This window comes from Jaculus jaculus, chromosome 3, assembly GCF_020740685.1.
Source record: "Jaculus jaculus isolate mJacJac1 chromosome 3, mJacJac1.mat.Y.cur, whole genome shotgun sequence".
Classification (NCBI taxonomy): Eukaryota; Metazoa; Chordata; class Mammalia; order Rodentia; family Dipodidae; genus Jaculus; species Jaculus jaculus.
The window spans coordinates 142,739,868-142,884,046 of record NC_059104.1 but is presented as its reverse complement, the minus strand read 5'-3'; the positions used below and the strand labels follow the sequence as shown (position 1 = coordinate 142,884,046).

General features: G+C 44.7%; 1 protein-coding gene, 1 long non-coding RNA gene and 1 other non-coding gene across 5 annotated transcripts; 2 read left to right on the top strand and 1 right to left on the bottom strand.

Annotated features, from left to right (window-relative positions):
• Positions 1-38,842: 38,842 nt before the first annotated feature.
• Positions 38,843-47,687, bottom strand: LOC123459324. The gene is made up of 3 exons (XR_006636213.1): positions 46,163-47,687; positions 45,448-45,620; positions 38,843-40,934 (listed from the first exon to the last, which is right to left on the bottom strand). It is a non-coding gene; the product is annotated as an uncharacterized LOC123459324 (long non-coding RNA).
• Positions 46,610-121,492, top strand: St8sia2 (ST8 alpha-N-acetyl-neuraminide alpha-2,8-sialyltransferase 2). 3 transcript variants are annotated; one of them, XM_045145287.1, is made up of 6 exons: positions 46,610-46,775; positions 84,230-84,292; positions 87,881-88,009; positions 92,211-92,468; positions 97,732-98,025; positions 117,136-121,492. In XM_045145287.1, the coding sequence occupies exons 1-6, from the start codon at positions 46,753-46,755 to the stop codon at positions 117,419-117,421; spliced, it is 1,053 nt and encodes a 350-aa protein (XP_045001222.1). In that variant the 5' UTR covers positions 46,610-46,752; the 3' UTR covers positions 117,422-121,492. The 3 variants fall into 3 exon arrangements, with proteins under 3 accessions (XP_045001222.1, XP_004658222.2, XP_045001221.1); XM_004658165.2 differs by lacking the exon at positions 46,610-46,775 and adding an exon at positions 48,018-48,146; XM_045145286.1 differs by lacking the exons at positions 46,610-46,775; positions 84,230-84,292 and adding an exon at positions 48,018-48,146.
• On the top strand, positions 73,697-73,836 carry LOC123459999. The gene has a single exon (XR_006636721.1). It is a non-coding gene; the product is annotated as a small nucleolar RNA U109 (small nucleolar RNA).
• Positions 121,493-144,179: the final 22,687 nt, after the last annotated feature.

Sequence of the window (144,179 nt, the reverse complement as noted above, 5' to 3'; positions counted from 1 at the left end):
CCACTTGTGAATCTGGATTTGCCTGGGTACTGAAGAATTGAACCTGAAGGGTTTGACATTATAGAAACCACCTTAACCACTGACCCATCTCTTTTCTAAAGTTTATTAACTTTTTGTTTTCTTTTAGATTTTTTGTTTGGTTATTTTTATTTATTTGAGAGTGACAGAGAGAAGCAGGAAGAGAGAGAGAGAGAATGGGCATGCCAGGGCTTCCAGCCACTGCAAATGAACTCCAGATGCGTGTGCCCACTTGTGCATCTGGCTAACGTGGGTCCTTGGGATTCAAGCCTTGAACCAGGGCCCTTAGGCTTCACAGGCAAGGGCTTAACCGCTAAGCCATCTCTCCAGCCCTAATTTTTTGTTTTTTTGTTTTTCAAGGTATAGTCTCACTCTGGCTCAGGCTGATCTGGAATTAACTATGTAGTCTCAGGGTGGCCTCAAACTCATGGTGATCCTCCTACCTCTGCCTCCCAAGTGCTGGGATTAAAGGCATGCGCCACCACGCCAGGCTACTTTTTTTAATTTTTTAACCAATGAACAAAGTGCCTCATAAGGAAAAGAAATTGACACACCTAGAATGGACACTGGGCTTTTTGTCTTTTATAATTTTGTTGGGTTTTGTACCAGAGGAACAGTATACACTAAGAGAGAAAGAACAAGAGCCCTAGAGTCTGGCTCATCTTGATTCAAAGCCTAGATTCTCAATAGCTAGAGAAACTTTGGCAAGTTAACCCCATGGGTCTCCATTTCTTCACCAGTAAATACAGATAATGGTATCAACTTAGTGTATTACTGTGACAAAATAAATAAGTAAGTTAGTATATGCAAAATGTCTGGTTGTACACAGATGTTATTTTTATTCTCCTTCTAGACTTTTACTCTTTCTGCCATACTTAATTTCAGTTTCAGAGATTCATCATTTCAGGGGACTGGGATGTGAAGAGGGAGACTGCTTCTAGAGCTCTGATCTATGGGCATAGCAGAGGGGACTGGGGGCCCAGGTGACTGGATGATCCTTTTACATGTAAGACAGTTCCCTAGGTGCAGTATTTTTTAATGCAGTTATAAAGCATCAGTACATTTAATTAATCAATTCTTTAGGAGCTTGTGGTGCCAGTATGAAATCATGTCAGATATTTTTCACAGCATTTTCATGAAACTTGCATAAGGAATGTTGTACTGGTAACAGTGGTACAGAGCCAGCCCAGGTTCCGAAGGAGAAGCCAAGCCCCTATTCTCACACACTGCATCGATTCCTCTGCACTTGGCCTTCATTAGGCTACTCCCTTTGGAAACATCCCTCTCCCATAAGAACAACAACAAAAACTTTCATCTCGCCTCTCAGAAATCCCAGATCTCCTTTTCTCAAACTAACGTAAAATAGTAGCCATCCATAATTGGGCTTTCTAAGCAACAATGTTCTGGTGAATGTATAATTGTGAGACCTCTTGAAAAAAGAAATGTCCTGATTGTATCCTTTGCCAATTTCATGGTGTGAACACCTCTACCATAGATGATTTCAAATGCTCATGAAGACATTAACATGAAGTTAGGAAAATTACTTCTTATGAGCTGGTAAGACTTGATAATGTCAGGCTGTCTGTTAAATTTACTTACATTATCTCACTAATCACATCAAAAGTTTTAAGAGTTAGACATGATCTACGGTTTGTTAGAGAGGAGATTGAGTTAAGGAAAGTAGCCTGAGCAGATTGCGGCGCTTTTAAGTGGACTGGAAGTGAAACTTAGATCTGTTTAACCTAAATGACATCACTGTTGAGTACTACTCTAGAGAATTCAGTCTCCTTGGGAGGGTTTTTGTCATTGATGCCACTGTTGTTTGTAGTACTAGAGATCAAACTCTGGCCATATACACCCAGTTTCTTTATCTCTACCACCCCATCCCCTTCCTTACTTGGTGTCAAACCAGAAAGGATTCTATATATGAATGACATTTTTCTGTTGTCTTACCATTCTGTTTTCTTCCTCCACAGTTTTTCCCAACTCAACACACTAAAGGCTTAACCTATGCCCCTTCCTCGGAATTTCACACAAATGTTTTGAGTTTCTAAGTTGTAGTGCATCATTCTGACATTGAGGTACAGTGCTTGTGGGGTCTCAGAATCCATTCATCCTACCAGGCCACACTACACAACCACAGGCACTATGCTTTGTGCTAAGACAATCTGAGATCAATTTTTTTTTTTAATTGAATGAGGATTTAAAGACAGTCTGGCCATCTCAGTCACTGAAGGCCAGAATGTTCGGTAGTACATGAATGAGTAAGATGCTTGCTTTCTTCATTTCTCTCCCTAAGCCCTCAATAGGATTAGCTCATTCCTAACTGGTATTCCTGTCTCAGGCTTGGCACCACCGTGTCTGTGCTTGAATCCATTGCCTATGCTGACTTAGATGCCTTCATGAGCACAGACCTGACCTGGCCATGGTAGAGCTCCCTTCTCAGAACTGTCTACCAGCATCTGTCTATGAAAGGGCTCCTCTGCATGGAAACAGGGATAAATACATTGAGGAAAGACTACAACCCAATCCCCTTGTCTCAGTTTATGTAAGCTTGTTACTGGGAACACATAGACCTGCTTTCCTCTACCTTTTCAGCTTCTTCAATGAATGAGCTCTGGAAACATGCTTCCTTTGGTCTCTGAAATGTCTGCTGAAATCTAAAGACTTTATGTTGAAGAACAAACTTAGGGCAAGTTACTTTCTAAATCTTTCAAACCCTTCCAAGGCCTTGACCTAACATTCCTCTCCAACAGTGATTAAGAGATAAGACTCAGTGCTGGAGGGATAGCCCAGCAGTTAAGGTGCCTGCTTACAAAATCAAACAACCAGGGGTCAATTCCCCAGTGCTCACATATAGCCATATACACAAAGTGGTGCAAGCATCTGGAATTCATTTGCAGTGACTAGAGGCCCTGGTATGCCCATTCAGTCTCTCCTCTCTCCCTCACTCTCTTTGTTGAGAGAAAGAGATAAGACTCAAGATCCAGGTTCAAGTTACAGCATTTGAGTGTAGGAGCATGTAATCTTTTCCTAGTCACTGTCCTTTTCTGTGCCACAGGCTCCATAATTGAGACTGGCAATAACTACACCGACTTGAGTGGTTATTGTTAAAGGATTACTGTAGAGAATCTAGCCTATAGAAAAGGACTCAATTACTCCTGTTATTATGATTATCAAATCTACTAAAACTCACTAGAACCAATCTGATTGTCTTTTCACACATACATCCCTGTGAGTCCAAATATCCAGTCATTTGCCACCTGACCTGCCCTGCCATCCTTATTTATCTCCCTGCACCCAAACTCCTTATTCATCAAAGCTCAAGCGAAGGGCAGCCACCATATTCAACTTCTCTAAGCCCTCTACACTTCCTTCCCTCATATCAAAACCAATACCTACCCTTTTCATTCCTTTCATACAACTTGTGCCTGTGCCTCCTGGGGAACTCAATCCCCCTCACAGTGTGGCTCTTACATTCAGGCATGTGTCCCTGCTGATTAGGCTTAAGGAAGATTCTTGATGTCCTGCAATGAGCTCAAGCTTGGCAGCCAAACAAGTTTCAACATCTCCCCAGAAGGCTAGCTCTGTGACATTGGATAAGTGTCTGCCTTTCATCGACACATAGGAATAAAGACTCTGGTAGAAGGACTGTGAAAATTTATGTTGCTAGCCTGAGAGCAGACTCTGTTTCCCTTCCTGAGTATCCATTTACTGCTGCCACCCAGCTATGCGCATAAGCCAGCGCAGACAGAGGTAGAGGAATATCAAACTGGTGACACAGGTTTGATGAATTGACCATGCCTTTTAAATGGAAATTGATGAGTATGTCTATTTACAAGCGATCCAATTTACCACGCCTTGGTCCAAAAATGAGGCAACTTATGAGCACAAAAAACCTGCTTTCCATGGAAACTTCAGCAGTGACAGAATCAAAGTCATGATCATGGCAAAAGCAGCAAGACAACTCACCAAGGATGCTGAAGAGATTTGAAGGCTTCTACCAGTGTTCAGCACTGAGACATGACTCAGGTGTAAGACATGACTTGCTATAAATCTCACTGATGATGAACGCTGGAAGAAAGAAGGTCTATGTCTTCTGGTTCTAGTTCTGTAAATACCTTGTGGCAGAACCCTGTGTAAGAGTCTTGTCCTCCCAGACTCGGTTTTCCCTTTAGCAAGTGAGAGCAGTGGATAAGCAGAGAGCTAAGCTCCCTTGCAACTCTGTATCCATGGCAAAGTGTGTGCCCTCTCTATTGCCTTAAGTCTCAGACATGTGTTAATTAGCTCCCATTTTGGTATTGGCATGTCACACTAAGAGCATGCAGCCAGCCGTGTCGCTTTCCATCAGGGAAGGGCCACGCTGGGCCATCTGCTTAGCCCAGAGCTGTCCATGTGACTTGGATCCACAACGGTGGGAAAACTTCTCGAACAGAAGGGTCAGTCAAGATAAAGGGCTAAAAGAGAAGTCATTTTCTTTCTTCTGACTTGCGACATTTGGTTTTACCTCTGATTTACATAGTCAGTAAATTAATCCCCTATGGCGGCAGTAATAATTACAAATTTGATTTTATAGTCTAACTGTTACAGTTTGGATCTTAAATGTCCCCTAAAGGTTCCTGTGCTGAAGGCTTGTTTCTCTGCATGGCACTGTTTGGAGAGGTGGAGGGGTAAGGACTGGTGGGAAGTCTTTGCATCAGAGAGGGTTATGCCCTTGAAGGACTCCTTCTTTTCTTTTACCTCCTGGCTACAAGGTAAATGGTTTCCTCCACCTCATTCTCTTGCCATGATATATCTCTCGCCTGAGCCAAACAACAGGACCAACTGACCATGGTCTGTAGTTCTTGAATCTATGAGCCAAAAATGACCCTTTTATTCCTTAAGTTTATTACCGCAGATACTTTGGATAGTAATGAAAAGCTGACTAACCCAGCCATCTATAATCTCTCAAAGGATGAAAGAGGTCTGGTCTCCACTAAGTGAAAAAATGGTAGATTACCTGGTATTTCAGTTTTTCTTGTTTGTTGGTCTATTTTGTGCTAGAGTTAATTAAAAACTTCATGCCCAGAAGGGAGAAGATTAAATTTGAACTAGTGGATTTTATGTTTCCATCTACATTTGCTTTCATGCTGAAGCTGTAGAACTGAAGCTAAAACCCTATATTACTGTCTGTCTTTAACTGAAAAAGCTCTTAAGTTCTTATGTAGGCACATGGAATGTTTTCCTGCCATTTGAGGGCATTAATAGATGATAATATTTCTTAGTTTAGCTCTAGTCTGATTAGTTAAGATGAATAAACACATGTAAATAGAATATCCTTCAAATTTCCAGACAACAAAAACATTGAATCCATGATACTTTAAAAGATTAGGAAAAAAAAGTTTTCTTGTTAAAACTGTTAATTCAAAATATTTTAAGAATCCAAGTTCATACAACTTAAGTAAAATGTGGCCAGTCACACTAGTGTAAGCTACATTTTTTAATTTATGAATGTTAAGTATGACATAATGATACATATTACTTTACTTGGATTTATTTTCTCAGAAACATAACCAACAAATATATGTAGGCTTACTAGCTAAGTAAGCTACCATTACTCCTAACTTATGTTTAACATTATAAGATTTATAAATTTGTATTCAGCCAGTTGAGCCATTAGCCTAACAAACATTTCCTATCAGCAGTAATTATGTTCACATTGAACAAAGACACAATTTCCAACATCTGTAGGTGAATGAAAACCTTCAAAAAATATTACACTGAGTTAATGTATGTTAGCTACCTAGATAGTTACTAAGTAAGCTAAAATAATGAAACAGTAGTTACCAAACATAATATAAAGTTTATATAATTCTGCATCTTGTTCTTGTATGCATTACAGTTATATGTTGGATCATATTAATGAAATATGATTTTTGAGGTATAAAAGTGATTTATTTGACTGAAAAAATTGTATATTATATGCACCATAAGCTTTGTTAACCTTCTAAAATGCTTGTATATGGCATCCAGTTCTCAGTTATATATACCCAGTTTCCTCTCTGAATCGGAAGTAAGTGACTTTGAGGAAGTCATAATTAATATGGGCTGTTGAGAACATACTAGAATTCTCAGGAAACTCACAAAACCCTCTGTGCTTTCATTGTCTCAAGCTCATCTGTTTTAGAAGCAGAAGGAAAGTATCTGAGTAACAAAATACTGGGAGTGAATTTTATTTTCCTTGGTTTATAATACCTGAATCTGAAAAAGCATGAAATGTGTTCACATTTTGGCAAAAACTCTTTCTATCTTAAAGTATGTCTTGGTATGCTGTCCAATGTCTTCATGTACAATATGAGAGAGAATTCTTTAACCTCTGTTAACCTTCCCAGGCAGCAAAGATTCTGTGGCTCAATAGAATTATTTTCTGTGTTTTATTCTGATCTTAATATGTCCTTGACTATTTTGAAGCAAAATCAAAGAAGTAAAATTCATTTCAAGTCTATATATTTTTAAATGTTTTATAGTCATTTCAATAAGTAGGTAGACAACTATTATTTTTCAGACACCTGTGATCTCATCTTGATCAAGTGTCCAAATATCTCTGACAAGTCTTAAGAGTTTGCCTTCCCTTGACTGGATTCCAACTGAGAAAAAATAGGTATATAAAACGATTGCTTTCTATACCCTTCTTCAAAATGTTCATTGAAAAAGACCATTAATTTTTTTCTTTACTTAAAAAGAGAGGTGCTGGGGCTGGTGGAGAGATGGCTCAGTCAGTGCTTGCCACACAAACATGAGAACCTGAGGGCGTATCCCAGACCCCATGTAAAAGTCAGAAGCTGTGGCAGGCTTTGGACTTTCAACACACCTACGACAAGAAGGGAGGGAGGAGAATCTGTCAGTTCTCCAGCCAGTTAACCTGGTGAACAGAGTGGTGAATAAGAGACCCTGTTTCAAAACACCTTGGAATGTGAGGACCAACACCCAAAAGTTGTCCTTGAAATCCACATGTGCACCATTTCATGTGTGCATCTTCACTGAAACCCAAACATACATGCACATACACATACACATGTGACAGACACAATGGCAGGCACTTGTAATACCAGTGCTACAGAGGCAGAAACCAGAGGATCCTTGGGGCCACTTAGTCTAGATAGGTGAGCTCTAGGTTTACTCGAAGATCAAATCTTGAAAACTTAAGTGGAGTACAATTGAAAAAGACACTTGGTATTGACCTCTGACATTCATATACATGTGTACTCACATACACATACACACACCAAAGGGGATGCTATAAACAACTAGGCTTCTTTGAGGTAATTCATGTTCGATTATATTCACTACTCTAAGACCTGCACTGGATCCCAAAGACTGCTTAGCCTCCCCTGACTGTGACAATATCCTGTCCCTGATACAAAGGGATCCCCAGCATGGTTCTATCCCCACAGGTTGGGAAATGATAAAAATGGCTTGGTTTCCCTCTTTATTTTCTCTTGGAGTTCCATGAGATGAGAGTACTTAGGAGCCCAAAGGTTTAAGGAAACAGTTCAGTAATTGATGGGAGCAAATTTCTCTTGAATTCTTTTTTGTCTCTTCATGCTCACAGTCCAACACCCTTCCAAAGGTTGCCTTTTCATGTAACCAGAGGGGTCTTACTAAACCACAAAGTGAGGAGACAGGTGGATAGATTAGATTAGAGTAGATGGATGATAGGTAGATAAGATAGGATAAGATAAGATAAGATAAGATAAGATAAGATAAGATAAGATAAGATAGATAGGCAGGCAGGTAGGACCAGTACAGAGATTTGACCTTATACAGCTGCAAGCAATCCTTTTAAAACTGTTGTCTTTCCAGATCCATCTCTTTTTCCGCAAAGTTCATAACTTCATTTTTCTTTACCGCTGAGTAGAACTCCATTGTATAAGTGACTAAGTGAGGTAACCCAGGCCCAGAAAGCCAAGTGCCACATGTTCTCCCTCATATGTGGATCCTAGCTACAGATGATTGGGCTTCTGCGTGAGAAGGAAAATACCTACTAGCAGAGGCCAATAAGTTAAAAAGGAGATATAAAGGGAAGAGAAAGGAAGAGAGGAGGGTACTTAATAGGTTGGTATTGTATATATGTAAGTACAATGATTGAGATGGGGAGGTAATATGATAGAGAATGGAATTTCAAAGGGAAAAGTGTGGGGGTGGAGGAAGGGTATTACCATGGGATTTTTTTTATAATCATGGAAAATGTTAATAAAAATTTTTTAAAAAACTGTTGTCTTCATACCTGGTATAGGACTTAAAGTCATCAGAGGTGGTGATCAGGAAAGGACAATGAAGGAAATAGGAAGGAGAATAAGGACAAGCTAAGGGGCAAGAAATGCTTAGCATTAATATTCTGAGATGGGGAAAACATTTCAATAATTGACATACCCCTTTGTAGTGAAGAAACAAACCACTTCCCTGGCATCACTGTCACATACACTGTGCTCTGGTAAGCTGAGACATTGTCTCTGACTTTGAAAGTGGCACTCTGCCACGGCTCTGGATGAGGAATCTGCCATAGACCCTGCTACATGTCCCAGAACGGAAGGCCCTGACTGCTAACTGTACCTGTGGCCTTCTAAGCAGCTTCTCTTTCCCCAAAGAGCACCCTGTCTTCGTCTTCCTATAAAAGTGATCACTACTTGCTCAGTTCTTTTTTCCTGGGAAACAACCCACTGCTACTGCAGATCCATTTGGTCAACCTGTATCACTTCCCCTCTCTTCAGTGAGACTGTGCATCATGGAGAGAAAACAGGAAGCTCAAATTATAGTTGTTTTTTTTTCTCTCTCAGTTGTGAAGTTCACTATGTCTGACTTGAGTGTGGGAGTAGGAGACAAACTCAAACAATTGTACCAAATAGAATGAAAACTCAAGTCTCTGACAATTCTTTTCAATGACCAGTGGCATCTCAATGCCTTCTCTAAAAATGTATATGAATCACATTAGCCACCTCCACCATGTTTCTTAGTCATGTGTGACCTCCTCTAAGACCCTGCTATGTAACATAAAGCAGAGGCTGATGATGCCCTTCAGTAGAGTAGAATACCTGCCTATCAAGCAAGAGACTCTGAGTCCAATGCCCTCTGCAAGAATAAAAACAAAATTAAAACAAATAGATGAAGAAGAGGAGATTCAAAACACCAAAGCAGCGTAGAAATTCCCTGGCTAGCTTGGCAGGTACGCACATGTGGCATCTGACAAGCACCAGAGCTAGGAGCTCAGTAGGCTTTCCTACCGTAAGTGCTTAGCAGATCTGAGCTGAGTTCCTATTTTGGGGAAGACAACATCCACCAATCCAATCCAGCTTCTCAGCGCACTGCTAGAGCATGCTTGCCATTCCCAGATTCTATACCGCCTTGCAGACAAGTTTTCAAACCTAATTAAGCTTAACATTATCATTGTTTTATCACACCAAGTTCCCACTTGGCCCTCAGCCGCAGAGACCACAAAGTCAGCAATGCATCTTGAAACGGAAACAACAGATTTTGGTTCAATTAAAAATTCATTAAAATGCAAATTAGTTTGTAAACTTTTCCCCTCTTTCTGATCATTTCTCAACATGGCTTTTCCATCTTAGCTGGCTCTAAAGAAACTGTGAGCCCATGGATAGAAAGGAACAGCCAGGAAGAGCCAGGGCCTTGAGGCCCTCCACCCCCTTTCCAGGTGTGCAGGATGCGCCATGCTAGGAGGCTTAACTCTTCTCTGCCACGTGATAGCTCCATTTCCCGCTCAGAGTGGACCACTTTCATAGCCTTCTTCCAAGGTGCTTGACTGGTAAGCTCAATCGCTTTTCTCATCTCAGGGTCACTGTTCAGTGTGATCTTAAGAGAAACACCACCGGGGTGGGGGGGAAGAATAATTAATTTTATCCATCCACATGCCCTGGCAATCCTTTAACATTCTGATAATGCTTTCATTGACAGCTTTCCACTACAACTGCAGTGAATTTGGGATGGGCGGGGGGAGGGCTTCTAAACAATGCCTTCAAATGACAACTGACCCCCTTCAGGAGCTTAGCTAGGCAATCTCTGTTACTTCACCCATTGCTCATTGACCAAATACCTGACGAGAAGCAACTTCAGGAAGGGAGGGTTTATTTGGGCATGGCAGCAGAAGCAGGAGGCCAACTCCTCACAGTGTATTGGGATTCAGTCAGGAAGTGGAGAATGACCAGGAAGTGGGGCTGGGCTCTAAAAGGATCTGGCTCCTAAATATTCCATAACCTTCTGAAAGAGCATCACCAGCTGGAGAACAATTGTTCAAACACAAGAACCTACGGGGGACTTTTCATGGTCAAACCACAACAACCTCTTTGCCAAATCCGTCCAAATGTCAGAAGCCACACAGAAACATCTAAAGATGAGCAATTTCTACTGATAGGTAGAAGTCTTGACCAACTCGAAGAACCCAATCAGACCAGATCAACAAAGCTATCTCAGGTTCATTGCCACAGCTCTGGGCGAGTTTCAAAGGTCTGGAGAGGCGAGGCCAGGGAAGTTGCACCCAGGACCTAAGATGGAGGCCTTTTGAAGAGCCTGGGAGGGAGATGACGTGTTAGCTGGGAGCAGTTCTGTTTCCCTATACAGCCATAACTAGCGAGGGAGCAAGCTGAGGAAAAGTAACTGTTTTAAGGAAGGCAGGGCGCAGAGGCAGGAGTCTCAAGACCATTGGCCCAGACATGCTCGGGAATGTGGGGAGTTGGGCTGTCGGAGGGCGCCGGGCTGTGGCATTGGGCACCCGGCCTCACAAGAAGCACCAGAGAGCTTCGGTTTCCATCCTCTGGACAACATACAAGTGACCTTAACGAGTTCTGCATAGTTGTGTCTAGCATAGAAATGCAGTAACTGAGAGTTGAGGATTTGAGATAATTACTTGCCATGGTTTGAATGTGTCTCCCTTATTTTACATGCTGAAAACTTAATCCCCAAATTCCCATGTTGATGGGATTTAGAGGTGGGAACTCTGGGCGGTTGGATCCATCCATCTGGAGACTAACAGGTGAACTGTTGTGTTTCCCCCAGAGTGGCTTTGTTGTCTTTGGTCGCTTGCTCCATCTTGCCATGTGACGACCTCTCCCAGGTCAGGACGCAGCTAGAAGGGCCTCAGCAGCTGCAGCTGTCACTCTCGGGACTCCCGGCCTAGGACTGGTTCATACATGCACGTCCATCTTCTTTGCTGCTGTTTTGATTTTTTTTTGTTTTTTTTTTTTTTTTTTTTTGAGATAGGGTCTCACTCTAGCGCAGGCTGACCTGGAATTCACTATGTAGTCTCAGGGTGAGCTCAAACTCACAGCAGTCCTCCTACCTCTGCCTCCCAAGTGGTGGGATTAGAGGTGTGCTACCATGCCTGGCTTGTTTTGAATTTTTATTTGTTTTTTTAAGGAACTATGAACACAATTTTGTTTGTTATGTACATGTACTTGCATGTGTATGTAGGGGTGTGTGTGTGTGGTGTGTGCACATATTTTTCAGGTATGTGTACATTTGTGCATCTGTGCTTGTGGAGTCAGAGAACAGCCTTAGATGTCATTCTTCAGAAATTCCATCCACCATTTTTCTTAAGACAGACAGGGTCTCTTATTGACTTGGAGCTTGCCAACTAGGCTAGACCAGCTGGCCATTGGGTTTTAGAGATCCACCTATCTTTAATTCACCCGGATGACAAAAACACTCCACTCCACTTGTTATTTTTATGGGGCTCTTGGGGATGAAACTCAGGTGTTCATGCTTGTAAGCCAAACATTTTATTGACTGAGCTATCTCCCCAATCTCATGAAGAAAATTTCCAAAGTACACTGTCTGTTTGGTGTTTTGGTACATGTAATTTTATTTTTAAGTGAATTTCACTATGATGTTTTCATGCATATGTATCATTGTACCTTACATTTATCCCCTATTACCATCCCCAACTCCTCCCCTCCCATTGATCCTCCTACTTCCCACAAATAGTGCTCCCCTGTTTTCATACCAGATAAGTATACATGTGTCTATGTTTAAATTTAATATTTTTTTCTTTTTTTATTATTTATTTATTTATTTGAGAGCGACAGACACAGAGAGAAAGACAGATAGAGGGAGAGGGAGAGAATGGGTGTGCCAGGGCTTCCAGCCTCTGCAAACGAACTCCAGACGCGTGCGCCCCCTTGTGCATCTGGCTAACGTGGGACCTGGGGAACCGAGCCTCGAACCGGGGTCCTTAGGATTCACAGGCAAGCGCTTAACCGCTAAGCCATCTCTCCAGCCCTATGTTTAAATTTAAATTCTATGTTAAGAGAAACATGCAAAATTTGACTCCTAAGTCTAGATTATTTCATATAACATCATGAGTTCCAGTTTCCTCTAACTTTATGTTGTTCTCCTTGATAGCTAAATAAAACCTTACTGTGTACACATACCACATTTTGTTATCCATTTATCTATTGATGGGTACATTTTCTGGTTCCATCTCTTATCTAATGAAAACATGGATGTAGAAGTATCACTGTGGCATGCCAACTTGACATCCTTCAGGGAGGCACATAGATAGATGATATGATAGTTTTACCTTTAGGTTTTTTTGGAGTGTGTGTGTGTGTGTGATATGACATGTACGTGCAGATCAGAGGACAACTTTCAAGCCAGTCCTGCCTCATTTGAGGCAGGTTCTTTCATTGTTCCCTGCTTGGTTCATGAGCGTCTAGGGAAATCTCCTTTCTCTGTCTCCCGTCTTACCACAAAAGCAGTGGGATTATAGAAGCCCACCAGAGCTTTTAGCTTCTACCTTGAGTCAGGAGATCTGAATTTGGGTACTCAAAGTTGTTTAGCAAGTGCTTTATCCACTGAGCCATCTCCCCAGCTGATTTTTAGGTTTCATTGAGAAACTTCAGAGGTGGTTACACCAGCTTACATTCCCACAAGCAGTTCATAAGGATTTCTTTTCCCAGCACAGCCTCATCAACCTTTATTGTCATTTGTTTTCCATGCTGAAGGGGTGGGGATGGAATGCTAGTGCAATGTTGATTTCTGCTTCTCTAATGGCTAAAGATCCTAGTCTTTATAAGTTATACAATCTCAAGAATTTATTTGTAGCAACAGGACGTGAACTAAGCTGAGCACATAACTGGAAAGCAGTAGGTAGGACTTGAACCAACATCTGATGGATTCCAAGAAGAAGCTCTTGGCATTGCACTAATTCATGGCTCTTTGGGTCCATGTCACGTAACTAACTCAGCTAACTGCTTCACTGAACTTGGTCAGCTGTTGTATTTGGCCAGGCCTGAGTCAGGTTGGATTTATACCTATGTTGGCTTTCAAGAAAGCAATTCTGCGCTGCTTCAGGCTCAAGAAGAGATGTCATCTTCCCGCTTAGTGTGGGAAGCCAAGCAGTTGCTCCAAGTTCATTAGATGTCCCTAATTGCTGAGAACACATTCAGGAAGTACGGTAAATGCAACTTAATTGAGAACTAATTAACTTGTTATAGTTATCTCATTATATGCCAATTAAATGTCAAAATATTCCTTTCTTCTTGGTTAAAGGAATGGAGGGAAGGAAGTCAGTGATGAAACTGATTCTCCAAATGAAAGAAGTCCTGGAGCAGGCCCTGGGTAGACATCAACCCTGCAGGCACAGCAATGAGGCCTCGCCATCCTGAAGTAGGCAAGCTCATTAACATCTCTTTAAAGTAAGATGTTCAAAGGCAGTGGACAGATTGGTGACTTTGAGAATTCTCCATTAAATCTGGTGTGAAATGGGATTTGGCCCGAAGGACCCAAGAGACAGGACCTGGCAAAAATTGTCCCTATCACCCAGCTCCTCAAGCTATTTGAGGTTTGGGGTTTTTTTTATCCTCTTGTTTGTTTTTAATCTGCCATTTTCTGAGGAAATCCAAGGAGACCTTGCACGTAACTGCTTGCTGTTATCAGCAGCATGTTGCCAGGGCTGGGCTCAGTGTCAGCTCAGCTCCCAACTAATCATTCCCTTTGAATCTGCTTTCAATGCCAATGTCATTAACCCTCTCCTCTGCCGAGTTTCCAAACACTTTCTTCCAAGGGGAATTGCCAGTGATAGAGCTGCTAAGAGACATCTCCCTAATGGGCCAGGAAAGAATGAGGAAGGAGAGAGGACTAAGTTTGTTCATGGGAGTTTCCTTGAAGCTCTGACGGCCCTTTCTAAAGCAGGTCATTTTAAATCATGGAGAAAAGCAAAGTCTGCTTATTCCCATCAGAAACTCAAATCAGCATCCGGTCCAGACAGATGAAGAACTTCAGGTCCTATTCTTAGCGATGGGCTGCCACTGGAACTGATGGGCCAGTGAGCTTGAGCTGTCTTGATGAGATCAGTTGACACTGCTTGAAGGAAGAATGGAGCAAGGTTTTCATCTTAATGAAAAGCAGGCATGGCTGCTTTGAAATGCTCCACTTGGTTTCGCCCCCCCAACCTTTCCAGTTTGACAGCTAGTGCTCTTTCCAGATCTTTCTGGCTCTTGTCTCATTAAAGGATATCCCAGGTCTTGCACAAGACCTGCACAATATTGGTCCCATCAGCATTCCATCATGAGGCCCCCATCCCTCCCTGAAGAGTTATTGACACTTAAAGGTTGCTAAGGGAGGGAAAGACATCTCCTTCAGTGATATAGTCACTGGGAAATTGCCCCATCTACCCATACTCATGTAGGCAACCCTAATTAAGCTCCGTGGGACACACACATACACTGGACATCAAAGTAGAGATGGTCCAGTAAAGAAGAAGGCAAGGTTTGGTGGGAGGGGAGGGAAAGGAAACAAATGAGAGTAATGAAAGGTATTTGTGATCAAAAGATACTATATTTGTGTATAAAAATTATCAATAAATAACATAAATAAAAATCAAACATAGAATCCTAGCCACATGGCTCCAAGGGGTTTCTGTCTCTCAGATTTCACAGTGTGTCTTTTCTGTGTTAAGACCTGATGATGTTAACATAGGTTATAGCACCCTTGATGGGAATCTAAACGTTCAGGTACCATCCCCTAGAAAGAGCTACTTACCTGCCCTGCCACCAAGCTGGACACCAACCGCTTAGCCTGTGTGGGTCTCTATAAAAGAACTGATAGGATTCCTGAACTTTGGGCTCCATGGCATCAACAAAGGAATTTAGTGTACATGATGAGGCCACCTTCTGCAATGAACATGACAAAGTATTTATTATCAGTCAGTTTAAGCCACAGCCATACATCAAACTACAAATAACATACAGTGATTGCATTGTGAATTTCCAGTTCCTTCTCACTCAAAAACAACTGTTACTCCTCCTCAGTTGCTTCCACTAGAGGTTCATCTAACATCTCAATCAGTTGGAATTTGGGAAATGTGTGTTACTGCCCAGATTCTGCTCCATGACTTCCATGGAGTCTCCAACTCTGTTTTTGTTCCACACCAGTCTATGTGGGGATACGACTTCTTTGTATCAAGTCCTTAACTTGCTTCTATTTACAGAAAGCACTCGATCTCTGCTTATGCATTTGTTCAAAGTTCACTTTAAGTACAGAGTATTTATCAACTGTATTGCTCTGCAAAGCGCCTGCCGCTGGTTACTCATTATAGCGAATGGCTTTCCTTCCCCGCTTTGCATGGCCCCACAGCTCTCTGTCTGTGCCTCTCTCGTGTGAACGCTCTGTTTTCTTTGGCCAGCTGCCTCTGCTCTCAGCCTGCATCCTGATGAATGGTGCCATATTTCAAACTCTACTCCTGGAGGGTGGAGAAGTAACTACTGGTTTGGGACTGACATTAAAAGAGCTCTTCTAGTGCATGGGAATGTGCACATGTGTGCATGTGTGCACATGCATGAAGAGGCCAAAGGACAACTTCAGGTGTCACTATCAGGAATTCCATCCACCTCTTTTTGAGTCATGGCTCTCATCGGTCTGATGCTCACCAATTAGTCTAATCTGGCTGACCAGCAAATCCCAAGGATTCTTTTATTTCTGACCCCCCAGGGCTGGAATCATAAGCACATGCCACCACACCCAGCACTGTACATGGCTGTGAGAATCAAGTTCAGATCCCCTAATATGTACAAGGCAATCGCTTTCCCCACTAAGCTATCTCTCCAGCCTGGCACACTCAGTCTTAAAGGCCCGATGTGTCTGCAGCCCCATTGGTTAACTTGACTTAATTCCCAGAGTAGGATGCATGGGGGAATAGCTCCTGTCTGAAGCTATTGCTCATCCTTCTGTTACAGTAGCTACAACTTGATCCACTTCATGCCAGTGCCACACAGGTCATAATGACAGATATAATGGCATAAAACCATAGCATATGAGAGCCGGAAGAAAGGTTTCACCCAAATGCCTGCATTACATAAAAATGAGATCAGGACAAGATTCCTCTAGATTCCTCCTCCCCAGACATTCATTTCAAAGATTAAAAAGCTCAAGTTCATAAAGACAAGCATAAGTGCTTTAAAATTTTAGTAAGATATATATATAAGCATCATTAGCTCTCTTTATGTCAGATGATGGAATATGTAACATAATTCCTAAATTGACCTTTCTCAGGCATTTTTTAAATTATCTACTTACTCACTCACTTATTTGTTTATTTATCTCTTTTTTTATTTATTTATTTACAACAGAAGAAAGAGAGAAAATGAGTGCACCAGGGTCTTCTGCTGCTGCAAACAAACTTCAGATGTACGCACTGCTTTGTGCATCTGGCTTTGAGTATGTACTTAGTCAAATTCCAATCATCAATCAAACCTAGGCTATGAAGCTTTGCAAGCAAGTACCTTTAACTGCTGAGTAATCTTCCCATCCTTTGCCTTTCTCTGAATCTTGTAGATTCTTGTGAGCTGCCTGAGAGGGGGCATATGAAAATTCAGCTTCCTTTAGCCCACTCCAAAAAATCTGATTGAGTAGGTCTGGAATGGGACCCAAGAATCTATATTGTTGCCAAGTGAGATTACCCACTCAAAGATTCCGATAGGGATTTTAGATCCAGGTTTTAAGAAATGACTGTTCAAACAGTGTGCCAAAAAGATTAGCAATTATTGACACCAGACTAGCAATTGCCACCCTGGTTATCCATTAGAATCATCTGGAAAGTATTTTCAAGGACTCTTCTAGAGAGAAATTTCAAGGTATGGTGACACATGCATATAATCCTAACACTCAGGATGTTGGGGCAGGAGAATCTCAAATTTGAGGTTAGCCTGAGCTACATAGCAAGGTCAAGAAAAGGCTGAACTATATAATAAGTAAGCTCTTGTCTAAGAAATAAAGAGAAGGGGAAGAAGGAGAGTAAAGGAAAGGAAAAAGAAGTGGGAGAAAAAATAAATAAATACTGAAGCCCACATGTCTAAGGATATTTGGGTAGCTGTAACAAAATATTATAGACTTATTAGCTTATAAGCAACAGGAAGTTATTTCTTGTAGTGGTGGAGTGTGGGAATTCCAAGATTAAGATTCTAGGAGACTTGGTGTCTGATGAGAGCCCATTTCCTGGTTCACAGAAGACATCATCTCATAGGGTAAAAGGAAAAGAGCAGATCACTGAGGTCCCTGCTTTAATATTGATCACATTTATGAGGACGCTACCAGCATGACCCAATCACTTCCTAGTGGCTCCACCTCCTAATGCCACCATACATTGGGGTTTGGGTTTCAACACGTGGATTTGGAAGAGACGGAAACACAACATTCAGACCATGGCCCTGGGCACCAACTAAAACCAAATGAAGTTCTTAGGACTATACTAAGTAGATAATTGCTATAACATTGCTGCATAACAAACATCTCAAAACTCACTACTTCTTTCTTGTTCACAGCTGTGCTAGTGGCCAAAGGTTGGGACGGCTCAGTGGGATGCTAAGTGTAGGCTGTAGATTAGATACAAACCTGCTCATGTGTTTCATTTTGCTTGGATTGATGGTAACTTGGAGCATGATCTTCTGTGAATCACTGGCATGCAAGAGACAAGACACATAAAGCAGAGCCAGCATTTCTGCTCATATCATGCTTGGTTATGTCCTGCTGGTCAAAAGCAAGTCGCGAGGCTGAGCCCAACATCAACAACTCTGGGAAAAATCACTCTGCTGAATGCTCCAAGCTGATAGACTGCACCCCAGACCAATTCAGTCAATATCTTTGGAGTAGGCGATGAACATGCACAGCTAAGGTTGGGTCTTGTCCTTGTAACAAATGACTGAGGGCCCAGACCAGAAAAATGCAGTTCACTCTGTGGGAAGGTGGCGTGGTTCCATGTGTTTGAAATAAAACATGAGGAAGAAGCCCTGTAGCCAAAGTCTGAATAATTAAGTGGCAGAAAAAAATCATAAAGATCAAGCAAGATACATCATTTGTACTTGCCAGTGTTTCTTATATTTGGACACAGAATCACATATTGACTCTAACTGTTTCCCTGAACTTTACACTGTTGGATCCTCTAATCCTTGTCTACAAGGTACACTTTGAATCTCCTCACCCTCTGGTCTCACTCATCCTAATGAACTCAGAACATTTTCATATGCATCCTTTAGATCTGAAGTCCTGTAGAATGTCCCCCAGTGCTCACCATGGGCTTGACTTAAGAGAAATTAAATCATACAGCCTCTCTTCTTGTCCTTGGGACCAAATTCATATTCATGAAGCCCAAGTAAAGTCTCGAGGGTGGAGGCACACCTGCCTATGAAGGTCAGATTCAACCACTCTGGCCCCAGGTCAAGAACAATTTCAACCAATTACACTTCCTTCCAGATATACACTCAGCTTTGCCTGACTCCCTGATTCCTTTGTGATTTTTGTCCTCTTTTTGTCCTGGTTTCTTCATCTGGAAAAAAGAGGTACAATAGAGTTAACCCCAGACCTCCTGTTCTAACACTGGTGAATAAAGGCTCATGCAGGTGTGAGAGCAGCTCGAAGAAGCACCATCTTAGGTCAGTTCTCAACAGTGTGCTCATAAATTCCTGGGGTGAGAGCCCATGCAACTCCCAGAAAATCAACTGCTTTGTTGTTCCTAATAGAACAATTCACTGACAGTGTTCTCCCAGATATAGGAGCAGGTAAGGAAAACCATTAACACAGTCAGGGGCTGCGGAGACGATTCAGGAAGTAAAGTGCTTGCCACACAAGCGTGAGGATGAAGCATGAGGACCTGAATTCACATCCTTAGCCCCACACAAAAGCCTGGCCAGCACTTGCCTATTATCCCAGCCCTGGGGAGGCAGGAGCCAGGGATTGTTGGGGCTTACTGGCTACCTAGTGCAACCAAATGTGTGACCTTCCAGTTCAAAGAAATAAGATGAGGAGAGACTGAAGATGCTACCAGGAATCAACCTTTGGCTTTCACACACACACGTATGAACATGCATCCACATGCCAGCATGTCACACACATGTATAAAGCAAAAGAGAAATTTAAACCGCAGTCAGACTCTGGGAGTATCTAGGATGCATTGTCCTACCTGTCGCTGCATCAGGAGAATTAGAACTCGCAGGTCCTAGTCTCTGGCAATAGATACTCCTGTTACAAGTTGCCTCTCTTCATTCTCTGTCTTCTTCAGCTCCCTGCTCCTGAGTACTTGGGAGTGGCAGATCATCTGACCTTGTCCCACCTATGAGCTCCAGTGTGTCCTGGCTCCAACTCCTCTCTCCGCACTGGACTAGACACATCACGGTGGCCTCATGGGCAGGTGCAAAACACAGAACTACCTTTCTTCTTCCCTGTCTGTGTGCTTCTGCCTCCTGGGAGCCCTCTACTGAATGAATGATTCAGTCTGGAGTAAAATGGGAGGATCAGCTGCCCTACACTGCTGTGACTGGTCCTTGTCTTTCCTTCAGACTACACCATGAAGCCTCTTAGAGAGGCCCATCTATGACCACCTTTATAAAATACCCTAATTTCTTTCCAATTCTCATCACTAACTCAATGCTGAACTTGTGTGAAATACATTTGATGTCTTCTTTTTATGTCTGTATCAAGAGCCAGAACCTAGTCTTTGTTCCCATTTAGGGGAAAGCTTGCTCCCTCAGAGGGCATTCTATACTCTCTGCTGGGTTGGTTTTAGGCAAGTTGAACTGCCATGCTTTGTACCCTGGTCACAGATTACAGTCCAGAGGCATTGCCAGCAACATCATGCTCTCCTGGGGCATGTTAGAAGGCCAATTGGTCCTTGAATCCTAAGAGTTTACACCTTTGCTCTCCTGATTACCTGTTTAACAGCTGTCCAGAGATATGGTGGCCAAAGCAACAAGCAGAATTCTATTAGCTCTTGAAGCCTACAACAAAATGTCATGGAGAAAGACAGGGCCTGCCAAATAGAAATCTAAAGTAGTTTTCCCAAGAACTAGAAAATAGCTCTATGTCACACCTCCACTCTTTAATCATACCGAACGTGGCAGCCAGGAGGAGGGTGCCAATTTAAATTTTCACTTAATTCTCGCCATATCAGTAAGAGGTAAATGATATTATTTCACCTGATAAATGAGGAAACTGAGGCAAAAAGAGAAAACAAATCATATAAAGTGTTAAATCTGATTCCAAGCCTTTAGTCTTCCTTGAGGGAAAATTTCCTCATTTGGCTGGCGGTGTAGTACTTGAGAAATACAGTATGGTATTTCCATAATAGCCAGTTTCATGCCAATGTTTCATAAAAATTAGAACATTGATGTGTTCTTTACACATGAAAAGACATGTATGCATACTGTATTCATACTTACACCGTTTTTAAAGCAATAATTTAAACCGGAACAATAGCATGATTGCAATAAATGACAAGTTTTTAAGTGACATAAAAATATTTTACAGGGTTGGAAAGATGGCTTAGTGGTAAAAGCACTTACCCGCAAAGCCAATGGACCCAGGTTCAATTCTCCAGGACCCAGATAAGCCAGAAGCACAAGATGGTGCATGTGTCTGGAGTTTACTTGCAGGGGCTAGAGGCCCTGGCACATCCATTTTCCCTCTCTGTCTTTCTCCCTCTCTCTCCCTCTTCCTCTCTAAAATAAATAAATAATATTTTTTAATTAATAAAAAATACTTTATAGAAATTTGACAATATGGGGCAATATGGAATCGAGGGGAACAAAGGAAATTGACAGGAGGGGACTATGATCAGGGTGCATTGTGTATATGTATGGAGGTTGTTAATAAAAAAAGTTAAAGATTACAAGATTCCTGGACACATGGAAAAATATCTTACAAAACAATTTCCAAATATATGGTACTCTTATACTTTGAAATAATCAATAAGTTTGCTTACAGGGAAAGTTACTAATCTCTGTTTGGGCCTCAGAAGAAAACCTCTTGCAATCTCATATCTTTAACCTCGTCTAGCTTCTCCATGGATGGAGGACGCCAGTGGAGGCAGAGAACAGAATTGGCCTTTCTAACTTGAATTTGAAGACCAGCAAGGTGGAGTGGATTGGACAGTGTAGTGGCTGGCATCAAAACTAAGATGGGGTTTCAATTTCAAGAGCCAAAGCCCCCTGTGATTAGACTACCCTGAGTTATCCCTCAAGGATAGGACCACTGGCATTCAAGGGTCTCCAACCAAAATCATCGCATGAATGAAGTCAGAGAAGGAATTTGGTGCTCAATCCCCTTTCACTTCCATGGGAGGAAGTCAAGACCCATTCTCTTTTCATGGGTGTACTAGAGCTGATGTGCTCCCAAGAAGTGCTCAGTATGGCATTATCCTTCAGATGTTTTGACAACTGTCTGATCAACTCAGAAGAAGCCTTCTGTGTACTCTTGGCCAGGTCTGTTTATTAAAGGCAAAATCTGGTGACAAGTAGAACAGTTTTTCTACACAATGACATTCCCACCATGGAAGACTTTTAAATTACTTCCAGAACTGAAAGTTTCATAGAACTCAGGACCCTGATGTGTTCGTGATTTCTGGAGATGATGGGTTCACTGAGTATGAACTCTGGTCTTTCAAAAAAGGGAAACGTATACCCTGAATATTCCCCCAAAGTGTTGCAGATTTCTTGGGGAAATTTGTATGGGTTTCATTGTGAGCTGCTTGACCTTTATTGTTATGATATGGCACAATGGCATGGTGGAGCCGTAGATGATCCTGGAAAATGTCATGGCACACTGGACTGAACAGGGCTGCATTCTGATAGACATGAGTTCAAATCCAGTGTCCAGTGTCTTTGGGCTGCCATACACTGCTGTGTGGTATTCATAGGCTGAGTGGGTTTAAAAAGAGGAGTTTTCTCATGGCTCTGGAGGCTGAAAGTCAGATATTATGGTGCCAGCATAGTTGGGTTCTGGTAGGAAGGAATGGTCCTGCTGGTTTGCATCCTGCCAACTTCTCAATGTGTCCTCACCTGGTGGAAAGAGAACAAGCAAGCTCTCTTGTATCTCTGATTACAAAGACTGGGGTGGGGAGATGGCTCAGTCAGGAAACTGTTTGCCATGCAAGCAAGAGGACCTGAGTTCAAATCCCCAGTACCCAAGTAACTACCAAGCATGGTGGTAGATGTCTATAATCCCAGCACAGAGGAAGCAAATATGGCAGTATGGTCAGGACAAGGTGGTCCACTAGACTGTCAAATCCATGAGTTCCGAGTTCAGAGGGAGACCATAAATAAGGTGGAGAGCAATCGCGGAAGGCACCTGACTGAGCCTCTGGTCTCCACATGCACATACACACAAGTGTATATGCACTAGCACACATGCACAAGTACTCATACACACACACACACACACACGCACAAAATAAATAAATAAATAAATAAATAAATAAATAAATAAATAAATAAATAAATAAAGCAAGCAATAGGCACTAAGCCCATCCTAAAGACTCCATTCTTCCCAAGGTTCTGTCAAAGTTAAGTGAGCTACAGCCTATAAACACTCCAACATGGAATGCCATCGCCAACCTGCTTTCGGCAGAGAAGGCTTTTCTTAATAGACAGAAGCACGATATAAGCAAGTAAGATAAGGGAAGAATGACACTGTTAAGGTAGCCTTTCCTTGGAATCTCACATTAGGCTGGAACCACACACTTGGAGCCAAGACTGCACAGAGACCTATCTAAACACCACAGCATCTGCTGGGTGGTATCCCCATCTTTCCTTTCCAAGAACCCAAAGCATAAAACACACAACCAGTTAGCTCTGAAGAGAAAGTGTCCCCCTCAAAGGCTATGTGATGACTTCATCCCCAGTTCATAGTGCTGCTACTGAAAGGTGGCTGGTTCATAAGGGTGCTAACTTTATCAACGAGCTAATCCATTATTGTGTTCATAGCTCAATGGGCTTATAGGAGTTTGCCTGCAGAAAATGGACCACTGAGGGGCACGCCTTTGAAGGGCATATCTTATTTTCTGACCCTTCATCTTTGTCCCTCTGCTTCCTGGCCACGAGTTCAGCAGTTTTCTCCACCCCATGATGCCATGATTCTGTCTCTCCACAGGTCTAAACAATGGAAGCAGCTTCCCTGAAATGGAAACCATGAGCCAAAATAAACTTTTCTTCCCTTAAGTTGTTTTTCTCAGAAATTTTGTCACAGCATCAGAAAACTGGCTATGACACATGAAGGTACAGATTCCTCAGACCACAAGTGCATCATCAGACTAATTCTTTTTGCATTGTCATCAGCCTTTTATCCCTGTGTCTTGTTGCTTCTCTCTAATATCAGTACTGGACCTACCTCCACAACTATGGGTTTAAAGGGATTCCCAAGTCCCCTGTCAACAGAACCTGTGTAATATTGCCCACTCAAAAATCCAAAAGATTTATTTCTTTCATGGTTGAGGCTTAAAAAAATTGGAAGACTTTAAGAGCTAGAGAGGTAGCTCAGTGGTTAAGGTACTTGCTTTCAAAGCCTAATGACACAGGTTCAATTCCTCAGTACCCACATAAAGCCAGATGCACAGTAGCACACGAATCTGGAGTTTATTTGTAGCAGCTGGAGGCACTAGTGTACCTATTCTCTCTGTCTCTCCCTGCTTAAAAATATATAAATAAAAATATTTTTAAAAAGAAGGAATACTACTAAGACATAGGCATGCATGCATGCACCATGGATCTCAGTTTAGACAAATTCATGAGATTTAGGAGTCTTATTTTCTCTTGAGGAGTTGTACAGTAAGTTGAAAAGCACACGATTCCTGAATTTCACATTCATTAGTATCAGCCTGTGCTACTCAATGCATGATTGTGATGCACAGCTCCCACTGAACCTATAAGCACAAGGATTTATTTTATCATTTTGTTTCTATTCATTGCTTTTGCTTCACTTTCAGTGTTTCTGCAGGACCATGGCACAGGTAGAATTTCACTCATGATTAGATATGGGATTACAGTGGTGGGAACTGGGAATCTGAGTATGAGTCTCCAGCTGGATGGTCCTACCACTGGGTGGGATGGGGGTTTCTGCAGAGTGGCGGCACTACGTGGCTTGCTGCTAGGGGAGACGAAGGAAGGCCTACTGACCAGAGCATCCTTCCTCTGGTGCCAGGGTCTTAACTCTCATTCCAGGGTATTAGGACCTCCTCCTCAATGTTTGTATTTTTGCTCAGAAAGCTCAGGCAAAAGGACAAAATGTATTTCTCCTTTACTTCAACCATTCTGAAATTTGTAAGAATCTCCATCACAAGCAGGCAATTCTCAGAAACATTGCAGAAAAAGATGCTCACTCTCATAACTCATGAAATATTTTGCATGTAAAACATCAAAATCCCATTTTTTTCTACCTAGTAGATGGAAAAGAGGAAGAGGTTTGAAATCATGCTGTATTAGTGAGCATGGACAGATACGGTGAGGGAAGAAGACATTGACATCACTGTGTGGCCATCCACTGCTGGGGCTTCTTCCCAGAGCTGCAGTGGTCACGTGCACATTGCTGGAGAAGAGGGTCCATGTGCATAGGCTAGACCCGCTTTAAGTTGTAACCTCAGGCTACGGAAGTATGAGGAACAGCGTTTGGGTCTCCAGAGCCTATGAGAAGCCAGATGAAGAAGCATGGAGCCTCACAGGCCAGCGATCCAGGCTTATACAAGTAATCATGTCTCAAACCAGCCAGGTGGAGAGTAAACCAATCCCTCTGGTTGTCCACTGACATCCACATGCACACTGTAGCATGTGCACACTCGCATTCACACACAGAAACACACACACACACACTCACACACACAGCATTGTCTAAACACACACCACAAAATCAAAAACTTAAATAAGGGAATAACTTGAGATGTTAAATCTCAAATTGTCACCTGGCCCTGCTGAGCAATTCTCTCACTCATCCCTGATCAAATGGCCTTCATCTTGTACATGACTATCATGCCAGCCCTTCATTTACTAAGTTTCTCAGCTGGAGACTACTCTGCAGGGTTCATTGAGAAAAAGATGCATATACAAACACATTTTACCCATTAAAACATTGTGGAGGATCTGCCAGGAGAGACAGAACAGTGACAGTAAGCCTCAGGGGTAAATGGGTTATAATGACATCTGTAAGTGTGGGACCTCAGTCAGGTTTTATAACGGCCTGAAATTTGGATTCTTTGTTTAAATAAGCAAGATTATCACCATGAAATAAAGAAAAGAAGCAAGAAAGATTCCTATGGGTTTTTTTAATTAATTTATTTATTTGTTTATTTGACAGAGAAAGAGGGAGAGAGAGAGAGAATGGGCGTGCCAGGACCTCCAACCACTGAAAACGAATTCCAGACGCATGCACCCCATTGTGCATCTGGCTAATGTGGGTTCTGGGAATTGAGCCTGGGTCATTTGGATTTGCAGGCAAATGTCTTAACTGCTAAACCATCCCTCCAGCCCATTCCTAAGGCTTTTGTCCCTAAGAAACTGCCTGGATGGAAGTACCATTAACTGAGATGGCAAAGACTTGGTTCCAAAGTATGGTCCCTAGGCCAATGCCATAACCACCACCAGCCCCACCTCAGAGGTACTGACTCAGACACACTGAGGCTGACCCAACAAGCTTCCCATTTTCTTCCATTTCTTATGCATGGTAACATTTGAGCACCATGAAGAAGAGAACAGGTCAGTATACATATTTCAGGCTTGAAAATATTTAAGGTAGTAGGTGCTTATAAAGCCCTTGGAAGAGGAAAGAAATGCAGGTCATGGAATAGCACCTCTGCCAGCTTGTTCCCTTCCTTGCAAAGACGATCAGGAGATCACTTGAGATATTTCAACTCCACAGGTAGACGGGTCACTGAAGCACTACAGACCACTGCAAAATGTCTCTTTTTCGTAAAGTACAGGAATGTCAATTATTTGGTCTCTGATTCCCTCCAAATCTCATACAATTTCATCTTACTGTGGGACTTAAATTGCATACCCATAGGCAAGAGCTCTGGGAAATATAACTGGCAGGTTTCAGTCCCTGTGAGAAGAGTGGCATTGACTTTCCAACAGCCCATCTAGCACCGTCAACAAAATGGGTAGTTATGCTTGAGGTGTTAGATGACCCATCTGAGCAGAGATGTAAGCTAGGCATTGAATACCTGAGGCTGAAATCCAGGGGCAAGGTCAGGCTGGGGATCAAAATGCGAAAGTTTTCAGCATCCATAGATGACAGGGAAGGAGTGGATGTCCAGAATGAAGGGGCTGGCCGGAAGATGGGAGTGCTTAGAGAGGCAGGAGGAGCTAACCCCAGCGATATCTGTGGGGCTGCTGGGCGACCTGCTGAGGAAAGAGATGAATGTTTGTCTGGCCAGTGTCAAGGTCAAGAGAAGTTCTTCAGAGGAATGATGGGATATAGGACTGTTCAGAATTTGTTGGGGAATGAATGAGCATAAAACAAGAAACAGAAGAGACAGCCAATTTGAGGACATTTGTAATGAGAGGGGACAGAGAAATGAATGGTGATATTGGTCCTTTATTAGAAGAAACTGACTGTCAGAGAGTTTATATAATGATATAGTAGGAGGTATTTCAACTCATTTATGACTGACTGTGGTATCTTCCCTCTTGCAGACAGTCTCTCCAAATTTTCAAGTTGTTCTTTTGTCTGGATTTGTTTTCTCATAGTTATTAGAAAAAAGCTAAATTCCCTAGTTACTTCTCAAAGCTTTTTGTCAAAAGGAGACTTTTCCTAGTGGAAAATAGGTGCTATGGGACAGAAGCAGGGATAAGTGCCCAGTTTGATCTTTAGATCTTCAAAAACAAAAACCTTCACCAATTCCCTCCCATGAGCACTTTCACAAAAGGACAACTTTCAATGACACGAGAGAAGAAAGATGGATACCTTTTGCTTTCCCTCTGTTGTTTCAAGTTAATAAACCAGCACTTGTGTAGGTGACCCACTTCAATGGCAGTACAGATCTGAATGATCCACAAAAGAGAACCCCCAACGTGAGCACAACATGGGCCAGTCAACACCACACTCACCACCACTGTCCTCACTAGCGACATACGGTAGCATTACCTGCAGGAGTGAAACATTACCTCCTTTCTAACCAGACGTTTGTAATCCTGAGCCCACACTCCACCATACACACTAGAGATTAGAACAAAATCGGCTCTCTCATGAAGCAAATAAACTAAGGAAGAGGGTATGGTTTGAACTTCACTCTGAAGTAAAAATATAAAGATTGTTATACTCATTTATATAGAAAAACAATATATGAACATCAAAGAAAAATGTGATCTCCCTTAGTCAATTTACCTTAGTCTATTTTCTGGTGCTATCACAAAATAGCCAACATGCTGGGTAATTTAAAAAGAAGTTAGTTTAGCCCATCGTCTGTATATGTGGTCAGCTTCTGCTGAGGACTCCATGGAGAAAACAATGGAGACAAGTCTGCATGTTTAAATCCTATGGTAAGAAAGGAAGCAAGAGCACCAAGAAAGCTGAACTCACTTGAATGCTGTGTCACAGTCTACCCTGTGTTGCTACCTCAGGCCTTGAGAGTGAGCAGTGAACTCTTACTGAATCAGGCTCCTGATCTCTTCACCTCTTAAAGGCACCACTACCTCCCAATATTGAGCATCAAATTTGGGTCATCTATTCCCTATAGCTCTCCTGGTGTTGGGGCCAGCCAGTGTTTAATCAAGGCTTTACCCATACTTTGTACCTTCCTTTGCCTAATCTTTTGGCTCATTCCTCTCACTAATCTATATGTCTCCTTCTGGAAAATGTCACATAAATTAATTCTATTGCAAAGAGTCATAGAAAGAGGCAACGGATGGAGTTTTGGAGCAAGTTCACTGGCTATCAGCTGTCTACCACTCCATCCCTAGTGGCAGGGGCCTAAGGAGCCTTCAGCACTAGGTGGGAGTCTGGTTATTAATTGTCTCACCCTGATGAGTTGAAATGGCATGCTGGTGGAAGGGAATGCATAAGTTGGTACAATTTCTCAGAAATATGGGGATGGGGAGTTTGGAACTCCAATGATAACAAATTGGATGGCTAATTTTTTAAACACTGAACCATCTTCCCAAGCCTAGATGGCTATTGTTAAACACTGATTATACTTAGGGGAAAAAAAAAAACTCAACAGAAACTGGAAAATGGAAAGGCAAGTGTGAAAGCAAGTGGCCTTCCTGGTATCTAATAGAGAGACTTTCACTACCTGCAATGGGAGGACAAAATAAGCACACCTGGGCTCAGGATTTCATGCTGAGAGCAGACAAGCCCCAGAGCCCAACCTCCAACCAAGACAGATCTGCTGTGCCATGCTCAAGGAAATAGTAGGGACAAGCAGAGTCAAAGCTTTTATGTTGAATATATTTAGGCAGATGCCTATAAAATGTTGAATCCCCCGATTCTTCAAAATGCCTTCAGCCTACAGGAGAGTCCTAAATCTCCCTATTAGGGTCTGGGGCTCAGTGAAGAAGCTACTTCCCCACAGAAGAGCATATCCTTCTTTTGCACTTGTCTCCCCATCTTCTCCTTATCTTTACGTTTGTTACCGGGGTTAAGTTAAAAGATAACCCCACTGTGGACCAACTGGACCTGATGAAAGGGAAAGGAAAGGCTGTACACCTTAACCTGGGCTGGCAGGAGCTCGGAAATATTCTGATCAAGGGGACCAGAACATAAGACTGGACCAAGCTGATCTTAATGATTTGGAGTCTGTCTCCCAAGATACTGTCTGTCAAGGAATCCAAGAAATGGTTCACTAGACTAATAGAATGATACCCAGCAGCCTAGGACACACGATGGTGATGGCTGAGTAGAGCTGAGGTCCTAACATATGCCAAAGAAAGGAACTACAAGGCTCTGGGGAAAGCCAATAGATACAATAGATGATTCCGGTGGCATGCCATTTCCTACAGCCAGGGAGGAGCACAGAGCCACCTAGCCCCAGGTCACTCCCTTTCAGAGAGCTGCCAATAACCACTTAGCTGACCAAGGCAGGACTGCACAGGCCTGGCCACCTAAGACCCTGAGTAGAGGAGGCTGTGCCAGGCCTGTCCTGCAGCTCGACTTCCCTTGCTCCATTCTACTTCATCCCTTTCTCTTTTCCAGGCGACCATGCCAAGTAAACGTCTTATGATCCAAACTCCATCTCAAAGTCTGCTCCCAGAGATCCCAACTTGTAATAAAGAGAAAGGGGAGAGGAGTGAATTAAAGTCATCTCAAATTATAATATCCCCCACGCCATAAATATAGAATATGTCTTGAAACAAGATAGCTCTGTCATATGTATATGAAATCAGCCAAATAAATTGAAAACTGTTAAGTCACCCTTCTGTTTATTCAATGACAGTGTCAAAAAAATCTCGATTTTTTCCATCAGAATAAATATAAAAGTCTGCCAATAGTGCATAAGCAATGTGAAGTCCCCAAATATTTTAACGAATGCTACATTTATGCCACCCAGACAAAATGACATCCAATACTTCATAGTTTATACCTCAAAATCATGACTTAGGATGTTACAAAGTCAGCAGCTTAAAAGAAACTGTTGATTATCTTGCAGTTCCTTGGGTCAGAAATGTATGCACATCAAGGTTGAAGTCTCTTTAGGAGGGCCTCTTATAGGCATGCAAGCAAGGAGCTGGCTAGAATTGGGTTCTCTGAATGTACAACTTGGGAAGGATCCACCTCAAAAATCACATGGTAGTTTTAGGCAGAATTTAGTTCCCTAAAGGCTATTGGACAGAACGTCTCAATTTCCCTGTGACTGCTGGCTGGAGACCACCATCAGCTCCTTGGCTCACGGACCTTTCCAAATTTGGAAGCAGGCTTCATTAGAGAAAGTAACCAAGAAGGCAATGGAGATGTGCTGCTGGTGGCGTAGGGAAACTTCACTGGCCACATAGCTAGATTTAGAGTCTCCCAGTAGACACATCACTGGGTAGTTTTGAAGGCATTTCCCAAGATAATTAAGGAAAGAGGGAAAACCCATCTTGAATATGAGTGGCCCCATCCCATGACTAGGAGCCCAGACTGAATAAAAGGGCCAACAGAAGAAAAGCAGGTGGGCACAGGCATTACCTTCTCTCTGCTTCCTGGCCTGCCTACATGTGAGTAAGCAGCCCACACTTTGCCACCACCACCACGGAGAACAACTTCTCCTCCCACGCCTGCCCCACCGTGACAGATGACACCCTCCGACCATGAGCCCAGAGAACTTTCTGCTCCCCTAAGTGACTTCTGTCAGGACTTTGTTAGAGTGACAAGCAAAGTACTGAATGCAGACAGCAAGGAAGAGCCACGGAAGAGGGAGTTCACATTGCCATGTTGCCATATACAAGGACAAGGATCACAGAGGCGAGGAATACAGCAGGCAGAAGTCATTGGGTGCCATCTTAGAGGCTCCCCACCACACCAAATAGGCACATGTTTATGCCTGCAAAATTTTGATCACGCTGCCCTATAATCTTTTTCATCTTAACTAAAGTGCAAATAGACTCCTTTATAAAATTTTATTTATTTGAGAGAGAGAGAGATAATCAGAGAAAAAGGGAGGATAGGGGCACACCAGGACCTCTTTCTGCTGCTAACCAACTTCAGACATATGTGGCGTTTGGAGTGTCTAGCTTCACATGGGTACAGGGAATTGAACCTGGGCCCTCAGGCTTTGCAAGCAAGCGCCTTTAATTGCTGAGTCATCTCGCCAGCCTGCAAATAGACTTCAGTATCCAAAGAAAATCATCATATTTCATTCTTAATGGTTACACAAGATCCCAATGAATAGGTGTCCTATTGCTGATCATTATTTTTCTTCTTTCTTCTTTTCTTTATTTGTTTCCTTCATTCCTTGTTTTGAATTGCTGGGGATTGAATCTAGGGCCTTGCCCATGACAGGCTAGCACTCTACCACTGAAGTATATCCCCAGTACCCTGGACATTACTTTTAAATATTTATTTTTAAAAATTATACTGTTATGAAAAGCCATATATCTAAACATTTCCATGCCCATTTACATATCTCCTTAGGAAACTGTTCCTAGAGATGAGTGGAATTGTTGGGTTGAGGGAATACTATTATTGATATATTAAGGCTTTTGTTGTTTTACGGCTTCTGTTGCTGTGTAAAATGTTTTTGATTGATCTCTATTACAGACTAGATTGATAATAGTCCCCACTTCTCTTGGTGGTAAAGCTCAGTGTTGCTCTGGGTACAGTTGGGAGTGACAGGAGACCCAGGCCTCCTTCCTGAGAGTCTATGTGCTTCTGTTCTCACCAACTACCAATTACATAACAGGTCCCTCATATAATAAGGCCTCCTTCATATTGAAAAAATGCTCTCCAACGAATCAATCCAATTTGCCTTTATGTGATCAGTGTATGGATTTATCCCCATTTATTTTAGCTCTGTTGTAGACAAGATTGTCCATCCTCAATGGAGACAGATGTTTGGGCCTCACGATAATACATGTATCAGATGTCACAGGAGCCAGGGAGAAATCAGTAGTATATGAGTCAGGCTGAATGAAAACTTCAAGGAGGGTTGGACCCTGTTGAGAACAGGAGTGTCCATGACCCTCCAAAGGTCTTCAGATTCCAAAACATTTTTAAACACTTTGACTCATGACCAAACTTGGGCTATAAGTTTGTGATCCATGATTAGCCTGGACAGATGGCTGATAAAAACAAAGAGTTACTGGCTTTTCTTTTTATTTATTTATCTATTTATTTATTTATGTTTTGAGACAGACTCAGTTTCCTCATGCCTGCGTCTCCCATATGCTGGGACTGCAGGCCTGCACCACCATATGTGGCATGAGTTACTTACTTTGAACACAGAGAAAAGCTCTCTCAGCAAAGCCAGCTCACATCATCATAGGTAACCTGTAAGCAATCAGCCTTCTCTACCAGAAGACAAGTGGTACTGTGAAGGTCAGCAGGAACAGCAAGATGGACAAAGGACATCCAGAAAATCAACCCTTACCTCTTGGGGAGTGAACATAAGTGGCATAACAAGCAGAGAACAAATAAAGGACAGCAAGCACCTCAGTACAGTGCTGTTTCTCCTCCCATGTTTCTGAGCAGAGCTCTCTGGCTTTCAGAACCAAGGAGTGAATAGGAGGCACATTTATAAATATACCTACACTTACCATGAGGTGAATGAGGGATTGGGTGCAACAACCTCTGTAGAACATGTGACAAATGCACCCCATAATTAAGGAGTTTTGTGCAAAAGCCTGAGAGCTATGGCTTCTGTTTCTTTTTATGATATTGTTTATTTATTTGCAAGCAGAGAGGAAGGGGGAGAAAGAGGGACAGAGAGAGAGAGAATGGGTGGACCAGGGCCTTTAGCCACTGCAAACGAACTCCATATGCATGTGCCACTCTGCGCATCTGGCTTTATATGGGTGCTGGGGAATCAAACACAGGCTGTTAGGCTTTGAAAGCATGTACCTTAACCATGAAGGCATCTCTCCATCCCTGGCTTCTATTTCTTAACCTGATCACTGAGTTCAGCCCAGGGCAGCTAGGGGAAAGTACTTCATAATTACCCAGTAGTTGGTGTGTGAACTAGGAGAATATAAATGACATTTTAAAGTCTTCCTGACTCTTGTATTTTAGAGAAATGGATTTGATGTTTCCTATTGTTACATTTGGGAGCGGGAGGGGCATTTAGGAAAAGATTCTTGGTCTAATTCCATATAAGATAACTGCACAAAGTGGAGACCATTAAATGCTTTAACTTTTAAATTGAACCAGGTAGAAGTATGCACTTACTGTAGTTGTGACCAGACCAAGTACAGTGCACAGTGCCAAACGGATATTGATTTCATTATTGATTATTTAAAGAACTGTCCACATTCAATTTCTTCATTTGGGCTAGATGGTGTGTTAATGAAAGGGTGTCTCTGAAGAGATTGCTGTGATTTTCCAACCAATTTCTGGTAACCCATGTGCATCTCCCCTTGATTCGTTTGCCTTCAGTAGTGATTTCCACAAACCACTCACCCACTTTTCATCTGTGGTCCAGCAATGTGGCTTCACTACATTTCCCCCAGATCAGTCCATAAACAAAATCCAAAGTTGCTGTCCTCCAGACAGTCATACCCTATTCCATTCACCATTCTCAGGCCCACTTTCTCCCCTGATTTTTCTTGGCCTAAAATTCCCTTTACCCCAGCTAATTCCAGTCAATCCCACTTCACTCCAGGGCCCTTTCACTGGCACATCGCCACCTGGTGGTTCTTCTCATCTATTGCAGCAAGACAATAAAAGCAAAGTGGTGATGGGAGAGTTTACAGGACCAAATCAGCCAAATTTAACCCTTTCAAAGAAATCAGATGAGAGAAAGAAAATAATAATTCTTCCTTCTATGGAGCTTCCTGTAAATCTATAAGTTGCATGCAAACAGAGACACAGAATCAGAATTGATTTTGCATAGACCACTTACAAAGACTGAAACTACATTTTGGTCCACATCTCCCAATGTACCTATTACATTTTTATCAGAGGACATAGATATTTTGAGTTAACCATTCCCTATGGAGGCCCTTTCTTTCCTGGATTCTTAAAGCAGAACTGTAAAATGGTTTTCGATTAACCACACATCATGATGAATATCAATACTATTGATACTTAGGAGTTTATCCTTCCAAGTTACTGCAGAGACCCTGGAAGCACAATTCTTATTTCACTCAAAGCATCACACCTCACAAAGGCCAGCTGTGTGCTGTAATCCTGTGTCCTGCCTCATACTTTGCCATGCAAAGCAAAAAAGAGAAACAAAGTGGTCATTATCTTTTATTTTGCCTCTAGGCTTTGTAAATGACAAAAAAAAAAAAAAGGTTATTGAATGTGATTTTTAAAAATCTCTTTATTTTTTCAAATGGGTGCTGCTTGGTGATTTCCACTCTATCATTATTTGTGGTCCATTCATTCTACAAACAGAAGAAAAAGAAGTTCTTTTCCTGCCAGCTTCTTTTTTTTTTTTTTTTTTTCCATTGATTTCCTCACCCAACACATGCCCCTAATGGTGCTTGAAATGACTGCAGCTTGGCTTTTGTTTTCTTCCTTTGTTGGCACACCTCTGCCAGAGGCCAGCTGTGGTGGGAGCCCAGAGGCTCTCAGATGGCAGGCAGGGCTCTGTACCTCCCACCGCCTGGGAAGCAGAAGGTAAAGACGTGGAGTGAAGACACACTCCCTTCTGCAAGAGTTGGAAGTACTAGCAGGTATTTCCCTTCAAAAGGAGCCACATGTAAGAAAATACAGGCTCTCCAAGATCCAGGAGCACTGGAAAGTTGTTAATCCAGAGCAAAGTGCCAGAAACATGGGTGGTTCTTATAAAATGCTCAATGGAGGGCTTATGCCCCCAAACTTACAAAATAAATGCACTTGCCCCTTGGTATCCTAGGCTCCAAGGCCCCAGAGATACTACAATCTATGTACATTTAAGCCCCTCATAGAAAACAGTATAGTATTTGCATAGCACAAATGTACAGCATTCCTGTACACTTTCAATAATCTCTAGACAATTAATACTTTCTGCAATATAAATGATATGCAAATAGCTGTTGTGTTGTGTTGTATTGTTTAGGGGATAACAACAAGGAAATAAAAATCTGTGCATCTTCAATGCTGATGCTAGTTTGTTGGTTTTTTTCCTTGAAATCCCACAGCCCAGCTGAGTGATTTGTCCTAAAAAGTCTGAACAGGAGTTATTCACATAGAGACAAAGGGAGAGGAAAAGATCTCCAGTAAGAAGGTCTTCCAAATTCTCCAGCTATCACCTTCTCCATTCCTTCTGACATTTCTTCACACAATCAAGACCCTCCATCCACACCAAAGGCCAGATCAGTAGACTTGAGCAAATGGATTCTTCTGGGAAAAAAAAAAATTACAGAGTTTGGCCAAATATCTTGTGGAAATTTAGGATCGTATAACAGCCCACTATGATGCCTTTCTACATATGAAAACCCCCAAACTTCTTTCTCCAGAAGAAAACAAAAGACTCAAACTGCCTGTATTAATCAGTTTGTTTTACTATGACAAAATACATGAGGCAATTAATTTACAATGTGAAAAGGTAATTTTGCTCACAGTTTTGGAGGTTTCAGATAGCAGGAATGGGAAGCAAGTATCAGAGTAAAGTCATATCACAAGTCAGGAACCTGAAAAGGAAAGAGGACCAGGTTTCCAAAATACCTTTCAAGGCCACACCCCCAATAACCTAAGAACCTCCCACAAGACCTCACCTCTTAAAAGTTCAGAGCATTTTCCTATAACACCACCCTAGGACTGACATTACTTAGGGACATTTATCCCATCTCTCTCAGCCCCATGCTCTGCTGCCTTGGGAAAAATCTCATGGATTTTACTGACTCAGGAGCCCTTATGAGTATCTAAGAAGACTGCAAAACATATTACACCTTCTCCATTGTATTGAGACTTTAACTTGAAACTCTGTTACTGACCAATGGCTTGGAAGTGAATAAATCATAGCTATTACCAGTAACATGTTGACATAAACACAGATACACAGACACAAATCTCTATAATCATTCAGAATTGCCAAATTTATCTCCTTGTTAGTCAACATTTACTCTAAGCTTTGGTTACACATGGGATTCCAATGTCCCCTAAAGAATATTTGTAACACAAGAACCATGCAATATAGCAGGCCATAAAGATAGTATTTCTAAACATGTTAATCAAATATTAAGTAGTCATATGTTGTAGTCAGCTTGACACTGCTGGGATGAACCTCCAAACCAGACACAGTTTATGGGAGGTACAGATGTTGCAGTAAAACACCTGACCAAGAGCAGCTTGTGGGAGGAAGGGAATTATTTTGGCTTACAGACTCGAGGGGAAGCTCCATGATGGCAGGGAAAAACACTGGACAACAGCAATAGGAGAGTGTGCCAAACACTGGCAAGAGGAAGCTGACTATAACACCCATGGGCCTGCCCTCAACAATACACTGCCTCCAGGGGGTTCCAATTCCCAAATGGCCACCAGCTATAGACCTACCACTGAGAACACATAAGTTTGCTGGGAAACACCTGAATCAAACCACTACATTCCACCATGACCCCATAAACTGATAATTATACATGATGTAAAACGCAATGTGTTCAGTTCAACTTTAAAAGCATCCATAGTTTTTAATTAATCCCAGTGCTGTTCAAACATCCTCATAGTCTAAGATCTTTTAACTGAACCAAATACCTAATAATAATAATAATAATAATAATAATAATAGCACAAAATAAACATTCACACTGCAGAAGATTACACTGGGCATAGAAAAATAAAAGATTTAAAACAAACATGACAAACATCATTCTGTAGTTCCAAGTCTGATTAACTCTAAACAGTGACAAGTCTCCAAGCCAAATAATTCTAACAAATGATGAGCCTCTGGAGTTCCAATTCCTCCCCTTTAGCTAGGCTATTCACAGTGCTAGAAAACTTCATCCAGTGCCAGTGGCTTTCCTTGTCAGTCACTTCATAGTCCTGACATCTTCACTGGGTCTCTACTGTAACCCATGGTTCATCTACATGTCTCCATTGGGTCTCCATGCAGGTAACCCAACAAACCTGCTTCACACTGCACATGGCTGTTTCCAAAAAAAAAAAAAAAAAAAAAAAAAAAAAAAAAAAAAAAATTATGTTGCAAACTCAGTTACTGTCTCTTTTCTGCATTTGTTATACTCCATAGTACCAGGTAGGCTAAAAACTTGTAATCCAAGGAGGAAATAAAACAGACTTTGAAGAACAGGACACTCCTTTAGCTTTCAGCCCCTTCAGAAAATTCTGCATTCTTTCTGTTGTCCCAATGCAGATCAGCTGGCCCAATCTCAATGGTTATAATCTCTCAAACAATTGCAGCTGAATGGGCAGCAGTTTTGGCTCACCAGTCCATTTCTATGCAATGCAACTTTGCACAAGTTCCCAGGACACAGGCAGGAAGAAGCCAGTGAGCCTCTCACACAAACTGCCTTTAACCCAGCCTGGACAAAGCTCTTTCTTCTCCTCATAAGCCAAACCTCACAGTTCATAGTGTTACTGCATTCAGGTCTTTCAACTCTGTCCAGAATAGTCCATCAAGCCGTACCTATAGCACTGTAACTCTTAGGCCAAGGTTTCAAATCCTTCCACATTCCTCCCACAAATCAGTCCCAAAAGGCAAGAAGCCACACAGTCAGGTTTCTAGCAATGGCAACCTTACTTCTCAGTGCCAATTTCCTGTTGCAGTCAGCTTCATGTTGAGAACAGAAATACAAAACCAAGAGCAGCTTGTTGGAGGAAAGGGTTTATTTTGGCTTATAGACTTGAGGGGAAGCTCCAGGACGGCAGGGGAAAACAATGCACACGCAGAGGGTGAACATCACCTCATGACCAACAACAGGTGGACAATAGCAGCAAAACAGTGTGCCAAACACTGGCAAGGGGAAACTGGCTATAACACCTGTAAGCCCATCCCCAACAATACACTGCTTCCAGGAGGATCCAATATCCCACCATCTGTGGACCTAGTATTCAGAATATATAAATTTATGGGGGACACCTGAATCAAACCACAGTGGGATATGCTTGAAGCTTACAGATCCAGGGGTAGTTCCTTAATGGTGAAAGAAGCTGGTCCCCTATATCAAATCCATGCAGAGAGAAAAGCAACCACCACCCAAAAGCAAGAACAGTCAGGGGACCTTAGGCAGAGCTCAAACACTCTGCATACCTTGGGCAAACACACCTTAGGACTGGGCCCTAGGATCTGCCCTCAGGGACACCTCCTCCCACCAAGTTACAAGCTTGACCAAAACCCCTGAATCTCTTGGGAGAGCATCTTGAAGCATTTCCAGGGCTTACAACTTGAGTAGGGAAAGTTCTGTCAACCGTTTTCCTCCACTGGAAAATACAGTATGAAGATGACGTAAGTGCTTACAAAACATCAAAGAAAGGTTAGAAATTGTTTGTAAAGCTAATTTATTAAATCTGTGTATTTACATTGAGAAAAAGCATTAAACTCTGCCAAAAATTCAGTGCATAGAAATACACATAACAACTTTTAATGTCTTTTCCTGATTACAGACTAATTTATGAATGCTGGAAAAAATTAAGACTGAAGATCTTATGAAGAACATAATCCAGATCAAATGCAGATTTCATTACCTTTCTATTTTTTTCTTTATTCTAAACAATAAATATAGGTCTGTACAGGATACTTAGCTTATTGCTAGCATTCTAAGCACTTTAGTTCTTTCTTACTAAAAATCTGTGAATTGGGCTGGAGAGATGGCTTAGCGGTTAAGCACTTGCCTGTGAAGCCTCAGGACCCCTGTTCGAGGCTCGGTTCCCCAGGTCCCACGTTAGCCAGATGCACAAGGGGGCGCACGCGTCTGGAGTTCGTTTGCAGAGGCTGGAAGCCCTGGCGCACCCATTCTCTCTCTCTCCCTCTATCTGTCTTTCTCTCTGTGTCTGTCGCTCTCAAATAAATAAATAAAAAATGAACAAAAAAAATTAAAAAAAAAATCTGTGAATTAAGTATTATTATCATCTCCACTTGACATTCAGAGACTGAAACTTATAATATTCAAGAACAAACATCAAGAGGTTAAAACCAAGTTTAAGTGCTTTCTAGTGCACAATAGTTAAATCAAGTCTAAAGCCAGACAATGGTCTGTGGCCCAGCACCTGTCTGTGAGCCATATCTTACCCATCTGTGGTGAGATAAGGAAATTGAGGACAATATCTGGAAGAACCTGTCACAGTTTCATAAAACTGTTCCCATGATCAATGACTACTGCTGGTGAAGAGGATTTGGGGGTGTCCAATTGCCACAGTGAGTGGCATATGGGTGAACAGGACACCAGTCATGTAGTAGGAGATGTACAGGTCAGCAAATAATTGCAAGTTTAAGAACAAAGAAGAGCTTGAGAAGCATTGCTTTACACCACTATAGGGTATTGCCTCCCCAGGGTGAACATAATAAAGTAAGGATGCCAAGGAACAGGAAAACGCAATGGGAAGCTCAGCCCCACAAACAGCCTGTGGTCACACACTAGGATATGTATGGCTGGTGAGTGTTGGCCCACCCAATCACAAGGCCAGGTTAATGAGGATGTACTGAATAGAGCTGGTCTTTTCCACCCAATCACAAGGCAGGGTTAATGAGGATTTACTGAGTAGAGCTGGTCTTTCCACTCCCCTTGTGGCTAACCTCACTAGCTGCCCCCACCTGTTCATTCCTTCTTCTATAACAGAATCTCAGCTGAAGGTATAGAAGCCCAGAATTAAGGTGTGTTTCTTGCTTTCCTTGCAGCTGTGTATGTAACTTGACACCATTCTGGACAAAAAGAAACTTTCTTTATTCATTATCTATTCCTCCAGTCTAGTTCTTGGAATTCAGATGTGATGGGCCATGTATAAAAGCTGGTTTCATCTTAGGGATGGCATGAAGATGAAAGGACCTGAATTTCTAAGCACTTTAGGGAGCAGCACAGCTAAACCAGCACTGGCTGCTAGCTTGGGGGTTTGCACAAGAAAGAGAATTGAGCTTGTTTTCAACAAGTCATTGTCATTATGGGTTTACTGTCCCTCGCATTCAAATTAACCCAAACTAATACACTCATGGAGCCAAACTGACTAGTTTCTTGATCCTTCTGTAGTTCTCCCAGTTAGCTTTGTCAAGCCTGGGGCGGGAACTGGGAATCACTCATGTACAGGCATTTGAAGCAGGAGAGCTATGGAAGAGAATTCCCAAAGGGACATTTTAGAAGATACTCCGACTTGAAGTCGGAGAGCTTTCATGGGTACCCAGAGTAATGTGCTAGCATGCAGCAAGCCAGCATTCTGGTGAATGGCTTCCTCACCTCTTTTGAGACAAGGTCTCTCATTGGCTTGGAGCTTGCCAATTAGGCTATACTGGCTGACCAATGAACCCAGGGATCCATCTTTCTCTTCCTACCCTGTGCTGAGATGCCAAACACATGCCAGCATGTCTGGCTTTTATTTATTTATTTTACTTATAAGGAAAGAGAGAGTGAATGGGCATGCCAGGGCCTCTGCAAACAAACTCCAGATGCATGCGTTACTTTGTGTATCTAGCTTTACATGGGTGTTGGGGAATCGAACCTGGATCCTTAGGTTTTACAGCCAAGCATCTTAGTTGCTAACCCATCTCTCCAACCTCACATCTGGTATTTTTATGAGGGATATGGAAAATCAAGCTCAGGTCTCCATTCTGCAAGGCAAGCACTTTACTGACTGAGCTTCTTCCTCAATCCCTAAAATATAATTTTACAATTAAAATAGCAGAACACATAAAATATATAAATTTACAATCCAGTAAATTATACCAAACACAAAGTCAGTAAGTACTTAGAGCTTCATTGTTTTCTGTGCTCTTAATATTTTTTGTCTTTCCTGAGCATACCTGGTGGAGATGCATATCATCATGTGTCATTTGCATCTCTTCCCAACTCTGGCTTCAGCAGCACGATGATGATGATTTGAGGGTGGCCAGGTGGAAACTGGTATTGATTCTCCATCACACTAGACAATGTTGATCCAGAATGGAATAAAAGTCTTTATCCCTTGGGAGTTTCCAATTTCATTGAAATATCATGAAAAAAAGAAATAAAGTAAAATATATGAGGGAGAGCTTTAGAAGACAGGAGAGCTAGAGTGTGTTACCAGCTTTAAAAGCAGTAGTGGGCAACTTTCCTGGACTCTTGATCATCTGGAAAACCCCAGGAGACGTCAAGCTTCATCAAAGGAGCCCCAATACAACATTCTCCTCTGCATCTCAGCTCTTAACACAAAACCCTGTCCACAAATAGGCTCTCGGCCAATGCTTCCAGCTCTGGGAATAAATATAGAGGCCCATTACCCAAACTGAGTCCAAGGGAAGTGGCATATATGGACCCAAGAGAGACCAGCATGGGCCAGCCACCTCAGTGCCTCAGGAAAAGGGTATTATGCTGGACTCTGGGCAAGGTCTGGCAAGCTGAGAGGTCTGATGCAGAGCTCACAGTGGCAATTTTATTGAAGCCCTGGCAAGAATCATGTGAGTACATGCCCTTCTGTTCTTCTCTGTTATCTCATATTGGACTTCGTGGTTTGGTTCAAAATTGCCTTTTGTCTCAGCTGAAGGGTTTGTTACAATCCCAACCAAAAAAAAAAAACAAAAAAGAAGAAGAAAGAAAAAGAAAAAGAAAGAAAGAAAAAATAACCTAAAACTATTTCTCCCACCTCTCTCCCTTCCAACTCACTGTGGAACACATTTCCACACCCTCCCTACATCTCTTGCTGATAATCCCAGAAACGTTTACAGCAATTGCCTGAATATATTTCTTTCCTTTCCTTGGCTAAACTACAATTTTGCTATGTATGAAAATTACAAATTGAATGCAAATGTGCCCCTTTGCCTCTCCATATTGTTGCCACTCTGATTTTGATTTAGAAAAAGAAAATGTGGCATTTGTGAGAACACTCGAATGTAGTGTAAATTTCAAACGAAGAGGCAGACTCTCTCAGTCATTGGAGGTGCAGACACACAGTAGTTTATTAATCTGCCCTGACTCTGATATCCTTCCTCTTTCTATACTCTGATCCTCCTGTCCTCCCTCCCCCAACACCCTCCTCCGACTCACACATAAACACCTTCAGACATGATGAAGAGGCAAGGCCATTGCTGCTCTCTGGGAAAGTTCAAGGATGTAGCACAAGATTAGAATTTTGGATAATTATTATTTATTCTTGAGGATTAAAAAATGGATGCATTGATTGAAAGGACTACTTTTGCTTGTGAGAAGATGAAAGTGGAGATTTATGATTTCTTTCTCATAAGTGATGAAGGCTGTGCAGAAGTGAAGATGTATTTGTTCCCCAGATCCCAATACACTGGAACTAGGGTGATGCTGTAGAAATGAAAGAAGGAACTGTTCAGAATTTGTATAGTTTTAGAACTGCCCAGAGTGCAGGAGTAGATCTTGATAGTCCTGAGATGTCAAGGGAGGCATCTGAATTAGAATTCCCTCTCTACCAACTGAGCCACCTTGGGCAATTGAGCCTTTTTGAGCCTCAGTTTACTGACATACAAAACAGAGGTAATGTTATCTATATGTAAGAATGGCCAGGAGAGCCAAGTAGGAGCAATAACCACCAGTATGCTATGCAATGGTGTGTGCTCATAAATGCTGGCACACTCCTACCCCCATCTTACTTGTCCCTTCTCTCCCTAGGCAGTGGCTTGAATAAATTATTATCAACATAGATCTAATTGCTCCCAAGAAGTAATTCAAGTGAAAATTCTGCATAATCAGAGCTAAGGGGAGTTTAGTGAGATATGTAAATGATAATACTGAAAGGTGTTCATAGATTGAGGCTCTGGGTAAGTTCTATATCTTGGGGTTGGCAGCTGGAAGGGCAAGCCAACCTCAGCCTGGGTCCGAGACAAGGAAATGCTGTGTGCCCGCTGTGTGCCATCAAGTTTCCGCATGGTCTCCTCCTCCTCTATCCCTCATTTACACAAACTACCTGAGCCCTGTTTAGTTGCCCAAACAGATAATATACTCCATTTGACTTTAAAATGTCAGTGCATTGTGAATAGAGCAAAAGAGCAAAGGCAACCTACAGAACAGGAGGAAATCTTTGCCAGCTACACATCTGAGAGAGGATTAATATCCAGGATATACAAAGAACTCAGAAAACTAAATAATAAAAAAAATCAAACAACCCAATTAAAAAAGTGGGCTACGAAACTAAATAAAGAGTTCTCCAAAAAAGAAATACATATGGCACATAAACACCTAACAAAAAGTCCTCCATCCTTAGCCATCAGGGAAATGCAAATTAAAACTATTTTGAGACTCCCTCAGTCCTGTTGGAATGGCTATCAACAAAAAAGAAAAAATGACAATATATGCTGGTGAGGATGTGGAAAAAAACAGAACACTTCTACACTGTTGGTGAGAATGTGAACTGGTAGAGCCATTGTGGAAATCATTGTGGAAGTTCCTGTGACAGCTAAAAATAGATTTACCATATGACCTAGCTATAGCACTCCTAGGCATATACCCTAAGGACTCTTCTCACTACCTTAGAGACACTTGCACAACCATATTTATTACCACTCTATTCACAGTAGCTGGGAAATGGAACCAGGCTAGATGACCCTCAATTGATGAGTGAATAATGAAGATGTGTTACATTTATTCAATTGAATTCTATTCAGTGGTAAAGAAAAATGAAATTATAGAATTTCAGGGAGTGGATGGATCTGAAAAGGATTATAGTAAATGATGTAACCCAGGCTCAGAAAGCTAAGTGTCCCATGTTCTCCTTCATATGTGGATTCTAGTTACAAATATTTAGACTTGTGTGTGGGTTGAAGTTAAAATCGGCAGCAGAGGCCAGTAAGCTAGAAAAGGGCTATAAGGAAGGGAGGAGAGGGGAGGACTTAAGGGTACAGTATTATATAAATGTAAGTAGACAAACAGTTTACTGGGGTGGAATGGCCTAAGTGAGGTCAGGGGAAGAGGTTGAGTAAAAGAAGGGTGAGGGGAGGGTTAATCAAAATTCTATGATATTGTGACCAAGCCATATGAAAACCTACTTTTTTGGATAATGACGCACCCAGAAGCCATAGGCTGCTACTAGAAAAATTTCAGTGCCAGGGATGGGATACCTTCCAGTTAGTTGTTGGCCAAGAGGGTCTCCAATGCCCCCATAATGTTACAGGCTATTGCCAAGGCTCTTGATTCCTCACCAGAAATAAATGGTAAGACCTTATTGCTGAATACTCCACATGCCTGGGCTGCAAGGTCACTGAGAAATCAAGCTGGGGCTGAACTGAAAACCTCCTCCCTGTAGAAAAGCTGAAAGAAAACTGGAAAAAGCTACACTGCATGCAACCCCATGGGAGAGAGAAGTCATCAGGGGTGAAAACAGTGGGCACTGCAAGCCTCTAGTTTGGCCAGCCAGGCCAAATGACTAAACAAGTGCAATAATGGCATGTCTGTTATGGGAGAAACCAACTGTTCTCTACTTGAACTGGAGACCACTCTATGAAAGGGAATACATAGCTGGTACTGAAAACCTAATCAAAAGCCTATGGTGGGAGAAGTTCATGAGTGTTAACAGTATAACACTGCTCTTGTCTGGCTAAATGCATATATTATTCTCACCAACCTGCCCTGTAAGCACTTTAGTTAATGTTCATGTTCATATATTAATGCTACTCTCACTTTTGGTTAGAGAAGCTTCTCTTTTTAGATGGTGGTGACCACTGGAATGGCCTAAAAGGCACCATAGTGCTGAGAAGAAATGACAGAGGAGTGTTCAGCACTGAAACATTTCTATCACACCTTCCAAGGCTCAGAGTCCATTGCAGAAGAGGTGGCAGAAAGAATGTAAGAGCCAAAGGAAGGGTAAGACTACTTACAATGCAGTCATCCAGACAGAAATTGGCTTCAATATCTTTGACCTCACGGTACCTAGAACTACCTTCATTAGACCCTGATAATAGGAGGAATAGATGATGACATCAAAATAAAAAAGATCCTAATGGAAAGGACAGTATATGATGGAGAGTGGATTTGTGAAGGGGAAGGTGAGGGAGGGGAGGGAATTATCATGGTTTATTGTCTGTAAGTATGGAAGTATGTAAGTATGTCAATAAAAAAAGTCAGTAGATGGTAATAACTTTGGGAATGCTGAATTCTAATATCCTTCATTTTAACCAACACATTGGTTAATGAAATGATGGCTGTGTGATGTCCTAGTTTCCTGGGAAAACTAAAGCAGGACTTGTTTAAACAGAGGGAGGGACTAGACAAAGAGAGAGGTCAAGCATTTGGCATATGGCTGTCTGTCACTTACTGCCAACCTGGTTACTCTTCCTTATTCCAAACTCCAAGAGCAATCTCGGGCTGGAGAGACAGTGGAGGTGGGAAATGTGCCCATGTCACTGTGAAAGAAACTCACTCCAGAAGCCTGCATCCACAGCGGTTTAAGCCGTCCTTTCTTGTCAATGGTCACAAAGAATCTCACCTTACCCACATCAACTCACTCCTCAAAGGCTCTCTCTTCAAGTAAAGCCTCTACCTTGTTACGCTAGCTCCGTTTCCCAGCAGACGTGCCTGTAAGATCCTACTTGAGAGCTTGGGTCCAAGGAGTTCTCTGTAGAGAACGGAACTGTTCAGCATGAGTTTCCACTGCTTCCTGAATACTCAGCATTATTTCTCTTTGATGGGTGCAAAGCAGGAATGGTGTTGAGCCTGGGAAGAGAGAGTGGGTCACTGAACAGAAAATGGAAAGTCTCCATTGTAATAGTGTTTGTGGTGATGAGGTGTGCCTGAACTGAAGAACTGAGAATTGTGATAATACCTCCACAACACTTCGTATAGTCAGAGTATTATAGGTGGAGAAAAGGCGGAGGGCACAAGAATGAGGGCCAGTTGCTTTCTTCCACTCTTTCTGGTAATCTTATTAATCAATTACAAACTACTCAGGTACTCTATCATATCTCACATACCATGTCATCATTAGGTTCGTACACATCTGGCTTCCTCCTGAACAAAGGGCCACTAGAGGGCGGGAAATGAAGTGTGTCTTGTCATCTCCAGCCCCCGAGCACAGAACCTGGCACATGACAGGTAGGTGCTCAATAAATACTGATGGGGAGTGCAGTGAACAGAGAAAATCAAGACAGAATGTTATCAGAAACAACTCACATTTCCAAAATCACCCAGCAAGAAAGGTAGAGGGAGAGGTGTATTCTAGGCATTTGGAGATCTTGGAGAAAGGCTGATTAGACTACCTGAGCAGCCACACTGATGCAAAACCTTCTTGTGATGCCTGGCTTCTACTTTTAATGGACAGAAATCAGAAAGGGTGGCATTTGACGTTGTGTTCAACATCAGAAAGTCTCACCAGAGGGAAAAGGCGTGTTTCTCGGAGAGCTCACGGCAGAGGGAGTAAAAGCACACGGACTCTGCAAAGGGAGGGGAAGGAAGTGAAGTGCTGGGTTAGGGTGGGTGAGTAGATCACTCCCACACTCACAGGAGGCCACTGTAGAACTTTTCCCTCTCCTCTGTGTGCTTCCTCGCAGCTCTGTAAGCAGGGCAGCGGGAGCTCCTCCTGCAGGGGAAAGAGTATTCTGGCTCCCAAGGCCAACAAAGCCAGAAACCTTCTCTCCCCCTCCACACCACAGCATAGAAGCCTCCCTCCTGCTCCTGTCTACCCACACAGAGGCAGAAGGATTCTGGACACAGGTAGCATGGTCACTGGCTTGGAAAGGAAAGAGGCCCTCTTAACCCTCCCAGCCTTGGCCCTGGAGACACATGGATGCTGCCAGTCCCCAGATCCCTCTGGCGTTCCTGGTGACACTACCAATCTGCATGTCCATTCATGGGCAGATGCTTCCCAGACAGGTAGGGACATCCCATGTGGTTTCCCCAACAGGACTCTTCTCTCCACATTCAAACTTCTAGGAGCCTTTCCGAAGGCCCACAATCATTTCTGAAAAGTTGTATTTCCTTGCATCAAGAATTGCTACAATCAGTACAAGTCGGAGGGGGGAGTGATAATTATCTCATTTCAGTCAAACTTAACGGGACTCTTCCTACCCCGGGCTATTGGTTGGTACAAAGTACAATCTGAGCTGGGCTGTCTGAGGCTGGGGAAGCGCAGATTGTTCAGCACAGGGCATTACCCCTTGTGGGAGCCATATTTTTCTAGATGGACTTTTGATCATGATAGGACTCCAGGGGATTATTGATCTGGCTGGAAAAGAGCAAATGCTGGGGAGAGGAAACAGACAGGGACTAGGCGCCTTCGGAGCCATGCTGCAGTGGGTACTGTGTCTAGTCACTGTGCAGGTAAGAGTACCCATGAGGAGGGAGGGGGCTAGCCATGCCCTCGAGCAATTTAGACAGCTTCAGGCACCCAGTCTTGGGTGCACAAATGGACGAAAATGACCACCCGGAGGACATGGTGTTTTGCATGCTAAGCATCCAGCTCGACGATTGCTATGAGCATCGCTGCTGAAGTTGGCCGGTCTTGGACATTACTTCTGCTGAAACATCAGCAGAGCTGAAACCGCGTCGCCGCCACCAACACCGCCGCGGCGCGCTGCGGGCTGTCACCAGGTGTGAGTCTTTGTGTCGGGAAAACTTTGAGAGGAGGCGAGGGCGCTGGACAAAGAGAGAGGACGAGGGAGCAAGCGGGGTGCGCCCGGGCGGTCCCCCGGCTCTTCCTTTAGGCTCAGCCTGGTACCTGGTGTTTCTGCACGCCCGGAGCCCAGCCTTCGTAGGCCGGGAGTGGCCGGCTCCCCGCGGGCGGCGGGCGGCGGGCTGGACGCTGGAGTTGGAGGGAGGAGGCGAGCCCAGGCGCCGAGCGGAGCTGTCAAACTGCGCGCGGAGCGGGGCGCGGGCCTCGGGGCGGGGGGGGAAGGGAGGGCCGGGGAGGGGCGGGGCGGGCAGGAGCCGGGAGAGAGCGAGCGGGCTCGCCGCGCCTGAGCCGCCCGGGTCTCTGTCGCCGTCGCCGTCGCCGCCGGCCCGCACTCGCCCGGAGCGCGGTGTGTGTGCCCGCCCGGCCGCCTGCGCGTGGCGCGCGGAGCCTCGGCGCCCGCCGCTCCGCCCTCCAGCCCCCGCTCCGAGCGCCGCCGGCCCGCGCGAGCGGCTCCAGCCGGCCGCCGACCCCGCCATGCAGCTGCAGTTCCGGAGCTGGATGCTGGCCGCGCTCACGCTGCTCGTGGTCTTCCTCATCTTCGCGGACATCTCGGAGATCGAAGAAGAAATCGGGTAAATAGCCGGGCCCGGGCCACGAGCCCAGGCGGGATCCCTTCTTCTCCTGGTGCTCTGCGCCCCCCCACCCCACCGCACACACACACACACACCCCATTCGCTTTGTGTGCGCCGCGCCCCCCTGTCGCTCCGCTGGAGGGTGGGGGGTGTGGGTTTGAACCACGGGTGGTTGATGCCAGGGGCCCGGGACGGTTTAGAGAGCGGATGGTGGGGGCGCGGCTGCCGAGGGGAGTTCCCGGGAGGAGGGGGGAGGACCCCGGGTTAGCCCTCACCAAGCCGTGTGGGGAAGCGGGCTTGCCCACCCTACCCCCGGTCCCCGGCCCCTGGCGTGTCTGTGCCCAGTGTCTCTGGGGGCGAGGGAGGCGCCCGGGAGTGTCCTGGCCGAGTGGAGTGACCGAGAGTGGAAGGAGGCAGGAGTTTCTTTGTCTCCGGCTCGGCCGCTTTCTCGCCTTGGCAAAGTGGGCAGGGGGCACGCCGGGATCTCGGAGCTGGGGGAGGGGATCCCCCTGCGAGAGCTGAGTCCCGGGTGGCTGGGGGACGACGCTGTGCACCCACCCGGGAAATGGGATGTCCCCAGCACACGCCGACACGCACTCACGCCTTCGGCCCGCCCGGGATCAGGGCGGGTGGGGGGGGGGGGGAGGCACTGCTAGAGGCGTGGCGCGCTGGGCAGGAGTGAGACCCGGGCTCTCACCAGGCTCTGGACGCTCAACCAACCCTGCGATGCCCCCCTTACCCCCGCCCCACGACCCCGGGTTGCTGTGAGCTTCCTGCGCTGAGAGACCTGTACACCTGTGTGGCACAGAAAAGTCAATACCGACGCTGGGTGGGCTTCAGAGCCCCCAGACACGCGGTCTCGGCTTGCCCCCATCTCTTCAGAAGCTGAGCAGCCCCCTCCCCCCCAGTTTCTCCTGGTTGGGGACTCCCTGAAGCGCACACTGGAGGCGCGGGACGCAGCCCAAGGGTGTCCTGTAGGCTGAGACTTGAGCCCCATCCCGCAGCTCCTGCACTCGGAACCGGCCTCTGTCCAGATCCCCCAAAAGGAGGTAGACTAGTTGGGAGGCGGTAGGGTCCTGGTGCGGCCTGAAGGGAGAGGGTGTCAGAGAGGGCCCGGGTCCCTTACTCCTCGGGTTAGTGTGGAGCCAAGCGTAGCATCTGCGCGTCGCGTGCCGCGTGCGCCCCTCCTTTGTCCCACTTGTTATTTTATTATCAGCGCGAATTGATCCGCCTGCCACCCTGCCAGGCCCTTAAAAAAAGAGATACTTTCCTGAGCCCAAGATGCCAAAGCTCTAACGACCTACCTTGGGGCCAGATACCACTTCCTGCTCCCTCCTCGTTTACCTAGCAACCACCCCCCGCCCACTTCTCCAACCCCACGATTCATTCGGTGGACTCCACCAGGTCTCGAGAGCCCCTCTCTCCATTTACTTCCCTCCATCCTTTCCCCGCCTCCAGGAGCTCTTAAAACTTTCACAATGTTCAGCTAATACACGACGTGCCACCATCCCCCACCCGGAGATAGCAACAAGCTACTTTTCCCTAGCTATTCGCTTCAAGAAATGAGTGGTTCTGAAAGGCCACCAGCCAAGCCAGGACCTGGGTTGATGGAAGATACAGCGAAGTGAGCCTTCTTGTGGGCTCCCAGGTTTCTGCTTGGCCCAGATCATTAGCTGACAAGAGAGGGGAGGCTCATGCTCTGCCCACTGTCCTGCTGCAAAACATAAGAAGTGCCAAATCCATGAGCCGGCAACCCTGATATTCCATTCACTAAACTTCTACTAAAGACCTTTTGCATGCCAGGGACTTCCAGTTTTTGAAGTGCGATCAAGAGATCACATGAACATGGCGCTGCCCTTTGCTGCCAAAGGCGTTGTGAAGCCTTCCACTCAAGTCGTTCCTCCAGGCAGTCCAAGACTCCTTTAAAACCCAGGGCTCAAGTGCAGAGTGTATTCTCTGGGAGCTGTTCCACTGGAGGGTCCCCACTTCTTGTTATTCTGGCCCTGCCTGGGCTGATATGAGGGGAAAATTGTCAAGCAGATCAAATTTGGCATCTTCCGTCTTTCTATCGCCTCTGTTCTTTGCACTGACCTTTGGCTTGGCCAGTTACCACCATCCTCTTCCAGTTTCCCCCCTGCCTTGTGACTGAGACCAGCAACCCAGTCCTAGCACAGTCAGTCCTTTCCATGTTTAATCTGGAGGAAAGGAGGCTTTATTAACACTTCCCACCAGTGGAGGAGGGAAGACACAGAGCAGAGAGAATGACAATCTCACCAGTACCTTCCCTCTACTAGTAAGGGCGGTTTTAACACAGTCACTTACTGAATCCTTGGAACCACCCCAACTGTGACTGGCCAAGGCTCGGTGCCAATAAATACTCTGACACAGATGCCAAGGGGCGGGAGTGTCAAGAAGGCTTCGTCTCCCTCACCATATGCTTTCTAGGGAGGTCTGGAACCCTACTCAGGACCAAGGCTTGCCCCAGCCCTCTCCACCTGTCCTTGGAAGGATTGCAAATTGCCTGGCAGAGAGAACAATGACCCTGTCAAAGGAAAGCTGTTTCTGGAAGACAGTGAGCAGTGGAACCCTGTGATCTGGTGGTCAGATAGGAAAGGATGGCAGGAATCTGTTTGTGGGGGAGAGGGTAACTTTTCCAAAACTTAAACAGGGATGGAAAGAGAAAGAAGAAAGCAAGTTGCACTTCATAGCCTGGAGCTCTCCATTCCCTTTCTTAGAAAAATGAAGCTGTGGCTAAGGTGTCTCAGAGGCTTTAACCTGCCCCACAAATCTTATATCATGTGGCCAGGTCTCTCTTTGAGGGGCTTTTTCTGAGAGACACATCTCTTTTCCTAAGTGATTCTTTTCAAAGTTCCATTCCTCACACTTGGGCTTTCATTGAGCTGGTGTAGAAAAAAAATAGGAAATGTAAAAAGACACATTCTCTATAAAGCACCCAGAGGCCAGCCTGAGAGCCAAAGAGCACATTCAAATTCTACGTCAGCAATTGAGCTGCACTTTGGTGAAACGGTCCCTCATGCACCTACTGAGTTTTAGCATTACTTGGTCCAAGTTGTAATATCACATATCCAAGGACAAATCCTGGTTGCTTAGAAGTAAAACAGGCTTGTACAGATGAGCTATTGTAACCATAAGAGAGATATAGAATTCTAGTTTAAGGACAAATGAGTTGCTAATAATTCTAACCATTGCAGTTGTGAAAGTGGTAATGATAGTGATGGTTAGCATGAATTGAGTACTTGCTGAGAGAGAAGCTGTTCTGAGTTCTTTAAAGATATTAACACAGGGGCTGAAGAGATGGCTTAGTGGTTAAGTGCTTGACTGTGAAGCCTAAGGTTCCCGGTTGGTTCCACGCTTGATTCCCAAGTACCCACATAAGCCAGATGCACAAGGTGGCACATATGTCTGGAGTTTGTTTGCAGTGGCTGGAGGCCCTGATGTGCCCATTCTCTCCCTCATGCTATCTCTCTCTCTCTCTCTCTCTCTCTCTCTCTCTCTCTCTCTCTCTCTCTCTGTCTCTCTGTCACTCTCAAATAAATTTAAAAAATTTAATGATATTATCACAGCCCATCTTTATGGTAACCCAATGGCCAGCTACCAGTGGCACCAATAACCACTATTTGTGGAGCTCTGTGTGGCAGGTACTGTGATGACTGCCTTGAAGCACCAGTCCACTGACCTCCCACAAACCCCTCTTCTCTGGGTACTGCTACTATCCCTAGTCTATCCATTAGGAAAGTGAGGCCCTGAGATGCTAACTTGCTGGTGATAAAGCAAATACTCAACAGGTATACAGAAGCCCAAGTTCTTGGCCATCAGAGCTAGACCACCAGGTCCTCTGCATCATTTCCTTGACTCCTCCCTGTTCTTTTAAGAGCCCAGAATTTTCTGAAGAGCCTGAACTAGGCTTAACAGTTTTCCATCCATAACTTGGAAAGAGAGGATGTGAATGCAGACTGGAGAAGGACTCAGGGTCCATCTTTTCCACAAGCTATCCCTCTGCTCTGAATAAGCTCACTATCATAAGCATCCCAGCATTTTAGCCAGAGTTGGAGATAGAATCTTCTCAAGGAGAAAGCTTTCCACTTTCACTGTGGCCTTGACTCTGCTGGCAAATGGTTTTCCCCAGTTGTATCCAGGCATCTGAAGCAAGACACTGATGTGTTACAATGAACATCTTACTAGTCAGAACATATGCCACCATGCCAAAGTCCTAGTGTGCCCCTGCCAAACCTGCCTAGGAAGGTAACTGAGGATGAGGGGCTAACTCAGATCAGCACTACAACTAGACCCATGAGCAGGCAGTGACTCCTAACACCACCAAGAGCAAGGAGAGGTGCATCTCTTACTGAAGTCCAGGTGAATGCAGAAGATGATGTTAGACAGTTGCCACCCTGGCACTCTATCCCTCTATGAAGAGAATTCATGTTTATTCAAGGTGGTCCTTTTCTTTTTATTTTGTTGAAAAAGGCTCATTTTTCCTCCCCCATCCTAGTATAGTTCATTCAAGTATAAATGTAATTAGAAGATAAAGTAGGAGAGAAAGAAGATCTGGTTTTAACTCCCTTGCTCTAAGTCCTTGTTGCCAACTGTTCTAGCATCAAATTTAAATTGTAAATAGATATCCATCTTAGAAACCAATTCAACACATGGGGCCTCTTTCTCTTTGTAGCACAGGGTTGCTAGGTTTTAAAATTGTTTGGATTTTACAAATTAGGAATGTTGTAAATTGCGAAGTAAAAATACTTGACAGAGAGTGGAATTTTTAAAGGCTAGCATTCTTTCAAGCAGGGAGTGTACAGCCATGCATAACCTGGCCATTCCCTGTCTCTTCAGCCTCCCTGAACTCCACTCATCCCATATTGGTCACAGTTCTCCCAGACTGCCTCATAACTTCCCACCTCAGTGCCTTTGCCCATGCCAGTCCTACTTTCTGGGACACTTCCTGGCACACACTATCCTTCCTGCCATCCCTGCCCCAGGATCCCAGGTCTAGTGCCACCTCCTTGGTGAGACATTCCCAGACCTGACCACCTCTGCCAGACTGGTTGAGTTGCCCTTCCTGTAGGTATGTTCTGCATCCCATCATACCAACATCCCATGAAGTCCACAGTTGTGTTTTATTTACCCTTTATCTCCACCCGCTGATAGTCATGTCCAGAGCATCCAACCTACAGCCCATGTACCGCATGCTTCTCAATGTAGCTATGAATGCATCTTCTTAACATATATGTGGATGACAATGCCATGTTGCAATGTCAAATGGTTGGACAAGTGGTAGATAGTGAAGTCCATAAAATCATTTGAATGAATGACTTTGGCCTTAGGATGTAGCAACATAAGCATCCAGTCCCCAACAGTTCTCAGTGCTAATATAGTGGCCACCTTTCCACTTGGTCAGAAAGCCAAGCAGTTCATTATGCCCACCATGAAGGCTCCGCCTGCCTACGGCATTCATTGCTCAATGTCTTAGAATGTTGGAGGAGACAGTGGGAATGAAAGCCCACTGTCGGTTTGGATAAAAATCAAAGATAGAAGCTTCTTCTCAGCTCTTTGCTCTCCAGAAAGCCCCTGCTAGTGTCCAAAGTGCTACTGTGGCTGTCTCCTCCTCCCACTGGAAGAAAAAGTGCCAGCCCTGTCTTGGGGGCTTCCATCTAGACACAGAGCAGCCTCGGGAGGACAGCTGTCTTCTCCCAAAGGTTGGTCCTGGGAAGGATGTAGAAGGGAAGTGTGTAAGACATGGTGCATGTAAGAATGCCATTTCCACATTGTTTTCCATGAAGCACTTCAAAATGGTGGTTGTCTTTTTAAAAAACTGGTCAAACCAAGGAATCCCCCTGATGGCTCAAGACTGGCGCTGCTATGTGAATCTAGATGTACTCAGGAGAATCAGATCTCACAGCTGCCACAGGCAAAACTAAGTTAGACAGACAGATGGCAGGAGACACAGAAATGTCACTGCCTAGCAAGCTAGTACCTGTCTCCTGGGTGGAGGATGGAGACAGGTCTCTCCCTAGAGGTCTGCCAGGGTGATCAATCCCCTGTGGCTGACTTACTATCAGTCTGGGGCTTGCTTGCTAATCTCTTTGGTACTAGGCTTGTCTTTAAGTGTTGAAATTAGTCACTCTCATGGGTGGCAGCTAGGCTGGTTTTAAATTCTCCCCAGTCATCTTCAATTCATCACCCAACCAGGTCCTGTTTGTCCCCATGTTTGCTCAGCTCCTGCTTTCTCCAGCTTAATGGTGGTGTGGCGAGAATGACTCCATCCAGAGCAAACAGCAATCCCAGGATGGATGTGTCTGCCCTGCACGTTGGCAGCTGTGCTCCTCCTAACACACTGTGAGCACATGGGGGTTCCCATTTGTTCCCCTAGAAAATTCCATGTCTCGCCTGGCTGTGTGTGCACCTGAGTTCGGAGTCTGCTCTACAAGAGAGACACTCTCCATGCTGTCAGTGACAACTGGGGAGCCCATGAGGACGGTGCTAGGCCTTCCGGTTCCCTTGGAAGGTTCAAGGCTTCACTTCCCCCTGCTTCTCTGGCTCTTACTCAATTGCTGGGTATTCAAACAATCCCTAAGCAAGTTGTCCCCACACGCTGGCAAACAGATGTAAAAGGAAAAAAAAAAGAGAGAAAAGAAAAAGTACAATGTAGATGGAGCAATTCAATTGGAGTTAAGTTGCCAACTGTCATTGTAATTCTGAGATTGCACTCTTTTTTTCCCCTTTAGGTAGTAAGATGGACCTTATTTTAAGAATGAGAGTCATGGGCTGGAGAGATGGCTTAGTGGTTAAGCGCTTGCCTGTGAAGCCTAAGGACCCCGGTTCGAGGCTCGGTTCCCCAGGTCCCACGTTAGCCAGATGCACAAGGGGGCGCACGCGTCTGGAGTTCGTTTGCAGAGGCTGGAAGCCCTGGCACACCCATTCTCTCTCTCTCCCTCTCTCTGTCTTTCTCTCTGTGTCTGTTGCTCTCAAATAAATAAATAAAAATTTAAAAAAAAAAAAAAGAATGAGAGTCATGACAGCTAGCCCTTTCTCTTCATGATTGCTCTTTCTCCACCAAACAATTTGGTAACTGATAACTACCAGTTCCATTTCTTTTTGTTTGTTTTGTTTTTCAGTTTTCTGAGGTATAGTCTTACTCTAGCCCAGGCTGACCTGGAACTCAGTATGTAGTCTCAGGGTGGCCTTGAACTCACAGAAATTCTCCTACCTCTGCCTCCAGAGTGCTGGGATTAAAGGCGTGCGCCACCATGCCCAGCTCTTTTTTTTTTTTTTTAATAAATGTTACCAGCTCTTGAAATCTAATAACCTGGGATTGGGGTACAAAGTTTCCTGGAGGGGACCACTTGGGAGATAGCCCCCTTCTCATACAGTTTTTGTCCCCATGGAGAAAGTACCAACAGACAGTTTCAACAAAGTCATTGGGTGGGGGGAGGTATACCAAGTGACGTGCTAAGTGACAATCCAATGACATATCATTAGAATCCCTATTTTACAGATGAAATTAAGGCGCAGAGCAACTAAAGTCATTCATCTGTAATTGTAATCACGCAGCTAGTAAGGTACAGACCTGGGATTTGAACCCAAGCTCCAGAGAGAAAAGAAAACTATTCAAAAGCAATGTATTAGATGTCCTTCAGTGGGGGGAATATGTATATGCTTTCTTTGGAGGGATAAGCTCTGAAAACACAAGGTCTGTGGGGGAGAGGACCATGCAGATGCAGACGGGTGGAAAGAGGCCTTCAGGGACAGTGCACTAGAGCCGGGAGCTCAATGAGCTGTGGTAGCAGCAAAGATCAATATGGTGCGGTGTCAGCTCCCAGACACCTCTGCCCCGGCCTCCCCTTAGGCTCTCTCCTCCAGCCGCCTTCTTGCTCCCAGCCAGTCCCATCAGACCACCTCTGGAGTGTGGTGTTTGCTTGACCCCCAGACACTCGCAGAGTGTGGAGGAGAACAGTTCACATGATTAAGGTCTGGAAGAATTTTCTTCTGGAGAAAGAGAGAAGGGTTGGTGTTATCAGCTTTCCTAAGTCAGTGGAGCCTGACAAGAAAAGAAGGGAGGGAAGAAGGAAGGGAGGGAGGGAGGGAAAGGGGGAGAGAGAGACAGAGGGAGGGTGGGAGGAAGGAAGGAAGGAAGCCTTGCAAGGAGGGGGCTAGGCTTCATACAGGGAGATGGCTCATCCCAGGAAATTTGTAACATGACAGGGGAATGGGTTCAGTGCCTTCTGCCTACAGCTCACTCAATCCTTCTAGCCATGCACATGGGGAAATGGAAGCTCTGAGATGTCCTTGGGCTCACAACAGTCACACAGCTAGGAGACAGAGGCTCTGCAAGGTCCCAGGACTCACCATGGTAACACAGCTAGGAAATGGAGGAGCTGGGGTTCTACCAAGGTCTGCCTATCCCGTGGCCCACGGCTCCTAAGTATTACTTGTTACTGAAGTGTTTTGTGTTGCCCTCTCCCTCTTGCACTGGACCTCCTGTACTTTTTCATGGTCTCCCGATATGATTAGAGCATTGCCTGGACACAGTGTTCCGGAAGATGCTGGGGAAGGGCAAGTATGCCAGGACTGTGCTCAGTAAGACGAGACACAAGTGCTTGCTGTCTAGCTACTAGGGTTTTTAAAATTATTTATTTATTTATTATTTTATTTATTTATCAATTAATTAATTTATTTATTTGACAGAGAAAGAGGGAGTGAGAGAATGGGCACACCAGGGCCTCCAGCCACTGCAAACGAACTGCAGATGCATGTGCCCCATTGTGCATCTGGCTAACGTAGGTCCTAGGGAATCAAACCTGGGTCTTTTGGCTTTGCAGGCAAACACCTTAATTGCTAAGCCATCCCTCCGGCACCTATTAGGTTTCCTTATCTTTAATTTCTAGACTAGGATGCTAGATGCATCAGAGGGCAATACCCAGGGTAATTCACACCTTTCACAGTAAGTGCCAGCACAGCTTAAATAATAAAAGTGCAGGCATATGATGTCCAGAGAAAATGAGCTGGCAAACTGATAGGCAGGTGACTTGAGGCTGCTGTTTACTGTAAGTCACAAAGGCCGTCTTACTGTTCCTCTGTGACTTGACTTTAAGAGGACTCTTAATGGGTCCAAACTGTGCCTTAATCAAAATATGTAGTTGGAAGAATGAAAGAAAAGGGTGAGAGAGAAGCCAGATGCACAAGGTGGCATATGCATCTGGAGTTTGTTTGCAGTAGCTTGAGGCCCTGGTACACCCATACTTTCTTTCTCTGTCTCTCTATCTGCAACTGCCTCTCTCAATCAAATAAATATTTTAAACTTGCTGTGACTACTATGGAAAAGAGTAACAGTTTGTCCAAAAAAAAAAAAAAAAACATAAGATACATTGATACATCGCATTTGATCTAGTAACCTAACTTCTGGGCATACATCCAAAACATTGAAAGCAGACTCAAATGGATAGTTGCACAACCATTCAGCAGCATTGTTCACAATAGCCAAAGAGTGGGAACAACCCAAGTGTCCATTGATAGGTGAACAGATGAGCAAACTGTGACCTGTACTTGCAGTAATATTATCCAGCCTGAAAAGGGAAGAAAATTCTGACACATGCTCCAACATGGATGAGTCCTGAGGACATCAAGCTAAGTGAAATAAGCCAGCCATGAACAGACAACTACGATATGACTCCACTTCCAGATCAGCCAAGTCCACAAAGGGACAAAAATCAGAAAGGTATTGATTGCCCGGGGCCAGTTGTAGGAGGGTGAGGCGTTCTAATGAAGGGGCATAAAGTTTTGGTTTCACAAGGTGAAAAGGTTTAAGGAGAAAGACGGTGAAGACTGCATAGCACTTTGAATGAAGACAGTAGATGCTACGTGTATTTTACCACAATATTCAAAAGGAAAATAAAAATGCCTGGCAGGTGCTCAAGACATGTCAGACTATTTCAAGAGTACAGTTACGGTTTTAACAAAGCAACCTCAATGAGAGGATCCATTCATTTGAAAAAATAAGAGGATGCCAAGAAGCATGGGAAGGAAGGAGTGGAGGGAAAGAGGAGTGGCACAGACGAGGAATCAGGAAAAGAAAAAATCACTGCTCACGGTTACAGTGTTGTATGTTTGGATAGACTAGTTGGATGTGGCCCAGAAACCCAACACCTGGGACTTAGAATTGTGAAAAACGCCGGCCAACACTTCTTTGTGTGACTATGGTGTAGATAGTTTCAAGCCTGCTTATGTGTCTAAATTCGATGGAGCGACCCTTGAAGTCTCATAAACACCCGAGGGCATGAAGGCACAGTGTGATGGGCAAGAGGTGAAAAGGCCAGCGCTGCCCAGACTGTGCCTCTATCCAGTTTTCTGCTATCCCTTGTGACTGCGTTGAGCGGAAGGGTAGCCCCTGACTTTTTAAAGCTGGGAAAGCTAGGGTTCAGGCATCTCTTTCCCATCAAGCTCACACCATGTGGTTCCTGAAAGACACCAGAATGAGCAGGTGGTAAGGATTCTGGGAGGTATGAAGTCCCTAAGATGGCTCTCAAACTTTTAAAAATGTATCAGAAGCAACTCTAGGGCATATCAAAACAAAGTCCCAATCCTGCCACAGGAGATTCTAGGGCCCAAGAAGTTACACCTGGACAAGTTCTGTATGATGCTGACACGGCTGGCTGTTTTGACGTCCACACTTTATGAAGCACCAGACTAGGAGCCTCTTTTCTCAAAATGCGGTCCTCGGACCAGCAGCAATGGGCATCATCTGAAGGTTTGCTAAATCTTCAGCCTTACGCAGGCCCATTAAATCTAAGTGTGTTCTGGAACAAGACCCCAGGCAGCTGTATGCACTCCCTGCACACCACTTTTTAATCAGAACTTCTCATCCTCCTACCGCTAGCCCCAGACTGCATAAGCCGTGGCAGTCCCTCACAATTGTACTGAAGCTGAAAATTTCTTATTGCCCAGTATTTTTTCTGTACCTTTCCTTTGTCTCAATAGACACCTGCATACCATTGTGTTACAATTGCCTCGAGTATTAAGTACAATAATGTGCTGTGCAGTTTGGTGCTAGGAGCAATAGGCCATAGTATATAGATAGTCTCAGAGTATCTTAGACTGAACCACCTCGATTTGCAAGAATACTCCAAAACATTCACACAACAACAAAGTCACTTAAGGATGCCTTTCTGAGGACATCCCCACCCTGAAAGGTCACATGAGTGTAATTGTTTTCCCTGACTTTTGCTGTGACTCTGTGGCCCTTATCGCTAGGGGGAAATTTGACCATGTTGTCTCCACTGCCCATCACAAGTTGCCCTAGAGTGACCCTCCAATGGATGTGAGGGAAACGAACAGTTATTCATTCCAGCCACTAGCAGGATGCCCATGTGTGCACCAAGAGTCCTTGTGTTTCATACGTGTACTATAATACACTGCAAAACCCATCTTTATGGATAGGTAAGCTGAAACCAAGGTCCAGTAACTGCTTCATAATGTCAGAAAAAAGGGCCTGAAATCTTCCACTGCCTACCTGACCTGTTCCTAGGTGCCAGGCATTTAGACCTTTGACCTAGCTTGCTTCCTTCCAGCTGGAAATTTCTGGAGGAGCTGGACAGCAAAGCACGGCTCAGGTGTATGTGAAGCTCTCCTGTGTGCTGGCTAGCCTGTGAATATTCACATGGACATGGTTTCACTTCACAGTTGGCACATGCAGTAACAGTCCCCCAGTGTTTTGGGGTTCCTGATCAGATCTGGTGGCCTGCCCAGCAGCAGTCTAATTCCAAACTCCAATGCAGTTGTAAAAAGCTGAGGAGTTGAGAGGGGAGGCCTCAAGGGGTGATGGGAGGCAAGTATAGGGGAGCCTTTTAAAACCCATCTGCTCTTCCAGAGAAAAGAGCCTTTGGGCAGGCTGGCAGCCAAGAATTTAATTGTATTTATTCTTGCTATTACCTTCTATTTAGGGCAATGGATATTGGTATTCTATTTATGGTTATGATATAAAGATGTCTTTGTGATAAATTCATTTATGTTTTTTTAAGTGAGTCAATTTAAAAACAAGTATTAAGTCAATAAAGTCAAGTTAGCAAAATGTAGGAAGGTAGACCCAGAAAATACTGATGTTTATGCAGTCACATACCAGACTTACTCATGCCCACAGCCATGACCCATACCGTGGTAGCAAAGCCATAACAACTCCTCACAAAGCTTCTACAGGGAGTGAGTGAGGTGATCCTCCAAACAAGTACCTACTTCCACAAATGATCTGTCACTGTGCTTGAGCAACTGCTCAGCACACAACCAAACAGTCCTCCAATGAAAGCATCCTCAAGAGGATTTGAATTGTGCATGCCAACAACGAGACATTCTCTGGACCAGGTGAACCTGCCAAGAGGAAGGGATATGTTAAGTCCAAGGAACCTTCCACCCTCTGCATCACTACCCCCACTCAACATTCTTCTGGAGTGCTCTGCCTCTCTTGCTGTGTAGTAGTTCATCAAGCCCCTAGACCATTTCACATCTGTGCTATGTTGGCCTTCCAGCTTCAACAGCTGCTCCTCCTCCTCCTTCCTCTTTTGCATGTCCATGTGTGCTGTAGTATGCGTGTGGTATGCACAGACGTGTGTGCAGCTTGTGTGGTGTGGTGTGTGTGGTATATGCATATGTGTTGTGTGCTCTGTGTGTAGTATAGACATTTGTGTGCAGTATGTGTGGTAAAGTATGCATGTGGCATATGAACATGTGTGTGCACACCCCATGAGTGTAATGCAGAGGCCAAAAGAAAATGTTGGGTGTCGCTCTTCACACTCCTCGCTCAGCTGCATGTTTTCCTTGAGCCTGAGCTTCTGGAGCTATCCATGAGCCCCAGTGATTCATCTTCTGCTGTGCACAGGACAGGGGTTACAGACATGCATGTCCACACCCTGCTGTTTCCATGGGTGCTGGAGAATTGAACTCAGGTAGTCTCAGGCCCCTTCAAGCCCTCATGTTTGAATGGGAAATGCTCTTACCCACTGAGCCACTGAGCCACTGAGCCACCTCTCCCTTGGCCTTCCAGCTTCTTACACATAGCCTACTAGATGCTTGTTTGAAGAACCAAGGGGAAAAAAATTGAGGAAAGGCTGAGAAAGAAAAGAAAGAAAGGAAGGAAGAAAGGAAGGAAGGAAGGAAGGAAGGAAGGAAGGAAGGAAGGAAGGAAGGAAGGAAGGAAGGAAGGAAGCTAGTTCCTTGAGGAAAACTCAGAAAGTCCCCTGCCACCTACATTTTGAATCCTTTCAGTGTCTCTCTTCATGGCCAATGGGGGAAAAAAAATGCTATGGATTTGTACTTCACCTTGAAATTGTCTGATGTGAAATCCATTTTAATGGTTTGGACATGAAATGCCCCCACACAGGATCATGTGTTAAATGAATGGACTCTTACAAGCCTCTGGATCTCTGCTTTGGTAGCTGTTGAGTGTCCTCATTGTCTAGCTCCTTCACCCTTGTGCTGATATCAGGTTCACCAAGAAAGCAGCAGTCTTGCTCATTTCCCCAATTCCTCTGTGATTTCAGCTGGGGTTGGGGTGAAGTATGCTAGGTCAGTTATCTCCTCAAGTCCTGCTCCCATCTGAAAAAGAGAAGCAGATTCTCCAATGGAGAGTGAAGTCAGCACCAGGTAACTGGGATAACCATTATTAATTTAGAGAAATCTTAAAGGGTATAGACCTCCTATAGCCCAAGATTAGTGGGAGATTGACATTGGAATGAAAAATCATTATCTGGATATGATTCTGACTTGTTTCCCAGTTCCAGATATGATTTCCTTTCCACTGAATGGATCTGTTACCTAATCCAAGTGCAGTTGGTTTACCCACCATAGCTGTGGACCACCACTGCACTTGTGTGAACATCATGTCAAGTTGTTTGCTTCTGAGTTGCTTAGACTGTGAGTTGCTCAGAAAGATATTGTCCACTTTCCCTTGGTAGCTCACGTAGCACCTTCCAGCACAAGATGGATTCCAACTAGGTCTCTCCATGGCCCATGCCAACAGCATATGAGGTCTTCAGCACTAGGCTCTTATCATTAACCTCTGGTGGGTAATCAAGTGCTCTGACAGAAGTCTGTCGTTTGTTTTGGGAAGTCTTGTAGGTCTCTCTGATCAATAGCTCACTGTGGATGTTAACTGCGTCCTGGTACAGGGAATTATCCATACCACATGGGCATACCACCCAATGCAGGAAACCCAGACCAGAGAACTGGGAAGGGATGGGAAGCAGGAATCTGGCCTTCTCACTCCACACTGCTGCACCCGCCCCAAAACTAGTAGTGCTATTTTGGGAGGTATTGGAAATTTTAGGAGCTGTGGTCTAGTTGGAGAAAGTAGGTCACTAGGGACATGCCTTTGATGGTTATACCTGATCTTCAGTCCCCTCCTCACTCTGTATCCAGTCCACCATGAGGTGAGGAGCCTTTTCCACATGCTGACTCTACTGTGTTGATCAGCCTTAGAACATGGGGCCAGGCATCATGGACTGAACCCCCCAAATCTGGGAGCAAAATAGACTTTATTTTTCCTCCTTTAAATTGTTCCTGGCAGGTATTTTGGTCACAGAGACAAGAAAGCTAACTATCACATACATGAGTTCCATCTTATTGATAGGTTAAATCTTTCCTTGTCCCCAATACCATGAAGAAAATAAGTATCCCTGCCTGGCTGGTTCATGGTTCCAGGTAGACTTCATATACAGAAACTGTAGGAATGGAGGTATGTGGCCAGAATTGAGAAGCAGGCAAGCTGGCTCCTGGCAGGCTAAGAGCCAGCTGATAACAGGGAGATTAACAAAGGGCTGCAACCTTCTCGATCCTGTAGAGTGGAAGAGAGTTTTTAAATCAATGCTGGCTGGGCTGGCTTAATGGTACCTAATCTTACCTTTTGAAGCACAAACATTTGAAAGTTGAGATCAATTGAGATAAAACAAAGTGAAATGTGTTGACTTTTAGATTTTAGTCTTCATCAGAGTCTCACTGTGTCGTGTTGTTTTTATTTTCTGTCTTAACAACAGATAGAGATTAGCCTCATTCTGTCTGGGCTACACAATGGCATATTTTATTCTCATCCCTTTTTTTTTTTTTCCTTCTTCTTCCCATGGTTTTCCATGTGGGAAGGATCCATTTCAGTACCATTCATTTCTGTATGCCCAGTGCATGGTTCTGTAAATGCTCAGTGACTATTTCTCAAATGCAGTATTTCAAAGAAACCAGGACTGGCAATGTGCCAAAGGCCAGTCTCCTGGAAAAATCAATGTGCTCCTAACCAGGTGTGCAAACAGCAGCCTCACAGGGCCCTGGATGGAAACACCCCACCACTCCCTGATCCTCACAGGGCACTGAAGGTGCCTTCAGATAGAGACATCCCACCAACTCCCTGGTCATCACAGGGGCCTCACAGTGACCTTTAATGGAAACACCCCACCACTCCCTGGTCCTCACAGGGCCCTCACAGTGCCCCTGGATGGAGACATCCCACCAACTCCCTGGTCCCTCGTCTCTGTGACAGTTACAGGACTATGGTGTACCACAAGACTTACAAGCTTTGGGCTAGAGGCTATGGCTTTCAGAGATGTGCTCAGTACAGATAAGGAGCTCATGGAGACTGGTCTTGTGCGGACAGGCTTCTTGTGTGATGATAAGGCATATGTCTGCAGGTGAGCCTTCAGATTACTGGGCTGTGGTTGCGGACTGGCCAGCAGTGGGCCACTGCCATAAGGACAATTCCTCACATCTTGGGCCTTAGTTTCTCCATCTGTAAAATAAAGACTAGATGAACCCACAGGACTTCTCTAGCTCTGAAGCCTCAGGACTGGTTGGTTATCTTTGCACATTTTCCTGTTGACTGGGACTTAGACTCATGAGAAATAGTCAGTTCCATTGCCATGCAACTAAATTTCTTGCCCTGAAATTTTAGAGCAGGGCAATAATTAAGTTCTGGTCTATTTTCATCTTCCACCTGCTCTACTTGAAAAAAAAAAATGGGAAGAGGCCACTGCAAGAGAAGAGAAGGCAAGCTGACTTCCCTGCAGCCGCCCTATGCCAGGCAGTGCACTTGGCATCTTCATAAACTTGGTGAAATGTCTTGATATATTTGCAAACTTGGTATCAATCATACTGCCATGCTCCCACCCCACCACCCCTCAGTACAACCAGAATAATCAGCATTACAGTAGGATTGGTATTCTGAACAAACTGTGGTTAACACACCACGTTTTACAAAAGGATATGAGGTATGTAACATGACACAGAAAGGCAATTACCAGGCATGGCTAAGTTTTATTAAGTTTTATTAAGCCTTCATGTGGCCATGAAGGAGATCTGCCATCACCCACAAACACATTGTGCCTGTGGTTTATCTAGTGGCAGTCTCTGGCTTCAGTAGTGCACATTCCCGTGTCAATAAATGTTTTTTAAAGCAACTTGATTGTGAGGAGGTGTCTTAAGTTAACCTGATATCCAAAAACCACCGAGGAATGTATAATGAGCTGTAGGAGACCCATGAGCCCTTTGAAATCACAAGCATTTTTTTTCAGACAGCGGGCCCATAAACTGCCAAGATTCTCAAAGAGGACGGAGCCGCTGTGGCTTTGGGCAAAGCATGGGCAGGAAAGGGCAGCCTGCTCAGGGACTGGGAGCTGGGAAGACTGCTCGTACCACCCATGGGAGCAGCAGCATTGAGGGTCTACGCCGGGGTGGTACCCATGGAAGGGCAGAAAGAGTCAGGGAATTGTTCCAGAAAAGTTTGACATTCTCTCTCTCTCTCTCCCTTTCTCTAATAAATTAATTAATTAACTAATTAAACATTTTAACAATATGTTTAAAAATCACCAAAATAGGGGAGGAGAATGAATGAGAACAAAGTACAATGACATACATGTTAGAAAATAACAGAAAAAAATCATCAAATAACTGGAGCAAATAAGCCACACTGCTCATTGCTCTTTTACATTTTAGGTGCACCAACTAAGTCCCTGAGACAGGAAGTGGTTTGTCCACAGTTGCATAAGCTATGGGCAAACTGGACTGATTGATCAGGAAAATGTATTTAGGAGAGAAGTCAGGGATGGCGATGGAGACTCAACACAATTTTGGGGAGGTGGTGTTTGAAGCCAGCCATATAGATGAACCTCTGTAGCAGCAAAGACTCCAGAACCATACATGGTCGTTGCCCTCCCTCACAGAGTCAGACCAGAAGCCAGGTGGCAAAGGCCACAGAGAAAGATGGATAGTGAGGAATAAGGTTAAGAGAAAATTGAAAGACCAAAGCACAGAGCAGAGACCTGTTCAGGGAGCCCTGACGGATGCTCAAGGGCCCTTGGACTCATGCAGCCTCCTGATGACTGAGAAGCCTTCTCTTAGAAGGGCAAAAGGGGAGTGCTGGAGAGATTGCTTAGTGGTTAAGCACTTGTCTGTGAAGCCTAAAGTCCCCAGTTCGAAGCTCAATTCCCCAGGACCCATGTAAACCAGATGCATATGCATCTGGAGGTCATTCACATTGGTCATTCCCTCTCTCTCTCTTTCCCCCCCCTCTCTCTCTCTCTCTCTCTCTCTCTCTCTCTCTCTGTCTCTCAAATAAATAAATAAACAAAAATAAACTAAAAATGGGAGCCAAAGGGGAAAATGAAATTCTAAAGAGAAGGGACTAGCCTTGTCAGATACTAGACAAGGAGAAGCATACTGTGGGTAGAAGCAGACAGGAGAAGATTCTACAAAGAGAAGAGTGGATTTCTCTAATCAAGTAATAGTAACAACAGTAATAAGGAAAAGAAGTCCGGAGGGAAGAACAGGAAAAGGGAAGAGGTCCTGTGACATAACCTGAGGTGAAATGAGATGAGGGAGGGAACAGGAGGCTTGAAGATTCAGAGACCATCCACTGGGGACCCAGAAGAAAGACTGGGAACTAAGCCATCAGGTTTGTCTGTGCCTTCAGAGCCATGGCACTGTGATGAGCAGGCTGACACCCCCTCATCCTTTAAGGTACTGACAATGCCCTGTCCTAAAAGAGCCCCTCTCCGCTCCCTCCCGAGTACACAGCACTATGTTATTGTCTTTGGGTTTCATTTTGTGTGTGATGTGTGTGCATATGTGCATGTGTGTGGAGGCCAGTGGTTGACATCAGGTGTCGTCCTCAACTGCTCTGTCTTAATCTTTTGGAGAGTCTCTCATTGAACCTGGAGTTCATTGAATCAGCTGGCCTAGCAAACATGCCCTGGAGATCCACCTGTCTCTGCCTCCCAAACACTGGAATTACAGGCGAGTCATAACACCCAGCATTGAAATGATGCTGGAGATTGGAACACAGGTCCTGATGCTCACACAGCAAACACTTTACCAACTGAGCTACCTCCCATGCCCGCTGTGTGATCTATTAGTGCTTCCCATGGGTTTTCTTCTCGACACCAATTCAGACATGGGTAGGGAATTATAGCTCTAAGCCTTGTAGAAATGTTTGCATGAGTGTGAATATGTGTGTTTTCATGCCTACCCTGACTCCAAATGAGATGTTAAGCACCTTCAAAGTGGACACCACCTGTCTGCACCCACTGCTGTGACCCCTGAGGCTGGCCCAGTGTCTGCCACCTAGCAGGTACTCAAGAAATGGGCACACACCGAAATAAAAGGGAGTTAAGGCAAAGGAACTTAGCTGTAACCTACTCGCTTTTCACAAGAGTTTTACTAAGAATAATTAAAATAATAACAGCCACAGTGAGTATCCATGCTCACTGTTTCTCTCATTCTTCACAATTTACCCACCTTAAGGGCTGAGGAAATGGTTTTGTGTCCTCTGCTAGCTAAGCTGGAGCTAGGGATCACACCAAGCACATGGAGTTTGGGGGATTCCCTCTGATCTCAATCTCTCTCCCCCCATATTATATCATATAAATCATGTCAATCATGTCATGTCAAAGGATAAACAGGCTGAATCTCACCTCTCCCATCCCCCAGCCAAGTGGTAGGAATTTCTATCATCCACTTTGCCCGGTCTGCCCAAAAGCACTGCCAGACCCCATTGTTCCCAAGTAAAATACTTCATATGCCTGCATGCCTCATGAGAGTAAATGATCTGTCTAGGAAAACAAGACAGTCTTCATCCCAATTGCATTGTGCTGTGACCACGTGCTGAAGTTGAAGAGAAAAGATTTCTCTTTGCCTCAGGATATCACCAAACCCCAAAGAATCGTTCCCTCCCACTCTGGCTCCTTTCAGAGTCTCTTTTCCCAAAATTTCCTGCAGGAAGCTGATGGCAGGGGACATGAGATGAGAGTGAGGCTCCAAGTCAGCCCTTGGATAGAAAATGCTAAATGACAACTGGAGCCATTGTCCCCAAGGTCTTGTCTAGTGCAAGCAAACCTATGACCAATGTCCTAACGAAGGAGATAGAGGAGAAGGCTAGCTCCTTCTTTCTGGCAGTCAGTAAGGGCCAGATGCCATTCAGTGCACCCTGGCGAAACTGAAACTTGGGTCTGATCTCTCTCTTTCCAAGACACAGTGACGGCCCAGCAGGAATTTCCAGCTTCTTCTTCAGCTTGGCCTCCCTGGGTCCATGAACCAATCAGAACTTGGCCTTCCCTGCCCTTGAGTCTGAACCAATCAGATCGCTACCTGTATACCTGAGCCTGATTGGATGTCTGGTTCATCTAAAAGAAGTTATTCACATAAGCTCATCTGCCCTGTGATCTCTGTATGGAGACGTGTTAAGTCTAGCTCCCCCCATAGCCCTAGCAGGGAAGAGGAGAATTCAGCTCCTTGGACCAGGATTTTTCTCCTTGCCTTCTATCTGCCTTATGCTCTGGGGTAACTTCTCACTTTAATGGCAAGTGTGACTTTCCTATAATCCCAAAGTCTACTGAGTGTGTATTTCCTTCACACTGTAGATCTTCCACGTGGGTATCTCCCTTAAATTCTGGGCCTGTGTTATTTCTCTAAACTCGGGGTAACCATGGGTTTAACTCTCTTTACTACACATTTCTTATCTGACTTTGGTACTCTCTTTCTGCCCTGTGATCTTTACTTGGATACACACTCTTCCTGTCTTCCTGTTCTCTTCCTTTTTGCCTTTTACCTTGCTCAACATCCACATGAGTCTGCCCCTCCTTTCCAGCATGGCTGAGAAGCAGGGAATATTTACCTAGGCTTGGGTATTTTTCTTCTTGCTTTTTATCTGTGTCGTGTTTTGAATGTACCTCCTCCCTTTGGTTACATCTAAGATTTATTTTTTTTAATTTTTTAAAATATTTTATTTCTTCATTTATTTGAGAGAGAGAAGAGGCAGAGAGAGAGAATGGGAGTGACAGGGCCTCCAACTATTGCAAAGAACTCCAGACACATGCCCCCCCCCTTGTGCATCTGGCTTATGCAGGTCCTGGGGAATTGAACCCGGGCCCTTAGGTTTTGCAGGCAAATACCTTAACCACTAAGAAATTTCCCCAGCCATAAGCTTTATTTTTTATCTCTTAGTCCTTCGCTATTTTTTAATTTACTTTATTTTTATTTATTTGAGAGCAACAGACAGAGAAAGAGGCAGAGAGAAAGACAGAATGGGGGCACCAGGGCCTCCAGCCACTGCAAAGGAACTCCAGATGCATGCACCACCTTGTGCATCTGGCTTACATGGGTCCTGGAGAGTTGAGCCTTGAACCAGGGGCCTTAGGCTTCACAAGCAAGCACTTGACCGCTAAGCCATCTTTACAGCCCCTCCTTCACTATTTCTTAATCCTCTCTGATCTGTTATTTGAAGGGGCTTCTATGTTTGATCTCCTACATATGTGTGGAACTTCCCCAGCCTTTTCCTAGACCCAAATTTCCCCTAAATATAACTTAGTAATTATGATTTCTCTGTAAATAAACTCTGTAATTCATAATTTAGCCTTCTCAAGTCCATTTCATCAATCCTTTGTTAAAAATGAATAAGGTAGGCTGGAGAGATAGCTTAGCGTTTAAGTACTTGCCTGTGAAGCCTAAGAAACCTGGTTTGAGGCTCGATTCTCCAAGACCCACATTAGCCAGATGCACAAGGGGCACACACAACTGGAGTTCCTTTGCAGTGGCTGGAAGCCCTGGCAGGCCCATTCTCCCTCCCTCCCCCCCCCTCGCTCTCGCTCTCTCTCTCGCTCTCTCTCTGCCTTTCTCTCTCTGTCACTCTCAAATAAATAAATAAAAATGAACAAAAGAATTTTAAAAAATGGATAAGGTAGCTGGAGAGATGGCTTAGCAATTAAGGTACTTGCCTGTGAAGCCTGAAGAGCCAGGTTTGATTCCCTAGGACCCAGGTTAGCCAGATGTACAAGTTAACACATGCATCTGGAGTTCATTTGCAGTGTCTGGGGGCCCTGGCATGCCCATTCCCTCTATCTGCCTTTCTCTTTCTTTCCCTTTCTCTCTCTCTTCCAAATAAATAAATATGTTTAAAATTAGGATAATAACCTAAAATTGAGGTTCACAAGTTTGGGAGACCCCTCCTGAAACCCCAAATCCAGCATCACTACTCATAGGCCAGCTCCCTGTGGGGATTTGTGCTGAAGCTCTAGGCAATGGAAAATTCAGAGGAGGGCATACCTTTCCATCTTTTTTTTGTTTTCACCCAGGGATGTTTAGAACAAAGACCAGCCTTCTGCACAACCTGAATCTGATGGAAACATCCAGAGCATAGAGCTAGAACTTCAGGGAGAAGGCACAGAAAAAAAAAGTTGGAGGGACAACCTAATGTCCTACACACACCCACCCCTACACACACACACACACACACACACCACCACCACCACCACCACCACCACCAACTTTTTAGCTAGCTTCCCATTTGGAGTGTCCATTAAACAGAGCCCAGTTCATATCCAGTCTTCTGCCAGCTCCTTGCTGTCAATCTTTGGATATGATGCTCAGTGTCTCTGAGTGAAAGGGGAGCAGTGCACACACCCACCTCATAGGGTTGTGATGGGGTGGAGAAGTATGTCCTTCAGGATGACTGCCCGAGGCAAGGGCTTAAGCAGTAGTTGCTCTGTGAGTTTTGTTCTGCTCAACTATCCACCCAGTCAGTCTTCCTCACGTCCCCACTCAGATGCCTGCCGCTAGAATCAAACTGGCCATGGTGTTGATGATCCCCATTCTCTTCTGTGTGTTCCCAGCCCACCCCACCTGTCTCTACTCTAGCTGCTCTAACGTTTGTTGGGCAGTCACCTTTTGTTTTCTAAATCCATATAACTCAAGCTCAACTCGAGTCTTCTCACACTGACTGCTCCCTCTGGGCTTCCCCTAAGGCAATCAGAGCCCTAGGAGCAGAAGTATAATCTCTAACTCCATTGTATCCCAGAGTCTTAGAATCCTGCAGAATATGGGGTGATAGAGGGGATGGATGGCCACCACCTAGAGTTCTCTGTGGCTGAGCTTTCTTCCAAGGCTGGGTCTGGCTTCTTCCTCCCATGCTATCTGTTGATCCTCCAGTAAGGGCTAGCAGGAAAGCAGCCTCACCAGTGTCTCAGGAAACATAAAACTCCCAAATTGTATCTTCATGTGCATTTGTGTTCTAAACACTACAAGGAAAAGGGTAGTACCCTAGGTCTCCCCTGACTAGCTTAGGCTTGACTTCCTCACCATGCATCTTCCAGCTGGCACTGAGAAACAACAAGGAATGAGTGTCCCACTACAGCCCTGGCCCCTGCAGATCTGCTGTGCCTCACAGGAGAGAGACCTCTTAGTCAGAGAAGTTTGTGCAGAAGGTGGCATGAGCTAAGTGTTGCTACTTGACAGGACTGGGCCAAGAGATGGAAAATTCAAATGCCTTCAGGGTCCAGGCAGGACACATACATCAGCAGGCAGCCTGGTGTCATGCAATGAAGAGTGGTCTGCACTGTGGGAAAATGCAGCATAGACCTGCCAACCAAAAGGTATGACTGCTTCTCAGCTACAGCAATTACTATAGTTCAACAGCTCCAGATCCACCAAAATCCAAAGAAGTCATTGAGGACTGGAGAGATGGCTTAGCAGTTAAGGTGCTTGCCTGTGAAGCCTATGGACCCATGTTCGATCTCTCTCTAGATGATGGCATGTAAGCCAGACACACAAAAGCGAGGCAAGCAAAAGGTCACACATGCCCACTAGGTGGTGCAAGCATCTAGAATTGGATTGCAGTGGCTGAGGCCCTGCCAATTCTCTCTCTCTCTCTCTCTCTCTCTCTCTCTCTCTCTCTCTCTCTCTCTCACACACACACACACACACACACACACACACACACACTTGCTTTAAAAAAAAAAAAGAGCCCAAAAGAAGCCATTGAGATATTTTATAATGACCAGTCTATTGAGTTTTAAAGATTGGGCTCTGATATTTTTTTATGGCTTTAATATGATGCACTCCCCTAAGTACATTTTTAGGGCAGATATAAACCATTCATAAACTCTAATTTCAGTACAAGAAGAACAGAAAAAGGGCATTACTGAGAGAGAACCTGATATTTAAAGGCACAACCTGTGAACTGACACATTCCAGGACACTTCCCTGGACACTTGCTTGGCAAAGCAAGATGGATGTGTGGAAAAGTACAAGACCAGGACAGAAGGGAAAGTCAGAAAAGGTCTTATGTGCTGTGCTAAGACAACTTCATTTTGAAATCTAGGTGCGGGGCTGGAACAGAAGCCTGGGGAGTTTAGAGGAGAAAAACAGCCTGCACTTTGCGCTAAGGAAGTGAGGTCCTATGTGGGAGGTCCTGGCCAATAAGCAGCTTGCGCATAAGGAGCAAAGACGGGAGCCACTGCGGTGATGCAGGGCAAGGAATGAGGCACTGGCATTCTCTTTTATCAGGGGATGAACTAAAATTTAAAGGTTAGGGAGGTCCTTGAAAAGGAAGAATGGGAAAATAAACATGAGCAAGGAGTTGTAGACAATGCCCTGATTCTTAATGAACTGGATGTGGGTTCCTTTTTCTGTGAACAGACTGGTAGAGAGTTGTGTGGCAAGGATGATGAGTTAAGTGGGAGGCATGGATGGGGGCAGCCAGGATGTGCTGTGAGTGTGGTAGAAGTGAAGAGTTCAGGGGTGAATCAGGCAGTCATCAGCTTATAGCTGGAAAATGGAAGTTGTGTTTCACACATGGACCACGCTAAGGCTGCTCTCTGAACAAGCTCAACATCCAGGGCAGAGCTGGTAGTGACAGTGGAGAGAGAAGTTCCAATAAAACCAAAAGTGTTGGCACACGTTGAAGCAGGAGGGAATCAGGTCTATGGGATGCCTCAAGTGTGTGCATGTTTCATTGGCAGAGCAGAGACAAGAGATTTAGCTTGAGCCAAAAATCTGGCTTGTATTTACTTGGAGAGAGACCTGGCCATACCAGAAGGGTCTTTACATGAGAGTCCTGTTAGGATTCTGTCCTCAACAGTTCCATGATCTGTAAGTGTTAGATATCTCATGTAAAGAAAAGAGAATGCACAAAAATAATTTCAATGAGCTGAGAAGATAGCACAGTTGATAATCTGCTTGTTTTGCAAAAACAAGGACCCGGGTTCTATCTCTAGTACCTACATAAAAGCCAGGTGTGATATAACGTGCCTGTAATCCCAGCACTGGGGAGGCAGAGACAGGAGAGTCCCTAAGAGTTGCTGGTCAGCTGGTCCGGCCAAATCAACTATATTGGTTTCAATAAGAGACATTGACTCAACAAAAAGCAGAAGAACAATTGAGGAAGATACCTGACATCAACCTCTGACCACACACACATGCATACATGTGTATATGCACATAAATGTGCACCCATACACATATGAACATGCATGTACACATGCATACTACACATACACAAAAATAATAATAACCTCCCACAGACCTCCCCTTTGGATATCACACAGCTCATCATCCAAGAATCAGCAGAGTAAGAGTTAGGGTGTTGCCATGGTTAACTCCCCTTTTCCTTTCTCAATGGCTTCTGACACTGCCCTAATGGATTGCACTGTGAAAAAGCAATCCAACTAAGGATAGCTATCCCAAAGGACTTGTCAGGCTCCACAAGCCAAACTAGTCTGTCCTGTTCTGAATGACAGTGGTCATCACCTTCAACAACACTGCTGCAAACATTCACATCTGTCCAGGACTTCTCATTTTATCTGTACTAAAAGACTCAGCCTGCTGAGAGGCTATCAAGACCAAAAGAGATGCAGTACTGCAAATTCAGAGCTATGAGGAGTAGGTGCCTCGGTCCCCTACCCAACGGTCCCACTGTCCTTTCCCTCGTGCATCTGACACTGAGGCTTCTTGAGTGGTGACCAGTATAGTTGCTAAAGAAGGAGTGGCTGTTGCCCTAGAACCAGGCAGGGTCAGAAGGTGACACATCAAACAGTCCAAAGTAAAGCAACTTCAAAGTCTTCCCCAGCCTAGCTACCCTTCAGGAATTCCCTCATGAAAAGGCTACAGCTAGCATTAATAGGGATACTGTGTCTGAATGTGGGTCCATCAAGAAGGGAACAAAAGAGAGAGAAGAAAGCCTAGTTGAATGCAGAGGCCTTTTCAAGTCCCCGCAAGGCAGGTTCAAGAGCAAAGCATAGCACGTCAGACAGGTGCTCTGCTTCTCTTTAAAGAACATGGATTTATCCACACCATGTGACATGAATGAAATGAGAAGTTTTCAGGGCTGACAACCTTTCAGTGAAAGGTTTTGCGGTAGTATATTTCTTCCACAATAAGAGGGGGGAAATGGCAGCCAAGATGAAGGCTGTGTCTATAGCAGGAGGCTCAATGACTGAAATTAATGTATACTACGTAACTAATAGGAGATTGAATGAATTTTCATAGAGAACCATTTCCAAGCATAACTTCTAATGACTTCTTGGTGTAGTGCAGGAAATCAAATGAATATTTTCCCAGTTAGCTGGTCAACTGTCCCAAAGCTGTTGTGAAATAACCTTGTCTTCCTATAAATTCTTGACTGCTCCCTTCACAGTCTAATCCGTTCTTACCTGTGACAAATGAAAGGCAAGTACAGGGCAGCCTGTGGCAGGCCTGATCACGTATGGATGGCATCCTAAATCCTTATTTTGCAGGTTTATTCCAGGTGATCCTGGGAAAATCCTAAAGTCTTTTTGAGTGGTAGGTATCCTGCCTCTAAAACTGAATAAGAATAGGAAAGTGGGGACTGGAGAAATGGCTTAGCAATTAAGGTGCATGCCTGCAAAGCCTAAGGACCCAGGTTCAATTCCCCAGTACCTACATAAGCCAGATGCACATGGTGACACATGTATCTGGAGTTCATTTGCAATGGCTGCAGACCCTACTGCACCCATTCTTTCCCTCTCTCCCCCCTCCCAAAATAAATTAATGAAAATAAAATATTTTAATAAGGTAGTTCATAAAAAGAAATACAAAAGTAGATATATCAGGCTGCTTGCTACAGTGCCTGGCACATGGTACGACTCAAGTAAATGGAATCATGAATATTTTAACTACTCTCTTGGAATTTTTATGCCTGGAATAAGAACTGTCATTTGGGATAATAAAGGCACCACTCACAGGATGTAAACTTTAGTAGAAGGGAAAGGAGAGTGTTCAGTTTAAACATACACAAACAACATTTGGTATTTGGAAATTTTTTTAAGCTATCATTTTGTAAGAATAATGGTGTAAAATAACTGTGAACAAAATTTTGTTGGTTGGAAATATAAAGGAAATTGAGAATTTATTAAATTTTAAATTATGTACATATGTATGTATTTGACAGAGAAAGAAAGAGACAGCAACGGAGGGAGGGAGAATAGGCGTGCCAGGACCTCTACCTACTGCAAATGAACTCCAGATGCATGTGCCACCTTGTGCATCTGGCTTATGTGGGATCTGGGGAATAAAACCTGGGTCCTAAGGCTTCATAGGCAAGCACCTTAACCACTAAGCCATTTCTCCAGACCAAAATTGAGAACTTTTAATTGGAGAATTCTCTGCTTGGGGAATACTTAGAGTCAAGGAGGGATTTTATACCTTTGCAAATGGACTTCAGGGTGTTAAAAGGAGATAATTAAATATAATGTAACTTGTGGCTAGAGAGATGGATTAGAGTTCAAAGCACTTGCCTGCAAAGCCTAAGGACCCAGGTTCAACTCCTCAGTACCCACATAAGCCAGATGAACAATGTGGCGCATGTGTCTGGAGTTCATTTGCAATGGCTAGAGGCCCTGTTGTGCCCATTCGCTCACTCTTTTTCCCTCTCTCTCTCTCTCTCTCTCTCTCTCTCTCTCTCTCTCTCTCTCTCTCTCCCCTCTTAAACAAATAAAATATTTAAAGTAAGAATCTTTAATATGTCTTGTGACTCTAACCCATCCCTTCAGTTACTCACATAGTGTCTCCTCCCCAAAGCAGCTTTCCTCCAGGATGCCCATGGGGGTACATTTTCCATCCTTCTGCTAGAGGGGAGAAGATTTGCCCAGGTATAAGGGGAGGTCCAGACCCAGGAAACTCAGGATGCAATACCTAGGAAGGAAGTGTCCACTATTGTCAAATGCTGATGGAGTGTGTGTAAGATGGCAACTGAGAAATGCAACAGAAATGCACTAAGTGAAAGTAGAAAAGCCACAGGTGGTACACAGTGAGAAAGAAGAAACAGCTAGTGTAGCAAAGACTTTGAAAACGTTTACAAAGTACTAGTAAGAAATGCTAAAATATCTAAGGAGAATATGGAATTAATCTATTCAGTGCTGGGCTCTTCAGCCAGTATCCTGAGTTCAAATCCTTGTTACTTCACTCAGTAGCTGTAGTCACATTTTCACTTTCTCTGTAAGTCAATTTCTTCTCATGTAGAAATGAATCATCACTCCTGCCTCACAGAGCCATTTTGAGGCACCAGTGAAGTAATACAAAATTTGTGGAACAGAGCCCAACTTTTATCAGGTCTATGGTAAGTTTCAAAATTACTGCACAACCAACAGAAGTTGTTGAGGGAAGACATAGTTGCTAAAGTGTCAAAAGGCAGACAGGATACAATTCAGAACACAGAGGGTGACACTAGCTTTGAGCAAGAAGACATCTGTTCCTCTGTTGTAACAAGGAGAAGGTGGGAGGGTTATAAAATATTTATTGACCCTCAAAGTCAATGTGGCCAACATTGAGGGTAGCATTAATAACAAACAGCCTTCCATCACAGATCTGGCATAACAGTGGCAAAGTCAGGTTACCTTTAGTAAGTGAGTGTGGAGGTACAAAGGTTAAAGAGTCTGGAAGTCCAGAGGATAGAGAGCAAGGAGAGCTGCAATAGGCATACCAAAGAGAGTAAATGCTATTTTAAATGGATGGTCAGGGCTGGAGAGATGGCTTAGCGGTTAAGCGCTTGCCTGTGAAGCCTAAGGACCCCGGTTCGAGGCTCGGTTCCCCAGGTCCCACGTTAGCCAGATACACAAGGGGGCGCACGCGTCTGGAGTTCGTTTGCAGAGGCTGGAAGCCCTGGCGCGCCCATTCTCTCTCTCTCCCTCTATCTGTCTTTCTCTCTGTGTCTGTCACTCTCAAATAAATAAATAAAACATGAACAACAAAAAAAAAATATTTAAATGGATGGTCAGAGAAGGCCTCTCTACAAAGGTGACATTTGCACAAAAATTTGAAGGAGAGAAATGTGCCTTGGGGATAACTCTGGAACAAATATCCCTGAGAAAAGAAAGAGCTAGCACAAAACCTGATCTGGAGCATTCCTAGTATATCTGAGTGAATAAGCAGTGGGAGTAAGACTGAGTTTTTCCTCCCTCCTCCCCAACCCTGCTATAATAGGCAAAATCATCAATGTTGCAGAAGAGGTACACCTGCATCTTTTCTTTTTGACTCATCTCTGCATTCATTAATCCTCCCTAACATATTGGATGTGCAGAAAGCATGGTTCTCGTGGCAATACTGTGATGATCAAGACTACAGACCTCTGGTTGGCCATGGCCTTGGGCCCACAGAGGGTGCTGATGAGAGAGAGAGAGAGAGAGAGAGAGAGAGAGAGAGAGAGAGAGAGAGAGAGAGAGCGCGCGCAAGAGATTCCCTTGTAAGAAGGGTGTAAATTGGAGGACAAATCTCATGTGACCAGAAAACCTCTGCAGTTTATGCATCTTCTCTGGCCTATTCACACTGAAAGCACTCTGATTTGGATCATAAATTATATTGTCTTTCCCTGGTTAGAGGTGACAGAGAGGAATGATCAGGAACAAGCATGGTGTGCAAGGCTTGGCATCCAAAAGACATGTTTACTTGCATTTTCTTGTGCAGATGCCTATAAGTACTTTTACATAAAGTCTCGGAAAATTGGCTGGAACATAACCAATGCCCTGAGTTCTCTGGGATGTTTTCTGAACTCAAGCAGAGGGGAGAGCCAAGAACGATCTGGGACCTTTTTGTGTACACTGATGAAAGCTGATTAACAAGCAAAACTTTGCTGAAATCAAGGCAAATGGATAAATCAAATCAAGCTCCTATTTAAAGTGAAGGAGGAAGGGATGGCAGGAGAAGAGCTAAACACTGGAGAACTTGGGGCATGATAGACATACCACCACAAGTTTGCCCAGTGAAGGCTCCCCTTCGGCTTCATCCACACCCTCAGAAGCCCAGTGTCTCAACTGTCACCAAAACATTACTGACAAGGTTGAAAGCTACTTTCATCTCCAGGGTTGCTATGTCCAGTGGTGCCTCAGTGTCTATAAAGTTTGGGAGCTTTGCCACAAGGATAAAGATTGATGTATAGAAAAGGTTTCTCAAATGCTATTGAACACATCAGTAAATCTTTTAGGCTGGACCTAAAAAGCAAAAAGATAAATGTGTGGAATTAGGAGATAAACTTGCCATTGGCATGGGAGACACCTAGAAAAATCTATAGGTTCAAATACCATGTAGAAGTGTCTCTTACTTTCTGTAAAAGTGAAGCAGTTGTGAGGAGCACCCCTTAGCTATTGATCCTGGAGTGACTGTCCAATTCTGTCAGCATGATCCAAGCTGGTTGCACACCGGTAAGGAGCCGACCTTGCCAGAGTTCATGATTCTCGGCTTTAGTATAGTCATGTCCAACCATAAGAGTATACAAGACCATCATAATAGGAGGAAAAGATCACGACATCAAAATAAAAGAGACTGAGAAGAGGAGGGGATATTATGGAGAGTGGAGCTTCAAAGGGGAAAGTGGAGGAAGGAGGGAGGGGAATTACAATGGGATATTATTTACAGTCATGCAATTTGTCAATAAAAATTAATTTATTTATTTATAAAAAGAGTGTCCTTAAGTGGAAATATGGCAACAATGTCTCCTACATGGTCTATAAGAGGCATCTTTCCCCTCTAATCCTAGAATTACCCAGCAATGTTCTGTAGCTAGCAGGTCAAATCAAGTAAGCTCCTTTTTAATCATGGAAAGAAATCCAAAGAAGAGTAACATTAATGTCAAGTGATTTGCCGTCTGTTCTACATTGTTCTGAATCCTTGCATTTATAAGCATGTGTAATATTTTCACCAACCATGTGGGGGAGATGCTATTACTCTACAGATGCAGAAATGGATAGACGTTTCTAGATAAATTTAGCAATTATCTAAGACCCAACTGTTAATGATTAAGTCACCTAGAATTCAGACCCATGGATCCTTACCTCAGAGCTTTTTCTTAACCTGCTCCTCCATAGGAAAAGTTCTCCTTCATTGTAAGAGCAAAAGTTCCAAAGAAAAGATTCAGGTAACACAGAAGGGAGATTGAAGAATCTATGAGAATCAAGAAAAAATTAGGAGATTGAGGGCCTCCGCCCATTATGGGCAAGAACATTAACTTTCAATTGAGTGACATCTTATTCCCACCCAAAAAAGGAATTATATTCTTCTCATTAGTAGACTGATGAATTTTTTGAGTGAAATAAATTGTACTGAATTATATTTTTAATGTCATCAATAAAACATTTGTGGAAATTTTTCTCTTGCTACTTAAGGTTGTGCATAATGTCTTTACTTTTTTTCCTCTTGGCTCATAAAGCCTAAAATATTTAATGTCTGGTTATCTAAAGGATAAGTGAGCTGGCTCATATTCTAGATGCTGCAGAACCTTGGAGGTGGCTTAGAACATGTCAGCTTTGTAATATCGCTGACACAACTGAGCTTTTAAGGTGGTGAGTGACAGGAACACAGTAGGCTCGAGGTCTTAGAGTTTGGGAACTATGACCTTGGGCTTCTGGTCTCCTGATGATCCCAGCAGTTATATCACTTGCTTAGTTCAGCTGGTAGACAAGTATTAGTTTTTCGTGAAGAGCTCCCTGTGGTCTTAGACCAGGATGACTGGGAAGCTTAGGTGCAAAGTCTCCTCTAGTTCAGTCATATTCATCCTGGTGAGGCAATTATCTTGTCACGACCAGCCCAAACTACTACTAAGACTCCAGACATGTGCCCACGCAATCACCTTCCACTCACAGTAGGCAATCAAGTGATCCTTGCTGGTTTTGCACCAGATCAATCATGCTGGAGCCCCTTGTTTGTCTGAGCAAGAGCTGCCAGCCAGCTCCTCAGAAAGAGGAGGAAGAGATGGCCAGAATTCTGCTTGCTGAGAGCAAATTCTGAAAGCTTCTAGCCAAATAACTGCTGAGAAGGGAGGCCCTAAGCCATCACATGCAGGCCAGCAGGTGGGACCCCGGCTCCTGTTCAATCACAAATGCCCAGCTCTGGACACTAGCATGGTGGCTGGAGGAGTCTTTACCTCCAAAGACTATCTCTGCGGTGTTCCTCCTGCTCAAGCTGCCTCGCTTCCAGGGTTCTAGTACATGATGCTGAAAACACAACTCTAAATGAAAGAAGTCATATAGGAAAGAATAAATTTTGAGTGATTCCACTCATATAAAATACTAGAAGCTATGAAAATTCATAAAGATCTCAAAGACAGAGCGTGGAATCAAGGGTGCAAAGAGAGGGTTAGGGGTAATGAGTATACAGTTTCTGTTTGGGTGATGGAAAAGTTCTAGAGATGGATGGTGGTGATGGTTATACAACATTATTAATGCATTTATACCATTATGGTATATATCCAAAATGATAAAGATGGTGTGTTCTGTGTATTTTACTATAATAAAAAGTGGAGGAAAATTTCTTTAAAATAAAGCCCTTGACCACTGTTGGAAGTCCTGGCTCTGCTCAGGTGACCAATTCCAAATTGTCCTTTTCCTCACCTTTTTCCAACCATATTCTGGAGCCATATATTAGAGTGCCCCTGGGTTGTCAGCAGGCAAGAATTCAGTGGTTCTTATGCATGAATTGGTGGTGGGGGAAGCATTCGGTGTCTTCCCAAATTCATGAGTTGTACTTTAGTTTAATCTTCTACTCTCAAAACTAATCAACTGTTTAAGTTGGGTCCAGACTCTTAATTAAAGCTGTCAGCTCCTGTAAGTTCATTTTCTGAGCCCAACTCTCCAGTGACAAACTGCAACCATGGGAAATTCTAACACTGTGGTTAGAATTGGACATGACCTTGCCTATGAACAATGAGAGTGGATGTTCACATACCAAAATAACACATGGTACCTCATAACTATATACATTACTTATTTGTCCATTGAAAAAAAAACAATGATAATAAACACAACTAAAATTTAAGAAATAATTAGGTTCAGATGAAGACTGAACAGAAATTTCGTTTTCAGGTTTGCTAATTGCTTTTCACTGAAATAGATCCAAGTGTAAGTAGCTTTGCTGTTTAGTTAACATATCATCTTTATTTCCTGTCTTAGTTTACTATGTACACTTTACTAGGAGGGAGTATCACATCCATTGTGGAAAACACCTTGATACTCTAAAATGTAAAACTTGAAAGTGGTCAACCTTTGTCAACATTATGGCTGAGAAAAGTAGAGAGATCAAAAGGGCACTTGTTATTGCTAATATTAGTCCTTGTTTAGAGTTCGAAAGCATTAAAAGTTTTAAAGCATGAAAAGTGCTTTCCCAGATATTTTCTCATTTAGATGATCTAAGCTTCCATGTTTCTGTAATTCCAAAACTTTTGAATTATCTTTAGGAAATTTTTCTCACCCAGTCATTTTCTATTATTCAACCAAGTGGGTATCAGCTCATTTTAGTAACATTTGCCATAAAATCTAATTTAAAAAAAAAAAAAAACATGAGCCGGAGAGATGACTTAGTGGTTAAGGCACTTGCCTACAGAGCTTAAGGATCCAGGTTCAATTCCCCTCTAGCCACATAAAACCAGATACACAAAGCGGTGCATGTGTCTAGAGTTCATTTTCTATGGCTAGAGGCCCTGGTGCACCCATTATCTCCATCTGCCTCTTCTCGCTCTCTCTCTCCTCTACTTTAGATTAATTTCTTCTTATCATGTTTAACATAGTGTAAATGCTAGGTAAATGGTTGTTATATTGTACTGTTTAGGGACTAACAATAGATAAAAGTCTGTACAACTTCAATAGACAAAATTTTTTTAAGTTTTTTTTTTTTTTTACCCTATGTTGATTGAAACCACAAATATGGAACCCACAAATCAGAGGACTGATGGAATGGATCACTTTGTTGATTCTATCTTAATGAAACCAGTGGTAAATTGACTGAAAAAGAAAAGAATGATTTTTTATAATATCCATTAAGCTATACTTCATGAGGGCAGGAACTATATATGTCCAGCTTTTTTAGAGCCCCAAACATAATCTTATTCAATAAAGTTTTGTTGAATGAATGATTTTTAAAGTTAAATTAGATGTAGGGCTCTCCTTGCCTAGAGTCCTTGTAGATTTGATAAAGACACTGAGCTGGGTTTGTTGAGGTTTGCTTTTGGAATAAGCAGACAGGTTTTTATGAAATTAAATCTTTCTACACTCTATTATTTCTTCTTATCCTTCTGAATTTTAAAAATCCTTCACATACATTCCTCAGCCCTTATCAAGATTCTGTGCTAATTTTTAGATAATTTTTTGTACTTTGTCTCTTCTAAATATTTACCTGTTTAATCCAGTCTTTCCCAGAGGGTGGTGTAAGCACTCCTGGCACTCCTTGTGATAATGCAGGATGATGTGAGGAATTCTACTGTTAACCATTTTTCTATGAATAGTTTTACAGGGCTTTTAATGAATATGTAACCATAACATCAAGCCTATATTATCTAGAGGGTATTGTTTAGGATAGTGATAAGGCTTAAAGATGAGTCTATTTCAAACTTTAAGTAGGTAACAGTATATTTGGATGTTAAGCGTGAAAAGTGGTGGCAGATGTTAGACTTGCTAAAGTCCGGGGAATACTGATGGAATCTATTGGAAGTTCATTTTGCTACCTAGAAGAGGATAGTGAACTGCTTTCCTTCCAGACACTAATCAACTACTCAAAAACATTTATTAAATTTCTCTTTTATATTTTTAAATCATATATCAGTTCTTAGATATATTTTTTTAGATAATCTTTTATCTTGTTAACCTTGCATTAGTCTTGAGCTATTACTGAACGTTTTATTACTATGCTTGACATAATATCTGGCCCAACAGGTCTTCCCTTTCAATGAGGAGGTGTGATTTAAGGGCTGAGGTCTAGTGGGAGATAGGAAAAGACAATGTTAAGTGGAAATGGCACACTCAAAAAAGCCTTTGAGCTGGGTGTGGTGGCACACACCTTTAATCCCAGCACTTGGGAGGCAAAGGTAGGAAGATCGCTGTGAGTTCAAGGCCACCCTGAGAATACATAGTGAATTCCAGGTCAGCCTGGGCTGCAGCGAGACCCTACCTCTGGGGGAAAGGGGAAAGCCCTTGAGACCAAGTGGACTATGGTTCAGCACTGGAGCTGGCTGGATGTTCTCAGGATCCAAATTAGAATTATAAGAGCTCTGCTTTCCAAAGGGAAATGGAGCAAAAAAATATAAATATTTAGGCATAATTCAAAATGAGAAGTATGGTATTCTGTCATTAAGAACTAGACTTAGAGGGGTAAAATTTGATACTGGGGAAGTCTTAAAACTGTTCCTGTTGTTCAGTCATCTGGCTGTAGAATGGGAGAATATTGACTATTACCAAACAATAATGAAATGATATTTCAATGTATCAGGAAAAGACATTCATATGTAAACATACACATACGTGTGTGTGTGTGTGTGTGTGTGTGTGTGTGTTCCAATCAGAAAATCTAGTGTGATGCTAATCAACAACATCCTCCCAAGAAGTCATATTTAATGACAAAGTTTCTCCACTTGCAAAGCTTCCCAGGGACATTAACAGTTTCTTTGGAGCACATCAGCACCCTGATTGAAAGGCTAAAAGGACCTTGAAAGCTAAATGAAGTGAAAACATCCCCCTAATCACATACCCCATAAATCACTGGGTAATGTTCTTAAATAATAAAAGTATATTATTATGACTTTTCTAAAGCACATATAAGGCACAACATGAGGAATCAGGGACACCTATCTACTTAATCCTCTGCCTGTACAATATCAATGCCAGATGCCACTGTATGGCTAGAAAATGGCACTGGAAGGCTGAATAGGGCATGGCACAGAAAGGGGTGAGCATACTTTCACTCCTGGAGCCTACTCTCCAGAGAAAGAACAAGGGATCTCAGGACCCATCTGCATCCAACCTCCACATGCACCCTGTAATGTGACAATATCATTTCTCCTGCTGCTAAAAGTAAACTCTTACCACTGTTATTTAGAGGCACTGTTGAGTTAATCTTGTGGCCTTTGCTACATTTTTTGTGTCTTAAGTTTAGAGTGCATATAATGGGAAATCTCACCACATGTAAATGACAGCAAGAGAAGATAGATTAGGCTTAGTTGTGCTGAGTCATGCTACAATAGACATTGAATCATGCTGAATCATGCTATAGCATATGGATTATCCAGAGGAGACTATAGCCCCAAAGGTGTTTATTTGCAGTTGGAAATGGGTATCTCAACTTCAAATTGTTCAGTTAGGAGGGAGAAAAAGGTTCAAGAGGCCCACTTTCCTATAAAATGCTGGGGGTATGGCTGGGACCAGGGCATATGGCCCAATCTGGAAAGTCCAGAGTGAGATCTTGTCCTCTCTCTCCAGGTATGGGGTCTCCTGATGATTGAAGAGGGCTTCATAGGGAAGAACTGGGTTAATAAATAATGCATTTCCTTTGTCTTGCAGGAATTCTGGAGGCAGAGGTACAATCAGATCAGCTGTGAACAGCTTACATAGCAAATCTAATAGGTTTGTAAATTAGATTTTGTGTTCATTTGTTTTTGCTGTAAGGCAGCTATTAATCTGCTTCTTCTTGTTGCTAGATGGTGCCCTTCTTACTTTGCCAAGAGATCTGTTTCATTTCACTGTGGTTTTGCATTTCCCTAATCACTTTTTGGGCTGGGGTGTTAAGGGAAGATCACATGAAATGGTCTAAGATCTACAGGCTGTAGAAATGGAAGACACAGATTGGTAAGAGTTAACCTTGGGGGAAACTTTGCCCACTCACTTTGTAGACTTTAGACCACCAATGAACCTACTTATAACTTGCATTTTTACTGAGCAGTAGAAATCCTGAAGGTAGCTAGGACTTTAATCCAATTTTGGTTGATGGCTTGTCCAGGAGGTTAAGTTGGGGAAAAGGCCTTCAAGAACTTTGATGAGACTCCTTAAAATGTGTAGGGAGTCAACTCATCGTTGTTAACCTTGATTATTGATTGTGTACTCTGAATTCTGAAAAAAAAAAAAGCATCATTATTTTATATGAGTGGGTGCTTTGGGAACAATCCTTGGCTAGGGAATAAGTAGACTCAGGGGATAATGTAGATGCTTTGCAGGTCTGCAGACTTGGTTGTCTATTGACTGTGGTTGTTCCAGTCTTCCAAGTCCCCATTCTTCACCAATGACAAGTGCCCACATAACTTTGACCTCAGTCTCAAAGTCCAAAGTTAAGTAGCAGGGAAATAAGTGCCAAGTTACTTGTTATAAACAAAGTCACTATTAAAATGAAGTACTTGTTTTGCTTTCTGGATGTCTTTGTTTTGACTCTGCTGGGAATGAGGGGACCATGTTACTCAAGGGCAGTTTGTTTTCCCTTCCATACATTATTTTTAAGTCAACTACATCTGATCTTGACCCTGTATAACAGACTTGAGAAACCATCCTTGACATCATTGTTTCTAGGTCGTTTATGACCTCTTGACCATTTGGGATGACAGATGAAGCTTATCTTGTGGTTAAAATACAAATATGGCAGAAATAAAAGAGAAGCCCATGTAGTCTTATGCTTTTCTCTGTTTCTATTGTGAAAAGATGCCCGCCTTAGGAGAAAGAAGACCCTGCCTATCAAGCCTAAGTCCCCGTGGTAACAGAGAAGTGCTGCCCTATTGAGTCTGTGATGTGAGCACAGTATTGGGAGCCAGTCAGCCCTGATTCAAGCCCTGATTTGCTAGCTGGGATTTTGAGCAAGTAGTTTTACTCTCTGGTTCTCAGCATTCCAGTTAGAACAAGAAGACAGAAACTTCTTTGAGGAATTAAAGCTACTGAATATAAGGGACTATACTACCTAGCTCCTGAAATGATCACAGCAGTCAGCGGAAACTTGTTACTGTTACTAGATGTATTTGTAGCATCGGAGGATTGTGACTGAAGGTGAGATTCCAGGGTTGGAAGGTGAAGCAGCTTCAACTTGAAATGCACCTCTAGTGCCATGTGGGAGATGAGGGTGGGATACTAGACACAGGGGGGCGCTGTCACTAAAGAGGAACGTCCACTCCATCATCTAGCTGGGTTCATGAAGCACAGAGCATGTGGCATGTGGCCAAAGGTGATCCCTGAGGCTGTCTAAGTCATCCCCTTGATTGTACAGATAAGAAAGCAAAGGCCGAAAACCTGAAAGGGCTGCCCTGTATCTCCCAGCCAGATAGCCACAGAGCCAGGGTTGAAATCTAGTAAGACCAAGACTCCTGCCATGGCTACACTAGGAACCAAGGACAGATGGCATCTCCCAACTACGTATACCAGGATCCTTCCCTACTTCTACCACCTTATGTCCCAGAGAATTCTGGAAATCCCTTCTGGGTATTTCTCAGCAGGAACCTCTTGCCAGTTTCCATGACTCTATATACTCTTCTCCTGGGTATGACCATGGCCATGCACTGTGGCCCAGTTTCTGGGGAGCCTCACCAGGGACTGAATTCACCTAAAGCCATGAAATGCCAGGAAGACAGTGCCCCTATCAAACATTAAAGTGTCTCTTGTGCACACTCCCACAGATGTAAATTGTAGTGAACTTACAGTTCCGAGGTATGGTCCTAGATTCGCTGTGCTTTAATGTAGCAACGCAGAAATGGGCACTGCCAGAGGGGATGTAGCTGTTCCAGTCCGCTTGGATCCCTGGGGGATCGCAGGAAGTACCAGTGATACTTTAAGAACTCCATGACCTCCAAGTTGAATAGTTTCCTGTTCTACACCCTCTTTCTCAAAATATGAAAGCTGGGGCTCAGAGATAAAGAGATTTACCCCCTGACACACACACCACTTATGAGATCTTTCCACTGTACCTTCTGTTTCCTTTCATGAAAATGGTAAACATTCCCAAGGGTCAGGTTTTGTTCCCTGGCTCCCTTAAGCCTGCATGCTAGGAGCAGCCTTTCTCAAACCCTTTTCATGATCTGTCCTCTGCAAAGCTACATATCTCCGGATCCAAACAAGTGCTATGAGCCAAAGAAGGAGGGAACACAAACGAGTGGAGGTCGGGAGGGCTGTCAGAAAAGGCCTACTCCTAAAAGACCTTCTTCTCTACCTGCAGAAAGCAAGACAGAGCCTTAGGTTCATACCTTGCTAACAGGATTTCATCTTTTTTTTTTTTAACTTGGCTGTTCTAAGATAAACATAGAGGACAGAGGCATTTGGTTTGAACTCTTTAAAGATACAGAATCTGGCATCACAAATCCACTTATCATTCTAACAGGGGGAATCTGCTGTCAGCCTAGACAAAAGGAACTGGGGATGTGACCCACATGCATCTGTATGCATCCGGCAGAAGGCAGCCTGACTCCCACACTGCCTTCAAAGATATCAGTGTAGCCTAGTTTCTTAGAAACCTACTAGCATAGATTTCAAGCTTCTGAATTCAAGAGAGTTCTCTTATGCCTGCCATTCCTAAGTAGGACAGGAAGATGGTTTATACTCAGAATTGTGGTCTGCCTCAGGCATATAAACCCAGTCAGCTCCTTTTTCCACTGCAGGCATCCCCCAATCAACTTCAATATCAAATTCAACAAACATTTATTGGGCTATGTTAAACCGTGGGAGAATGGAGAAAATAGTACGAGAGATACTCTGCTTGTAGCCTCGTAGGAAGAGAGACACACAGGATAGACAACCTTGTCACAGATGGGCTCTTCTACACACGAGACATAGTGATGGGCACGAGCGTGGTGGAGGAGAAGCCATGGGCTCTAAGGACACTGTCCTAGCATGAGGTTTGGTTTCCTCTTTGTTACACTAGCCATCCTATGATATTTTGTTGTTACACTTGTGTAGGCTCTTTTATCTGTAGCTAAGAACGGAATCAACTACTATCGTCAGGTTTCTCTGGAAGTGCAGAGGGAGAAGGAAGAGAAAAGCAGTTGTATCACCCCACTTCTCGTTTCTCAGAATGTCCGTAGGTAATACCTGCCATTCTAGATGATAAATAGACTTCCGGTCTCAGGTGTTAAGTGCAATTTCACTCTTCTGGAGTTTACACTCAAGCCCCGTGCAATAGCACAACTATTAGGCTTGTCATCGGCTGCTCACAGATCACATCTACCTTCATCTTTTTTCTCCCTGCAGAGCGGAAGTTGTAATAAATGGCTCCTCATCGCCAGCTGTTGTTGACAGAAGTAATGAAAGCATGAAACACAACATCCAGCCAGCCTCATCCAAATGGAGACACAACCAGACACTCTCTCTGAGAATCAGGTACCGGTGATTAGCTACAGGATGCAAGGCAGGCCTGGCTTCTTTACTACAAGCCAGAAAATTGCCGCTGTCCCTCATCTAACAGAGTCAGGGTAGAAATCACACGCTGACTGCCCCCAGAGACAGGTTTCATCTGTAAGTGATCAATTAGACATCAGAACCTGTGGGCTGGGTTAGGCTCAAGTGGTACAGTGCTTGTCACACAAGCATGAGGGCCCAAGCTCTGATTCCCCAGGACCATGTAAGATGCTGGGCATGGAGGCTTGTGACTACAATCCCAGCACAGGTAAGGCTGAGACAGAAAATCCCCTGGGCTCAACAACTAGCTAGTCAACTCAATCATTGAGCTCCATATTCAGGCAGATATCCTGTTTCAAGTCACAAGGAGGAAAGTGGTGGAGGAAAACAGGACACACCTGATGTCAACCTCTGGCCTCCATATGCAGGTGCACACACATACAAACACATGCACCAGAAAGGTTAGGAAAACACCAGGGGCAAGCTCAGTAGCCTAGCATGTGCATGCAGCCACTTGGGCAGGGGAGGTGGCAAGACTTGTCTCCCCTACAACATCCCCAGTTCAGGTCAAGAGCAGAGAGCTCCTGGGCAGTGCAGGTCACACATGCCTCTCCTTCTGCAGCATAAGGAGTTGCTTCTTGTGTGGGACTGCCTGACACTTGTGGCATTTGTATGTCCCCATCCCGAGACAGTCCTCCAATTTGTAGATAGAGAGCTTCTCCCTCCCCCAGTCCTTGTGAAGAAAAAGTCCTTGTGAATGAAAATTACTAAGAGACCTAAGGCCTGACCTGACCCTCACCAGTAAGTTGTGTCTATCCAGAAAGAAGATCTAATCCTGGGTTTCTCAGAGGGACATGTTCAGATTGTGGTCAGTCTTGATGGCAGAGGGAATTTGGAGAAGGAATTACACATGGCTTTGATGAAGTCATGATTGACCCAGAAATGACTTCCAGACATTAGGCTGGGGGCTTGAACGGTTGACATGAACCAGATATGTTAGCAAATATAGGACAAAGTAGTAGGATATATATACCGTAGATGATATTGCATCTTGCAAGGATAAGAAACGAAGCGGGTCATACTGAAGAGTTATTAGTTTGCTAAGGGGCTCAAGGGGGATTGCCAGGAAAGACTGTTTTATAACAGTGGGTTTTGAAGGGGAAGTAGGAGTTTTCCAGGTGTGTCATGCTGCATCCTGTATGTAATCTGAAGTCTGGGCTGCTGTTTATGCCTAGGGCTACAGGAGCATTGAGCAGTGGATCATTGAGAAGCGCACATGACGAAGTGGCAGTCAGGACCAGATGACAAAAGTCTTTATGACTGCCCCAAGCCATCAATAGGCAAAGGAGAGAACAGCCACCTGTAGTCATGCACAACACCCTTTCCAGAGATAAAAGTGGCCCTATCCCCTTAGCTCTTGATGTTAGACTGGGACACATGAGGGAGTGTGAGACTAAAGAGGTGACACCTGAGGACTCAGTAGCCAAGAAACCATCGGAAGGCCCTGCACCTGGGCTCCACACTACTTGTCACCCTCCACTTCCTCAGTACCTCTTTGAGGGTCATGTAGGCAGTAGGACCCAGCCTTATCCCACTGCCTGGACAGCTGTCCTCTTTCATCAGGGGCACCATGAAGTTGATAAGGCCACTGTGCTATGGAAGCCAGAGTTCTGAGCGCCACTCCAGCAGCTCTGGGGAAGGGCCCTTCCTCTTGCTTCTGCTGGCTGCCGGTGACTTCAGGATTCCCATAGCAGCAATGCTTCAGCATCTATGTCCGCCTCCCCTGCCCCAGTGTGGGGGGGATGTTCTCCTTCTCTGTCTCTTACAAGACATTCATTGGACTTAGGCTGTCTGAGGGGAATCTGGTATGATCTCATCTCAAGATATGTAATTACACTTGTCAAGATGTTGATCCCACATGAGGTCACATCCACAAGGTAAAAAGGTAAGCAGTTGGGCATATATTTTGGGTCGTCCCCATGGACCCCATGATAGCACCTGAGAGTGAAATCCATCAGCACATACACACTTTCAGTCCCGTCTTACCCTTCGCTTTGCCACTGCCACTGGGTAGAGAAATGCACGTGTGTGCCCATGCACAAACTCCACGTTTGAAGAGGAGCAGACCACTGCTCCCATAAGGAGCCCGAAAACACCAGCACTATGGAGAGAACAGTATGCCTCTACCCAGAGGGAAAAAGAATGCCTCTCCACTTCACTCAAATTAATCACTAAAATTATGCATAATAAAAGATGCTGTGAATGATTTGGAATGATAGTTAATAATTGATTGTAATTTCTCATAATTAGTTAGAAATTAATTCCCTCACAGAGGTACTTATTTATGGACTTTCTGAGGGCACTCTCTGCTTTTAAATACTTTAGGGTAAGTAATTGCAAGGGAAATTGAGCAATTTCCAAGCTGTATTAGTGTGTCAAGTTGTATAATGCTTGGGAAGATAGAGTAAATAAAATGATGCCTTTGTTTCATATGAAGAGATACAAACTGTACAGTAAGAGTGACTTCCCCTGCATGGTATCAAGAGATGCCCGTCATTAGTGGAAGAGGGCAAGTGGATGGAGAAACCCTGCCAGTGGTCCTAGCTGCTCCCTCCCCAGGCTATGCTAGGGCCTCCCAAACCAAGACACATGTTAGTCACCTGATCTGGGCCCCTCAGAATCAGGATTCTTGGGGTGACAGACACAGCTTCTGGATTGTTCCTAGTTCCCAAATGAATGGACATACAGCCTCCTGGGATATGCCTCAGCTTTAGCACTCCTGGAGCCCAGCAGGGCCACAGACATCAGCATTACCATGGACACAGTAGGGCAGCCGCCCGCCATACTCTCACATCTGCAAAGCAGGTGAGGATTGTGCACGGAAAGACCAGCTTCCTCGTGTTTGTTATTAAGAGGGGCTTCCTACAGGAGATTTGATTAGCTTCAACTGATCTCAGCAGCCACTTCCTTTCTCCTGGCAAACACAATCATATCTAAGGATCTTTGGGGTGTCTTAGGAATTCTTTAAGTACAACTCTCAGCTGGGATTCTTGGGTTCTGGGGAGCAGACTGTGTGTTTTGAGGTTAGGTTCCCCTGGTGATTTCATAAATACACCTATTCCTTTCCTGAACTGACTCCATTCCTTCCCCATACTTTTCTAGATTGTTCTAGCACTTTCCTTCTAAATCCATGACACCTTGTAGCCTAGAGAGCTGTCCTTTGGTCGATTTGTTCTGAAAAAGAAGAAGAACACTTCTCTATAGGACTAGGGAGGTGCCTAGATGCCCTAGGCAGCAGCTAGAGGAACAGGAGACATATCCCACAAAATGAGCTAGCCCTTGGGACAGTAGGCCACACTCTGAGAGCCATACAGGTAGAAATGGGGATCTTCTTCAAGGTTCTACAGTCTCATTAATGTCAGGGTGGGAAGGACAATGCCCAGAGAAGACTTCCCTGGAATCAGCCAATGGAATGAAGACACATGTAAGCTCCTTTGTGTGGCACCCTTGCTTCTAAGACACTCTGTAAGGCTCACAGAGCAATCTGTTCTCTTGGTAGTTGAGTCAAACTCTGTTTGCAAAATTACAGTAACATTTACATGCAATTAATTTTTTAACATAGAAACTCAAGGGTTTGATGTACACACACAGACAAAGAAAAATATTCCTACGTCTAGCTTCTTTTAGTTTTGTTGTTTTCTTTAGTGGGCCTGGGAATTAAACCCAGGGCCTCTTCCATATTAGGCAAGCACTCTGCCACTGATCTATATCCTCAGACCTTTGGTTTTCTTTTACATTTTATTTATTTATTGACAATTTTATACATGCATACAATGTATTTTGATCATATATTCCCCCATTGCCTTCTCTTATCCCCTCCCACTCCTGATGAGCCCCTTCTCCAAAGCTCCCTTATACTTTCATGCCGTGTGTGTGTGTGTGTGTGTGTGTGTGTGTGTGTGCGCGCTTGCGCGCGCGCGCGGGCGCAGGCACGCGCATGAACGCATGAGTGTTACTGAGTTTAATTATGGCTTCTCTGTTTCCATGAGCATGAGGGCATCTGAACTCTGTCCCACCTGTTTCTGGGTTGCAGCAGCTCTGCATAAAAACAGAAAATCTGAGTTAACAAAGGGTATCAGGTGGTATGGGAACTTTCTTCATACATATTTGTTTTTTTACACAGGAAGCAAATTTTAAAGTTCTTGGATGCTGAGAAGGACATTTCTGTCCTGAAAGGGACCCTGAAGCCTGGAGACATTATTCATTATATCTTTGATCGAGATAGCACAATGAACGTGTCCCAGAACCTCTACGAACTCCTCCCCAGAACCTCGCCTCTGAAGAACAAGCATTTCCGGACTTGTGCCATCGTAGGCAACTCGGGGGTCTTGCTGAACAGCGGCTGTGGGCAGGAGATTGACACGCACAGCTTTGTCATAAGGTAACCACCGGCAGCAGGGGCTCTGGCCCAAAGCACCGGTCGTATTGAACTTAACCAGTGCCGATTGTCTTGAGAGGCCAAATCAAGATATACGGGTTGGGCTTGTCCCTGTTCTCAACCTTCACTACACATTAGGATTGTTTGAGGAACATATTAGTTCTCGTTGTTGTGACAAAATACACAACAGGAACAACTAAAGGGCTGTTTGTGGCTTGCAGTTTGAGGATTCAGTCCATCAGAGCAGGAAGGTGTGATGGCAGGAGTCACATTGTCTGAGGTCGCCAGTCACGCCACTTCTGCAGTTAGAAAACAGAGATGAACACTGGTGCTCTGCTCATTTTCTCCTTTGTCCCTTCTTATTTAGCCTGGGACCCCACCCCATAAGATGGTGTCAACCACATTTAGGTTGGGTCTTCTTTCCTTAGCTTATCCTGGAAACTCCCTGGGTATATATCTTCAAGGTGATGCCAAATTTGGTCAAGTTGACAATGATTTACCATCAGGGAGCTTTGCCCCCACTGTTCAGACCATACCTCTAAACAAATAACTTATCGAGGGGACAGGGGAGGGGCATCGAGTGATCGAGAAAGCCCAGACGACTCTCACATATATTCAAGGCTGGGAGTCACTGATCCAGTGTAGACTTAGACAAACTCTTGCTCTTGGTGAACTTTTACAAGCACAATTTTATTGTAACAATCACTCTGGCTCATTGTCACATTAAGAGTAGCTCTCTGGGTAAAACTGAGGCATTTTTGCTAAGGCAACACAGAGAACATACATGCTGAAAAGGTGAAAATATTTTTCATCTATTTCCTTAAAGAAAGTGCTTGCTTTCTGCACATTCGACAGATTCTCATATAAGAGAAACAGGATCTGGGCAGGCCGGTTGTTGGGCCAAGCTTGCGACACTCCTCCTACTATTCTGGAAGCTGGCATTCTACCGGTAACTTTAGTATCCTGGAGTCGAAGTCTAGGAAGTAACAAGTGACAAAGAAACTTGGATTTTGTACTTGGCTATTATTTTCTCTAACATTTCAACTCTCATTTTTCAGTCACTGGGGACATTTTGACAGTTACCCATGGTTCTGGTACCTGGCCCTATGCATACAGACATGGAAACAAGACATTGCTGTCTCCTGGACAAAAGTAGAGCACATACAGCTTCGAATTTCATTCCAAAGGGCTCCCAGCCTTGGCAGAGGTGCACGCCATGGCTCGTGTTTCCGTTGGGACCATCCTCTTGCAAAGAGAGTCTTGTTCTGGGGCTTGAGAGCTGCATGGTCATGGCGTTCCCTGAACCTAAGGACACGGGAAGGAGCAGGTCGAATTACCCTTGTATCCCCTGAGTGTGGAAACCTACTGAATCCCAGGAGCCAGCTACTTCCTTTTCATTAGCCTTGTGGAGTAGGGGGAGGATGGGCACTGAAGAGGACAGTTCAGGACAAAACCTCCTCCTGAGGGTCAGCTCAACTACAGAGGAGCAGACCCTGAGGGAGATGATCCAGTGGGTAAGAGCTTGCTGCATAAGGACCCATGTAAGAGTGCCAGGCACAGTGGCATACACCTATAATCCCAGTGCTGGGGAGATAAAGACAAGGGACCTCTAGAGCTCATTGACTGACTAGTCTAGCCACATCAGTGAGCTTTAGGTTCAGTGGGAGACCCTGTCTCAAAGAATAAGGTGGAGAGTGATGGAGGGAGACCTCTAACATAGCCTTCTGCCTCCACAAGCACATGCACCCACATACAACCTGCAGCCACAGACGTACGGACATGCATTCACATATACACATACCACATGCACACACACACACACACACACACTACGGGCAGGCTGGTTCTAAATCCTGTCTGTGTCTCCGGATCTAGGCCAGTGCTTTCCAAACAAATATGTGCACACACTAGAGGCGTATTAGGGTGAAGAAGCATCAGGCCTGGGGTAGGCATAAGACTGCATTTCCCACAAGACCCAGGGAAGGTAGGTCACTGGCATGCATACATGGCGCATTTGGAATGGCAGGCATGGCATGCTCCGCTGTACCCCCTTCACACAGCGTTGATAAAGCATGATGTCATGAACATTACATGACATTTCCTAAGTGGACCTGCCTTAAGACCCATAAAATAGTGGCACGTTGAGTATGAGTTCTCTGTCTATCTTGTGTTTCCACCCCAACCCCACCCATCCACCCCAGACAATGAGCTCCTCCAAAGACACTAGGCATGTCCATGTCTGTGCCTCCAAGCCAGGGCTGGGCCTGGCACCCAGGAGGGCCCCACGTGCCTGTATTCAGATGGCTGGCACTGAGAAGGATGTGGCAGGGATGCCTGTATCCATTAATCAAATCTGCAAAATCAGTTTTTCTTCATCAGTGTTTATGGGACCCCCTCTGTGTGAGGGTGCTCAGGACCTCATGTTCTCCCAAGCAGACAGCACAGGGAACAGGACCCTGGGAGTCCTGGTAAGCAACAGTCACACGATGCACAATCAGCTTACAGTGGGCAACGCCCCGCAGGAGAAAGAGGAAATGGTGTGAGGAAGGACAGGGATGCAAGACACGGGGTTCAAGAGTCAGGGAGGCACTGCTGAGAAGCACAGGCTGCACGCAGGGCTGGTGGAAACTGAGCCGGCTCAGGAGGGCTGAGGCCAAGAAGACAGCACCCAGGCAGAGGAGATGAGACAGCCCTGATTCGATAGCATGTGTTCAAGGGAGTTCCCAGGTAGGTGTTTGAAGCCCAAAGGCTCACTGTGTACACGTGCACGTGTGTCCACACATACACACAGCCCTTCCCTGGGACAACACCACAAGCAAATGTCCTTCCACCATGACCTTCGACCCTTCAGAGGGACTAGGCACTCGGAATGGTATTAGTAGCGTGCTAATAGCCCTCGGTGCTAGTCTACAGACTTCACATCTACGAACTTTTAAAACTGTCGTTACTATGGTGCCCAGTGAGGAAACTGAGGCAGGGAGCCAAAAGTCATACAACTCATCAGGACCGGGGCTCAGGGCCAGGCTGGCAGCCTAGCTTAAGCACCTACACAGATGCCCCTCTCCCCTGCAGATCAGTCTATGCATATACATTTAGACTTGATTATTTCTGGAAGGGGCCAACTGCATTCATGCCCAGAACTAGGGCCACCGAGCAGTGCAGCCCTCCCATTCCACAATCATAAAATTTGCTTTGCACAAGAAATCCTAGGTCAGCCAGAGCCCATTTTTGACCCAGGAGCATGTCTAGAGTCTGTGCAGGCTCCAGCTTTCCCCAGCCCAGCCCCAGCATCCTCCCTGAGACTCGTCATTGGGAGACCTGAGCCCCATAACCTCTTTATCCATACGGGCAGCCCCTGCTCTAAGTAAGGCCTGCCTCCAGGGGGCGCAAATGCTCTGACGCTCATAGTCCCTGGCCTCTTTCAATGGAGATATCCCAGACTGGCAGACATTGTCTGTGTATCTTCCACGTCCTGACCACCCCACAGGCCCACCTTAGGAAGTCTCCCTCCTTCACTGCCTTCCTTGCCTTCCCACAGAGCCTCCCAGTGGCTGCTGGCCTCCAGTGAGACTGCTGGGAAACAGGACTGGGGGGAGGGACACCAGCTGAAATCATTACTAGGCTTTTGCCCTTTCTAGCTTAAGGATATCAGGCAAGTTAATGAACACACTGAGAGCCTCAGTTTCTATATAATGTGCTCATTAACAATGGGTCACCATAAAATGGGCTAAATGGCTTAGTGATGTTTGCTTTCTTTCTGGCTGTTCTACCTTCTCAGCCTACGAATGGAAGTCCTTCATTAAAGACAAGAGCGAATGGTGTCTTTCCCGGTGTCACCACTGGGCAATGGTGCCTGACCCCTGTTCTCCACCTCTCCAACCTCTGGTCCATTCACACTTACTCTGATTGCTCAGACTTATTTCCACTAGTCTAAGGACTTTGCTATCATCCAATCCTCCAGGCCTAGCTAAAGCAGCACTACCCCAGCTGTAGTCCCTGGGGTCCTCAGTTCAGGCAAGAAACCCAGCATTCACACCCAGCATGCACACCCAGGCCAGAATCCTTAAGGACAGGGAGGGTGCCCACAAGGCGGTCTCAGGAAAAGAAGACACAGCCTGATTGGTTCAGCAGGAGTCATGTGCCCCAATACCCTACTCTGCCCTCTCCAGGCAGTCCTGCAACTTCATCAAGCTGACTGTTGCCCCAAAGACAAATTTGCCCATGTCACTGTCCTGCTCAAGACCCTCAGTAGCTGACTGTTGCCCTCGAATCAAGTCCTTGACACACAGGCCCTCTGATAGCTCACCTAGCTTGTGTCTGTTTCTCAGTTTCTCCTCCATGTGCAATGCCCTAGTCAGACCAAATCTAAATGCCTTCCTCGAAATCTTCATGCTGTCTGCCCTTCGGCGCCTTCCTTGTGTCTAACATGCCACAGCTGGTGTTTCCTAAGCTACTTGGCACCCAAAGAGGAAGAGCTTATTTAATAGTATATGTATGTACATATATATACATATATTCATATAAATTATTAAGTTCCAAGACCTGCTGAATTGCGATCTCCAGATGAGGGACTTAGGGACTCGTATTTTTAGCAAGCACCTGAGGAATCCCTCTGACCCTTTGGACTGGAGAAGCGCTTGCTTCACTCACTGTGTACCAGAGAACTTCTGTCTATCCTTCAGCTGTGTCTTCACCCCTGTCACCAGCACATAGCCCTTCTCACCACAGAAACATGACAGGAGCTAGCATGTGCTAAGCTCTCATATGACCCAGCAGCATTCTGAATAGCCATTGCAGGGCTTTCCATCTCGACTTTGGGATGTGGCATGATCTCCACCATAGGGAATGATGGGAGCTCTCAGGAATCAGGCCGAGGGTAAGCAAGGTACCCCGGGGATCACACAGGTAGAAAGTATCAGAGCTGAATTTTAAGCCTGCGACTCTGCCTACGAGTCCCTCACTCCTGGGTCACCTCAAGGGCCAAGTTATGCCTGCTAAGAACATCTTCTTGCAGCTGAAGGCTGACTGTCTTGCTCCTCTCCTCCTCTCCTAGATCCTGGGCTCCAGCAGGAGAGCATTTTGTGTCTAAGTGTATGGTAAAGGCTCAGGAAACATTTGAGGCAGGAGAAAGAGAAGGGATGATAGAAGACACCTTTGCTGGGGAGATGCTTTGAGTGAATCTTTGGGGAGAGGCAAAGGATGGGGTGAAGCTCAGCCTAAGAAAGATGGGCCTCCCCAAAGGACCATGCTGTCTTTTCTCTGGCAGGTGCAACCTGGCTCCCGTGCAAGAGTATGCCCGGGATGTGGGGCTCAAAACGGACCTGGTGACTATGAACCCTTCAGTCATCCAGCGAGCCTTTGAGGACCTGGTGAACGCCACGTGGCGGGAGAAGCTGCTGCAGCGGCTGCACGGTCTCAATGGCAGCATCCTGTGGATCCCCGCCTTCATGGCCCGGGGAGGCAAGGAACGCGTGGAGTGGGTCAACGCACTCATCCTGAAGCACCACGTCAATGTGCGCACGGCCTACCCCTCCCTGCGCCTGCTACATGCCGTCCGCGGGTGAGTGCCTCCATGGGCAGAGGCCGGCGCCCAGCGGGGGGGGGGGGTGAGTGATGGGCAGAGAGAATATATATGGGAATGCCAAGTATGGGAACACTGCCAGCAGAGACCACTGGTTTCACCATCCCCTTTGATATCGCCGTCATCCTCCCAACTTGCCCGTGAAATCTCTCACTCTGCACGGAACAGCTTTGTTGATTAAGCTAGGAGATTTCCAGAGGAGCTTCTGGGAGATATTATTGACTGTGAGTTCCTTTCCCCGAGACAGAGGAGAAACTTCACCTAGAGGACGGGGGGAGGGGGGGAGGTAGAAAGCTTCAAAGCAATGGGTTGAATTCTTATGTGTGTGCACAAGCGTGGATGCGTGTGTGCACATGTGCATGCATGTGGAGACCAGGTGGCAGCTGTGGTTGTGTGTCATCCTTAGGAATGCCATCCATCTTTTTGTGAGTTAGGGTTTTACTTTTTTCAATATTTTCATTTATTTATTTATTTGCAAGCAGAGAGGGTGAGAGAGAGACTGAATGAGCATGTCAGGGCCTTTAGTCACTGCAAATGAACTCCAGATGTATACAATATTTTATGCATCTTGGCTCTACATGGGTACTGGGGAATCGAACCTGGATCATCAGGCTTTGCAAGCAAGTGCCTTTAACTTAACTACAGAACCATCTCTCCAGCCCAAGACAGGTGGTCTTTCATTGGCCTGGAGCTGGAGCTCACCAATTAAGCTAGACTGGCTGGCCAATAAGCCTCGGGGATCTGCCTGTTGCCATTTCCCAGTGCTAGGATGAAAAGCATGCACCACCACACCTGGCCTTTTCATGTGGCTTCTGAGATCAAACTCGGGTCTTTGCACTTGGATGGAAGCACTTTACCTACTGAACATCCCTAGCCATAAATGTAGGTGTTCTCTAAGAAGTTTTGAGCAGGATTGATATAACTAACTAGATAGGTTTTCTCCTATTTAGGCCTTGGTTTTTAATCCTAGCCAAGGGATTCCAAGAATGAAAAAAACCAAGTTGGGACTGTTTAGAAGGTTCTGAACTCTTCCTATTAAGAAGTCCAAATTATTCCAGTTAGGTTCTTCAACAGCCCAGCCAAACTGGTAATTCTCAACTTCCTGCTTATTAATTCCATCCAAGAGATCAGGCACAGACCTCCCTTCCCCAGGCATTTGGGCCAGTATATTACCTAGGGATAGCACCAGCTCCCATCACAGCAGCCACCAGAGGCTAGGTGGCTGTTAAATGCTGACTTGCTCTGCTCCAGTTATTTACTACTGGGAAAAAACATCATCCCAAAATTCAGTGGCTCAGAAAAACAACAATCACCATAATATTATTCCCAATTCCTGTTGATCAGGGATGGCTGGATGTCTCTTTGTCAGGATCTCACACACAGTTACACTCAGATAGCAACTGGGAGTAGGAAAACAGGTACAATTTGAGTCCATCTCTCTTTGTGTTATTTTGGGATTGGAGAGTGAGCAGATGGATGATCACATCATATTCTGTGGTGAGAGCCTCCAGAGGCAGGTTATGTTGGCTGTTTGTGGGTATTGAGCAGAATTCTATCTCGGGCCTGTTACCAATATGCACCATGCTGACTTCCAAGCATGCACACATCCAGGAACATAGCAGATCATAACCCTGCTCTGGGGACACAGGAAGCCTTCTTGTGAGCCTTCTTGTCAACCAAGACACATGGGAACAGTCTCCAGTCTGAACTCAGCCTAACAACTGGGAAGCCCTCTGAGTCACCCACAAAGGACGCATAAGTGTGATTCCAAGTACCCAACCCTGTGGCCAACACTGAACTCATTTTAGTATGTGTTGTTACAGCGGAACCATTGTCCCCAAGAAAGACCTAAAGAGACATTCCAAAGGGACAACCACATTCACCAGTTAGGTTAGACTGACTGGCCTCATTGGCTGGCCACATTCAAGGCTGGTGGACCAGAGTGATTATAGGGACAGAGACCCCCTGGGCTGCATCTCTTCTCCCGGAGGTTGACCTGTCACAGAGTGGGTCTGCCCCATCAACCCTCATTGCCTGGATTTAGGCTGTGTCTCGAAGGTCATTTCTTCCTGGAAGGAGAAACCTCCTATGATGGTTTGGAGGCTCAAGATGGTAAGAGAAGGCAAGGAAGAACCGTTTGCTAAAAAGAAAAAGCATCCATTGGATGGAGGGGGAACAGGCAGCCACCTGGAAGAAACCTATGCAGCCAGAGCTATTTCCAGCTATAATTGACTCACTTTCATCTGTCAAAATAGCATTAAGCAGCAGTAATGAGCCCTTTAAACAAACAGGCTGTTAATCCTGGGAGGGCAGTGGCAGCTTAGTTTGCAGGAGCTCTGGGAGAAGATGCTTTAGGAGTGACAGGTGGGTTGGCCCCTGCTTTGAGCCCTGGGAAGGAGGTGGGGGAGGGGATGTCATGGCCTTGGGGTGGGTTCCTCTCCTTCTATGTGATCACTAGATCTCTCTGGGTGCTGAGCCCAGCAGGCAGCAGTGGAAAGGTGTGTAGCCTTCTTCTTGAGGGGAAGGTCCCACCTGTCTCAGAACTTCCCTGGTGTTTGCTGGCAAGAGGTGCAGAAGGAAGTCATGAGAGAAAAGTCCCAGGAGTTGTAGAGAGAAGGCAGTGAAGAACCTGGAGCCTGGCAGAGGAGCAAATGTGGCTAGTACCAACACATAATGTCCTTAGAGTTGGGGACCCTGCACAGGGTTCAATCCCAGCTCTGTTGCTTGCTTGATGGTGTCATCTGTCTTCTCACACACATCCAGCCCTGTGTTCTCTGTCTGACCAATGAGGAGCTCTACCCACCCCAGACAGCATGCCCCTGTGTTCACGCTGCACAAGGTGCATGTATGTCATCAGTGGTGGCTACTCTCCTCATGGCCACTTCCACCAATTACTTAAAGTGCTGTCACCCAAGAGAGAGATTGGACTTGTTCTATGAACTCAAAAGATGGTGGGTAGATCCTCAAAGAGGAAAGCACATTCCGGCTTAGTCTGAGATAGGCCCTGCAGTGGCCAGAGCAAGGGGCTAAATCAACCAGTCAGTCATGAGTGTTTCAAAACTCTAGTACCCAGGACAAGGATATACTAGTGTCCAGGTGGGGATGTGTTAGCTCCCAAGTGAGGGGCGTGTGTTAATGACCAGGTGAGGATGATGTGCTAGTACCCAGGTGGGGGATGTAGCTCAGTGGTAGAATATTTACCTAGCATGCTCATAGCTATGAGTTTAAAATCTATTGCTCAAAATCTTTGTGTATAGGTATAACAGGATAAGTTTTATTGTGATAACATGCATAACAAAAATTTATCATTTGAATCACAGTTTACTTAAAAGAAAATTCACTCTTAGAAGGAACTATTAAGGGAATTTTTGATCACCTTGAGTTTGGCAATGGTCTTTTAAATTTGCCACAAAAAATGTACATCAAAAGAAATAAGAAATAAATTAGAAGCAATTGTACATAAAGGACAGTCTATTAGGGTAGTGAAGAGTAAGCCCATAAAATAGGAGACACTATTTACAAGTAATAGATTTGGTTAGGAGTTAACATCTAGGATATTAAAAAGAACTTCTATACCTCAACAGCAGGAAACAACTATTTCAAAAAATTGGCAAAGGATTTGCATGGACATTTCTCCCAGAAGAAAACAAATATGCAAATGGCCAATTAGCACATGACAAGATGTCCAGGCTCACCAATCACTGGATAAGACACAAAGCCACAGTAGGGTGCTTCTCCTCTCCCCCCCCTCACTAGTATGCACAGTACTATAAAAATGAATCAGAGCTGGGGAGAGGGCTCAGAGGGTAAAAACACTTGTTGCACCTGCATGAGGGCCTAAGGGGGTCTCACCTACTCAGACTTCAAGTCCCCAGCACCCACATGCATACCTGTAACCATAACCCTGTGGTGAGCAGACGGCAGAATCACAGGGGCTCTGGGTTCAGTGAGAGACTCTATCTCAAGGATGTGGATGAGCAATAGGGGGTAGAAGACACCCAGGGTTCTCCTCTGGCCTCCCCACATGAGTGCCACGGGTGCTCATGTGTGCATGTGCTACACCTCTACGCACACCACACCATGCATAACACTCACCAGCGCACACACACACACAGAAATAAGTAAATGCCCAGATAATAACAAGTGTTAGTGAAGATGCGTGCTTTTGAGAATTTCAAATGAAAATCAACTTAGTATCTTCGCATGACAAATGAAGAACTTAATGCCAGTGTGAGAAGATCTGCATGAAGGGACCCAACCATGAAGTAGCAGAGCCAACCAAGACCAGCACAGCATTATCTGGCCCTCATGCAAGGCTAATGCCACCTCCGATAGCAGAACGTGAGACTTCATGTTCACACAGCAGTGAACAGAGCCTGGGGCAGTTTTCCCACCAAGCAGAGCAGGCTAAGAGGACAGCACACCTCAACATCCCACCAAACACTCATCAGGGCATGGGATGATACCACCTTTCTAAAGCCCACGGGTTCCTTTTAACCACATGGGTCTTGGGCTTTGCCCACCCTGACTTGCTTCCAAGTTCCCTTGCATGCAAGATATTCTTCAAAAGAAAAGTGGACATGCCTGGATGGCAGTCACATTCTGAATGCTACTGTGGAGGGATTGAGACAGGACTTATAGGGGTATAGATAAGGGACACATAACATTGTGTTATCATAACCAGTGCTTAGGTGTTGGGCATCAGGCGAAGCACTGTCTCATACAATGAGAAAACCAGACTGCTCCTGTGAGCTCCATTTTACAGATAGGAAAACTGAGCCTCTTGGAATAAAGTGTGAAGTTCCCTGACTGACTAGGGACAACCCAGAACTCCTCCAGAGCTCCTGATCACCTTCTGCTTGTGTCTAAGGGCCTGTAGTCAAGAAATAGTGAGGCAGCCCTAAAAGAATTGGGTCAAAAAGAGCAAAGGCAAAATGGGTTCCAGCCTGTGAAGATACTAAGAAAACAACACAGCTGTATTTTTCTATGCAGTAGTCAGAAAGCTAGAGGTAGTAGTATCAAGGTTACAAAAGACAGAAAGAAGTAAGGGGTAAGAGGTATAGCTCAGTTAGCAGAGTCTGCCTCATCTACATAAAATAGCAGCTAAATTTAATAAGGAGTGGATCCGCTAGCACTACCAAAAAAAAAAAAAAAAAGAAAGAAAAAAAAAAGGTTCAGCATTGATACCCTAACTACAGTTCCAATTTCCCACTCTAAACCAGTGGGTCTCAGCACCGTCCCCAGCCCAGCAGCATCAGTACCGCGTTGCTGCTCACTAGAGATGTGGTTTCTCAGCGTTGCCTTACTGGCTCTAGCTCTAGGTGTGGCATCCGGAGGTCTGTTTTAATAGGTTTTCCAGGTGATTCTGGTGCATGGCATAAGCTTGAGCATCAATAAAATCAAGACCAATTATCATCCACGACTAAGTCCCTGAGCAGCTGGCCACGATCTTCCCCAAACCGCGCTACACGCGGGGAAGGGCAATGCAGGCAGCCAATCTTGGCTCTGATTTTTTTTAAACGTGGGGATGCAATAGACACCAATGCCTCTTGTGCATCTCAGGTCAGAGATTATGAAGGTTATCAGTCCCACGAGTCATGAACAGAGGATGGGAAGAAGCATCGTTAGCAAGTGTGCTCACTAAGAAACAGCTGAGCACACTGTTCTCATGTCCCTGCGTGAGAAGAGCAGTGAGATACGCTGGGATCAGTCCCTTCGTATCAAGAGGTAATTTAGCTGCTACGGCAAAGCATCTCGTGACAACTTGGAGAGCTGTGGCCTGAAATAAGGGAGACACCAGTCTTCTCAGAATAACCTTATAAATGGAATGCCAGTCTAATCCCCTTTGCATCCATAAGGAAACTTGAGATTCAGGAATGTCGTGTAAGTTGTCCAAAGGAGCTGGGGATCAGAATCTCCTGTACAAGCCTACAGGTCTTTCTTGTCCCACTGCTACCTCCTTGTGTACTTGACAGATGGGATGGCCACTGATGCTCAAAAGATGCCAGTTCATTAGGTTAATATGAACTTGCCATCAGGATCAGTCTCTGCCCCCATTTTTGCCATTGGCTTAAATAAGGGTATGGATGGTCTGCTCAGAAACCATTGAAGTGAGATGACTTTAGGGAGGATACACAATATTCAAAACCTCAGAGGTAAACCCAAATTAATCAGGGGAGAGACTGAAAACGTGGACAAATTAAAAATCCTGCTCCTGAGTTGAAAACAGCGGCAGAAGTGCAGCGGGATGAACAATACCAAACACACGTGGATGTGTGATTGCTCCCAGGTCATTCCATGCTCTCAGAATGGGGAGGTCAGGGATGCTTCACTGTTCTCTGTCTGGTAGGATCCCATTTAAAGAACCACACTTGCTTCTTCAGTGCCAGGCTGGAAAGGAAGCAGAGTAGACATTGAAAACTTGAAAGGTTTGGGGAGAGAAGGCTCCAGGAAGCATGAGAACCATCTTCATTCATTCAACAGTACTCATCAGACACCTAAAGACTCCAGGGTGCTTTGTGCTGATGAAATACAGCCCTCGAGGGACTTAGAGACTGGGCCTGTGAGGCTCCTGGTATACAAAAGGCTTGGGAGGGGAATCTTCAGGAAGTCAGATTCCATCTGGATACCAGCAAGAATATACCAACACCTTAGATTCTCTGAAACTAGCAATGGCTCCTTTGGGAAATGGTGAATTCAGCATGCTTGTTGATGTCCAGGGAACAGTGAATGCTCCTTCTTGGAGCCATGAAGAGGGAAATTCGCTTAAACTACAGAAGTTAATTGTCTGAAAACAATAGACTGGTCACTGAAAATTAAGAGGTCATCAGGACTGTGGCTGCTCTGTCTCTGCCCCTCCCCTGGGCCACACACAGCTTCCTGCAAGCTCACATGACATTTTCCCTGCATAACTACCTATCCAGACTGCCCCATTTATAATGGCATGAGTCACATCAGATTAAAACTCACCACAATTTCCATGTGGTTGCTGCTGTGAAGACCTGACTCCAAATAAAATTATATATCAAGATGCTGGGGGCCAGAGAAATGGCATAGTGGTAAAGGCACTTGCCTGTGAAGCCTAAGGACCCAGGTTCCATTCCCCAGTACCCATGCAGGCCAGATGCACAAGGTGGCGCACACATCTGGAGTTCATTTGCAGTAGCTTGAGGTCCTGGAATACCCATTCTCTCTGTATCTGCCTCTTTCTCTCTCTTCCTTCATTCCTCTCTATCTCAAATAAATAAAATACTTAAATAAAAGTTCCTGGTAGTTAGGAGGTCAACTAACAAATGTGAGGGACGTAATTCCACCCACAACAGCTGGTTGTCCTACTCTGTTTCAACACATCAGGGCAGAATATTGTGCCGCCCACTGCATGTGTACCAGCTTCCAGCCCAGCCTAGGCAGTGATCTGGGCATTACGAGGAGCACAGTGCAGGGCCCAGCAGCTGGTAGAGCCCAGTCTCATGTGCCAACAAAGCTCTGGCCTGAGCAGCTCTCCCAGAGGCTTTGCCAGCCTGTAGAGTGGCTCAGCGCCTTGGCTGGCTCTTGGCCAGGGAAGAGCAAAAAAGGGAAAAGATAGCAAGGCAAGTCATGTGGTACAGGGAGTGGGAAGCTGGTGGGCAGCTGCTCATGAATGGCTCTAATTCAATTACAACTACAGAGATTGTGGCCCACTGAGAGGGCCATTCCTTGGGCAGGATGGCAGCCCACAGCCCAGGGCAGAGACCATGAATTGGTGTCTAATTAGGCACCAGGGGGAGCCTTGTCTCAGGATGGCACTGATTCAGCTTGCCTCCTGCCAGGGATGAAGGGGCCAGATCAGTGGAGGAGGCCCATTGCCTGTCACAGGGAGCAGAAGCCTGTGGGCCATGGAGCAGACCAGGTGAGAGGAGGCAGCAGCTGATGGGTCCCTCCAGGCATGCATCCCAGCCCTGAATGTACATCCTAAACACTACAGCCCCTTCTTGCTAGTTCCAGCCTGTTCCAATGGACAGGGCATGAGGGGAACTAGACTTACCCTTCTGGAAATGTGTTCAATGGAGAAAAAAAGGGAGGAATGGCTTCAAGATTGAGGCAAATTCAGCTACTGTCATTTGTTCATTTTTTAAATATATTTTTAAGTTTATTTATTTATTTGCAAGAAAGAGAAAGGCTATGGATGTGCCAGGGCCTCCCGCCACTGCAAACAAACTTCAGGTGAATGCACCACTTTCTGCTTCTGTCTTTATATGGGTACTAGGAAATTGAACCCTGGTCATTAGGATTTGCAGGCAATTGCCTTAACTACTGAGCCATCTCTCCAGCCCAACATTTGTTCATTGTTAATAAATTCTGTGTATATGTGTGTCTGTGTGTGTCTCTCTCTCTCTATATATATATATATAATATGTAGAAAGAGCGCAGTATGTGTGGTATGTGTGTGTGCACCCCATGTGCACTCATCTCCCTCTTCCACCTTATTTCCTTGAGGCAGGACCTCTTAATAAACTTGGAGCTCAGGCCATTTTTCAGTTAGACTGGCTGATCAGCAAGCCTCAGCCATCCTGTCTTCACCCTTCTCTGGGGTTATGAGCATGTGCGGCCACTCTTAGCTTTTTTATGTGTGTGCTGGGGATCAAACTCAGGTCCTGCAAGCACTCTTACCCACTGAGCCATCTCCCTGGACCTTCTTTATGTACTTTTTAAAATATATTTTTTAAATTTATTTATATATATGAGAGAGATAAAAAAAAAATGGGCACGCCAGGGCCTCCAGCCACTACAAATGAACTCCAGATGCACATGCCCCCTTGTGCATCTGGCTTGTGTGGGTCCTGGGGAATTGAACTGGGGTCCCTTGGATTTGCAGGCAACTGCCTTAACCGCTAAGCCATCTTCTCCAGCACCTCTTATGTATTTTTTAAATAGCAGTGTGCCTAGTGCAAAGAACTATCCAAACTGTGTGAAAAGCTTTGAGGTGAAGAACAGGCTATACCCCATGCCTCTCATCTTCCCCCACAGAGGCAGCCTAGGAAGCCGGCTTTCTGTAGGCATGTGTCCCTCAAGAAATATCTCTTTTTACATATAAAGGAATCTGTGTTGGCTTGTCCCTAGCTAAATTCTAGACATCATTCCATATGGGCACACACCACCTTGTGGTCCCCCACGGCTGCCTGGCCCTCCTCCATGTATCTAGCCCATCACCTATGTAAGCAGAAGCCTTTGTTTCCAGACATTTGCTGCGGTAAGCAAGGTTACGTCACTCACTCACGATGGGCTCTCCAAGCATATCTTCATCTACAGGCTTGCTCTTCTGAACTGTCTTTGCTAGAAAGGGAGATGGATACATGCCTTGTTAATTCTTAGAGATGTTGCCAAATTGCCCTCTCTAGAGGCATGTACCAATTTACTTTCACCTATGATTATTGAAAATGCCTGCTTTCCCGTCACTTCTCCAAAAGATGTATTATCAACATTTGTTATCTTTACCAATCCAGCAGGGGGAAGAAAAGGCATCTGATTATTGTATGAAATTAGATTATTGTTTTGATTACAAGCAAGGTTGACTCTAATTTGCTTGTTTGGAGTGGCATTGATTTCAACTCCAGGATCTAGCCACAAGGTTTAAGCTACAACAGATCATTTTGCTGGGCCACTGGTCCTCTAGGGTAATTCCTAGTCATGAGTAGTAGTCTCTCCCCACCTGAGGTACCCACGCTGTAACTGGAGGAGCCCATCAAATAACCAGGGTCATATTGCTTTCAAGGGTCATGTTGGCCTGCCCTTCACATGTGCAAACCTGGTGGCTGCCTTTGGGTGTGTCCAACCTATAACCTGCAGGTCCCAGGGAGCCAAGGATAGCTGTGGATGTGGAACAACCCAAAATTCATACACATACTTAACCAGTATATTTTTCGTGATTTTTTTTTTGTAACTCAATTGCATGGTCCTCAAACATGAACTTTATATAGATTACAATGTCGTGTTGCGATGTAGAAAGGTTGGATAAAAGCTGAGGATATAGCTCATTCAGTAAAGTACTTACCTTGAAAGTGTGAGAACCTGAGTTCAAGTCCAGTACCCACCTAAAATGCTAAGTTAGTGACGCACACCTGTAATCCTCGCACTGAGGAAAAAGATCCCTGGAGTGCTCACAGCTCCAAAGTACAGCTGAATTCGTGAGCTCGCAGCCAATGAAGGATGCTGTCTCAAAACAAAAACTACATACAGATAAGCACACATCTCTCTCTCTCTCTCTCTCTCTCTCTCTCTCTCTCTTTCTCTCTCTCTCTCTCTCTCTCTCTCTCTCTCTCTCTCTCTCTCTCTCACACACACACACACACACACACACACACACGAAAGAAGGTTTTACCTGCCTGGAAGCTGGGTGGGTCCCTTCACTTCCCTGTCCATACCCATTCCGTGGCCCACCAGACTGCTTGCCAGTTTTCACTAATTTGTGAAGTACTCGCTTCGCACATGCCCTATACTAGGACAGAAACAGAAGGTCAACAGACTTCCTTGCAGAATTTAGGAGTGCAGGGTAGAAAATAGCAAACAAGTGTACTGTGGGTAGATCAGCATACAAGACAAAACTCACCCAGGGAGGTCCCCAAGGCTTCAGCAGCAGGTGACATGGCAGCTGAGACCACAGGAAAGGATGGCTGGCTGAGAGCACATGGGAGGGACTTGGGGAAAAAAAAAAAAAAAGACCAAGAAGCTGTTCGTGGCAGTGGGGTGGTGCCTACTGGTTGGTAAGAGAGATTAGCAGGCCTAGACTGCAAGGGCATGGCCAGTCTGCCCGTGGGCATTGCCCTTTATCCTATGGACTTCTGGGGTCATTGGAGTGCTTTTGCCACCTTGGTCATATCTGACATGAGCATGAACTAGAACATGGGTGTTGTAGTTAATTTCTCATTGCTGGGACCCTCACCTGACCAGAAGCAACTTATGGTAGGAAAGAGGTTGTTTTAGGCTTACAGATTCCTGGGGAAGCTTCATCATGATGGAAGAGGCCATCTCACTTCATCATGCACCCACAGCAGAGACAAAAGCCAGAACTAGCAGGTGCAGCTGACTCTGAACATACAAGGCTATACTCAAAACCTGACCCAAGGGACACACCTCCTCCAGGAGGAAATTTAATCCTGAACATCTGAGGCTATGGGGACATTGCATTCAAACCACCAGAATGGGTACACATGAACCTGGCGAGCAGGCCATCAGAAAGCGTCCACTGGCATCCTGGTGGCTTCACAAATCTTGACAATGGCCCCAAATTCCAAGATAAAAGCCACCGCTTTCCATCATGCAAAGTCTCACCAGATAGCTGTGGACTGGGCAACCCTTGGGTCTGGGCTGGAGATGCTGATGTAGAAGGCCTGGAAAGTTGTAGCCAGTGATTTCCAATCCATGCTCTGCTGCTCATCTCCTCATACCAAGTGTCACCAAGTGTCCCCTGAACAACTCCCTAAGGGACTTTACTATTCCTCAACGCATTATAAGCTCTATCCCACAGTGTCACTAGCTTCTCAGAGAAAGACTTTTGTCCCCTCTCTGACAGAGATTGCCACTAGCCTCACCACATCCTGTGCCCAAGAATCCAGCAAGAGGGAGGTACATTCTGTAAAGATAGCTTTGGCAATCCTCACCGATTGTCATCCATGCTCATAAAATACAGTGCCTAATTGTCACAGCGATTGGGGCGGCCAGTCTGAAAAATAATTACTGCTTTCTTTGAGATTGCTTTGCCTTCTAATTAAAATCTCAAGACTGGGATATTAAAGGTGCATTGTCAATACAACATTCTGGATACACCCAGCTAACCTCATTGGGAAAGGCAAAATTAATTAGTTTGGGTTTTAACACCCAGCTGTTATCCCAAGGAAAGAAATAGTCTACGAGTCAGCTGCACACATAGTCTCTAAATTGCCAGAACGACTGAGGAGACAGGAAATCGACAGTGATTTGTTCCTGCATAACTCAGTCAGCTTCCATTACAAAGTGCTCATTAAACGGAGCCCCACTCCACCCTGTGTCCCCATCATACATCGCTCAAGAGTTCTTGTTTACCTATACAGGCTTATTTCCAGATGAGGTATGAAGAAGATTCCACCACCTGAGAGCCATTAAGTTCTCCAGCTATACTGGAACCCTGTGTGCTATTAACACCTTTTCCCAGTTAGTGATTCTGGGTAGAAAAGCTTGTAGTCAGTCTGAAAGGCTGGGTGATCTGCTCCTGTCTCTGGTGGCCACTGTTACATATGCTGCTAGCTTCCCTTCTTCTACACCTGCCCCTTTTTGACAATTCCATTTAGCAGGATATTTGTGGAGCAGAGCTCTAGGTGGGATTACAGTAATAAAACCCAAGTCCCAGTGTTAGAACACAGCAGAAGTTTCTTTCTCTTTCTCGCCAAGTGTGATGGGAATTGTCCAGGGCTGTCTTCCAATCAGTGCTTCACGGATCTAGCCAATCCATTTTAGCAGAAGGCTTTGAAGTTTTGCAAGTCAGCAGAAGAGAAAGTGGGAGGAGCTGCATTTGGTACATCCTATGGGTCAGGGTTGGCCATGCGACCCCAGCTGAATTGCAAGGATGCTAGGAGGTGCAGAGGATGACATGGAGCGTTTGGGAAACACTCTGGTCGTGGCACAGAGCATTGGGGACAGCATGCCCAGAACCAAATGCCTCTGAGTGCTACAAAAGGATGCAAGGCATGGCCCCTCTCCTGGGGATACCCCAGTAATTTCACATGAGAGGCCACCCCACCTGATAATGAATTATCTGCCCCAGCTGCAAAGCACAGTGCAAGGAGTGGCACAAAGCTCACGGCAGTCAGGTAGTGGGGAGTCGCAGGATGAGCCAGGGAGGAGGAGCAGGCAGGACAAAGGAATCTTTCCAGAAAGGTGTGATACACATGCTTAATTTGGCAGTGGCGGGGAGAGTTCACCCAGGGGACATGTGAGGAAAAGCAACTCACACTCCATTGTGAGCAAGGTACTTGGATGTCTCATCATTGATTAAATTCTTCTCTCTCCCTTTCTGGGCATAGCACTCCTGGTCTGAAAAAAAAAATTCATTTTTGAAAGCCTTCCCCTGCTACGGCCTTACTATAAGAAAATAAACAAATCACAAATCCCTGTATGACATTTGGCCAGTGTTAGTTCAGGCAATAAGCATCAGCGAGCCTGCATGCAGGATGCCACTGGTGACTCACATGTCCCTGGATAATATCAGCTACAGCCACAGCCACAGCCATGTCACCCAGACCCTGACCCATGCAGAACTTCCACAGAGTGAAAAATGCCCCAGAAGCAAAGGTCAGCAAATCTACATTTTGTACCGAAGCTCTATCAAACCATCTGCTCCTGCTCCAGAAAATCACCCTGTTCAGGCAGCCACGTTTTCCTCTATACACGAAAGAGGAGGACAAATTTATCCAGAAAGCCTGTGTATTAACTATATACCTATTCTGTTTGACTCACACAATAAGGCCTCACATTTTATTAAAAAAAAAAAAAAAACACATTGCCAAGGGGAGGCTGGGGAGAAAGATCAGTGTATGAAGTACTTGCCACACAAACATGAGGACCTGAGTCCACATTCCCCTAGCACCCATGTAAAGCCAGGCGTGGCATGGCTAGACTTGCCTGTAATCTCAGCAGTGGGAGGTGGAGACAGGGTCCCTAGGGCTTGCAGGCTGGCTAGTCTAGCTGAATTGATGAACTCTGGGTTTAATAAGAGACACTGCCTCAAGAAAACGGGGTGGAAAGTAACTGTTACACACACATGCTTGCACACCTGTACATACACATGCACCCATACACATATGAAAATGCACATACACCATGCATGTATACAAATATATGCATATAAGTGTAGATACATACATGGGGAGGGTTGTTGGAATCTAAGGCCTTATGCATGCTGGGCAAGTACTCCACCACTGAACATCTTCAGAGCCCTAAAATATTAGTTGCCAACATTCAAAAATTTGGAGAATTTGAATGCTCTCAAAAAAATGAGTTGGCAACATTTAAAAATTTGGAGAATTTGAATGCTCTCAAAAAAATAGTTGGCGACATTTAAAAATTTGGAGAATTTGAATGCTTTCAAAAAATACTTGCCAACATTTAAAATTTTGGAGAATTTGAATGCTTTCAAAAATTTTGGAAAATCTTGATGCCCATCACACAGGACAGCAATAAACTTGGCCATTCCCAGAGATGCCATAGCCACCACCACTCCTTGTTGCTTGGCAACACTGAGGCCAGGCATTGATTTTCCTTACACTCGCCCCCAACTCCAAGCTTTCTCTGTTATACCCATGACCAGGCTGCAGGCTGGGTGAGATCTCCAGGCCCAGTTGCCTTTAAATCCTACAGCTATTCATTGCATTTGCTCTTTCTGTCCCCTACCTTTATGTTTTCTCCAAATATATCCAAGTCTTGGATTTCCTTCTGAAGATTCACCTCCCAGTCAGAGTGACGACTGCACATTTGAGTTCCAGGTGAAGGGATCAAAATTCCAGAGTTGGGGCTCTGCCTGGGTGTAGGATTCAGGTATCTCATAAACTCCTGTCCTCGGTGAAGCCTAAGCTGAGAACCTGTACATTGTAGCTGAAAGCACAAAGGACTAGCTTAGGTGGGGGTAAGCTTCCTATTACAGGATACAGGTAAATCAAGGGAGATGAGTACTTTGCCAGGATGTGTAGAAGGGATCTGCTGGGAGTCTTCTCTTCTTTACACCCCCCTGCCTTTGTTCCCCAATCTCACCTCCCCCAAAGTTTGGCACCTAGCCCTGATGAGCATAGGAAGTGCTAAGTGTCCAGGGAGCTCCAACCTCAGCATCAAGCATCCCCAGGCCAGCACCTTGCTTCCTGTGTGTCAGCCGATGACTAAACAGGTAGCCACCTGGGCAGTCCCAGCATCCTGGTACGATTGCATTAGACCAGTCACTTTTTGACAACCCTTGGGACATGTGGTCCTATGTGAATCCTGCCTGGGTCAGCTCCTCCTTCTTCTAGGAAAGATGCAGGAGAAACCTCATATTAGAGGAGCCAGACACAGAGGGTGTCAGTGCCCCCTCTGTCTATATTCTGGGAAGCGGGGCAGGCATACAAGGCTGCATCCCTGGAACCAAACATAAGGGTCTCCAGCTACTAAGAGATATTGACCAACCCATCCTGAACCCCAGTAAGATTTGTCACACAAGTCACACACCTCACATTCTCAAAAGTTTTCTTAGAAACAAATAGCATCCCATACCATTCTCCTACTTAGCTCATAGAAAATTAGGCATAGCGTGTGGGACTCAAGTATAAGAGGGGGTTAGGTTAAGCACATGCCCCTCTTCCAATAGCATCCTTTCCCCTGTCTAATTCTTCAGCAGTCCTGGTCCCTTAGCCAGAGATGCTTAAAGAAATGAGCATCTAGGAGCCATCTAGGCATATCAGGAAAGGTATGCATGCACACCGTCAATCTATGAGACCTTAGCACCCATGGAATAGACCTAATGTAAAGGAGACCCCAACTATAGCCCAGAGACCAGGGGAAGCTGTATAAAATACCACAAGACATTATAAAACTGTGGCCATTGGTTCTGAGGTGGTGGGTGCAGTGTGGGGAGACCTGACGCTGGAAATGCAGCAGAGACAGGTCTTGCAGAGTTTGTTTGGCATGTGGAACTGGATTGCATCTGGAGCACAGAGAGGTTTCTGAAAGAGAGGATTGAACGACAGTGGAAGCCATCACCATAGAAACTTCCCAACAGCACACGGAAGAAATGGTCAAGGCCTGCAGTATGTCCACAGACTCTTTCTCCTTACCAGTTTTTAGTCATAGTGTGTTTACACTGACCCAAACTATTGTGCCATTCTCTGTCTTTGTGCCTTCATCTGATTGCCCTGCTGGAAAATCCAGGTGCTAGGGAAACTTTTAGGTCCAGGAAAAAGTGCCAGGAACAGTGTCTCTAAATGACAGACTTATGGAATAGCTGTAGGTGTCCAAAGGGCCACCTAGGAGGTTTCCACTGTGTCTGGGAGAATCACATTCACACTGGCCTTCAGCAAAGTGTAGAGCTACATTCAGATCACACCAAAAAGAGCTGTGGATGCACGGATCCTCAAGATGCCTTCCATTTGACCAGAGATGCCATAACTCACTGAAATGACATGGATTATTAGGCATTTGTCACCTTGGCTGATGCAGACCAGTGCTTCCTCCAAACCAGGAAGCAAAGACATCTATGGTTGAGTCTGGAATGCTCTGTGGCTTTCCTTTTGGGGGGCAAAAAGAAGGGGGTTCTGTTAGGTAAAGCAAGACATTCTTGTTTTAATGGACTCCTCTAGGAAGTCTGCCCCTTCTCACCCCAAACCTCTAGCTAAAAGCACAAATACAAAAGAATACAAAAACCAAAAGCTTCATCCTTCAGTAATTGATAATTTTGGATCTAGCATACTTCCACTTCCAGGATGAACTTAATTGACACATTTGATTATAAATCACATACGTCACTGTGCTACGCCAGCCTTGCTTTCAGTTGGAGAATGAGCATTCACATCATTGGAAATGTGAACCAGTGGAAGAGGATAACACAGAGATTGTTTGAGGGAAGAAATATTGGACTGTAACTGGTTTAGAGACACAGTGGCCAAGACTCTGTTGTCAAGTATCAAACCTTTCCATCAGTGCATATGCATTGCCTTTAAAGGAATTCAGCCAAGAGTGAGTGTAGCTTTTACAATGTATAAATAAAAAGGTTTGGGCCACTTATTCTGAGTGAGCTCTAAATCCATGCAGTAGAAGGCAGGAATTGGACGTTTTCTCATTCCTGGAGAAATTTCTAGATTGTCTTGGAATGTTGGAACCTGGTGGATGTCTTAGAGGTATCTAAGCTATGTCCTATCATCTCATGAGTATGAGAACTTGGGTCCAGCAAGGAGAAGTGGCTTTCTCAAAGGCACACAGAGATACTTGGCAACAGGGCCATCTGAGTTATCCACCTTCCTCCTCTGAGCCTGTTTCCTAGTCTGGAATACAGATGCTCCCTTCACTATGATTGTGGCTAAGGTACATAGAGGCCTCGGTCTGGAACCCTCTCTGAACTTCTCTGTGTTTCCTCCCATGATCCTTTTTGTGTGTTGTGTTTGTGTGCATGTTCATGTAAGTACTTATGCAAATGAAGGCTACACATATATATGTGTTTGTGCATAAGGAGACTATCAGCCTTTTTTTGAGCCTCAGGAACCATCTACCTCAGTCTCTCACTGGCCTGAAGTTCACCATGTGGGCTAGACTGGCTATCCAGCAAGTCTGAATGTACCACCTGTCTCTGTCCCCCCAGTGATGATATTCCAAGTACATGCCATCACACCCAGCTTTTTTACATGGGCTCTGGGGCTCCAACTCAAGTCTTTATGTTTGCATAGCAAGGACTTTACCAACTGAGCCACCTCCCTAGTCCTCTCATAAGTCTTTGACAGAGTCCTAGATTTCCTACGCAAGGTGGATGACATAATGGATTGGCAAGAGGCTTTTTGAGAGAGAGGGAGAGAAGGGGAAGAAGGGAGGAAGAGACAGAGGGAAAAAAAAAGCAGATAGAGGGGCTGGAGAGATGACCTAGTGGTTAGGCACTTGCCTGTAAAGCCTAAGGACCCAGGTTTGAGGCTTGATTCCCCAGGGCCCACATAAGCCAGATGAACAAGGTGGCACATGCATCTGGAGTTCATTTGCAGTGGCTGGAGGCCCTGGTGCACCCATTCTCTGCCTCTTTCTCTCTCTATCACTCTCAAATAAATAAATAAAAATATTAAAAAAAAAAAAGCAGATAGAGAGAGGGAATGGATATGCCAGGACCTCTAGCCACCGCAAACTCCAGATGCATGTGACACCTTGTGTATCTGGTTTTCGCGGGTACTGGGGAATTGAACCTGAATCTTTAGGTTTCACAAGTAAGTACATTAATACCACCAAGCTATCTCTCAAGCCCCAACAGGTTTTGAGAAGAAAGAAATGTAAGCAGAATTCAGGCTCATAACCCAGACCACTCTTGAGGGACCATTGGCTCTGCAGAGAAGTCACACACCTAGGTTGAGAAATCACCTCCTTCAGAGAGAGGGACTCCTATGAGCAAGAATAGTAAGGAAGTCCAGCTAATAGTGACCAGGAAAAGAGGAATGATTGCCTTCAAGGGAAAGAATAGTGCACTGTGTGCAAAACAGTGGACACTGCAGGAAAACATACTTTACCAGAGGTCAGGTCCAAACCTGACCAGTCCATGTGTGTTATTGGTGGCGTTTTCATGCTATAACATCGTGGCAGTCAGGTGGTCGCAAATGAAGCCATGTGGTTTCAAAGCCAACAATACTGGTCATTTGACCCTTTCCAGAAGAGCTCTATCCTTTCTGCTTCAGCTGTCAGTGGACTTTAATTTAAGGCAAGACACATGGATGATTTGGGGCATCCCATTTGTTTGTCTGTGCTCCATTCTGCAACTGCTGTAAGGCCAGACTTGTCTTGAGGGTCCATAGAATCTCGTATGGGAAAATGCCCACCCATGGTGTGGTCCAGTTACTTAATGAATACTGGGTCTTCTGAGAAGGGAGCCTGGATTCCGTGACTTGTCGCCTAGAGTGGCAAGAGATAGGCTGCTGGGCAGAATGAAAGTTTCCTCTTTCTGGAGGATTCACAAACTCACATTTCTTTCTCTTTTTTTCACATGTATGTGTGTGTGTGATGTTCATGCAAGGGCATGTGTGTTCACATGTGTGTGAACTTATGCATACAGATATTTGAGCAGGCCAGAAGTTAACATTGGGAATATTCATTCCTCCATTACTTTCCACCTTATTTACTGAGGCAGGTGATCTCTCAATTCAACCCAGAGCTCCCCAATTCCGCCAGTCTAGCTAGCCAGCTTGCCCTGTGAATTACCTGTTTCTACCTCCTGAGCACTAGACCTCGCTAGCCAGCCAGCATTTACGCTAGGGATCCAAACTCTATTCCTCATGCTTAGGCAGCAAGCTCTTTCTCCACTGAGCCATCTCCCCAACCCCATTACATTTTTTTTTTTTTTAGTTTCTTGTCTAACTTCTGATTTTCTTTCAGATACTGGCTGACCAACAAAGTCCACATCAAAAGACCCACCACTGGCCTCTTGATGTATACCCTGGCCACACGCTTCTGCAGTCAGATCTACCTCTATGGCTTCTGGCCCTTTCCACTGGATCAGAACCAGAACCCCGTCAAATACCACTACTATGATAGCCTCAAGTATGGCTACACCTCCCAGGCCAGCCCTCACACCATGCCCTTGGAATTCAAGGCCCTGAAGAGCCTGCATGAGCAGGGGGCATTGAAACTGACTGTCGGCCAGTGTGATGGAGCCACGTAAGGTGGGCAGCCTATGAGACTCAGTGGCTCACATTTCCTGCCAGCTACACCACAGGCAGATGGGAGTCGGGGTGGCACAAACAATAGAACAAGCAGGCTAGTGGTTTTCTTTGTTAAAGTGTAAAACAGTGACCAGAATATATATATCTATACCTGCATATATATATTGACCTGAGTATTTATAACTGTGTGGTGTTCATCTAGCATTAGGCAGATAAGCCACAGGAAGAAAGTGTGGAGAACCCACCTGAGTCAGGTGGAGATTCATTCCATCTTTGGGGGCAAAAGGACTTGACATGCAAAGAAGCCAGTCCCATGACTTTGGGTGACAACCCACCTCCTGGGTTGGAGGGATCTTTGGGCTCATGGATGAATGGAGAGCCACCTGTTGTCAGCTGCCCCAAACCTCTGGAATATATGGATTCTGGGTAGCCCAGACCCAGAGAGGACAGCTTGATCCAGTCTAAAACAGTGCTGTTCATGGAGGAGAGAGATGTTGGAGAGTTCAGCTGGGCAAAAGAGCACAAGGAAACCAAGTGGCAGAGGCCACAGCAGAGCTGAGGGCCTTGTTCCCTGAATTTGGAGGGTGACTGCCCAAGGGTCAAGCCATGGGTGGCACACATGTCCTAGACAAGCCTTAACAGCTATGGGAGAGAAGGCTGGAGGGGACATGATGGACAGCCCATAGTCTGGCTGAGCAAACACCACCAAGAGGTAGAGTGTTCTAAATCATGGTTTCATGGTTTTGAAACCTTAAGACATCCTTCTAGGGGTTCACACCACCCCAGAAAAAGTCAGAAGAGTATCTAAAATGTGGTCATCGTGTTGGGTGTTCTTGAAAGCAAACGAGGCCCATTGGAGAGGAAGCAGCCCTGGGACTTAACCCTCCAGGTTAGCCTTCACCCTGTACGTTAGGATGTCACGCGAGGGACTCTGCTGTCTCCCCTGCCACCAGGAAGGTGCAGCAGAAGCTTGAAAGAGCACACACAGTCTGACAAAAGTCATCTTGTCTGAACATTCAGGATTGCCTTGCTAGGTGCCTGACAGAGCCCCAGAGCAGGAGACCTAAACAATGTGCAGTGTCTACGGCACTCTCTGCGGCCATTCCGTTTGCTCTCTGCATTCCGCGCACTGCAGCCACTCCGCTGTGTCCACGTCACTTTCTTGTCACTGTTCCATCTCGATGGTCACACTTGCTCACACCAGGCTCTAAAACTGAGGCTTTCAGCTCTTCGGGGAGAGATCCCAAAGTCCATCCCGCACCCACACTCATCAACCCTCACCTCCCTCCGGAGATAAGGATTGCAGAGTCTTTACAAAACCTCCTTTTCCCCCTACTAAGAGTCATACTTTAGACTTTTTTTTTCCTTAGAATATCCCAAAACTCAATGTCATTCCAAATACCGACCATAGTCTCCAGGGGAAATCTGGGCTCCATGCCAATAACATAAGGACTGTAGTCATGGGTTGCATGCAGCAAAGCATTAGCCAGCTTGACTTGTTAGATGCATTCCCTCACCTGATAAATAATAGTGTTTTAAAACATGTTTAAAAGATAAGTGAAAAACCATTATCTTGAAGGTGAAGAGAGCTAAAGAAAGTAATCACGATCTGTTCCTGAGCATATGAGACCAGACATAATTAATCAATGGCAATTCAGAACAGAGCATTTACTCTAAATTAGCAGCTGATAGGAAGCCAGTGGAGACAATGGAGGGACACCTAGGACTGTTAACCCCACCCCACGTACGGCCTCTCAAGCCCCCAAACAGCATCACAACAGTACATCGCTGCCTTTCCCCCTTTGTTCTTGTTTGTTGCAGCTTGGAGCCTGAGATGTGGGATTCACATTATAGAACATTTTAAATATCCACAACCCTAATAGACTTAGTGGGAGCTGAATGGTTTGACCTCCTCATGAGCAGTAGAAATAATTCACATCATATTTTATATGTCCACAGATCCTTTCATCTTGAAGCTCTCGAAGGCTCTAGAAGACATTTAACTTCTAAAGCTTGCAGTGTCCCAGAGGTTGGGTTACCATTAGGATCTTGGTGGATTTGTGAAGGTCTTAAATGCCAGGACATCCCATGGGGAATCTTAAGGAAAGCCCAGGTGTAGGTCCTGAAGTTGGGTCTGAGCTCTGTCCACCATGCCAGCACCCTCTTCCTGCAGGGGAGCTAGAGCACCAGAAGTCTAACTGGACTTAGGCAGGCTATAACTCAGAGACCAGCACCCATAACTCAGCGGGTCCTAAACTACCAAAACACTCCGGCTGTGTAATGGCAGGTCCCTTGGCTTTCCCTCCATCCTTGTTCTTCTGCATCTGGACATACAGTCAGGAGTCAAGCGTCCTTTGCCACCTATCTAGAGCTCACTTGGAGCTGGGTTCCGCTGGAGTCTCTAACACAGGCTGTCTGGCCTTGGCTGGCCCTGGCAAGGTACAGCCTGTACAGTTATCCTGACTGCTGCCACCTTATTCCATACAGTCAGGTGTGCCATTGGCCTCCTCCAGCCTCCTCTGCTGTTGGCTGTCAGATCTCCATTCTACCCACCTAAGCCCCTCAGACCTCCATTTGTCTCAAGCCTAATTGGCCCATGCTCAGCTTCCTTTACTAAAGAGAAGGCAAATCGCCTTATCTGACATGAGCTCTCTCCTCAGAATATATTGCCTCAGAATCTCGGACTCTTCCCTCCTCCTTCACCCTTTTCCTCCTGTTTCGGGTGTCATCTGTTCTCGGGCCAGAGACCTTTTCCTAGGTTCCTCTCTGCCCCTCTATCCATCAGCTCATGCTCGCTGTACTCACCTGGTCTCTGGTAGCCTCTTTACCACCAGACCTTGGCAGGGTCCCCAGTTCCAGGCTGTTCAGTCCCCCTGACCACACCTCAGTGACCTCACCCAGCCTGATCCTGGGACCAGCATCTCAGTGCTCTCATGTGTGAGCCTGCAAGGCCTTCCTCACTGCCATGCTCTACAGTGAGTCCTCCTGAGTACCCCCTGGCCCTTGCTGTCCAAGACACCATGTTCTTACAGTTCTCTCCATCCCTTCCCAACCCTTCATGACAAATTATTTATATATTTATTTATGTATTTATTAGATATTTATTGGCATTCCTGCCTTGACCTGAAAAAAAGGAACCAAGGTAGAGCTGCCCATTATCCCTCTCCCCTTCTTCCTGCTCCACAATACAGCATCCTTCCAATGGGCTCCTCTCCTCAGGCCCTACACACCCCATCAGCAGCCCCGTGCCTTATTTCAGACCCAATTACCACCTTGCTAAGAATACTCTTCACCCTTGTCAGCTGTTACACCCACTCCCCAGCTCCAGTCTCAGATGGCACACTGCTTACTGGCCACACCCTATCTCTTCTGGTGAAGCTGAGGAGAAAATCTTTCTCCTCTTCCTCTGCAACCCTTTATTTCCCTTTGGGACACCTGTTATCCTCTTAACCACACATTCTGGGACCCCAAGATGATCTGTGACTTTTATTCTACGTGCTACCCCATTACTTCCTCCTACTGGCACCAACTCCACCTCCTCACTTATCTCTTGGACCACTTTGCAACAATCTCCTCTCCCAGATTTTCTCTGAGCTTGCTTCAACATTTGCCAGCTCTTCATAACCCTAAATACAGTCCCCTGGCCCAAAAAGCACCCAATCAGGTCCTATTACATCCTGCACTGGCCAATTGAGAAGAGTCACCACTTTGGAAAGAGGCATCATGTTTCCTGCCTCTGTGCCTTTGGCCTTGCAGTTCTCATCCCCTGGATTGCTCTTGAGTTTCCTCCAAGGCCTATGCGTAGACCACATCTTTCATGAAGCCCTCCCTGATCCACCAACTGCTGGGATCTCTCCCTCCACTGAACCACCGTAGCACTTTATTTGTACCTTTCTCATGGCACTTACCATATTCTGCCTTGTATTATAGTAATTTGTGCACTTGTCCTTTGACTGTACTTAGACTGTAAGCTCGCCAAGGGCAGGCACCGTTTTATTCATCTGTATCCATTACAGCACTAGGCGTGGTGCATAGCACACAATTGCTCAATAAATGTTTGTTGGATTTAATCCTTTATGTCTGTAGAGGCCTTTATAACTAATGAAGTCATTTTGCATCAATAAATATCATAAGGACTTCAAAAAAGTGGGTTGTTCCAAAGCAGATAAAACTATTTCCAGGAGGCTAGAGAGACAACTTAGCAGATAAGGCATTTGCCGGCAAAGCAAAAGGATCCTGGACCGATTCTCCAGATTCCATGTAACCCAGATGCACATGGTGGCACATGCATCTGGAGGTCGTTTACAGTGGCTTAGAGGCCCTGGTGTGCACCCATTCTCTCTCTCTCTCTCTCTCTCTCTCTCTCTCTCTCTCTCTCTCTCTCTCTCTCTTCCTCCCTCTCTCCCTCTCTGTTTCTAATAAATAAATACAAGTAAAACCTTAAAAAAAAAAAAAACTTTCCATTGTAGAGGTCATAAATCGGAGGCATGAAGCCTCCTAGCTTAAATGTGAAATTTTCACACTGGTCTTATCTTCACGCTAGGACTCATTTTTTCTGTTAATCCATGCACTCGAATCATTGTAAACTAAAAGCTGACCTTAGCTGAGCACAGGCCTGGCTGCCCCAGGTCTCACCATCCTAGGGCCAACATCAGTGTGAACCACAGCACATTTACCCATCAACTCAGGCAGAATCTCACGCATTTCTGGGGAAGAACAAAAGCTATTTAGGTTTTCTCAGGCCTGGAGGGTAGAGCTGTAGGTCCTCATCCATCATCCCCGCTGCTGTTGTCGCAGGGTAGGAAACCAGCCATCCAGATGGCAGAGAGGCCAACCGCTCCAAGGGGCTGCTACTTGATGAATCTCTTCATGCCTAATTAAGGCTCCCTTTGCACAATGAATGGAACATGGACGGTTATTGATGCTGGTCAGATGGGACTCCAGACATGCATGCTGCCTCATGAATGCCCTTAACAGCACCCCACTCAACAGCCTGCCCCCACTGACTGTCTCTCACAAGCCCTTGTGGACGCCACCTTCCTTTCACCCATCCTTTCACCTCCCTTCTCCCAAGCTCTCCCCTCGATGATCCCAAAGAGCTGAATGACATCTCTGCTTCTGGGCACCTAAGCCCTGACCTGGAGCATACTGAAATGGTAGCCTGGAGGCATGGTGGATGAGGCATTCCAGGCCATTCCTCAGGAAAGCAAAAACAAAAAAACAAAAACAAAAACAAAAAAACAAATGGGCTTCTGTTCTGGTGGTGGGCCATGCACAACAATGGGAGGTTTCCATGGTTACCATCCAGAAGCAGTGTTTTAGTTGCCTTTCGGCTTTATGAGGAGCATAGTTTAATTTACATTCTTAGCAGTCCAGGCAGCAAGGCAATTTCCACACATGGTGCAGATGCAGCACCCCCCCCACACACACACACACATTACCACCGGATATACAGTTTGTCTAGAATCACCCTACTTGCCTCTAGTGAATGTCCAAGAGTGCCACCCAGTCAGGACACTAAGGGTTTTTGTGGTCTTTCTCCAATGTCCTCACCAAGTCCTCAGCCATTCTGCCTTCCCCTGTAAGGAATCTAGCATATTAAATGAGGCTCCCAAGGGGCTGTGAGAAAAGTTCAAATGCATCCATTCAAGAAAACAGTTTCAAACCTTAAAGAGCGGGCTATGGAGCCCAATGAATAAAACAATTGCTACACACACCTAAGTACCTGAGTATGATCCCCATTGCCCATGGCAAACCCAGAAACTGGGGCGGGCTTCTGTAATCCTAGCATGCCAACAGCAAGAGAAGTGGAGACAGGACAATTTCCCAGAATCTCTCAGATCAACTAGCCTGACAAACACAGCAGTGAACAAGGAACAGCAAGAGACCCTGCTTCAAATGTGGTGGAAGAGCAGGACCTAGTCCAGAAAGTTATCCTTTGACATCCACACACAGACGCACTGTGGCACATGCACACCTGAACTCAAACACATGAGCGCACTCACAGAAAAAATTTGTTTAAAAGTTTTTTAAAAAATGTTAAAGAGGCTTCCACAAAGCCAGTGCAGAACCAGCTAGGAGTAGCCAATCTTTGGGGAATTATTGGGACATGAGGAATCCGCAGCCATGAAGCAGGAAGATTATTACTCCACCGCCTGCGTGAACCAGAGCACAGCAGGAGGAACACAAGCGCTCATGCATCAAGCTGGGCTAAGTCAAGTCAAGGCTGGTCCAGTACAGTACTCTCCCATGTAGCTCCTAGTGTTTGCTAAGATGAGGCTGTGAAGGAGGAGCTGCCGGGTGGTTGGCACCCAGCTCTCTGCTCAGCGGGACCATCGGTGGAAGTCGGATCTGTGGGGAAGACACCAGGTGCGCTGATCCGCCCAAGGAGAGGCGGAATCGTGCTGTCTCATTCCAGCTGCCAAGGTTGCCCCATGTGCTGCTCAGTTGCACGTTCTCCAGGGACCACTACCGAGACCCACTTCCTGAAACCCCACAACCTCATCCATGACAGCCCCTGGGAGGTTTCTGGTTTCTAAGAGCTCCTCCCGAGATTTCAGGCTTGGCTCCATGCTGTGTGGTGGCTGGGCTGCTGCTGCCAGTCTGGACGGAGGTGTGCTCATAGCAGCGACGGCCCGACGTTGCCTCCGCTCTTCCCAGCTCCGAGCGGACAGGGCCTTTGTCCCGCGGCTCGCTGAGGTGCTCCCGCAGCTGGAGCTGTGCCTGGCTCTAAGTAAGCACTTCAAAGGCTTTCATTAAATGAACAAAAGAATGAGGGCAGGATATTTGAGTGTGTGAGTACTTTGAAAGAAGATGTGCAGTCCACTGACCCTCGGAATGGGAAGGAATCAAACCTCACAGGAGAACACCAGGACTTCTAAAGGAATAGGAATTATTCCCACTTTCTTGTCTTGACTATGCATTCTGAACACTGTGTGAAATGTTTTCTGTTAGCGTTCTTTCGCTGTAGCAAAACACCTTAGAAAGAGACACAGTGTCTTTAAGCTCACGGTTGCCAGTTTCAGTCTTTGTTCACTTGAACACATTGCTTTTGGGATGAGCAAAGGACATCATGGAAGAGAGCACATGGCAAAGGAAAACCACTGGCTCATAGTGGGCAGGAAAGTGAAAGAAAGAGAATCAGAATACCATATCCCCTTCAAGGGCACACCCCCAATGACCTAAAAGCTCTCCACTGAGCCCCATCTCCAAGGGTCCATCACCTCCCAAAAGCAGCATTGGTTGATGACTAAGCCTTTAACACATGGACCTCTGGAGGACATTTAAGAGCCAGACCATAGAGCATTCTATAATGGGGGCTGAGGAGATGGCTCCGTGTTTAAAGTGGTTGCTATGCAAGCATAAGGACCTGTGAGAGCAGATCCCCAACATCTATGTAGAAGTGGGGTAATAGCGGCCTATAACCCCAACCTTGGGTTGGTAGAGATAGAAAAATCCCTCAGGCTTGCTGGATAGCTAGTCTAGCCAAATTGGTAAGCTCCAAGTTTAATGAGAGACCGTGACTGGAAAAAATAATGAGGAAGCCAGGAGTGGTGGTACACGTCTTTAGTCTGAGCACTCAGGAAGCTGAGGTAGTCTGATCACTGAGTTCAAAGCCAGACTGGGGCTATAGAGTAAGTTCCAGATTAACCTTGGCTAGAGTGAGACTCTACCTCAAAAAAAAACTAATAATAATGATGGTGGTGATGTGACAAGCAACTAAGGAATATACTCAACATTAACTTCAAGCCTCTACACATGTACATGATTTTGATTAGCCCTCCTTCCACCTTTCCTCTACTCAATCTCTTCCCCTGACCTGACTTTGGGCCTTTTACCCCCATTAATCTATTCCTCTACTTGTATATATATAATACCATCCTATTAAGTACCCACACACATACCAGCATATTCATATGCATACCACACATATATGCACACAAAAGTCAATAAGTACAATACAAAAGAACTTTCTATAATATTTATCCTCAAAAAGCTCTGTGTAGTGTGATTTCACAGATTAGGTAACTGAGGTTCTCAGAGATTAAAAATTTGTTCAAGAAGCCAAAGCTCATGAGCATATGGTTTGATGACACCACTAATACTGTTCACGCCAACCCAGCCAAAGTCCCTGAGGGCCAGTCAATTCTATCAAGTCTCAAACACCTGGTCCTTTTGTGAGCCTATGAGCCTATGCTAAAGAGGAACTCATTCTCTCCCTGCCCAAGCTCCTCACAGGCAGCACCCTGCCTTGGTTCTTCCTGTTGGTGCAAGAGATATAGATTCAGAACACATCTGTGTTAAAGGGTTTTCTTGCCATTTTTTTTTTGTTGTTGTTATAGTTGCTCCTAGTCAACCATTCCCACTCTGACCCCCTGAGATCACTAGTTCTCGCTCTGCATTCAAGTCCGTTCCAATGGCCAGGGCCCTACTTGGGTATTAAATATTTTGTATATCACTAGACAAGAAAATAGAGAAGGCAGGAAGGCTATTTGGATGTTTGGAGCATGAGGCAGGACACCAGAGCCTGCTTCTGTTGGCATTTCAGTGGTAGACATGCTTGGAAAAAGCTTTCCTTTCTTGTTTTCCACAGACACGTATTTGACCCAAGGCAGATGTTCTGTGTAGCTCATGACAGCACAAATCGTGAATTCAATTATGAGAGCATTGAAAGGCACAAGGAAAAGAGCATTTTCTGACAATGTGTCAGGTCTGGTAACAGGCGAAAGAACACCTTCAATAGTATCTGCAGCACCCAGAGAAAGACCAGGATCAAGACCTGAAGGAGAAGCAGAGAGGCAGAAGCCAGGGAGGAGCCAGTGATCACCACCTAGTTTATTGTGTACTGACTAGATGAGGTGTGGCACAGACTCATTCTTGCCTCAGAGCCATCCCCTTTCTGTAGATGACATTATATTCTTATTCCATTACAAAGACAATGAGGTAAAGAGGTTTGCTATCTTACTCCAAGCCAAAACCCTAGGAAGAAGATGAAGTACGGTTTACATCCAAGCCCTCATGGTCCCAAAGTGGTGCATGAAGCCTTTAAGCTTCACTTGGTCTTACCACCAGGGCCCCAGGGCCTCGGCCTTGGCCAGGGAATGATGTAGCCAGTTCCCACAGTTCTGTTCCCACATGGGGTCTCAGCTCCCAGCCCTCTTGCCTCCCTTTATCCCTCTCCCCCACCCCAGGCCCATCAAGCAGAAACGCTCATTAGCTCACTGCCAGTGACAGGCTGTAGCTGCACAGCCCCAGGCCTCCAGGCTACAGCTGCTATTTTTTGAACTTGGCAGGAAGCTGAATATCTTCCTCTGGGGACAATGGTCACATGGCTCAGTGTTTGGGGATAGAACTGGGTGGGGGCTGGCAAATCAGAGACTGCAGGGGAAAATGTGGAAGTTCCCTCTGGCAGAGACCAGGCTGGAAACAAGATCTGAAACCAAAAAGCCAAGGTTAGAAGGAAGAGCTGGAAACTGTTCCACTCAGGACTCTTGCTCCAATAGCATACCTCAACATTAAATATTTCCATGGCTGGAGAGATGGCTCAGCAGTTAGAGGCACTTGCTTACTAAGCCTGATGACCCAGATTCAATTCCCTACCACACACATATGAAAATGGGAGTATATTTGTAGTGGCAAGAGGCCCTCACACATCCATACTCTCTTTTGTCTATTTCTCAAATAAATTTTAAGAAGTCAAAACATAAAAGCCAAGCCAGGTGTGGTGGCACATACTTTTAATCCCAGCACTCAGGGAGGCAGAGGTAGGAGGATCACCATGAATTCAAAGCCACCCTGAGACTATATCGTGAATTCCAGGTCAGCCTGGGCTAGAGTGAGACACTATCTTGAACAACAAAAAATAAATAAATAAATGTCATACCATAGCAAGAAAATGGCCTTTTCCAGCTATCCTTTACACCATAAAAACCAGGACATTAGATGACACAAGGCCTGCCCCCGACTCCTCAATTCCTGCCTTCCATAACTGTGTCTGGTTTGGAAGTTCATCTTGACAACCTGAAGCTGTCTACCACAGTTCCCAATGCAGCAGTGTTCAGGGGTGAAGTTCTTAGAAGGTAACTGGATCACAAGAGCTGGCCTCATGAATGAATCACCCCATCTGTGGATTCAATGGGCTATTCAAATATAGTGGAAACTTTAGGAGGTGTGGCCTAGTTAAAGGAATTAGGATATATTACTGAAGAATACTTCTTGTCCCCAGTCCTATCCTCTCTCTCTTTTTAGACTTCCTGACCCCATTAAAGAGGCCTCTCCTCAAAAAAAGTAAAGCGAGATAAAGGAGCCTCTTCTCCCAATGCCACATTATTCTATTCATAATGACCCCAAAGCAACTGGGCCAACCAGAGACTGAAACTTTGAAACAACAAGCCAGAAATGGGCTTTTGTGCCATTAAGTTGACTTCTCTCAGGTATTTTGTGACAGCAATGGAAAAACTAACACATCACTTCATTGTATCCTCATGTGACAGAGAGACAGAGGCAAACTTTTATATCTGTTTTTATAAGGCCACTGATCCCATCAGAAATGTTAGACACCCTTCTCATGACTTAATGCCTCCTGAAGACCCTTACTGCCTAATAATACTATATTGGCATTTGTATTTCAACACTTAAGTTTTATTAGGACAGGAATATTCAGTCCATGGAAATCTCTTTATGTACAAGCTATGGGGTTAATCAACTGTTCTCTGATTCAATATTAGGCCCACTCAGTGGGAGGGAATTCCTCCCTGGTACTGAGAACCAAGTCAAACGCCTATGGCTTGGAAGGTCATAGACCATAGAGGAAAGCCTCCACTGTTCTTGGAATAAAAGGGGAAGTTATGTACGCCGAAAGTCTTCTAAATATCTGTGTTTAGCCCCTTTAGTCCATGCTACTCTCACTCTTGGTTAGAGAATCTGATGTTTACAGATGGCAGCAAATACAGGGAGACCATAGACCCATAGGCATGACAAAAAAGGAAAGTCAACTGCCTATCACAAGACAAGTCATCTCTGTAACATCTACCAGTGCCCATGAAGCACTGCCAAAGAAATGGAAGATTAAATGTGAATGCTGCTCTCACTGATGCTCTGAGAACTTCCTCCAGGGAGATGGCAGTAGACATTAAGGAGCCTCAAAACTCATCAAAGCAGAAAATCAGAGGCTACTGTGAGCTCAACACCAAAGGAGACTTATAGCATGCCTTCCAAGGCTCGGGGAACATTGTGGAAGAGGAGGCAGAATGAATGTGGAGACCACAAGGTGGGAAGGAGTATTTTGAGGTACTGTTCTCCCCATAGAGACAGAGTGGTGCATTCATGACCCCACAGTGAATACTGATAACCCTATTGAGGAGGGCCTTCAGTGGAACAGGACTGGGGGAGAGGGAACATATGTGTATAACTGGATGGGAGCATGACCATTAGGGAGTGTGTTAACTTGATAAAGTTCTGAATTAAAAAAAAAAAGAAAAAGAAATGTGTAAACATTTACTTACCAAACAGGGGATTGTCCACTAGGTGTCATGGTGCGTGGGCATTCTGTCCTAGCTCTTGCAGGGCTCACAGTCCAGTGGTGGGTACAGGGGAGGGAAAACAGATAAGTGCTATAGCACTGACATGGATGTTGTAGAAACATGAGAGAGATGGGGGAAAGGAGCGGAGGTAGGGAAAGAGAGAGAGAACAAAACTAGTGGACTGAATTCATGTGCCCGCGCACACAGCTCTCCTGTCCTCTTCAGAAACATGCAACATAAAGGAAGAGTGCAGCCTGAGCCCTCTGAGCTTCACACCCTACCCTCAGAATTGGCACTCTTCCATCCCTCTAGCTCCCTGCAGCACACACTCAGTGCTCAACCCGCACCAGCGAGTCACCTCAGGATCAGAGAAAGTGTTTGTGTGCATACTGAAGAATGTCTACTTCCATTTGTTCATCCAAATTAACCAGCTTGAGAGGCAGCAGTAAACCCACACCATCTCTGGACATCACAGAAACATAGTCTCAATCTCAGAAAGTGCAGAGCTAATGTGCGGAATGGTGCAGCATAGTCAACAGAATGAATGACAGGGAAAAGTGTCAGTTCAGAGGAGGATTCACAGAGGAAATGACAGTTGTACAGGGCTTTGAAGAAGGAGTCGGGCTTTTATAGTTACACGTTGACTCTCTACTCCCTCTCAGAAAGATCTACCCTCCTTGGTGGTAGTCGGGGGGGTGGGGAGGGAGAGAACAGGAAAACAAATGAAGCCATTGGCCACCACACTGCTGCTAATTCCCATTGATTTCCAGATGCCACCATGGGAATAAACCGTGCTACCACCTGACCATTCTCCCCTCTAGATCATCATGATATAGCAGATTAAGTCATCTGGAGAATAAGACCCTTGTCCCATGAAGAGTAGTCTCGGGCATCGCAGGGATGGGGGACAAGCAGGTGTCTTCCTAGCATACATGAGGTTTGTCCTCTGCTCATGGTGTTCTGGCCCAAGCCTATCCCTCATGCCCTCAACCTCTTTGCACCACACCTTCCCTCAAGGTATGGACAGAGAGACTTCAATGCTGCAGACTGTTTCCCTGGTTTGCCTTCAGCTCTTATTGTAATACCAGTCAGCAGGCTGTCTTTGAGAACGTGCTGCCATTTCTCAGGATGTCAACTGCATAGTCTGTTGAAGGTTTACGTCTCTTGGTCTTTCTAGTGGAATATGGAAGTTACCAGGTGTTCTAATGGAAGTCAATTGGTCATGAAAGGGGGCCTGGGGATGAAATGAACAGCTGCTCCATAGATCACTCCTGAACCTTCTGTAACCATAGTGACTGGAACAGGGTTGATGGGGCTGTCCTTGAGCACCCTCTGCCTTATTGACCAATGTGCACCTGTGCTCTTGGCTCTCCTCACCTGGGGCTGTTGCTCTATGGCTTTCTCCCCCTGATTCCATCCCTTTCTGTTGGACCTTTGTATGATCAAGACTTGGTTTCTTGGTTTACTTAACACTTCAAATTCTACTATCATAGTGGACAAAATTATATCCACACAGTTTTTTTTTTAAAGAAATGCATGTTCATTACTTATGTTGATATACATGAGTCCTCCAAAATAACAGAATAAATATTTCACCAACTTCACCCAGTAATAGAAAGCTGGAGTTAGAGGGAGTAGAAACTTTAAACTACATACCTGATATCAGATCATGAATAAAAGACACACAAAAGTGAGATCTAGCTAAGCTACATTATCTTCTGACTGCATCCCAGGTGGCCCTCCTGTCTTCCTGAGCCACAGTCTCTCAGTTCCTCAGCCATAGGCTTCCCAAGAGCCAGTCTCCAGGTGTAGGGTCTCCATTTGTCTGCCTTCTTGGGCTTCATCTGCAGTGTCCTCCCGCAGCTTAGGTCTGCACTGGAAGCTTCTCTCCCATCTAACCCAGTGCAGTGAACCCCAGCATGACTGGTCCTGGGCTCATCTCAGGTGGCTCCAAAACATTCTCTGGGGTAGCCCATGTGGGTGAGGATAGGACTGTCCTGGGTCCTACCTAGTCACTCCATTTTTAGCTAGAGTTAGTGCCAGAGGGAACTGCGTTCTGACCTCAGAGGACTGTCACAACTCAGGCAGAAGGAACCATCTCAAAGCACTTAGCACTAACATTGCTTCTGTCTATTTCAGTATGAATGGCCATCAACAGATAATGGGAGCGGGACATTCCTGTCACTCTTTGAAGTCTCTCTCTTCATAGCTGCACCTTATTTGGATTGATCTTGTGAAAAATAAAACAACACATTCTGAGATTAAAATAAAGCTTTGTCTTTATTTTAAAACCTTCACAGAGAGAGGTCAAAGCAATGCTCACAAGCAAAAGTAGATTGTCAGACCCACGTGGAGCATATCAAAATTACAGGCTTCCCATTAGGCTGGGAAACAAACCAAAACCTTCTCAAGAAGTGGTCTACACAGGAGGAAGGTCTTCATGCATCTCTGCAAATAAGAGGAAGACAAATCATACAATTTAACAAAGTTTGAAAATTCCAGGTCAGCCAGGGCTAAAGGGAAACCCTACCTTGAAACCCACCCCCACCCCAAAAAAGAAAGCTTCTTGAAAAGTATAGATAACCTTCTGTAATGGTTAAGGTTTTGTCAACTTGGTTGCTTAGTAATACATAAGTCTCTGAGGTTGCTTCCAGAAAGGATTAACTGAAGGAGGAAGTCCTTCCCCCAGCGCAGGCAGCCCCTCTCAGAAGGGGGCTTCATATAAGGAAGCTGTGGGTGAAAAGAGCCCCTTCCTTCCTTCCTTCCTTCCACTTAGATCAAAACGCATCGGCTCCTCAGGAAGCCTTCAGGCCTTCAGTGCTGGATTGGGACTGCTGAGGCATCTGGCCACGTGGACTGAGCAGCTACCCAGTTCCTTGATTCTTGGGCCTGCAACTGCTATTGGACTACCATAAGCTAATCCAATAAATTCCCTTTTTAATATAATTCATTCTAGCAGTTCTATTCCTCTAGAGAACCCTGACTAATACACCTTCATTTAAAATGATCAAGATATTTGTCTAGTAAAACATTAAAAATTCATCATTTTGTTTTAATTATAGGTTCTAAGGTATGTGTCTGCCTGGTGCAAAGTAAATCTCTGTTCCAGTCATCTCTCCACCTTCATTCTCAGGGGCCTCCGTGTGAGGAAAACTAGCTTTCTATTTCCTGTCCTCTTTGTTCAATTTATTCTGCTCAAGATCATCCTACCATCCGAATCCATTGTCAAGTTATGGGAAAGGATGATGAAATTTGAAACCTCACCTCTTAACCAGATGCCTCTCATTTCCCATCCTTTCTTCCTCAAGTTCTCCTGGCTGGACCTACTACTCACCCGTCTTCCCTTCTGTAAACTATGACAGAGCTTCTGAGGAGGTGATGCAAAGGCCACTAAAAGCAGAGCCTCTGGTCATTGTTCGATGACAGAGGTCTCCTGCCACTGTGGAGTGAAAGCCAAAGTGGACAGAGAAGAGCTGCTGACGAGAAAGGAAGTGTTAGCTACATAAATTACTAGGGTGGGTTTGAGGGCTCTGCCTTTTTTCTTCTGGCCTGTAGGGGGGATTTTTCTTTGACATAATGAGCAGGGTATCAACCCCTCTTGACATCATCAGTCAGGATCTTACCAAAGTTACTCTCATCTCTAGAACAGTTAGCTCCCTGTTCCCATAAGAACAAGGACATGACTCTTACTCTCCTTACCCATGGGTATGAAGAATGTTAACCATGCTTCTAAGTGACAGTGTTGCAGTCAGGTTCGCATTGCTGGTAGAAATCACCCAACTAAGAGCAGCTTCTGGGAAAAAGAGATTTATTTTGGCTTACAGGCTCGAGGGGAAACTCCATGATGGCAGGGGAAAACGATGGCCTGAGCAGAGGGTGGACATCACCCCCTGGCCAACATAAGGTGGACCACAGCAACAGGAGGGTGTGCCAAACACTGGCAAGGGGAAACTGGCTATAATACCCATAAGCCCGCCCCCAACAATACACTCCCTCCAGGAGGCATTAATTCCCAAATCTCCATCAGCTGGGGAGCTAGCATTCAGAACACCTAAGTTTATGGGGGACACCTGAATCAAACCACCACAGACAGCTTCCACTGCAAGAGTAAAGGATGAATGACAGTGTGGGAAATGAAGCATGGTAAAATGGTAAACAACTGGTTACTCATGATTTGCTTTTCAGATAAAAAGAAAAGATGGGGCTGAAGAGATTGCTTAGTGGTTAAGGTGCTTGCCTGCAAAGCCTAAGGATCCAGGTTTGATTCCCCAAAACCCACATAAGCCAGATGTACATGGTGGCACATACATCTGGAGTTTGTTTGCAGTGGCTAGAGGCCCTGGTACTCGCTTGCTTTCTCCCTCACTGCCTCTCTCTCTCTCTCTCTCTCTCTCTCTCTCTCTCTCTCTCTCTCTCCCTCCCTCCCTCCCTCTCTCTCTCATAAATAATGAAAAAAATAAAAGAGAGAAAGGCTTAGAGAAAGACATATCCAGAAATATATCTACAAGTGGAGGTAAAGGACAGTGAAGAGGGACTAAGCTTGCTTTGCAGTCATTATGAGTGCCAGAAAGATGTTAAAACATGTAATTAAGTGGTAGTGCTTTGTTGAAGCATTACTTATAATGTCACATCCACAACATAAATATTAACATCCCTGGCTTTCCCTCCCAGAGAAGCCACTGGCCATACTTCTATATAGACTAGATGGTGGTAAGTTTTAAACCAGGACATTTTTTTTGAGAGAGAGAGAGAGAGAGAGAGAGAGAGAGAGAGAATGGATGCACTGGGGCCTTTCAGCCACTGTGAACAAACTCCAGATGTGTGAGCCCCCATGTGCACATGTGCAACATTGCATGCTTGTATCATTTGTGTGTGTGGCTATGTGGGACCTGGAGATTTGAACAGTTCTTAGGCTCCACAGGCAAGCACCTTGACTGCTCAGTCATCTCTCCAGCCCTAAACCAGGACATTTTTAAATAATATACACCATGGGAAGGCCAAACCTTCAGGAGCTGGGTCACAAAAAGGAACCCTGTCTGCTTTTGATTCAGTAATGATCTTCGCTAATCCTGACAGAGTTCTGAGAAAAATGTCATTTCTACTCCAGACTTGCTATGATGTTTTCCAGGGAAATCACAGGCTAGATGCAAATCTTATTTTTTTTAATTAATTAGAAACTTTGTTGTATGAACAAATCATGTATTGGTCCCAGTCCCCTCATATTATCCCATTATAATCCATCCTTCCTGCCCCCATTTTGCTGGGGGCCCTTCTCAATGGGGCTGCTTGTATTCACCAAGGGTTATGTGTTAGGAATGCAGCAATCAATCTGTCCCTGTTGGAGAGGGACAATGCCTCTCGATACTCCTTCTGACCCTGTGTTTCTTACAATCTTTACACCCACTTTTCCATTGTTTCCTGGGGCCTTGGTGGAATATATATATATAAATGTGGAGCTCTCAGCATCTCAGCAACTTCTGGATTTCTGCTTTGATACATTTTGAGCATCCTCAGTATCTATAATCATCTCCCTGCTTCAGGTTGTCAGGCTGCTTGTGAGAGCAACACTCATGTTTAACTCACCATTTCCTCTGGGGTGTCACCCGGATGCTGACTGAAGTGCAAGAGGTGGCTCATGTCACGATAGGAAGTCAGCTATCTTTTCTTGTCATGTTGATGGATTTTGGTTCTCCCAAGTTTTCAGATTCCCCAACCAAGAGTGAGAGCAGCAGGGACTGAAGGGGATAAAAATAGTAAATTAATAGAGATTTTGATGGGTATAGCTACTCTCTTTGGTCAAAGACTAATGGAAGTTTCTCTCTGGAGTCTATGACCATCATCTCCATAGAATTCCGACTTGGTTCTCTGTACTAGCTATGAATTCTTTCCCAGTGAGCAGGCCTCTTATCAAACCAGAGAGCCGCTGGTTACCTGCATAGACTGAGTGTCACTATAGCACATATGAGTACATTTTGTCTGGATGGTTAATTTCATATCTAGCAGGTCCCCCTGCTTGTTCACAGTGTTGGTGGCCATTTCTCCCAGCAGTTCATGTAACTTTCCAGCAGTATGGGAGCTAGCCATCAGGGAGCTGGCTTTCTTCTAAATTCCAGAATCTCTCAATGGCTTATGTCAGCAGCTTGTGGTGTCTTCAGCAGCAAGGTCTTACCTTTTAGCTCTGGTGGGTAATCATGTGCTTTGGCAGAAGCCTGCCCTGTTTGGAGGACCTCATAGGGCTCTCCTACCAACAGCTCACTGTGGGGCATAACGCATTTCTGGCATTGGGTATTATAGCCCAGGGTCCATGTTTTTAGGATTAGGATCCCTCCCACCCTCTCCAGGGCCCTTCTGCCCAGATGATCCCCTAACACTCCTATTGAGGATTATATCTTTTAGTTTGCTAACTAGGAGAAAAGATTCTATGGTCCTAATCCATATTGACTTTAGTTTTCCGTAAATCTCCTGCCATCCTTTCCACCTTCCTCCAAGACCCTTCCAAGCTCTGTTATCTATCCCTCTAGTTACCTGTCAAGTGTACCTGCAATTCAAGCTGCTCCACGTTAGAAAGCACAGATAAGGGAGTGAGTTTGTGTGAGTTTGCTTACTATGATTTATTCCAAGTCCATCCACTTTCCTACAAGTTTCAAATCTTTAGCTCCCAGTTAGTTAGGGGCAAGAAACTGGTCTGACTGCCTGAATAGGAGGGTTCTAGCTCTGGAATCCAATCCTATTGTTCCTGTGAATGATGCTAAGCAGCTGCCTCAGAATGTAACTCACAACAGCCTGTACACATGGAGATTGGGTAGTGTGGAATGTTACATCTAAATGTGTGTATAGAGGGTTGGGATAGGGCCAAGTTGCCTAACGAGTGTGCAAAGTAGACTTAAAAGCAGTTGATAGAGTATTAGCCTTGCATGAGGCTCTGGGTTCAATCCCCTGCACCAGGAAAGAAGGAAGGGAGGAAGGGAAGGAGGGAAGAAAGAAAGAAAGAAAGAAAGAAAGAAAGAAAGAAAGAAAGAAAGAAAGAAAGAAGGAAGGAAGGAAGGAAGGAAGGAAGGAAGGAAGGAAGGAAGGAAGGAGGAAGGAAGGAAGGAAGGAAGGAAGGAAGGAAGGAAGGAAGGAAGGAAGGAAGGAAGGAAGGAAGGAAGGAAGGAAGGAAGGAAAGAAAGAAGAAAGAAAGAAAGAAAGAAAGAAAGAAAGAAAGAAAGAAAGAAAGAAAGAAAGAAAGAAAGAGAGAAAGTTTTGGATAACTGAGTCTAACTGCTCTTCTCAATGCTATTCTAGGGTCTCAGAGCTAAACCCAAGCACAGAACATTCTGTTTTGTTTTGTTGTTTTGTTTGGTTTGGCTTTTTTTCTTTTGGAAAACACAAACAATGCCTAATTTCTACTGGAAATTAAAGAAAAATTATGAGAGCCCATTTGAGGCTACAGCTTCAAAAATCTCTCTAATGTCCCCAGCATGCCCTCAAAGTCTCCCTTCATTCTGCAGTGCTCTCCAAGAAAAATTGTACATAAATTGCAATTTGTCTCTGTAAATCACATCTTTTATAAGTTCCTATGAAGAAGATAAATTGGGCTTTATAAGCTTCAATTAAACTCTATATAAGCTCTTAAATCATGAAGAGATGCTGAGTCTCCTCTGAATTGAGCTAGCCTATGACAAATCCACAATCTGAAGGTTCACGCGACCACAGTTACAGTATAAGTTTCAGAACCAGTTTAGTGGTTCCAGTTTTGTTCTGGATGGCAAGAAAGAAAGCTTTCTTTCTGCTTCATAGGTTCTATTCAACCAAGCTTCCATGAACCAACCATGACGTATAAAAGCACCCTAAAGTCCCCGCAAATTTCCTTAGTACACTTGCTGAAGAGGAGAAATGCAGAGTGAGTTAAATGTTCTTTTTTATTTTCCAAATGACAGTTGGGCAGAAGTGTCCCAAGTCCCAATCAAAACAAGCTGGAATGAAAATATGTATGTGAGATTCCAGGCATGGTCAACCAACAAGACAGTGTCTTTAAACACCAAACAAAACAAAAGCGTGAGAGCAAGCCTGCAGTGAGGAAGGGAATGCAAGCATCCATTTGCCACTGCTTCCTCCAGAAACTCCACTAAAATGATGTTTCTAAAAGGATGCTATTCCACTGGCATGGGAAGAATGGGAGCTAAACCAAGAAGAGACATTTGGAATAAGAAGCAGATAAATGAGCATGAGCAGCCTTGGCTCTGTAGTAAGCTGGCAGCAGGAAAGGTGGAACCAGGTGCTCATGAATGTGGACATGGAGATGAGACTAAAATCAGGAAGACTTGTTTAAAGACTTTTTAAAAAAAATTCGATCCTCAACTTGCCTCCCCCTCTGGGAAGCTGGATGATAATTTCTCACATACCAGCCCTGAAGAGGACAGAAACAAAGAAATTCTAGACTCCAGGGACAGGTAGAGGACAGGAACACTACCAGTAACCAGGTACCAAACACCTTGGATGTTGCATGCTGAAACAGCCTCCACCAGCCCCAGTGCCAGCCTCCTTCCCCATCTCAGCTTCCATAGCCTTGTGCAGAGATTAAAAGAGACTTCTTTGGAGAGTCTTAAAAATATCAAGAGAGAAACTGCAAAGGTACAGCACTAGAGCCAGCTAGATCAATATACATGATGTTATGGTCCAAAAGGCACCAGCAGTCCAGAACTTTCCCCTCTGCATTCTCACTGAAGGCATGCATGCAGAGTCTAACTAACTACACCTGGACAGCTGACTTAAGGCAGAAGTGGTGTCACATGGAACTGAATCATCTATAGCCACATAAATGTCTGGTGTTCTGTTCACAAATTGAGGGCCTCAAAGAAACTGACTGGTCCAGATCTAACAACCATAAAATGATGGAAGTTCTGTAGCCCTGGGTTCTGGCATGTGGAACAGAGTTCTACAGCTGAATATGAGGTAGAAGAAACTATGAAAAACTGTTTCAAAACATAAGTCCAACATATTCCAATTAACCCAAACACACACACACACACACACACACACAGAGAGAGAGAGAGAGAGAGAGAGAGAATTTCCATCACCATTTTGGTGTCTAGTGTTAAAATGTGAGTGCTTGAATATCACCAGACATCTAACATAGCCTCTCCTATCGACAATAAGCTAGTACAAATGGAAGATGGTAGCCTGGAAGAACAGTGATTAAGTCAGAGAAGAAAACTATCACTAACAATTTCAATGAAGTAAAAGACGTTTTTCTCAAGAAACAAGAACATAAATGCCATAAGGAAGAAAATTGCATTCAGAAAACCATGCAAAAAAGGGGGCTCTTAGAATTAAAAATGTGATTGCAAATGCTAAAAATTCAATAATAGCATTTTAAAAGGACATTGAGAAATTCTTCCAGAAAATGAGGCAGAGGATCAAAATGTAGTGTAGGGGGAAGGACACAGAATAAAAAAATTAAAGCCTCAATTCAAGCAGCCGGTCATGCAAATAATTGTAGCTCCAAAGACAATGGAGAAATCTTAAGGAAGAATGAAAAATGAAGAAAATGTATAAAAATTATGAAACACATAACTCAACCTAACTCCCCAGAATAGAAGAAAATAAGTTTCAATTTAAAAACCAAAGCTCACTGAGGGTTCTGGAGTCCATGTTCCAAAAGTGATTTGAGCCAACTCTCATCATGAAAATGCTAACTAAAATATGAAAACCATCTTCACAAAACACTGATGAGAGAGTAACGGGTGTCCCACCCAAAACCTAAGTGTAAGCAGAACCTGAAGAGGCACGCTGAAAACCTAAATAAAAACAGAAATGGCAGGGGTAAATCAAGGTTGCTTTAACCCTGAAGCTATTTGTTAAGTTAAATAAAATTGAACTTTGATTACAGCGTGAGAACTGAGGTCACACCACCACGAAAAGAGGGAGCCAAGAGGAAACCCATTCCATCGAACCCTCATATCCAGGGGCTCGCAAAAACAGGGGCTCTGACACTCAACCAAGCAAAAGGGATAAACCTCTAAAAGCTCTCTTTGAGCAGCCATGGCCACACCTGGCCGTGATGAGATGTTCAGCCCAGACATGCGTCACCTGGATAGACTCCAAAGTAAACCTCAAGCCATAAGTGAAGTTGAAAGTGACCCTGGGCTGGTAGTACCCCAAGACCCCCGGCAAAAGCCAAAGTCAATATTCTCCCAAGGAAGGTTCTTTCATCCTTGTCCAAAACAAGATTTCCCACAAATAAGTTTTCCAGAAAATGAACAGTACACAGTCAAAAATAACCAAGCTCACTTTGTCAGCATATGCACTGAAATGAAACAATACAGGGCAAACAGTATGGCCTTTGGACTAATCAGCTAAACACACAGTTATGCCACAAGCCCTCTGCTCTCCTCCTGGGTATTAATTAAGAGAAATGGAGACATATGCTGTCTCTATGACTAGCACATGAATGTTCTTTCATAGAAGCTCTATTCCTAATGGGCCTAAACTGGAAACAATTACGTCTTGATCGATAGGAGAATGAGTAAGCAAATTATTAAATACTAATACAATGAGAGGCAGCTCAACAATAAGGAAAAAGTGAAAGGTTTTAATAGTGAATGAATTTAGACACCTCGCACAGGTTTTTACGGATCCTCAACCTATGGATGAGGGCTGAGGCTGTAGCTCAGTGGCAGACCATTGCTAGCATGTAAGAAGCCCTGGGGTTGACCCCCAGCACCACAAACACACACACACACACACACACACACACACACACACACACACACACCACACAGCCTATGCGTGAGAGTAGAAGTTACTTCTTGTTGCTGGTATAAAGCACCTGATCTAAAGCAGCCAATAGGAGGAAAGTGTTCACTTTGGCCTATAGTCTTAAGGACTATCTTCATGATGGCAGGGGAAAGCATGACATGAGCAGAGGCTACACATCACCTCTGCCACATAGAAACAGCATGAGAGAGAGACGGTCTGGCAAGGGAAGCTGCCTATACCACCGCTAACAACACATCTCTTCCAGCAAGGCCTCACCTTCCAAAATGCCACCAGCTAAAGACCATGTAATTGGGACACATGAGCTTATGGGGGACATCTGATTCAAACCACCATAGTGAGGAAGTGGAAACGAAAGGGGAGACAATGTTTCTGTCTCCCTTTCCCTGTTTTTCTCCCCTTTCTCCCTAGCCATGGAGATGACTGACTACTTACTCTTCTAATTGCTAGTCCCTGGACACACAGATCTCACCCTTTAGAGGCTCTCATTTAAGCTCATCAACTTTCTAGCCATACCCGTTGAGAAAACTCCCTTTCCTCTTTTCAAGCCGTCTCCAGCCAGTGCTCTTCCTAAGACCATTTGAATCATGGGATACTCTCAGCATCGCCTTCCAGTTCTCTGAGCCCTGGTGCCTCAGCCTGAGACCCTGGGCTAAACTCAGATACAGACCAGACCTCAATGTGCTGTGTCTTCCAATTCCAGGGAAGAGCCCAATTTCCCAAGCCATCATCCAGATGGCTTCTTCCACTTCTGCCTTCTGTTTCCTACAGTGTGAGGATGAAAGGGGAATGTGGATGGCATCACATACCAGAAGTATCCTCCCAAATATCTCTCCAATTTTTTTTATACTCTGGAGATCACTGATGGACTAATGGTCAGGTTTCCTCTTGGTGCAAGTTCCGCATAGATGTTTAGCACTGGAGTATGGAATGTTAGTGGGGCTGGCTGTTCTTGTTATTTTATGCCTTTAGCATCTCAGCTGAAACTGAGCAGAAGAGCATCTCATTTTAACTTGCTGCTATTGCTTGAAAGCTCATCCTTCAAGGATCAGGCAATCTCAATGGCCTAGGTTTCTTAAAACTTGATCTCCAAGGTCTCAGGACTCAGATATTTAGTAACTTAAGGATCATGATTGTAGCTTATTGAACACGAATACCTGGAATGTTGGGCCTCATTTGGCCATCCAAAATAAGATGATAGTCTATTATCTTCTGCCTTGCTTCTGGTTTATGACCACGTTAAAATCTGAATTCCAGAGTAACAGCATCTGTGTTTCAATGACATCCAAAGGTCTGTTGCTAACAATAACTGCTCCCTGACTATGAAGTAAAACTTTACTGCGGGGGACTGGAGAAATGGCTCACTTGATAAAGTGCTTGTCACACAAGACTGAGGTCCCCAGCACCATCAGTACCAGGAGGGAGTGGTGACCGGCTTGTAATCCAAGAGCTCAGGAGGCAAAGGCAGGGAATCCCAAGTACAGGCTGCCTAATTAGACTGGCCAAATTGGTGTACTCTAACTTTAAGTAAGAGACCCTAAAGATACCCAACATCAACATCTAGCCTCCACACACATATGCACACATGTATACACACATCTGTGCACAAGTGCTCCACCCAATATGAATATGCATACACACTTGTACATCACACACGCACATGCACAAACACACACGCACACACAAACACGCACAAAAGAAAATAACGTCACTGCAATGGACAGGTGGATATAGGAATCTGTACACAGGCTTTCCTGGTGTTAAAGAATGGCTGGGAAGTTAAGGTCGCCTTCCTTAGCAGGAGATTTCCAGACAGTTTCCAGGTTCCTACGAACAAACTGAATCACGGTTACAAAATGTTGCTGCTAGAAAGGACGTTGGGGACATTTTAGTCTACATAAGTGATAAGCATTCTCACCGTCAGCCCAATGTCTAATTCATCTCACTACCTTGCCTACCGAGCTTAGCCGAGGCAGCACCCAGCAGGTACAATGGCATAACAGATGAAATCTGTTGCCGTTACCAGGTCTCCCTGATTCCTTGGCATCTGCTCAAGGTCACACAGCTAGTCAACAACAAAGAACTAATTCAGTGTGTTTTCAGTCTTCTCATCCTGAACACATGGGGAGAGGGTGCTCTTACTTCTTGCCTACCTTTGGTCCTTCCTGTGAAGTGTTTCCAAGAAGTGAAGCCTTAATTCTTGTTGCCAGTGAAATTCAGATTCCACCTTGACCACTGTCTCCTAAACCACAATACTTCTCTTCTTCCATCTTGAGATATTCCCAGGATACATCAGACTAAGTACAAATGTTTCTGCATGATCCAAAACACTTAACTCACCATTTCTAGAAGCTCCTGACCTTCACAAAAAGTCAAATGTTATGCTTTCAAATAAAAAGGCCTAACCTATTCCTGGAAAAGTAGAAATGGAATATTTCCAAATGCCATATCACAGGTTCAGTAGTTTTGGAATGTGTATTACATCTAAACCCTTGAGTCTGGAAGGGGTGAGAGAAAACAAAACTATCCTTTCAGATGCTTAGCCTCTTCCTGGATCCTTTTCTGAGAGACGCGCCAACCTCTGTGCAGAAAAGAGAGAGCTTGTAGGTTAGAGGTGACCGCAAATGTGGACGGGAAGGAATGGTGCGTTCTATTCCTGGATCGCGCATTACTGATCCATATGGGGAGGGGTAAGCAAAACATATGGCACTCCATCTGCAAGACGGAGCTGGCTGTGTCTCGTGAATAGCTCTTAATGCAAGTATATTCAGCTTGATTTGGTCTGCCTCCAAAGGAAAAGAAAAGCCAGTAATTCAAATATTGTGTAAAGCCATTGAAATTAATGGCACAAAACAAAACTCATTTATATTCTGCCTAATTTAAAAGATGTCTGTGTGGTGTAAAGTAATGAATTAGTTACGGGGGTGTTTGGACTGTGTATTTGATAGGCTCCTTGAGAGAACAAAATGTCTTTCTTTCCTTCTTTCAAGCCACTCTCTGTTAAGCTATTTGGAACCATTTTCCCAGGAAATTCACCAAGCACTTTGGTTTCTCTACTGGGCCAGACTTCAAGAGGTTCACAACACTAGGCATAACTGTACCTGCTTCAATGCCCCCAACACTGGGGTATGAGGGAGAACCCAAGGAGATGTTGCTTTTAAAACTTACCTAGGGCTGCAGAAATAGCTCAGTAAGTAAGGCTCTTGCCTGCAAAACCTAACAACCCAAGTTCAGGTCCCCAAACCTACTTAAACCAGATGCACTATGTGGCACATGAGTCTGGAGTTCATTTGCAGTGGCTAGAGGCCCTGTGGTGCCTATTCTCTCTCTTCTTTTCTGTCTCTCTCTATCCCAGGTATAGTGGCACATCCTTTTCATTCCAACTCTCAGAAAGCAAAGGAAGTCCAGCCCGAAACATAGTGAATTCTAGGTCTGCCCAGGCTAGAGCAAGACCCTACCTCAAAAACAAAAATTTGGGGCTGGAGAGATGGTTTAGTGGTTAAGGCACTTGTCTGAGAAGCCTAAGGACCCAGGTTTGATTCCTCAGGACCCATGTGAGCCAAATGCACAAGGAGGTGTATGTATCTGGAGTTTAAAAAGAAAAAAAAATCTTACCTAGTATAGTTATCTCGTGAGTGGGAGACCAATTCATGCCCTTCTAGTAGGTCATAAGCCCCTCGGCCACTTGTCATCAGTAATCTCAGTGGGCAGGAGACCTTGCCCTTCTGGAATGCAATGGGAGAATCAGCTTAGGGCTCATCTTTGAACGAATATGCTTCTCTATCACACACTTCACTGATGTCACAGGAGCTCATGTACAGCTCACACCTGATGGCAGTCCCAGCTACTTGCTCAGTCAACTGGACCACACTGCTAATGTAAATGCACTCCCAAATTCATGGTGGTTGGGGCAGTCCAATGCAGTGAGACCCTACTCTATGCCAGACATTCTGTGATGCATTATATGTGAATTACTCAATTCACACATAATACATAAACATACTGCAACATATTGTAATTCCCTCCCATTGACCTCTTTCGTCCCCTTCCTCCATGCCCATTCCACTAAATCCCTTTCCTTTTCCAAGTAGACCTTCTTCTATTTTTATGTCCCATTCTTTTTGTCCTCCATCATCTATGTCAAAATGCTGATGAGCTCAATATTGTGCAGATCTTGCAGATTACATCCACTGTGAAATCATGAGTGCACCAGTCAGGTCACGTCAGGAGGCTAGTGTCCCAAAGTCCTCCTCCCAACCCTGTGGCTCTTACATTCTTATAAATCTCTTTGGGTGGTAGGCACTATATCTATACTCTCTACTTCATATCTAAAGAAGCTGAAATTCAAAGCAAATTGTCAAACATCACAGAGCTGGAAAGTGACAGAGCAAGGTGCAAACTCTCTGGTGTTCCTGCTCCCAAGCGTACGCTCAGACTATAAAAGGAAAAGATGGCTCAGTTTTCCTGACCAGCATCC

Excerpts from the sequence above, each read along its gene's own strand:
- St8sia2 (XM_004658165.2), top strand. The coding sequence starts at position 48,049 with ATGCAGCTGCAGTTCCGGAGCTGGATGCTGGCCGCGCTCACGCTGCTC. Across the intron at positions 48,147-84,229 it reads GAGATCGAAGAAGAAATCGG|GAATTCTGGAGGCAGAGGTA; the intron begins GTAAATAGCCGG and ends TTTGTCTTGCAG. Across the intron at positions 88,010-92,210 it reads ACACTCTCTCTGAGAATCAG|GAAGCAAATTTTAAAGTTCT; the intron begins GTACCGGTGATT and ends TTTTTTACACAG.